We start from the raw sequence: 143838 nt of genomic DNA, 5'->3' as shown, positions 1-143838 counted from the left end.
ATCAAGATCCACATTTCAATTTTTTCAAACTCATTGAAAGCTTTTAGACAAATGCATCCTGCTCCATCTAGCATTATGGGCTGGCCCTCACTTAACTACTTTGGAGAAAACATAGCACAAATCATAAAAACCCAGTGCTTAGTTACGGTAAGTCCTATAAAAACCTTCCTCTACTAGTTCTGAACTAAATCAATTTAGGATTGAGGGGGCTGAGGTCCATAGTAGTGGTAGACATTATGTGACGTTTGTCCATTCCAGGCTGATTGCTACCAAAAATATGAGAGACTCTGCCCACTATTCTGGGCTTCTCAATTAAACAGCCTCCTCATATGTTTCTGAAGTGCCACCTTTTTTTGGCAGAAAAAGCTGGAGGGTAGTCAGGTGGGTTATTCTGCACTGTGGTCTTAAGTCACTATAGCACACACCAGTGTGAATACTCAAGATGGAAGCTAGTTCTAGACCACATGCAAATTACAAATGTCACACAGAGGTCACGGTGCACTTTTTTAAGGTCAGCAATAGTTAACGAGCTGTACATACATTGGCAATTTTCAGAAAGTGTCGTCTTTGAGACTATGCAATGTAAAAATTGAGGCTGAGTTTCTTTTAAAATTCAGTTTCATGAACTACAAGCTTGTAGCTGTCATGAATTGAATTGATTTTCTCAGCAGAGGCAGGTATCATTCATTAGACCCTTAAATTATTTGATTCAACAGCAAATAATCTTTTTCTTCATTGCAAGTTATAGCCATGAGTGGAAATAAATCCAGGACACTTAAACAAAAATTAAGAACAGATATGCTTGCATCAATTCTTTCGAATCTACTTAAGCAACATGATGTATTTTTAATTCAGTTGAAATATTAGTATGTTCAAGGGCTATTATTATTAATATTAAATTTATTTATCCCTTACCTATTCCTCGACAGGAACTCAATGCAGCTTACAGATAAAATAAGAACAGCTGTCGGGAACCATGATTTCAGATGTGTTAGTGTTGCAGATTTAACTGCTTTAAATAAAGTTCTCTCACTGAAGTGATCTATTGCTTTTTCCCTTCCCCAACAAAATGGATTAATATTTTCTGCCATTTTTTCCTATTCATTTCTGAGGAGCTGTATAGGCACATTCCAAAAATAAAACTATTTTTTTATGAAGGACATTTGTCATATAGATCTTCAGATGTGCCCACTTATTTAAGTCATTTTCTTTTGCTTTCCACATGAATTTATTAGGATTGTATTCCAAGATCTCTTTCCATTTTTGTGTGATCCTAGATATTTAACCGGCTGTCTCTCCAAGCAGTATGTACTGTCTTCTTTGGTAGGTTTGTCTTTATCAGGGGTTGTCAACCTGGTCTCTACCACCCACTAGTGAGTGGGTGGTTGAGGGTTCTACAGTTGAATCCTCCTTCCATCGAACACTGGTGGGTGGTACGGAAATTTTACCATCAATAAAGATTCATTTGTGGGTGATAGGTATAAAAAGGTTGACTATATTATAGCCAATTCATTTGGGTTTTGTATCCAGAAAATATGTATCTATTAAACTTATACCCAGAGCCAACCAAAAGGTTAAGAGTTTTCCCAAAAAAAAATTCAGGATTGGGTATACATAATGTAACATCACCAGTGCAAAAACAATTTTTAATATTTCCCTGCATGTTTTGACCTCATTAATTTGCAGCTTCCCAGCCACAACAGCCTCCTGCCTACCCTACTCCCCTTAAAAATAATAATGACCAGTTTTTTAAGAGTTCGCTGCTCTTTCAGGGCCCCAAAAAACCCAAACACATACACTGAAATAAAGTGTGAGAGGTGTGTTTCTTTAGGTCTGCCTGCACATTCCTGTTGCAGAAGGGACTCTGCAACATAGAGGGGCAGAGCCTTGGAACACACCTTAGCCCAGCCAGCCTTTACCGGTTTATTTTATTGATCTTGTAACTGTCACTATAACACTTTTCCAGATGTAATTAAAGAGTATCACAGTGTTTTAAGACCATAATACTAGTCGTTAGGAAGATGATTCACAAACATAGTAGCGATCAGATTTCTTTTTAAGGAAATTCTTCTTAAGAAGAAGAATTCTAAGAGACAGCGCAATGGAGTGCTAGGTAGGGGGAGGAAGAACAGAAGCACTTTTCCAGGTGAGCAGCAGAGGATCATTGCTGGGAAGACAGGGAATTTGTCGCATCAGATCAATGGTCCACCCAAGCATACTTGAGTAGCAGCAGCTGCCTAGGCTTCCCAGGCCCTTCTCAAAGGCTGTACCAGAGCGTGGTCGAGGGTGGATCCCCAGCCCTTCTCCATGCAAAGCAGTGCTGCATTTACGTATGAGCTAAACAAGCTATAGCTTAGGGCCCCACTCTCTTTGGGGCCCCCAAAAAAATTAAAGAGGAAAAAACGATGTACATTCCCAAAATATAAGATAAAAACCAAATAAAATAAAACCTACATGCAGCAAGTGTTTTGTGTTGCGCAGGCTCCTATTTGATATGTGCAAATGGCTTTAGATACCTATTAGGTCCATATAGCATATATTCAACAGAAAAAACAGCGACAATTTGTTGTTGGCAAAGGACAGCTGGACATATAAAGGGCCCCATCACCTTCAGTAGCTTAGGGCCTCATCAAGCCTAAATCCGGCCCTGATGCAAAGCACCTGCTTGTGTCACCGATAGCTAAACCCCGCCCCAGCTATTTCTACGGGCGCAGAGCTTGGACCGCAACCTGAATTACTAGAAGCGTGGCAACTTCAGTGGCAAATACTAGGCTTCTAATTCCAACGCCACCGCCTCCCAACCCAGAGCCTCCCCCCCCCCCTTTGATTTTTCACCACCATTGAGCCTCGCCCACTTCCCTTCCCTCCCCTCCTTCGTGCGCGCCGCTGCCGCCCCGGCCTTCCATTCTTATTTGGAGAAGCTCCCCCTGATTGGCCGAACATACGGCTCTCTCCAAATTTGCATTCCACGTCGGTGGAAATTTCCGTCTCCCGATTTATATATTTATTTATTCATTCCGCGCCCGGAGCCAATGGGAGCCCCTCCGCTCGCTCCGACGCTTTTTGCGACCAATGAAAAGCGAGAATTCTCGCTGTTGTTGCACGTGAGGGCCGCGCACGTGGACTCGTTATGTAAAAGGCGGGGCGAAGAACTCGCGAGGGCCCCCCCCACGGCGCGTGCGGGGCGGCGCGCACGCGCCTTGCGGGGGGAGGAGCGGGCAGGCAGGAGGAGGAGCGGCGGCGGCGACGACGGTATTAGCATCGGTAGCGAAGGACAACGGCGGCACCGACGGCCGAGACTGCCTCAGGCGCACTTCAGCGGGCGAAGATGAAGCAGCAGCAGCCGGTAACGTCGGCGGCGAACGCGGGCGCCGCCACCGCAGTCCCGGCCTTCCTCAGCAAGCTCTGGGCGCTGGTGGGCGACGCGCCGAGCAACCAGCTCATCACCTGGAGCCAGGTAGGAGTAAGAGGATGGGGGTGAGGGGAGCGGGGTGAGGCGAGGCCTCCTCGCTCGGTAGGCGACGCGGCGCGGGAATGAGGGGGGGGATCGGCCTCCCCGCCATCTCCCGTCGCCGTTTCATGGGTCGCGCGCTCCTTCCTTCCTTCCCACCCTTTTCCTCTCCGTCTCCCCTCAGCCGCCCATCTTCGCGTCTGTGTTGCGTCTTGGGCCTTCGATCGGACAAAAGGTCGGGGGGGGGGGGAGAGAGAGAAGGGAAGGGAAGGGGGCGTGGTCAGGCGTTGGTCACGCTTTCTGTTTCCCTGACGGGCGTGGGGGCTTCACGCGGCCTACCCGCGAAGGGCCCCGTGAGGCCCGAGGCGCGCTCGGGTTCGCTATGAGGGCGCTTTCGTCCGAGGGAGCGGGGGGGGGGGGCGTCTATACACACCACTCGGTAATCTGAAGGCCGCGCTTCGGTTCCCGCAACATGGAACCTCCCCCCCCCCCCCAGTCTAGCTAATAGCTGCGAAACAAGTTCCAGGGGAAGGGAGGCGACAGGCAGCCAAATATAAAGGGGAGGAGGATGTGCCGCGCGACCCTTCCCAAACGTGCCTTTGACGTAGGCACGTGTGGATCAGTACATATCTACCCGCTTCCTTAACACGGAGGTGGTTCGCATGTAGGAGAAACGCCTTGTATGGAAACAGTCCGCAACCAGAGGGTGAGGGGTGTTCCTGCGTGTGGCGTACACACAAACAAAGGCACAAGTTAAGAGGACATACTTAGGTCGTGAGCATCTTACTGACTGTGTTAAGATCTGGTTTGGGGGAGTCCCTGGTTCATGCATTATTATTATTTTCTCCTTAGGCATGAACTTGGTCAGTAGTTCTAGGTGAAGCATTGCAGTATTATCTTGCCTATTACCTCCACAACATGGGGCTTTACAAAACTGTTAAGCAGGAGTGGCAGAACTGCCTTTACAGGTACTGGCTCAGCCTCTTCTCATGCACTAACACACATACCTGCCATTTTATTGACTTCCAAGAGTCCACTAATTTTGGGAAGGAAACATAAATACACACAAAGTGTTGGAGTCAGTAGAGAGGTTTAGACCTCTGTAGCTCCAGGAGATCAGCAAGGGCTGAAGGTGGTTCTCAAGTCAAAAAAGGTTACTCTTGTAAACAGAAGTAGCCATGTTGGTCTGTTTTAGTCAAAACAGATGTCTTGTGTATTGAGATGTGGATCATTTTGAATGCACTAAAGTGCTAAATAATCACTATAGTTTCTTGTCCTAGGTTTGATTCTAGTAGTGCTCCCCTGTAGATAGGCTTACATGGAGAAGAGGAGGTGGCAGCTCAGTAGCTCCGTAGACCATATGTGGTCCAAAAAAGGGGCTGCAGGTCATTAGATTACTGCTTCTCTGTTTTGCCCAGAATAGACAAATTCCAAGAATTATGGAAGGAGTTACACCTGTATGAATAAAACCTTATGGTGAGAAGCAAAGAACTGAGATTGTTGTGAACAAATTGATGAATGTTGAGTACACTCTTTCTGTAACAATGTAGAAGAGGTCCTCTTTCATTAGCATCACAGTTGTCTGGGAACTTGTACAAATTGGAACAGCAGGGTAGGAAAGCTTTGGTGATCAATTTTCAAACAGTCTTTGTATGCCTAAGACAAACAATGTCCAGATCTCAGGAGGCATTCATCTTTTGCATAGTTTTTGTGTCACATTCCCTATCCTGCTAACAGTGACACTTTATTTTTAGCATATGAAGTTTTAGGTACGTAATTCTTTTGTTTGATTCCAAGCTTAGGAACTATTTGGTAGGTAAAAATAGGCTATTTAATCATCTTAATATAAGCAGTAAGATTTACACTGCATTCCTATTGCTCATTTGCAGTCCATTTTGTATGTCCATGCATCCATTTTAGGTCTCTTTAAGAGGAAGGACACTTTCTATTGATAAAGTTGCAGGAATTTGTGCAGTCATGTACACCAATTTGGCAAAGAAACAAAAGCCATGGTGTTATGGGTAGATGAAGGGGCAAACAATATAGAAAGGGCATTGGTGGCAGCAAAGGTTAAAAGCTCTGCCTGAGTGCTTGTCCAGGAAATCTCTCTTCATCTTCCCTTGCAGCATTTCTGTGGAAAGCTGCAGATGTGGTGACTTAGTCAAGTCTTCATCTAGGTAATGGGAACAATTGAAAACATCCAATCTCTCCTAAAGACCTTTCAGGAAGTAGTACAATAAAGAATGCTGCCGAAGCGCTTGACAACAGGGAAGCAGTAGGTAACAGACCAAGGACAGTGGTGTAGTCACTGGTGCCACCAGTTGGAAACCCAAAATTTGCAGGGGACAAGCAGAACATGCCAAATCTTGCAGTTAATTTTGTAAACAATATTTTTTTTAAAAACACCAACACCACCAATAATGTACACACTGCACATGTGCTCTGATGTGCACATGAAACTTTTGTTCAAGTAGACTTTTTCATGGAGAGACAAGTCTTTTGGGCTGCTCTCTTTCATGACCAGAGCATTTGAATATTTTCTCAACCAAGAATTCTCGTCTTTGTAATTTTCCAATTACTGAGCAACATGCATACCATACTAATAGGGAATATGGTCTGCCTCCTTCATGTTTTATCTGAGTAACCTTGAGTTGTGGAAATATGCTTGTGTTTTGTCTCCGTTTTTATGTAAGTATAAATAACAATTCTGAAATATTCTAAGCTCAGCCATGATAAGAATGAATATTACTCAGTTATGTATGCAGCAGAATCATTCTGCAGTTGATTCTCATTTATCTGTTTCATTTTTAATTAGCCCCTTCTTCCTGATTTACCTGATCTTGCTGCACTCTGCACATTGTTTCAGTATGCACAAAGATTAGCATAAAAATAGTGAGGAGCAAGATGCAATAGATGATTCCTAAATTGTATCAATGGAGTTGCATTATAAATGGTCCATGTTTCACAAGCATACAGTAAGGTTGGTAGTACAATAGCTTTGTAAACAAGCATTTTGGTTTCCCTGTGAATGTACCAGTCCACAAACACACTGCACTTCAATCGGGAGAAAGCTGCACTCGCAGAGCTCAAAGGTTGTTGGATTTTGGCGTCAGTGTTAGCCCTTGTGGAAAGATAACTGCCCAGGTGGGGGACGTGATTGACGCTTTCCAACATTACACCACTGAGTTGGATTTGTAGCTATGCAGAGGCGTTGTTTTGTGCTTGTTGGTACAGTGCTTTGGTTTTTTGGATGTTGAGCGATAGGCCAAGCTTTTTATAAGCTTATGTGAAGATATTTAGGATGGTTTGGAGGTCATCCTCTTGAGTGCGCACACACTATGTTGTCATCAGTATGCTGAAGCTTTATGGCAGAAGTTAAGGTAACCTTACTCTTTGTTTTCAGCCTACTCAAATTAAAGAGCTTTCTATCTGTTTGATATGATTTCTATTCTGGTGGGGAGTTTCCCTTCGACAAAGTGTAGGGTCATGGCAATGAAAATAATAAATAAAGAGTTGGGGTGATAACACAACCCTGTTTAACACCTGATCCCACTGTGAACGGTTCACTTTGAGAGTAATTATCTGCAATTGTTGCTGTCATATTATAATGGATGAGCCAAAAGATGCTCACAAATTCATCTAGGCAGCTGATTTTAAGGAGGACAGTCCACAGGACATTATGATTTACAGTGTCAAAGGCCTTAGTCAGGTCAGTAAATGCCATGTACAGGGGTTAGTTTTGATCTTAGCATTTTTCTGGAAGCTGTTGAGTGCTGAAAATCATGTACACTGTCCCCCTAGAAGGTTGAAAACCATTTTGGGATTCAGGAGGGGTAGCCTCGGATATTGTTTGGAGACAGTTTGCTAAGATCCTTGCAAGAATTTTGCAGGCTGCAGCTAATAAAGAGATGCTTTGATAGTTTCCGTAATTCGTTCTATCACCTTTTTTAAAGAGATTGATAATTTTGGCATCCCTAAAGTCTGCTGGGATCTCCCAAATTTTTTCGATGAGCTAGTGAAGTTGTTGTGTAAGTTTAGCTCCACCCACTTTGAAGACTTCAGCAGGTATCCCATCACATCCGCTGGCTTTGTTGTTTTTTCATTTGGTTAATGATAGTCTATGCTTAAGAAACTGTTTTACATTTCTAACCACATTATTTAGGCATTGAATGTGATTGTGATCTTCATTGCAGAATGGACAGAGTTTCCTTGTGTTGGATGAACAAAGATTTGCCAAAGAGATTCTTCCAAAGTACTTCAAGCACAACAACATGGCAAGCTTTGTGAGACAGCTGAATATGTGTGAGTTTTATAACGATATGTAGTATTAACCTTTAGCTATACTGGTCTACATTTAAAACATTGAACTCCATGGAATTCAGTTCTGAGATGGATTCTATCTTTTATTGTAATAACAGATTCTAACTATTCCTCAGTTTTAATCATTTATTGTACAAAACAGTATCGTAAGGCATTCAGCTGCAGTCACTGACTGGAATGCAAAGGGAAACAAGCAGAATGCATACTGCATATTGAGTGAATCAAAGAAATGTAGACTTGGAAGGGACCCAGAGGGTCATCTATGCAGGAATCTCAACTAGGAGGACAGCTGACGCTGAGAGAATTGATTCAAAGCAACGAGCCTTCCTCATAGCTGCAGCCTTCAGCTTGGTTTTTGTGTGAACTTCAGTCATGTTTGACAACCAGTAATAATGGTTTTTATAAGTGTTTTGAGAGCATGTGTGGCAGCTTTATAAAAAAGAAATCCCATGATATTGACAGTATCTTCTTCCAGAAGGGACAGGTTTTGACATGACACGTAGCAGTATAAGTTCATCTCCTTATTTTAGGAAGGACACCCATCTTGTAACACAGCATTGCGTTGTGATGATTGAAGGTGTATGTCATATTTTAAGTGGCACTTTAAAGCTAGAACTCTTAGGTATAGCCTTTATAGTACTAATATATGAAGGCTGTGGTTGGCTTTATTGTTCTGCCTTCCGCTGCTCTTATGAGAACGGCCTTGTTATCCCAAGATAAAACCCCGGGACTAATAAGGCTGGAAGGGAAACAAAGTGGGACCCTGCATAGGTTGATAATGCACCTAGGGTTAGTCACACAGAAACCTGTACAAATGAAGGGCAGCTTGTAGCAGAATAGCTTTCACTAAAGGCAAAAGAAATGTGAATAGGCAGTGCTGCTACCTGCACAAAGACAGCAACATTTTTCACTCAACTGAATGAGGATTGTAGCCTTGATTATTCTAGTAGGCTTTTCCATAGTTGATTTATTCTTTTCAGATGGTTTTCGTAAGGTAGTCCATGTTGACTCTGGCATTGTCAAATTGGAAAGAGATGGCCCTGTTGAATTCCAACACCCCTACTTCAAGCAAGGACGGGAAGACTTACTGGAGCACATTAAAAGAAAGGTTAGTGAAAGGGAGTCTGGAAGCTTTGAACCTTCTGTAAGCACTGACGTAGATCCATGTGAGGGTTTGCTAGGATCTTACAGATAGTGGAAGTGGGAACAGAAATCTAGATTGCAAAAAAGGAACAGTACAATTCAGTTTTACTGAGTACAAAGCAATGCACATGCTAACAAGACTGCCATGCAACAGTTCAAAACAACTGCATGCAAGCCTTCAGTCACGTCAAGATCTAGAACTACAGATCAAGGATGGCTTACTGTAACCTAAAATATGCCTTCAACAAAGGGGGATGGCCAGTTCTCTGATCTAAAGGCAGAAGCAAGTCTTGGACCTATTTTGATCAGTCTAAGGAAGCGCTTCACCAATGAAACAGAAATCCAGGGAGATGTTCAGAGTCTTATCTTCATTTGGCACAACTTGAACTATGTCAGATTTCACTTGCTTACCTTCCACACTTCATCCCCTACGCTTGCAAAAATTGTCATCTGACCTCATGGAATGTTTGCACTATTTATTTCTTCAGTTGCTACTTATTTGCTACGATACCTGCATAAAGTAGCTTTGGTAAGCATCTGGGTGAAAAGGGAATTCTCTGTAAGAGATGGAACAAGGCCCTGACCATCCAGCTTGAATATCCCTCCATTATTCTCTTGACCTTTCTGCCCTATAATAATCATACATACGTACATAGCACTCCCCTTTTTATTCTTTTTGAGTTATTTGAATTCAGCATAGCCTTTGTTTATTTAGTTCATTTTCAGATGGCATATGATCCCTACATGATCTTGCAGGTTCCATCCATGTGTACATTTTTGTTAATTGAAAGCAGAAGTACAAAACTCTGCATGGATTCAGAGCAAAACCTTATTTATCAGATAATAGTCACTGTAATCCATATTTTTAAAAGTAACATGTTAACTTAAATTTGTGGTGATAATTCTTACAGGTTTCTTCTTCAAGGCCTGAAGAAAATAAAATTCGTCAGGAAGATCTGTCTAAAATCATAAGCAGTGCTCAGAAGGTTCAAAGTAAACAAGAGACTATTGAATCCAGGCTATCTGCTCTGAAGAGGTAAATAATATTTCTAGCTTGATTTTTCAGGAGGATGAGTATGAAAGACTACTAGTTCATCTAAAACTGTTTTTAGATATGCTGTAAGCTGCCCAGAGTTGCTGGGAAAACCCAGCCAGATGGGCAGGGTATTTACTACTACTACAATTATTATCATCATTATTTATATCATTATTGGTGGGTTTATGGCACTTTTAAGGAAACAGTTGTTTATTAAGGCTGGTGTTCACCTAAGTGTAACTCTGAGTAGACGCATTGAAATTAATGGCCATGACTATGGGTCTTCCATTTCAATGGGTCTGTTCTGAGTAAGGCAACTGAGTACAGTGGTATCTTGGGTTACAGACGCTTCAGGTTACAGACTCCACTAACCCAGAAATAGTATACCTCAGGTTAAGAACTTTGCTTCAGGATGAGAACAGAAATCGCATGGCGGCAGCAGCGGGAGGCCCATTAACTAAAGAGGTACCTCAGGTTAAGAACAGTTTCAGGTTAAGTACGGACCTCCAGAACCAATTAAGTTCTTATCCTGAGGTACCACTGTAATGCTGTCTTTGTGTATTTTGTATTACAAAGAAGAGGTGTGACAGGTCCCTGTTTCAAGGAATTCACAATCTAAAATAGGAAAGGGGGGGATAAGCATGAATATGTGATTATTTTAATTATATATGTTTGGGCTTAGTTAACAATAAGGTATAATTACAGTTCCAAGTTTCACTAGGTCAGTTATTGGGATGCGGGTGGCACTGTGGTTGAAACCACTGAGCTTGCTGATTGGAAGGTTGGCAGTTCAAAAATGTTTGATGGGGTGAGCTCCCATTGCTCTGTCCTATCGTATGCCAACCTAACAGTTGGAAAGCACACCAGTGCAAGCAGATAAATAAGTACCGCTGCGGCGGGAAAGTAAACTGTATTTCTGTGCACTCTGGCTTCTGTCACGGTGTCCTGTTGCACAATAAGTGGTTTAGTCATGGTGGCCACATGACCCGGAAAGCTTTCTGTGGACAAACGCTGCCTCCTCAGCCTGAAGTGAGATAAGCGCCCCATAGTCACCTTTGACTGGACTTAACCGTCCAGGGGTCCTTTAACTTTTTACCTTTATCTAGGTCAGTTAGTAATCCTTATATTGACTGTAAACATTTTGAAACAGAGAAAATGAATCTCTTTGGCGGGAAGTAGCAGAACTGAGAGCAAAACATCTGCAGCAACAGCAAGTTATTCGAAAGGTAATTATGTAACTTTTCTTCAGAAGAATAATTTAAAGTCATCTATAAATGCAGTGCAAAATTGGAAGGGAAGCAGTAATTTGTGTGTTGTAAAGGGGCAAGGGTTTTAGTGGAAATTGGTAGCTTGAATGGTAGGTGACTTGCAATAATTCAATAAAACTTGAAATTATCTTCTCGGAGATAAATTGGATAGTGGGTGGTAAAAAGCTCAGATGATCTGTTTAGGATATGGTAGCATGAAATGTCAAGGGCATTAATAATCTAATTTTGTTAAAATTGTATAACAAATGGTTAAGAGATTAAACACAGGGATATACACAAAATATAAAACTTGCAGAACTCCATGTTTTATATTTTGAATGCCTTTAAGTTTCATCGCATAATTTTTAAATTGTTTTTAGACAAATCTGATATCTACAACATACAAAAATTAGGCTGTTTAGGGATTTGCACTATTATCTCTGCATTAGAATGACACCCAGACCTCTAAATCCTCTTGTTCTTAACTTTCCTATTAGGAAGGTGACTCTAAGCCTTTGATATTTCAGGCTTTAATTCTAGCCTACTTGACTCTGTATAGTACCATAAAAAATAAAATTGAACTATTGAGTTCAGTTGAACTTGCTCTTAATTGTGTGTAGGCTTTTTCTAAAGGCAACATTCTGTCTTTCTCTGCAGATTGTACAGTTCATTGTCACCCTTGTTCAGAATAACCAACTTGTGAGTTTGAAACGAAAACGGTAAGCATCGGGTTGACGATACTGGAATTGTAACACAGGTTTATTTTGTGACTATATAGTGTTTATAGAAGCATAAGTTTAAATCCTTGTATTTTTTAGAAACATTTTTTTTCTTTTATGATTTAGCCCATTGCTTCTGAATACTAATGGGACACCGAAGTCCAACATATTCCAGCAGATAGTCAAAGAACCAGCAGAAAACAAACATGTGAGTTAATTCTGAAATATACTTAAGGAAAGTATTAAAAAATGGGCAGAATCGCTGCTTGGTTGGCCAGAGAAAATACAATATTCCCCACGAAAAAGAGTACAGTAATCATTATTCACATAGTCCTTGCATTGGCTGTTCTCCTTTATATGGAGTGAAAATAGATCAGGCATATAGCAGTAAGGTACCAAGAATGCTGTTGATAGAAAGTGAGGGGGCACCAAGTGATGCTTTTCCATAGCATTTACACCCAATACTGCACTGTCAGATTATTGTTTAGTTTTGATAAGCTAAATGAGGAGGAAAGAGGGCAAAATATTCAGCTAAAAAAGCAGGTGTCATTGATGTAGGAGCTATTTTTTCCCTTAAACACAATCTGAAGAAGTCTTGTCTGTACACATTGTACAGATTTTGCATTCTTTCTGCATCTTCTCCCACAAATTATTTCACTATGTTGTAACTTTCTTCCATTCATCTTGAACCCTCTAAGGTCTACATTGGTTGTGAAGGTGAAAATGTACCCCCCCCTTTATTGTGTACACACAAACTTCCTAATTAGGATGGCAACTTTTGTTCAGAACTGTACTTACTGTCTCACCCTTACTTTACAAAGTTAAGGGGAGGGTGGTTTCTCCAGATTCTCGTTTTAAGCTGCTTTTTACATTTGTCAAGACAGCTTATTTGGAAATTGTATCATTTTCCTCCTAAATGTTTGTTTAGTATGATGTCTGAATTCCTAATGATTTGTAAATCTATTTTGGTTCTTGTAAATGGGCAGGTACCACACAGCAGGACTGATGGCTTAAAGCAGAGAGAACAGCTGTCAGACGATATTATTATTTATGATATAACTGATGATATTGGTGATGAAGAAAAGCCTCCGGTTACTCCAGAAAGCAGTGAAGATGCTGCTTCAGACTCAAAGTAAGAAAAAAATATTTGTACATATTTGGAATTAAATATCCTCAGGCACACTGACCTACAGAAATTATGTCCCTATTTTACTTGATAGTTTAACCCTCTAGGTCTTGTGTAGATCCCAAGATAACTGTTTAATCAAGAGATAAGATCCAATATATCCAATAGGTTAGTCTATAAATTTTAACATTAAATCAAAATTGTTCTGAAAGGTAACTGGTGAAAGGTGTAAGCTTAAGGGAGCCATCCTAAAGCCTATGGACCGCCTCTCCTGGTATGCCCCGCAGAGGACCTTACGGTCCACAAACAATAACACTTTGGAGGTCCTGGGCCTCAAGGAGGTTAGGCTGGCCTTGACCAGGGTCTTTTCGGCTCTGGCCCTGGCCTGGTGGAATGCTCTGTCGCAAGAGACCTGCGGGATTTGACATCTTTCCGCAGGGCGTCCAAGACGGAGCTGTTCCAACAGGCCTATGGTCAGGGCCCATTCTGGACACACCCACCCACTTTTTTTTGTTATAAGACCCAGTATACAAGTGGCTGCCCTAAGCCTTTCCACCGGCTCATATAAGACCAGCACAAACAGTTGCACCTGGTGAGCACTCAGTGTTCCCATCCCCTATAGATATAATCCGTGAAATCAGAATAATCTGATTTTATTCTACTCCAAATTTGATTTTAAGCTGTTTTTTAATCGTTTGTTTGATTTATGTTTTTAATGTATTATACTTTGATGTTAGCTGCCCTGGGCCCGGTCCTAGCCGGGGAGGGCAAGGGTATAAATTATTATTATTATTATTATTATTATTATTATTATTATTATTATTATTAGAAGTGGAGCGAGTGGAGCTTTGCAGTGGGATGTCATATAACACCTGCTAGAGTCTCCCTGATGTACACTCACAAAAAGCTCCACAGGCATATACTCCCAGCCAGTATAGGATGAAATGGGGTATGTTGGAGCAGATTCCTGGGGGCAGGATAAAAAAAAAGAAAATTAAAATATGCTACCACCTGCCATCCTAGCCACATTTGAGTTGGAAGAGCTTACCTCTCTTCTCTTTCCCTGGACCCCAACAAACAGGTACTTCCCTCTTCTACCCTTCCTCAAAAAAGAAAAAAGAAAAATAGAAACGTACTGGTATTCTCAGTATTTGAGCATTTAAGGAAGAGCAGAACAATAGCATTATGTAGCTCATAACAAGGGCAGCAGTTTAATAGCTGTTCTCTACATTAATATGAGCTGCAAAGGAAATGTGGGTGTTGCTTCTCTTGAATCACATTTTATCTATGTATTGTATTGAATAGAATAGAATAGAATAGAATAGAATAGAATAGAATAGAATAGAATAGAATAGAATAATAGAGTTGGAATAGACCACAAGGGCCATCGAGTCCAACCCCCTGCCAAGCAGGAAACACCATCAGAGCACTCCTGACATATGGTTGTCAAGCCTCTGCTTAAAGACCTCCAAAGTAGGAGACTCCACCACACTCCTTGGCAGCAAATTCCACTGTTGAACAGCTCTTACTGTCAGGAAGTTCTTCCTAATGTTTAGGTGGAATCTTCTTTCTTGTAGTTTGGATCCATTGCTCCGTGTCCGCTTCTCTGGAGCAGCAGGAAACAACCTTTCTCCCTCCTCTATATGACATCCTTTTATATCCTTTTATTGCAGTTATAGTCCTGACATTGTAATAGTCGAAGATGACAATGAGGATGACTATGCTCCTATAATCCATGAAAATACAACTGCTGAACCAGCCACAGTTCCATCCAGTGATTCTGTCAGTCCTTCCCCATATGGTGCAAGCCCATTAATGTCTGGTGCTGTTCAGTTAAACAGCCAGTCAACCTTAACAGCAGAAGACCCAGTCTCAATGATGGATTCAATACTCAGTGAGAATGGAGTGATTTCACAAAATATCAATCTTCTTGGAAAGTGAGTCACATTCTTCAAATCATCTTTAAAGTTCATACTTGTTCTCTCTCTTTTTAAGAGCTTCAAGAAGAGCTACATGAATATATAAATTTGCACTAGTTCTCTGATTTGTTGCTTTCTGAACATGGCATAGTGGGTGAGATTCAAATGTTTCCCAATTCTAAGTGCTGGTGCTGACCCATTTACACAGTTCAGGACCTCAATACCTTAAGGACCGCCTCTCCCCATACAAACTAACACAGACCCTGCACTTGTCATCCAAGGCCCTTCTCTATGTCTCCCTTCCCCAAGATGTTCAGAGAGTAGCAACACAAGAATAGGCCTTTTCAGTGGTGGCTCCCCGTCTGTGGAATGCCGCCCCCAGAAATGCTAGCCTGGTGCCATCATTACATGTCTTTAGGCACCAAGCAAAAACATACCTCTTTACCTTTGGGTATTAAATAATCTGTGGCCTGTTAAGGAGAGGGAGACTGTTACTATTATATATTTTTTATATGCTCGGCCAGTAAAGCGAGATGAGCGCCACAACCCCTGAGTCGTTCGTGACTGGACTTAACTGTCAGGGGTTCCTTTACCTTTAACTAAAATATGTTTTTAATGTTGTACACTGCCCTGGGATCTTTTGAATAAAGGGTGGTATATAAATCAAATTAATAGTATTTCTTCAGTATTCCTCAGTTTTGGATTCTGTAGTCAAGGTACAGATAGCTTTTAGAGTAGGTGCTTGTTTCCATTTTTAATACTGAATAATCTCATGCTTAGTGTTTACTGAAAGACTAGTGGTCTTCTGTAGAATCAGTGCATGCTTGATCCACTATATACCCCCACTCAACATCATGGATCATTTGCAGATACCTAGAATTATACTCTTACCTGTTTAATTCCAAATAATCTTAGCGGTTGTCCTCTTGACCTTCATTTTTCTTCCGCACTTTGATTCATTTGTACAATATATTTCTCAGAAAAGCTAGAATTTCATGGGGTTTTCTTGCACTCCTGTAGGGTGGAACTTCTGGATTATCTTGAGAGCATTGATTGCAGTTTAGAGGATTTCCAGGCCATGTTGTCAGGACGACAGTTCAGCATAGATCCAGATCTCCTGGTTGATGTAAATATTTACACTATATATTTTTTTTACTTCTATTTTCCTCACAAATTTGGTTTTACAAAGATTTTGTGTAAGAAAAAAATATTTGCATTTTTTAAATGTTATACCTTAAAAGGTCTATATTAACAACAGCTTGAGACTGCAGTTTCAGAGAGCAGCAGAATAGTAGTTTGTGTTTGAGGATTTGTGCAGAACATTTCTATTTGTGGCTATTTCAGGCACAAAAGATTAGTTTGGTTTATAAGTCACCCAATTTATATCTAGAATATAGAATTTTAAAACTTGGTGTACATTTTGTCTTGTCCAGCTTTTTTCAAGTTCCGTGCAGATGAATCCTACAGGTCATATCAATAGTACAAAAGTAAGTTTTAAAGTAGCACAGCAGTGGGAAATACGGTGTAATGTCAATGGCCAGTTGTCTAATTAATCCAGTTGCATATAGCATGTTAATATTTGTTTTAACATTTTGTGTGCCTTAACAAGGCTGATACTGACACATTATTTAAAGATGCAGCTGTTTTCCTTTTTGTGCTTTCCAGATTTTTTTCTGCATTTTTGAAAAATTACACATGTGCATCTTAAGTTTTCAAGTTCTATATTGGGGGGCAGCACATGCTGCCCGGAACATCAGTTTAACACATCATTATTTTAAAAAGTTATTATCAAAGTACATGTAGCATTCAAAAGAGGGCGAAAAACACAGGCTAAGAACTGCTTTTGAAACGGGAGATTTGCATCATTTTGAAATGTATTCTCCTTATTTTAGACATGCTTTCTAGAGTAAAATTTGAATGTGATTGGGTGGATATACCCATGGTGACGGGACGCGGGTGGCGCTGTGGGTAAAACCTCAGCGCCTAGGACTTGCCGATCGTCAGGTCGGCGGTTCGAATTCCCGCGGCGGGGTGCACTCCCGTTGCTCGGTCCCAGCGCCTGCCAACCTAGCAGTTCGAAAGCACCCCTGGGTGCAAGTAGATAAATAGGGACCGCTTACTAGCGGGAAGGTAAACGTCGTTTCCGTGTGCTGCGCTGGCTCGCCAGATGCAGCTTGTCACGCTGGCCATGTGACCCAGAAGTGTCTGCGGACAGCGCTGGCCCCCGGCCTCTTAAGTGAGATGGGCGCGCAACCCCAGAGTCGGACACGACTGGCCTGTACGGGCAGGGGTACCTTTACTTTACCTTTTTACCCATGGTGACAGTCTAGATTTCTAACACTCCTGTGTCCCAGCTGCTAGATAAGTTCTTGAACATTTGCTTGTAATATTATCTTCTAGACAAATGTTTTCTCTGTTCCTAAAAAAAAATAGTACGAAGTCATCTGATTTTTGTAACCATGCTTGCTTTTAAGGTGGAGACAAAGGGAATTGAAACTATGAAGACTAATAGTGCTCAACCATCTACACAAGATGTGCCTAATTCTGACCCCAAATCAGGTTGGTATGCAAGTTCTCTTAGTTTCAGAAATGTAGATTGGGTAAAATTTGACCCGCATTCATAAATACCCTTATTTTAGACACGAAATGAATAAAATAGTTAACATATACCGTATTTTTCGCCCTATAGGACACACTTTTCCCCCTCCAAAAATGGAGAAATCTGGGTGCGTCCTATGGGGCGAATGCAGGCTTTCGCTGAAGCTTGGAGAGCGAGAGGGGTCGGTGCGTACCGACCCCTCTCGCTCTCCAGGCTTCAGGAAGACATCCGCAGCTTGCTTCCCGGAGCGCCGGGCGCGCTGAAAGCAGAGCGCCCGGCGCTTTGGGAACACATCCGCAGCCTAGGCAGCCCTGCGGGAGTTCCCCGCAGGGCTCCCCAGCCCCACAAGCTCGGGGGACAGCAAGGAGGCGCAGCGCCGCCATCCCGCTGTTCCTCGACCTGGTTTTGGGGGGGTAAATAAAGGGAAAAAATAGTTCCTTTATTTCCCCCCAAAAAAACTAGGTGCGTCCTATGGGACGAAAAATACGGTACCCAGTATGTTTGGAAAGTGAGTTGTAGTTGTGCTGTACATTGCACAAGTTTCTTTTCATTTTTTAGCCTTTTCTATAGGAACATAGAGCAGTTGAGTAATTATTTTGGTTTGGTTTGTTTCTTGCCCTGCAGATAAACAGCTCATTCAATATACTGCCTTTCCCCTACTTGCATTCCTTGATGGAAATTCAGGCTCAGTGGAGAATGCAAATATGACACCTGAATCAGTATCTTCTGTGGATAAACAAATAGAAGTGGATGAACTCCTGGAAAGTGGTCTGGATCCTCAACCAACCCAAAGCAAACTGGTTCGTCTGGAGCCACTGACAGAAGCAGAAGCTAGTGAAGCTACACTATTTTATTTGTGTGAACTTGCTCCTGTGCCAATGGACACTGATATGCCACTGCTGAACAACTAAAATGAGAGAGTTAAAGCAAACTATTTATTGAGGCTATTGTTTGGGATCTATCTTTTGTAAATGGCATTTTGTGAGCAGCTACTGTGGAACCTTAAACAGTTTGTTCTATCACTTTCCCCAAAACTCGGTTCTCAAAAAAGCAGTTTAAGCATTTATACAAACCATCAACAGTTCACAATGAGTTCATTCTAGTGCTGTCATATTTGGAATTATGTATTCAGAATATGCCAGGTAATTGGATGCTCTGTATTAGCCACTCGCAGTTTTTCTTGTTCACTTTTAGTCCTAATGTATGACATACACAAGTAAATAACTCTGGATGGAGGTCGTAGCACTCAAGAGTTTAATTCTTCTGTACTTTGTTTTCTATTTTTACAACTTTGTTTAAATAAAACTGTGTTAGGGGACCAGAACTGAATATAGTGCTTCATTGAATTGACAAGTGTCCCTCTTAATTTCATAGTCGTAAGAGTATCCACTACTTGCTTCACCCCATAGGCACAAATGCTGTTGAATGGGTTGGGGGTTTTCTGTGAATGTGTTCTTTGTTAAAGGGGATTTTCAGTAGCAGGCTAGAGGAAGTATATTCAGTACTATGAAAATGTATGGCCTATAGCCACATTGGATAAAAAATCAAAACAAGACTAGGAAGACGTAAACAGCCATCTTTTCTGAATGTTTACTAAGTTATAGCATACACACAAAATGACTTTAATATTAAAGCTACCTTGAAATTGCATTCATGTTGAGCCTAAGTCAGCCATTAAATATATATAAGTATTTTTTTATAGAAATTCACCACTGATACTCAGTAATGCACAACAGTGCTGCTACAGCTGAAACTGTTCTGTCAGCTGTGCAATCCTTAAGGAAAAGCAAACCAGAACTGTACCTTCCCATTCAATCAGCAAAGCACAGTATTTGAAGATTTCCAACAAACTATGCAAAACACCTAATAGTTTCTGTGTGATGTAGACTTAGGATTTTCCAGGTACAAATCCACTGCCGGCAATGGACACACAAAAGATAATACCTTTGACACAAGAATCAATGACATCTGTGAAGAGATCAGCTATTAAAATGCAAGTGTGCTTTAACTAAAAATGAGTATTGGTATACATCAATTTATCCAGGAAAGTATTTTTAGAAAGATACAGAACAACTTGATTTACAACCTAAGCTCAATTATACCCACTCAAGGAACAGATGGAGCCAGGATTTTTTTTTTAAAGTAACTTTTTAAAAAGCTATAAAAATAACAGCAGTACCTGAAGTCTACCTCATCAGCATGAAATATACTATACTACAGCTACCAGCAGTGGGGGACAGCAATCCATTTCACTCCTTAATTTCAATTTAATGAGTGCTAGTCCTAAATACCTTCCAAGTATTGATTAGTTTTTTTAAAAAAAGACTTATCTTGGTATCAAATGGTTACAAAAATGAAAAGCCTAGAGCATGCATTAATACTTCACTGCACTTCACTTTTAAAAACAAATCTGGTCAAAATGGCAACTATTTTTGATACCCCATGCACATTTTGAATAATTTCAAGTACAACCTTAAAAATTTACTCCTGTTCTTTCTTTAAAAGAGGCCTTGTACTTACTCAAACCTGCAAGTACAAAAACCAGTCCTACAGAATTGTAACTGCTGTTTTCTTAAATGCTCACACCAGCCCTAATGACAGCTGGGGCTATTTGTCGTTTAAAGTGTGGAAGGGGGGGAACCCTCCACAAATTGATTAAAATGGCAAATGAATCACAGGTACATTCTTTCCCTTCCTACTAACCCCACTCCTTGCTCTGCTCTCTCATCAGCTAAGGCTCATTAGAGTTGACATTCCTGTGCTCCTGCTCATCTGATGTTTGTTCAACAAACAAAAGATCATACCTCCTACAGATCAGCTATGATCTAAAGGTAACCTAGACTTAACACACACCTGATATGTGATTCTCATTCAGCATCAGACTCTCCTAGACAACCATCCACCCATGCTTCAGCTGAGGTAATACAGTATCCTCCAAAGGCTTACAACCATTACTGTCTCTCCTATCTGTCATAGCCATATTTTTCTCATCTTTTCTGGGCAAATCTCACAGTTGTGAAAGATTATACTTCCTTGCTAGACCAAAGTTGATATTTTACTAACTAGAAAACTGCTGTGTAACAATTATTAAACTGCAATAAAGGCCAGTAAGATTGTCATAGATAGCCCTAGCTTCTAACACTCTTCATGGTTCCCCATCTGATTAGAACTTCAAATATCTGACTTTCAACCTCGGCCTATCTACACGCACTGAAAAATACTGTTTTAATGCACCTTTGACTGTACATGATCTAGGAATTCTTCAGTAAGCAGTAGGGCTGAGCCAAATATTTGTGGGGTTTGAAACACATGGAACTCTTGTTCTCACATCAAGTTTGACCCTAAATCCCTCTCCAGATACTAGTTAGGGGAAAGAAAATATACAGAAGGGAGCAGTGGGAAAGATCACACTAGCTCTGCCCAACATTGCCTTTTTCATCACTTTCCAACCGGTGATATTGTGAAGCAGAGAGATGTTTGTATCTGTGGAGGCTCCCAAATGGAAAACCAAGGTTCTCACCCACAGAAGCAGGGAGTCTCCATGGATGCAAAAGTCTCTCTGCTTCACACGGTCACCATTTACAAACTGTAAAAGTGATGAAAATAGCAGGGTGGTGGTGGTAGAATCTTCATCCCTACTCTACCCACCATATGTGTTTACTTTCCCCCAACATTGGAAGAGGGCTCAGTATTAATCATTAATATGTACTATTATCATCATCAAGCTCAACTAGAAAACAGTCACTGAAATAGCAAGTGAACATGATTTAAAAGTATAACCATGCAGAAGACATGATAAACTATTCAGACGATACATACACATATTATTTACAAATTGCATCTCAATGTTGAATACTGTTAGCTTCAAATTAGCAACAAAATAAAGCAAGAGCTTTCAGATGAGACACTTGGCTTAGTCAAATTCACGGTTTGTTAGAACAAGTGGAGCCACCAGAGTCCACACGTAGAGGACTATGCCAATCCAGCTGGAAGAGATCTTCACCCAGACAGATGGCCACTTACTGGTCATTGATGCAGAGGCAGGGTCAGGGCTGAGAAAGAGGAGAGATAAAGTGTTAGCCGACTCATTTGTGGAAGAGAATAACTACTTTTCTCTTGATCATCACTTATGTTCTTAAAATTGAAAAAATTATGTAAGAATAAAATTCACTGCCACCGATATGATAAGTGGGAGAGGAGATTATGAATCCAACATTTGCCTCTCTGCCCACTTCCACCCCTACAGGTGATCAGCACTGATAATGTCAATGAAATGTAGTCCTGCAAGATCCACATACCTGTACCAGTTGGTTAGGGTCATCATGATGTAAAGCGAAGCAAGAAAAAGCATGAAGTGAAAGAATGAATAACTGTAAGTAACTCCATCTCTCTCATTATCAACAGCACGGTGCAAATCATCTCCTTCATCAAGAGAGCCTTCACTCCTGGGAAGTCCATCTTCTATCAGTGTTGACTCATCACTGGTTAATGTCAGTTTATTTACCTGACTATTATTGGATGTCCGAATGCTGCAGTTAAAAAGTAGTTAGTGTCACTAGATGTCCTTTTTTTTAAAAAAAACTGAAAATTGGAAAAGGTTTTCCAAAAGTTCTGCTCACCTTGAGTACAGAACACACATTAAGAACAGGATGAGGCCTACAATTCCTTGGGCATCCCACCAATGGACAAACTGACCCTTACTTGGAGTGCTTGTGGAATTATAGCCAATTATGTTCAGCAAGCTTGGATTGCATTGTCTGTCTAGATCAGTAAAGACACAAAAAACTGAAAGTCGGATTATTCTACACAAAACAATTATTTCTCACAGAAGCAATGTCCAACATAATAATATACACTAGGTGCTAGCCTTTTACACTGCTCGAAACTGTTTTTGAGCTGTTTGTTGTGTAGCTTTCCAACTGCAATGAAATACAGCTATGGCCTTTCCATACAAAGGATATGGGATTAACAGTGCTTTCTTTGAGCACTGTACTAGCAACATCCCCATGCAATAGAAGGACACTGGCTAGTCTTGCTACTGTGTGGTGAGAGAGCAAGTGTTCAGAACAGTGTTAGAAACTGATATATGAAAGCTAGGAGATAAATGGCACCTTAAACCTAGGTCATGGGCACTGCAACGGAGTGTCTAGGTGCACTTTTTTTAATAACAAGAATACAAAGCTGAAAATGAATGAACCGCCCACCCTACAAGAAGTCTTTTGTATACCAAAACTGCAATCCTAATCATGCTGACTTGGGAGTAAGCTTCACTCACTCTAAGAATCATTTAGATAACCACAGATTCTCTAAGAATCAATTTATAGCATTCTTCCTTGCACTCTGAAATACTTTTTGTTTAACAGTTTTTTGACCCTTCAAAGCTTCAAAACATTCAAAAGTTTTAAATCATCCAAAGTAGGTGTGACAGCAATAAACAACGGAGTTCTGCCAGAGTCACTTCTGGATCATAACAATAACAACAACAACATGAAATCTCCTTACCTGGCTCATTGGTCATTGCAGCCCAGGTTAGATACATTGTATAAACGGTGATCACAGATGATTGTAACAACCCAGATCTTGGTTGTGATTCCTATATGCAGACAGAAAGCAAAACAATACAGATAACTGCATATTGTGCTGATTTTTCTTATGTGATCACAACTCAGCACAGGGAGGGGGAGTAGGAAATGAATGAATGGAGAGCAGAGGAAACCAACTCTCCATTTACTTATCCCCCCCACTCCCCTGCGCAAAGCTGTAATTACAGGCCCACCAGACTTCAGGAAGGTGGTGTGACGGCTCTGGCAATGTCCCAGAGCCCTTGTGCCTCCTTCCCAAAGCTGGGTAAGCAGTCCTTCACCTTGTGAGGTGCTGGGAGCAGTTCCAGGGTTTCCTGGATTTATATGCTTTTGCATGTATGCAGAGACTACCACACCCCCCCCCCCCAGAACCAAATGCTTGCATAAGATGTGAATTAACTATATGTAGAAATTTGACAAACGGCTGATGTGTTAGCCAGATTCTTATGAAAACAAATATCCGCTTAATGTAACCTCATACCTGGATTTTAGGCAGAATTGACATTACAGATGCTCCAATGCACAGCAGCATATTGACACTGATAAATGCCTTATTTTCAGAACAGCCATCGGGCAGAGTATAATAGACATAAAATAGGACAATTGCCACCAGAGACAGAAGATAGTTTAATGCTGTGGCAGACAGCAAAGCTGTGAAGAAGCAAACAAAACTGGATTCAGGTTTTATTAGTACTTTTGAAGGAGGCTCACTAGAGCAGTGATGAAAAATAAATCCTATGGTACACTGTTGGATAAGAAAAGTGATCTGCTGGATTAACTTCAGTAGGCAGACTAAACTACTATTGCCTCTAGAAGATCTGGAAAAACTGAATCAATCCTCAGTAATTATAGTTGTTACTACAGCTGCATCAAGTCAGGCACAACTTTCTCCTCTTCTGACCCCATGTAATCAATATCATTATTATGCTTCTGGAAACACCAATTCCCTCTTAACCATGGTATGTTGGGGATGGGAGGGATTCAGACTCTCAGTTCCGCACATGCACAAAAACACACCCTTCCTTGGTCAGCAACTAGCGAATGAAGAGCAACATCAAAGAGTTCTCAGGTCATGACTCCTATAACTGAAATTTGAGCACAGCATGTCCCAATTTTAATAAACAAACCCTGTGATGCTGACCAACAAACCACTACATACCTGCATACCAGCATCTTGAGTTTCCTTCTTCCATCTTTTCGACCCAAGATTCATTCCAAGAGTGGGCAAAATCAATAAGTAAAACCAGCTGGATAAGAATGAAGCAGAAAGCACCAGCCATGCCTACATAAAACCACACTAGGAAGAAAAATAATTAATATATTAATTTTCATAAATAATTTTTCTGTTTGAATTGTTAGCATGTATTGAGTGATTCAGAGTCATCAGGGTAAAATTTACTCGTAAAATAAACTCTTAAAGAGTTTGACAATTAAAAAATAAACAAGGCTATGTCCCCAGGTAGCTTATAATCTAAAATTATAAGCTACCGGGGGACATAGGAAAGCACAAGGATTTAAGAGATAAATATGAGTCTGTGACTACACACACATAAAACTAGATTCTTTGGGAATGAGAATTAAGGGATTATGCTGAAGTAAGGAACCTCCAGCCTGCAGGAGGCCAGATTTAGCTCAATTTGGCCCACAAAACTGTTTTCCCTAAACCATGGCCACCTGACATCATATAGGATATCAGGTATGAGGCAGGTACAGACAGCATTGGATTAGCTGTGTAACTGAGCTCAGCATGGGGAACTCAATTGGACAGCTGATTGCTGAGGAATGCATATTTGCCAGTCCTAAACTGGCAATACCCCTTGTGCTATGGTTTCCAAATGCCCAACAATCAGCTGGCTGTTGGGCACTTGAGAATCGCTGCTCAAGGGACACTGACAGGTAGTTGGGACCACCCATCTGTCAAAAGTTGGCAAACTAAGGTAGGGACTGATCTGACCTGTCAGGCCAGAAAGGTCATGCCAAAGTCCTACGCATCTTCTCCAGTGTGACAAATCAGAACATTAAGATCTGTTAAATAAGAACTCAGTATCACATTGAAAGCTATTGGAAACAGTTTCTGTGCAAAATATACATGACTTTCAACGCAATCATACCTGTTGTAAAGGGTCCTTCTGGAATAAAAAATGCTCCAACTGTAATTGCAACAGCTGTGATGAATTTAAAGAACCAGAATCTGAAATATCACCAAAGAACCATCAAAGTTAGGGTATCAGCAGTATTTTTAAAATTTGTACTTTACATAATATACTGTATGCAATATTACATATGATCTCTTCACTGACCTGAAGCAACAGCCTTCAGGTTTTGTTATTTATATACCTTGTGCAGGAAACACAAGACTACAATTTATCTCTCTTTCTATCTATATCTATATCTATATCTATATCTATATCTATATGAATGAATTTATGTACCACCCTATACCCAGAGGTCTCAGGGCGGTTCACAGAATAAAACCAAAATATAAAACCAAAATACATAATCAAAATAAAAACAACAATCTAATAACCACCACCCCAAAAAAAACCCCACATTTCAAAAGGACATAGGATGTCAATCAAAGCAACCAAAGGCCTGGTTAAAAAGGAACATTTTTGCCTGGAGCCTAAAGGTGTATAATGAAGGCACCAGGTGAACTTCCCTGGGAAGAGCATTCCATAGATGGGGAGCCGCTGCAGAGAAGGCCCTTTCTCGTGTTGCCATCCTCCAGACTTCTCAAGGACGCACACGGAGGGCCTCAGAAGATGATAGGTTCATATGAAAAGAGACAGTCCTTGAGGTATTGCGGTCCTGAGCTGGTTAAGGCATTATAGGTCAAAACTCAGAAACTACCGTATTTTTCCGTGTATAACACGCCACCATGTATAAGATGACCCATTTTGGGACCGCAACAAAAGGGGGGGTTGACCAAAGTTGTGCTTGGGGGGAGGGAGATTGCCCACAGTTGCTGAGCTTTTTGGGGGGGGGGTCAGCACTGCCAATCGCTCTACAGCCTGTGCGCCAATCAAAATTGTACACATTGCTGCAGCAAACAATCGTCTGCACACACACCGCCAAAAGCCCACCTGCACACTCAGCACAACAACAGAAGATTGCACACACACCTCGATGATGCCGAAAATAGCACGCACCATTGCCAAAGCTGCAAACAATCATCAGCAGGCCTTGCCACAGCAACCTATCACATGCCCAATCGCCGCTGCAAATTTCATGCTGTCTGATGACAACAAACGCCCATCCCCCCTCTGCTATCCGTGTATAAGACGACCTGCTATTTTTGCATATTATTTCATAGGAAAAAATATTGTCTTAAACACAGAAAAATATGGTAATCAGTAGCCAGGGCAGTTGGACCAGGATCATCATAATATTCTCAAACCATCTTGCATGAGCAACCTGGCCAATGAATTCTGCACCAGCTGAAGCTTCCAAACCGTCTTCAGAGGCAGTCCTATGTATAATGCATTGCAGTAATCTAACCTTGAGGTTACAAGAGCATAGACAACAATATTCAGGCTATCCCTGTCCTGATAGAGGCATAGCTGGGCCATCATTTATTCTTACCCATTGTGTATTGCTGCCCTTGGATCACTGCTGCTCTTCACTTTGATCATCATTAAGGAGAACAGGAGAAAGAACATGGCCATACCAAAGCACACCCGATATACTGCTTTATAGCCTACTAGAACATCACAATTCACTTGGCCATCACAAAATCCAGGAATCTGTAATGAACAACATAAAATATATTAACATATGTCAATGAAGCACCCAAACTCTTTGTTTTGTTAGGAGCCGACTATGACAGGATTAATTTAACATCTCTTCATTACTTGAAATTTGTACAGGTCTAAGGTTCTCACAAGCCAATGTTAAACTGAAGATTTAAATACATAATATATATTTAAATACATAAAATATACATAAAATATAGTCCCCTGCTTTCAAAAGCCACATACATACATACATGTATGTATACTCCTGGTCTGAAATAATAGCTAACTAATACAGGAAGAAGGCAAGGTTTTACAGACAACCATTATGCTAAATGTTAAAATACTTCAATGAAAGGCAGTCATAATGAGAGAACTGCTCCATAGTTAGGCCTTAGCCTATGTAAACAAAACACTAAATAACATTCTAGAATAATAGGAGGTGCGGATACAAAGATGCTCTCTAGAACAAGCAATGCTTCTGAAACGTAAGAAAATGCAGGTCAATCCCAAACTACCGTAGCAGTGCCACAATAATTCTACCATAGTTGTCTCAAGAGTAAACTGACCTTCTTCAGCTGTTCTTCCATTCCTGGAATTAACATCACACATGCAACACCCACTCCAAGGAGCAAGAACAGAGCATATATCACCCTTGTTATAGTGGAATTATTTCCACTGGGGCAGCACCGGCACAGCAGACATGGGGCACTGCCACACAAACATGGTATCTGATGAAAGAAAGGGAGGAGTATGAGGACAAAATAAAAAGTTATGCTCCGTTAATTACGCGGTTAAAATGTTTAACTACTGGTTCTGATGTCACAATATTTAAGGATCACACTCCTACTAATGTAATAGTTGTAATCTCATATTCTGTATTACGTTTTCCGGTATACCCATTACTGCAAAGGCCATGGCTTTGATAGTAAAATGTGTGCAGATATGAGCAGTAGGTCCTTGGGCTCTTGATTCAGTGCTATAACACTAATAGAAGCATGAACAAGTCCTGCAAAAAAGCAAAGGTGATGTTGCAATGCTGCTTCTCAGATGGCTCTGTGATTGCCCCATGTACAGCCAAGACAGTCAACAGACTGTTTACAAAAGTTATTAGTTATGCTTACCAGGGCATATAGTGATGTATACCATAGCCAAGAAAAAGTATATGACTTACAGGTTAGTGGAGATTTGTTTTTACTTTATGCCTGAATCAAAGATATATACTGAATTACACACTCTACTTCAATATCCTCAGAGGTGTAGGGAAAAATATACGACAAGCTCTTACTCTAACTTCCAGCACATTAGGAGGAATGCACAACAGTTAAATCAGCAAAAGTTACGCAACATTCTATCAAGTTGCCCAGTCTGACCATTGTAACTTTCCACTCTGCCTTTATTATTCCATAGCAGGAATTTATCCCAGGGAACAGGAAAAAAATCCACAAATTTCAGTCTAACAAAACAATATTATGAATTTCTACTAGACTGATTTGATTCTCTCTTACACGCCTACAGATGATCCTACTTTAATGCAGGGTTTGTCAAAAGGAGGTAGAAGCCACACTTTCACTCATAATTTTCAGTTCGGTAATCCCACATATACTCCTAGCATGGTGACTTAGCATACACTGCGGTATAAGATGGTACAAACATTTGCCAGATGCCTTGGAACAATAAACGACCCTGTAAAATTAGAGATGACGAAACCCCACCACACACAAACACCTTTCACATTGCAACTTCAGAACCCCTTTATAGAGACATTCCTAAAAATGGCCTTAGGAAGCTATCCACAGAGGAGGAAAGCATGAGGACTGGATAGAAGATGATGCTGGGGGGTGGGGGAGCAACTACCTAGATAGCAAACTGCCCTCCAGGAAACAAGCGAGGAACTGTCAAATTTCAAAGGGCCAGTGTTTAAAGAGGCAACATCACCAACCCAGTGCCGGATTTACGGATAAACAATCCATAGCTTAGGGCCCCACTCTCTTGGGGGGCCCCAAAAAATTAAAGGAAAAAACACACCAGATGTAGATTTCCAAAATATAAGATAAAAAAACAAAAATAAAATAAAACCTACATACAGCAACAGTGTTTTGTGTTGCGCAGGCTCCTATGATGTAAGTAATGGGTCCCGCCTGCTAGCCTGCTCCCTAAAATATCACATATAAAGGGCCCCATAACCTTCAGTAGCTTGGGGCCTCCTCAAACCTAAATCCGGCCCTGCACCAACCCATTGCTTTCCATTACTAAGGGTTTTTAATTTGGGGTGCATTGCCATTTTGCCATAGCACCTGCAAGGCGCAGACAACAGGGTCGAGACGTTAACGCGCCTCCTCCATCAGTTCTAGGGCGTTGGCAAACGAAATCATATTATATATGATTTAAACAAAGGGGGCGCATCACGGCCAGGGAGGGGCCGCCTCGCCGCAGAGAAAGGACAGCGCGCGGAGATGCATGGGGGGGGGCGCAGTCAGAGAGCCCCCTCACTGCGCCTGCGCCTCTGGAACTGCTGCTGCTGCTGCTGCTGAATAGCCGCCCCCGCCCCCGTGACTCCCTAACCCAGCGAAGTGGGGCCCCGAAGGAGGAGGCCGCGGTTCCGGCCACATTACCCAGCTCGCCATGGAGCAGAGGCCCAAGACAGCCCCCATCTTCTTCTTCTTCCTCTTCTTCTTCTTCTCCTCGCGGCGGTTGAGTTGCGCGGCAGCCCTTTAAAAATGGAGCCAGCGGCAGCACCGAGCGGCGAGGGCTTGTTTACTCTCCAGTCTGCTTCGCTCACTAACCACGAGCTTTGACAGGCAGCGGCGCGTCACTTCCGGGCTGGAGGAGGAAGAGCCGCCACTGGCCACCTCCCCCCTCAGTGCGCAAGATTTAGTAGGGTAGACTCGCACAGGCTTCTGACTTCTGGGTTACCTTAAAAGTATTTTATGTTATGCTGTTTGGTTTGGTTTGGTTTGGTTTTTGCGGCAAAACAGTACGGGGAAAATCCAGGGTTTAAACGTAGGTGTGACTGGGCAGCAATGTTTCCTGTCCCCATTCGCTAATTGTAGCTTTAATGTATTGTTAATCTTTTGTTAGAAGCCGCCCAGAGTGGCTGGGGAGACCCAGCCAGATGGGCGGGGTATAAATAATAAATTGTTATTTTTATTTTATTTTAAAACCTAACCTCAACAGAGGGACGTGGGTGGCGCTGTGGGTTAAACCACAGAGCCTAGGACTTGCCGATCAGAAGGTTGGTGGTTCGAATTCCCACGACGGGGCAGTGGCGTAGCGTGGGTTGTCAGCACCCGGGGCAAGGCAAGTAATTTGCGCCTCCTAACCAGTGGATTTGCGCCTCCTAACCAGTGGATTTGCGCCCCCTAACCCGTGGATTTGCGCCCCCTACCCCTAACCCCCAGATGTTGCGCCCGGTGTGGCCGGCCCCCCCTGCACCCCCCACGCTATGCCACTGCGACGGGGTGAGCTCCCGCTGCTCTGTCCCAGCTCCTGCCAACCTAGCAGTTCGAAAGCACGTCACAGTGCAAGTAGATAAATAGGTACCGCTCCGGTGGGAAGGTAAACGGCATTTCTGCGCTGCTCTGGTTCACCAGAAGCAGCTTAGTCATGCTGGCCACATGACCCGGAAGCTGTACACCGGCTCCCTCGGCCAATAAAGTGAGATGAGCGCCGCAACCTCAGAGTCGGCCACGAGTGGACCTAATGGTCAGGGGTCCCTTTACCTTTTAACCTCAATAGACAGAATCCAGCTCCTCCATCTCAGAAACAATCATGCAGCATGTGGTTATGATAGCTGGAGGGCTGTCCAAATTATTGCAGTTTTGAAAGTTTGAGTCCACTATTTTGGTGGTATCTAAAGATAAACCAGAATCTGCTCCTTGACCTTAGGAACCATCATGCCAGTTTTGGCTACTATATCTTAAGCAGTGTCCAGTTCAATGCAGTTTTCTAAAGGTTCAGTTCATCATTTTGCTTCAACATTGAAACCAGGAATATACAAACATAGACAAAAACCTGCCCCATTACCTCAGGAATGACAAAATTGGTTAAGATCTCTCAGGAGGTGTCCCAATGTGTATGAACAAATAATCAAAATATATGATGGAGAACCTGTGCTGTATTTATGGTGTTCTGTTATTTTCCCGCTATTGTTTATTGTTTGCAGGCCACTAGTGGCATTTATCTAAAAACTCTTGCATGTGTAGTACATGATAATAATAATTTATTTATACCCCACCCATCTGGCTGAGTTTCCCCAGCCACTCTGGGCGGCTCCCATTCGAGTGTTAAAAACAATACAGCATTAAATATTTAAAACTTCCCTAAACAGGGTTGCCTTCAGGTGTCTTTTAAAAATAGGCTAGCTGCTTATTTCCTTGACACCTGATGGGAGGGTGTTCCACAGGGCGGGCGCCACTACCGAGAAGGCCCTCTGTCTGATTCTCTGTAATCTCACTTCTCGCAATGAGGGAACCGCCAGAAATCCCTCCTTCAGGTATACAAATGCATTCTAGTAGCATTAAGCAAAACATTTGTAAGTCCATGTCACCTGACATGAATACAGGAGCGGGGAACACATTTCTTGGAGAAAATTGTAATGTTTTTCATGCCTCTCAGTTTTCCCTGAAAATGTTTCCCACCTTCCCTGCTACTTCCTCCGCTGAATTTATTTCTAGAGGCCAACTGAGAAAGATGACACCCTAGCTGTGGATGGGGAGGGGGGGATCAATAGCTATGGAAATGATAACCCCCGATTCTTCATCTCCCTTCATGAGGCAACTGCAGGGCTGAAAACCATTGTCCCCTCAAAACGTGTATTTCTGCCCTTACTCCTAGAGGTCAGTCTAAGCCAAGAAATGGATGAGCCCTTTAATGATGACCAGCTCCTAAAATGTACACCCTCCCTAGGCTAAAGCAGATTGTGTTTTTCCCACTCAGGGATGTCAATTTGAAAAGTGTCATCTAACTAGCATTACCACCATTACCCAGAATGTATTTGTGTACTGAATATCTCCCTAGATGGCATTTATTTATATATAAGCTGCACGTACAGCAGCATCAGTACAGATGACGGCCGTTATTTTCAGCAGGGCAATCATTTCCATGACAACAACTGTCTGTGGCTTTCCAAAGGAAGAAATGGATTCTTAGGCTACAATCCACTACTCTTTCCTATTGAAGTCAATTAGACTTACTTGTGATGAGTCATGCAAAGGATTGTGCTGTCAGTAAACAAATGTTCCTTTTAAAATGCAAGTGAAGCCAGAAGTTCTTAGTTTAAACAAGATCAAACACTGTACGTTTAATTCTGACCTTGAAATACATACAATATACAGGGAGCAGCCTGTTTAAAGAAATAGGCTTGAGATGGGGTAAGAGCTTTCGGATTACTGTGCTAGAAAGTACATTCCATTGTTCTCTGAGTGCTGAACTGCTTGGAAAAACACACAGTTGTACAAAATGTAAAAGACTCAAATAAAACAGTGTGTCAAGTGTTCCTTTAGTAGCTGTGTCAGAGACTCCCAGCAATGTGTCACAAAAGAGCCCAGCATCCTACTGTGAAGTTATTGCAAGACTTAAAGCACCATCCTAATTTTGATTATCATTCCTAAAATAAAGACCCTTGTGTGATGTGTCTTGGGTTCCTTGACACTGTCTTTTCTCCTATTCCTTACTTGCCCTATGTGGGGAACGCTAATGTAAATGAGTTTCGCTGCTTACTATAACAAGGCCTGGACAAGGTCAGGGGAGGCCTGGGTTGTTGCTGGTGGTACTGCCACTACTAACAACTAGGGAACCATACTCCATCCTAGTGGTGGTGCTGCTGCTCCAGCCTCTCTCACACACCACCACTACATGTTTGCGAAATGTGCACAGTGGCAAGCCTTTCTTAACTATATTGGGCAGGGTTCAATCCTGATTGAAACCCGTTACCATACAGGAAGGAAGGAACACTGAGATTTGGATGTAGCAAAAAGTCAAGCCTGCTTATTTTCTACAAACGAGTATGTTTCACCTCCCTAATCTTTTGCGACAATTCGTTCACCTGGAATTTTACCAATGGCAAATCAGGTGTGGTTGAGAAAATTTGAGCTATAACGTAACACCTTAGACCGTTATATGGTTTGCTTTTACCCAAATGTATTATTCAAAATGCTTCTCGGGGAACATTAATTCATTTTGATAAGGGGCTGGACTGCTACTGAATGCTATCTTGGGAAATATATTTAAAAACCCAACATTGTCAATTGGGTGAAACAGTCTATAAGAATTTGCTACATTTGCACTCTACCCAAATGTGTTGTGCCTTAAAGTGTGGGTGTACTTCTTTTGATGCTCAATATTTGTCAGTGGCTTAGTAGCCATTGTGCTAGTTGGATACTTCTACTACTCATTTACCCCCAAGAAAGAATCCAGCAACTTTCCTGTGATTACACATCCCAAGCGATACATTGTATCTTCTATACAAACAAAATCTTTATTTGACAAAGGCATGTAACCTAAAAATAGTCTGAGGAATCTGGGTATTTTTGGCCGTGGCTTAATAGGTCAAAGTGAAACCAAGACAGTTTAATTCTAAATGGCCTTGAAGCTTTGCTCCTGATATCAAAGCTGAGCTTATACACAGATATCAAGTCCAGATGGTACTTAAATTAATCTGGCTTCTGGATACTTTCCCTGCCTTACCATCTTAAAGTAAAAGTGTTTCCAAATTCTGTGCATGCCAGTTACTGACAACATGAGCAGCATTTGCACATTTCAAATTAAGCCAATAGGCAGGTCTTTTGGCTTCTGTAAACTTTTCCTGGCTCCAAAAGCTGTTTGCCATGATATATATATGCAGAGTAGAAGATAAAGGCCATTAGCTGATCAGATCTTTGCACTGTGACCATTATATTTTTTCTGTTTTTTTAAGGAAGCATGTTTATCTGATCTGTAGAAAATGCAACTTGAAAAAAGAGACAATGCATGTATTTTTGTAAACTAAGAAAAGAATTATATATATATATTTATATATATATAATGCATGTTTATTTAAATGCTGAAAACTGATTGTGGCGATCACACAGGGTCCCCGGACGTTTGACAGTCTATTGATCCCTGTGCCACCACTGTGATTGCTTCCCCGCTGCCACCAACCCGTTTCTCTCGGATACACACGGAGTCCAGACAGTTGTTAACATTAAACCCAATAAACAAGTTTATTTTATAAGCGTTAACAAGTTTATGGTTTCAGATAATTTTTCTTGTCAGTTTCTTAATCTTAGTTTCTTTACCGGCCTATACCATCCTAATAACTTCTAACTGATTATTCCAACTATCTGACTCCTCTAAACAGATTCTCTCACTCTCTCACGTAAAACTATCCCAACCCACAGACTTATCCTCCCTTTCTCTTCTCTAACACAAGACTGACTCCTTAACAACACAAACTCTAACTTTAACTCCTCCCCTTGGATTCCCACTTGCCAATCACTTCACACTCGTTTAACCCTTTCCTTATGACCCTGCATAATGTCACCTAGGAGGGCAAACGCCACACTGATCAATTCCAGATTTCTCCTTAGAATATGAGAGTTTATTTATATAGAAAATTTACCTCCTACTTTTCCATTGCGTGATAACCTTTGAGATCTTTTCCAGTTCTATGATCCCAAAGAAGGTTTACGATAGATTGAAATAACACACACAAACACATGTTCACTGAAACCTACACAGCCTGGCCGTCCTTATGCTCCTGACATGATGGATGTGCCACAGAGTGCTTCCTTTCAACTCCACTGTCTCAGGAAAACTGGCAGCTGGAGCTGGGTGCTCTTTCTGACAGGGTGGGGCAAGCAAACTCCCTGCAGCTCCTCCTCCTTTCTGGCTGATGGATGGGGCCAGGCTGGTCCTGCATTCACTGTGTTCTTCTTCCTGCAACCTCTCAGTGACACTTTGGCTCCAGGGTTTATTCTAATGTGCAGTTAGACACATTTTGTGCAGCATCCAAAAAAAGAAAAAATAGTTTGTGGTGTGAAATGTGCACTTGGACATATGGGGTTTAACAAGAAGCTAAGTAATTTATTGAAAAAAGAAAAGAAAAGATGAACAAAGATAAAAAGAAATGGAAAACGAAGATGAATCCTGGCTCCTTTCAAATCTGCACGACCTTAATAGTACATGATGGGGCTAATTACTTGACTAGTCAAAGGCATTTATTACCTCACATTGAACTCTACTTACACAGTATATGTAGGTTTTTAATCACTACACACCAGCACAAAAGAAACAGATTACACAATTGTGCCATGGTGCTTCATCTCACATTATGCTGAGCATATTAAGATTTCTTTTGTTTTGAGAAGGCGTGGGAGCTCAGCTTCATAGTTATGCTCTGTAGGTTAAGGAATTTAGATAATTTATTCCCCCAAATAATTGGGGGATCCCTTTACTTCCCCCATTCTTTTCAAGGCACATCTCTCTTTCTTGCTCCCTCACTGCCTTTTTTATTATTTTCCCAAACTTTCTTTTTCTGTTACGCTTCTTTTGTTACCCTTCCTATCTATTTCTCTATTAATTCTTATGATGGCTATGTGTGCGCAGCAGGGAGGAAAGTGTATAAATAAACCCTGCTTGGCTCTTTGGCCAATGGCAGGGACCAGAATGAGTTTCCCTTCAGCTCACATCTGACTCACAGATCAGAGATCTGAGACTGGACTTCCACAGCTCCAGGCTTTCATGATCTAACCACCCCAGCCCACGGTTTCTCAGCACACCTCCACGCTCCTAGCATGGTTCGTGAGCGCCTCAGTGTGCAACACAATAGCTGGTTCATAAAAGTGCATGTGTTCTTCCTTCTCCTCAGAGACGTACCTGGCTGTGAGGTGTTTTGGTAGCACTGTGCAAAGCACTTTGCAAGCCCTGGACTCAGCACTTCCTGAACTGGTCAAGAGAGGACAGCTCCATGAAAGGAAAACCCCAGATTTTCAAAAGCAAGTAGGCAAACCTCCACCGATAATCATCTTCTGCTGGAGGATTGGCTTGGAACCCACAAGGGGAAGTCAGAAATGTGCTGTCTCAGCAAGAAGGTGGTGCCATTTGAGGCCCTGTGGAGGCAACATCAATACTGCACTTGACCACACCTCCTGGTGAAGCTGTGCTTCCTCAAAGGGCCCTTTGCCCAGTTCTGCCAGGGCTGACATCTGTTACTGGGGACTTGTCCTTATAGTCTGAGGAAAGTGGGAGAGCTATGTCCTCAGGTCAGGAGGTGTTAGGGACTGGCTGGATGCAGAGAAGTGGGAGGTAGCAGCTGGGGAGCGCCCAAGAGAAGAAGGTTCAGAGACAGGGGGTTGGTGGTGGAACAATGAGTGGTCAGAGAAAGAAGAGGGAGCAGACCATAGCTGTCAAGTGTCCCTTATTTGAAGGGACAGTCCCTTATTCCAGCGCCATGTCCCGCTGCTGTCCCGTATTGATGGATGTCCCTTAAATGTCCCTTAAATGACGTCCCTTAAATTTCAAAGGAAGCAGCTCCTCTCCCTCCCTCCCTGCCAGCCAGGGAGGAGGGAGGCTCCAACTGTGTTGCTTGGCTGTGTTGCTCACCCAATAAGAAGTCTAAGAACGACTGGGGGGTGGAGCCTGCATGCCTTGTGTGTGGCTAGTTAATGCAAGCTGAGGGGGGTTTTGAATGCTGGACGCCATTTTGTTGCATGTGCTGCTGCAAATTTTGCAGTGCAAAGCCAGGCCGGGGAGCCATCTTAAGTTGAGGCTGCATAGGCCTTGTGGTGCATGTGATTCAGATTCTATTCAGTTGAACCTCTTGTTACAAAGTTGGTTGGACAGTGTTCTTGAAGCTACCAGCATGAGTTTGACCAGACTGCAGGAGAACAGGAAGACTGGAGTGCCTGGAACAGGTGAGGCTGCAGGTCCCTTATTTTGGCTGCTGGTCCCTTATTTTCAAAGCTGCTTGCCCCTTATTTTCAAATCTGTAAGTTGACAGCTATGGAGCAGACTGGGGTGGGGGGGAGGTGTCAGAAGCTGGAGAGGTAACAGGGCTTAGTGAGCAGGGAGAGGTTGTGGAAGAGAGCAGTCCAGAATCAGTGGCAGAAGCATAGGCTGGAGAGGAGGTGGGCCAAAGGGCAAGAGATCAGGCAGACTGCTGAAGAAGCCTAGAGGTTCTCTCCCTTCCTGCTGTGGCCTGGGGGAGAGATGCCTGGAAGGCCTCATTTGGCTCCAGGCCTGAGGTTCCCAGCTTCTGCTGTAAGAGGTGGGAGATGCACTCTCACTCGGACCACCTTGAATGTTCAGTGCAAAGTGAGAACGATAGCATTGCTGGGATGGTGGGCCTGTTGCAAACTCTTGGACCCTGAAGAAGGAAAAATGACATGCTGCAAAGTCACATCCAAAATATACCAACCACAATGGGGAGGGGGGGAAGGAAAGTACTATGCAAAATTAACTGATGATCACATATTTCTTCAAATTCTAATGTGAAAATACTATTAATTTCAAGAAAATGCCATTAAAACTACCCTGGCACTTCCCTTTTTTTGACTTCCCTTTTTTGACTTGTCTCAGATCTTTATGATTCTAGACGTACAGCACAACCTAATGCCTGCTTACCCCTAAATTCTGTTATGTCTAATGGGGCTTTCTCCCTAGTGTATGCATGCTTTGGATTCTGCTCTGATTAAGGCCTATCACCAGCCTTTTAGAAAGCAAATCTTTGTTTGCAGCTAGCACCATTGAGAATTCTTGAATATAGTCTCCAACCATTAGTTATCAAGAGTCACATCACCACCACTTAGATTCTCTGCTTTCCAGTTGCAGTCTGCACAGTTATTTCATTAACCTTGGACCATTATATTTATACCTGCAAGGCACAGAGCAGATTATGCACTTCATTTCCTAAGAGCATCTTGCCAGTATTAGTGAGGAATCTGTTAAATCAATGCAGAGATAGCAAATCATGATAAATGACCTGAAATAGAAACTGTGATCATTTATTCATTTGACACAAGTCTGTAGGAAAGAGTTGGCTGTAGCTATTTGTAAAGCATGCATTCTTGAGGAAAAATTGAACTTCTCACCCCTGTTACACACTGAGTTTGGGAGTGGCAAGGAACACAGTAGTGAACTTTTAAAAAAACAACCTTGCTGTGTATGCCACATCGGTCAAGTTAGAAACACACAACTAAGGAATATTTTCTTTGCAAAAGGGAGGTGCTAAGGCCTGGGAGCCAGATCTGGCCCAATCACCTTCTAAATCTGCCCACAGATGGTCTGGGAATCAGCATGTTAGGACATTTCCGTTCCACCTTAAAAGGGAGCAGGCTGTGAGTCACAGAGTCTGAGTATTTCCTGTTCACAGGATGTTTATGTTTTCCATTGCTTTCGTTTTTCTCTGTGCTGGAGACACTGACGCAGGCAGTCATGTCTTTCTTTGTTCTGATCAACGCTTATTAAAACTTGTAAATAATGCTCTCCTGAGTGCGACTTTTGCTGTGCATTATCTGCTGATAGAGTGTGCATGAGCTCTGGAATGTGGCAAGATATTTTCTAGAAACTCATGTCACTAATTGCTGATACTGCGTGCCTACGGGAGATCGGTGGATCGTCCGGCAGACAGCTTGGGGCCATGATGGACTTTATCTCCCTGGCAGTATCCCAAGAGTTTTTACATGAGTAAAATGTTTCCTTTTATTTAAAATGCATCTCTGGGTTATTTGTGGGGCCTGCCTGGTGTTTTTACATGAGCAAAATGTGTGCTTTTATTTAAGATGCATCTCTGGGTTATTTGTGGGGCATAGGAATTCGTTCTTTTTCTCTCTTTCTTCAAAATATAGTCCGGCCCCCCACAAAGTCTGAGGGACAGTGGACCGGCCCCCTGCTGAAAAAGTTTGCTGACCCCTGTGCAAGAGTATTGGGATATCAGGATAACAATCAGATCAAAGTGACCTCCATGGGGCACAAAGCTGGGCAGTGTGAACAGAGGTCCTGGGCTGCCCAGATGCCAGGACTCCCCTCTCAGTATCAATGATGTGGTCCAAAGGAAAGCAGAGCAATACATTTGGCACTAGCTTGGCTGCAGGAGTTGCTGGAAGGCCCCATTTTACGGACTCCACTCTGGATTTGTGTAGGGTTTACTCCCTAGCCTTTCCTTCTCCCAAAGATCTCCTGCATGGCAGTGAGTACAGATTACTCACAAAGCCTTTCTCACAAATGAGTATAGCCACAAGGCAATGGAAGTTTAGAATCAGAGTTTTCCTTCTCTTAGATGGGCTACCTTCCCAGGTTGATGAACCCCATCTGCCCCCACTTCCCTTATTGACTGTTGGACCCACTATTGGTCTCATCCACTCAATCTGCCAGAGCCTGTCTTCACATGGAGGGGAAGTCCCTAACTCACCTTGGGCTTGAGACCCAATGGCTATCCTCCTTTCTCCTTATTAAATAAAGAACAAAAATATCTACAGTTAATATTTCCATTGCATTTTTTAGGTGGACCACTTAAAGCCAGTGCTGAAATCGAAGGTCACTCAGATTTCATATTGTCACAACTTTGAGAAAATCAACATGGAACATGTGAACATTTCACAGTAAAATCCACATTTTGAGGTGATGCATTCAAACCATGGTCCCATTCTATAGTAACTTGTATCATTCATATGTACAATTTCTAAATTGTTGCCTTCTATCTGTTTCAGCTTGTTGTATATTTACTGTTTTTGACACCACACTTAAATTTGCATTTGAAAAAGAGTGAAGGCCCTACAGTTTTGCTTTTCAATCTTTAAAAATGCCTTTTATAATGCTGAAGAGTTTCGGCCATGTAACAGCTGAGCAATGATAACAGCTTATAGTATCATATTGTCTTATGTCTCACACATATTACCAAATACCCCAGGAGATGCATAGCTGGCAATCATACACATTTATTTAATTGACTCTGACTTTTAATGAACTTTTACTCAACAGATTTGATAAGAGGTTCATGAATATATTTAAAATTATAATTCAAATTATATGGTACTTTTCTTATTCGCAAGAAGAATCAAGCAATATGCAGCCATTTTTAATAGTATACTCAACTTGCAGAACTGCACTTTTAGCTAATTAATCCCAGTTGGTTTTACATTCATCAGAATTCAATAGGATAGAAATAATAAGGGCAAAAAACCCCACCCACCTTATGATATCTTTACTTTGTCGGTATGATTGAGCTGAGCTGATGATTATATTAATTATCAAAGGATCTGTTTAGCTCTTCATCACAGGCATCATTTAAAATGCATGTCTTTATCTCTAATTGTGCTTCCAAATGGCTCTGTAATTGCTTGTTCACTGTTGGGAGCATGTTTGCATGTGGATGGGGGCACACTGGGGAAAAGACTCCTACCTCCTGGCCCCTGGTCATCCAACTCAAGCCTTGCATATTCACTAACACCCAGGCTCTGATCTAGCACATGGAGTAATCTTGTGCATGTTTATTCAGATAGAAACCTCATTGGGTTCAGTGTAGTTTACTCCCAGGGGGTGTGCATAGGACTGTAGCCAAACTGTAGGTGAATTAGGGTCTAAGATGTTTGAGGTGGTACGTAGACGGCATCAATTTTCATAGACTTAACTGCATTCACCTTGCAAACTATAGTTGTCTCCCTTTTCCTACAATACTGTACTTTAGACCACTGAGCTCTGGTCCCTGCTTTTAGCTGAACGGCTCCTTTTCCCTTTTCAACCTGTGTTTAACGTGCTGATCTGATCACTTATTTGTTCTGCCCTTCTTTTAAAAAGGGCAACACTTTTCATATTAAAAATGCTCCTAAAAGAAGAGTGGCGGCTTTGTGACTGATACAATGGACAGCACTATGCTGTCTGTTGCAAAAAAGAGGGAGAAACAGGTTCTTCTGAGCTCTCACTAGGGGAAGAGATTGCATGTGTGCAGGCCCAGGCAGGCAGGCAGGGGTGAGCAGCCAGGTACACTTGTCTCAGGCCCCGGATGCTAGGGAGCTGCTGGACATATGCTGCCATGCCAAGAATGCCCTGTGCCTCCCTATCACTAATGCCTGATGGCAGTGCTTCTCCCTTTAACAAGAATTCTTATCAGGGCTGGTCAGCTGGATCAGGGAGCCGCTATTTTAAGTTTCCCCAATGCCTCTTAGTGCAGCTCCAGGCCATTAGTGGAAATTCTAATGGCTGCTTTAAGAACACTGCTGCTACCCACCAGAGTGGTAAGCAGCAATGTTAGAAAAGACACATCAGAGGGCACCTTGCCAGCACCCCTCCCAAATCTTGAACCAGACTTATTACTGTGATGCAAATAAAATGCACTGAACAAAGACGAGATGGAAAAAAGAACAAAAAAGGGCAGACACACTTTGAATGGAGAGCCAGCTGTAGGATGACAAGAACATTATGATAACTAGTTATTTGCAGCCTCTCATAACTTCTGTAAGCTTTCCTTCCTACCCTGTCACTGTTAATATATATATATACATATTCCGTTTCTCTCTCTGTCTCTCTAAGCAGCTTCTGATAATGCTGCTTCTTTCTGGAAATGCTTCTTGTAATCCTGGTTTCTGGCTGCTCATATATTTCTTTGCAAAAACTGCAGATCAGACACAAGCTGGGATGAATGTATGGAAATTAGCTAGTCAAGGAGAATCTTGGCAAGGACATTAACAAATCTGAAGTGGGGGCAAAACATCAAGGAGGCTGAAAGCTTGTCTCCAGGAGTTTGCTGTGTGTGTGTGTGTGTGTGTGTGTGTGTGTGTGTGTTCATCATTGTGCAAATGAATCATTAATTAGAATGAGGTAAACCAGGCAAAAGAGGGGGTGATTCAGTTTGTTAAATGTGGTGATGTAATTTTTTGTGATACTGACAACATTCAGAATTACCTGTTTCAGAATACCGGTGCATCCACCTTGCAGTGCTTAGCTGTATGATGAACCAAGCTCTCCTTCCCCAAAAGTTGCTATCTAGCTCAAAATGGAAGATAGGTTTCAGTGCATGCTTGATCAGTATTCACAAGGACATGTGCAAAAGTGTTTCTTGACATTAAAGCCCATACTGCTGCTGAAATGTAGTTCAAGGTAATCAATTAGCACTGACCAGGTTGCTCAGCCAAGCAACTTTTCTCTGTTCTGGTTGATGTCCTTGGTTGTTTATTGCAAATATAGTATTTGAGTGTTGTCCCACCCTGACTCATCCAGGTCTAAAAACCTGTCATTCCCAGGTGTGCTTGGTTTAATTTCTCTAGGTGGGCTGATGTTGGGAACAGCCATTCCCAACAGAATAAGGTGCATGCCCATGACACCATTAATATGCATGTGTCAATCTTATGAAGAAGTAAAATACTCTTGGAGAACAGCCAGGTTTCCCCAAACACTTACCAAGAAAGCTTGTAATTCCTAAACAGATTCAGAAATGCGATGAGGGCAACTCACCATTTCTTTTTATTTTAAAGTGCCCTTGTTTATTTACTGCTTCATAATGCTGATCCTTTTTGTGCTCCGAACCTTCCATTAATACAGTGGTTTTCCGTGGCACCCTAGGGCAGTGTTTCCCAACCGGTGTTCCGCGGCACACTAGTGTGCCGTGAGACACCGGCTGGTGTGCCGTGGGAGGGAGGCGGGCGAGTCGGGCGGCGAGAGGCGGCGGCGGCGAGGATCCGCGTCGAGCCGGGGGCGGCTCCGCGGTGGTGGTGCCGAGCGGCGGGGCAGCGCGCGCAAAAGGGAGGAGCGCGAGACAGCGGAGGAGGAGGAGGCCGGCATGTCCGGGCAGCAGCAGCAACAGCAGCAGCAGCAACTCCCGGCGACGGCTCCTCCTCCGCCCGCTATCGCCGCCACCACCACAACAGCCGCCGCCGCCTCAGCTGCCGCCGTCCCTCAGTCCCTCGCTCTGCTGCCTCCTCCCACCCCGGCAAGGGGAAGGGAAAAAACGTTCACTTTTGTGCGTCCCTCCCGGCGTGACGCTGCGCGCTGACGTCACGGGGCGGGGCTTTAATGGTGGTGTGCCGCGAGATTTTTTTCCGGTAAACAGGTGTGCCGTTGCCCAAAAACGTTTGGGAAACACTGCCCTAGGGTACCTTGAATGGTGGTCAGGGGTGCAGCGAGCAACACTGATCTTAACACTGTCCTTCTTTCCTTCCCTTCCTCCTCTGATGCCTTCTCACATCTCCCAAAGGCTTGTACACCTGTTAGTTGCAGCATCCCTGGCTACAAGCTCAGCAGGTGAATGGTGCCTCTGGGGATGGTATGGGGCTGCTGGTTGCCATGAGCTGAGGAGTAAGCAAGCAATCGGGTGATGGAACCTAGCCAGCCAATCCACCAACCCTTGCTGTTTGGAATGGACAGACAAGTCCCAGGCTCCTGTGGGGCAGTTTGAGGAGGCACCTCTCTTGGGGGGAGGGGGGAGGTCGGAGACTAGGGGTGGCAGCAGCAACTGCCTGGAGGAATCCCAAGGAGAGGGGAGAGGAGAGGAGGCTGAAGGAACACTCCACAAGGGAGGGCGTTTGAAAAAGGATGAGAAGCTGCCAGCTCTGCAAGCAAGGGATCCTGAGCCCCACAAGAGTGCCACAGAAAGAATGTAGTTGGTCAAGGGAGCCTTGGACTCTGCATTAATATGTAGAGACAAAAGTGTGGAAGGAGGAAGAAGCTAATTTGGGGAGTGTGTATTTGAACAGATGCTTGAATAAAGGAAATGTAATCTCTTCCTCTTAGAGCTGTCAACTTTGTTTAGCTGGCTCTGCTCTTCTCCCCGCTGCTGTTAGCCTAACACTCAGAGCTGCTAGATCAAAGCAGAAATCCTTCCAGGATCCTTGGCTTCTTTACAAATTAAGGCTGTGATGATCCTATGCATCCAATGAGATTTTCTTTTCAGAGAGAAGTGGAACAAACTACAGCTTTGCTGCAGGTAAAGTACTTTAGAATGCATGGACTCTGCCTGGGTAGCTGACACCCAGCGGCATTTATTCTGCCTCCTAGGAGTGTTTGCTCTTTGCCTTCGCTTATGCTCTGCTTGTGCATTTGATAATAAAGCAAATATTACAAGTCTCCAGTACTCTCTACTCCAAATGATATTAAGGCTGCAATCTCACACCCACTTAGGGGGGAGGAATCCCATTGAACTCAGTGTTGCTTACTTCTAGGTAGATATAGAATTGCAGAATCATAGCATTGCAGAGTTGGAAGGGACCCCTGTTTATATTAAACTCACATGGTTTAAATAAAAACCAACATAGTATTTTATTTTACGGTATAGCATTTTAATCCAACTGCTTATAAAAATTGGAAGTGGCAAGACCTATCTTTAAACAACTGCTCTTCATTCCCACTCATGCAAAAGCAAATGCCTCTTTATCTAAGATGAAGATTTGCATCATCTAAATATGCGTACAAACTTACAAAATCTAAAAAGCTTCAGAGAAAAAGGTGGGATATATATAAATATAGCAACAAAGTTTTAAACTTTTTGACTTTCCCCCTTCATTTCTTTTGTTCTACTCATATGAAAATCTAATTAAGGGGAATACATCCAACCCTACTGCTCTGGTATGCATGCCTACTCGAGTCCTATTGGTTCATTGGGACTTACTCTCAGATAACTGCGTCTATGATTGCAGCCTAACTGGGGACGGAGTGAAAGTCCTCCTCGGGACTTGACCTTGGGAAGAAATCCTGCGGGCTGGCTCAAATTATGCCCTGATCTTTGAATCATTAATTGCACGCGTGCATTCAAGTACATGCACTTCCACGAACACTGACGGAGCCTCCCACTGATCCAACCCCTCTCATTGGACATCAGCAGCTCCTCTCCTATCACAGCGCCAAGGATTTAACACGATCGAGCAGCGCGCTGTAAAACTCCTTCGATCCCTTGCTCGATCCCGCCTACAAACCAACCGGGATTTATTAATCTTCTCGACAGCTTGCGCGGTGGGGGGAGAGAGGGGGTGGGAAGAAGTGGGGGAAAGGAGAAAACCGGGATCCAAACAAAACGCAAGAGGGCAAGAAACCTGGATCGCTTTGCCCCTTGCGTCAGGAGAGCCGGATCCTTGGGGTTTTACGGCGGCCGAGCTGGGAGCCGGGAGCGGAAGGCAGGGCTGCCGTCCCTTCCCTTCTGGGGACCGGGAGGAAGGATTTCATAGGATCTTCCCCTGCCGAAGCCGCAGCGAGCGCCGCGCGAGTTCCCGCCTCCTGCCTTCGCTCATTCATTCCCGCCGCCGCCGCCAGCAGCTGCTGCTCCATTATGAGCGGCTCCTTCCTGGTTCCTCGTTGCCAGACGCGCGACTTGGACGGCGAGCCTGAGGCGGCGGGAGCCGGGAAGAGGAGGCGGCAGCAGCAGCAGCAGCAGGAGGAGAAGCCCGGCGAGAAGCCCTCCTTCCCCGCGCCCGGCGCCTCTCGGGGCTCCTGCGCCGCGTAAAGAAGGAAACCCAAACAACCCGCGACGGGTAAGGACTGGTCGCCGCGAGGGGCTGCTGGGCTCAAAGTTTCCGCCGCGGTCCGGGAGCTTTGGGTCTGTTTCTCCCCCCCCCCCAACACCTCCGTCCCCTCACGATCAGCAGTCGAGCTTATGCAATAGAGCCAGTCTTGTCCCAGGAGAAAATGCAAGCGCCCTCGGGATTTCTCGCGCTTTTGGCTCCCTAAAGCGCGCCAGCCAAAGGGTCGGCGCGTCTGGTTCGAGCCCGCCCGGGGATGGTTTGTGGGCAGGATTTATGCATGGCAGGGGGTCGGACTAGATGATCCTCGGGGGGCGCCGTCCAACTCTACGATGCTTTGATTCTAAGCCCCGGACAGGAAAGGCTGCCTTGTTTTGCTCGTTTCCAGGGGGAACTCTCCGAAATAATGGTTTGTGGGGAGGGGGGTTCTGTCCGTCGGGATGGGGGTGAAAGTGGGAAGGTATGGAACTTGCTTTTCCTTCTCAAAAGCGTGGGAGTTTGGTACAGGAGCAAATTGGGTGAGGGGCTGTCCCCACTTTTGCTTCAAGCACGTCCTGGTGCTGTTTGATACCTGCTCTTGAAAGTCTCCTTTGCCCAAGTTGTGCGCATGTGTGAATGTTGGTGATTCGTGATAGGAAGCGGACAAGAATCTGGTGTATATGTATATGTACGTGTGTGTGTGTGTGTGTGTGTGTGTGTGTGTTCTAGCTAGTGGAGGGATTATATCTGCAGGTGTAAATATCAACAAGTGCCCTCACTCCCCAGCCATCAGGTGGGCAATTCAGGACTGCATTCTTGTACACACTTACTGCTTAGGGAGTCCCGTTGAACTTGGAAGAGCCACAGAATCTGCCTTATATGAAGAATGCCTCAGGTTGAGTCTGACATCGCCAGGTAGGGGCTGGGAGAGAACCTTGCTTGAAACGCTGGGAAGCTGCTGCCGGTCAGTGTAAACAATCCTGAACTAGATGGACCAGTGCTCTGGGTCAGTATAAGGCAGCTTCCCATGTTCCTTCTGAGATATGCATCGGATTGTGCCATCAGTAGCCCTCTTCCAATCCACTGCCCCAAGAGAATTGTCTGTTCCTGTGACCGCTTCTGGAGTAAAAAATAATAATAATGCTCCTGTGATAATTTGGCCTGTTTCTGTGAGCCTTGTAGCTCTATTTCTGTAATAGGCATTTTCCTATTTATTTGCATAAGAGGAGTGTTACTCCAGAAGCAATCAGTGTGATTAGGTAGTCATAAAACACAGGTTCCCAAACTGTTGGCCACCCAAACTTCTTCAAGGTGGTTACAGTGCCTGCATTAAATATCCAGTATAGAGGTGATGATAGCTTTTTGCCTTCCAAGATCATAAACAAGGATTACCGAACTGGGGCTCTGAGGCTCTAAGGCAGGATGCTCTGGTGCTGCCTTTCCCATCTTCTGTATTCCGTCAACCCTATCCCAAGCCCTGCTGGGATAGGCTGCTGGTTGTGTGGCAATGCTGCAGCCAAGGGTAAGGGTCAAAACATTGGCCGTTTCCCAGCCCTCCATGTTTCATGCTTTTAAGAAACTGCACCCAGTTTCTGCCATCTCAGTCTTCTATATTTCACACTTGGTTGCACTGATGAGGTGCTCTTCCAGGTGACTTTCATGTGTGCCAGACAAAATGATGTATTTTCAAAGGATAGTGTTAATAGCACTTTAGTGGAGGTGTTCTTGGAGGTGGGGCAGAGCTGTTGCAACAAGCACTGATAAACCTGCTACTGGCACAGCCTCCCTTAGCCTTGAAGGCAAGTAGGTAGCTGATATGAAGACGTGCCGAGTTGCCAGCTGAACAGTGTGCATCTGGAGAGAAGAAGAGTTATTGCCATAAATACTAACAGGATGAGCTAAGCTGGTCCCCCAGTAGCTTAGGAACGAAAGCTTTGGTTTGTTCACAATATTTTCTAAATCTGGTCAAATACTGTAATTAGGAGAGATGCTGGTTGTGCATCACCTTCTGCCCTGGAAACTCTTAACCCTTATCCCAGACTGGAAGCTAGTTCTATTAATGAGTTGCAAAAAAAAAAAAAAAAAAAGAGGCAGTTCATGATTGCTTACAGTAAGTGTTCCACTTCCTCCTTACTATACCGTATTTCTCCTGTTCTGTTCCAAGATCTGGTGCCAAAATGGCCTCAGCTAATCACTGTATGAACTACAGTGGTACCTCGGGTTACATACACTTCAGGTTACAGACAGTGCAAACCCAGAAATAGTGCTTCAGGTTAAGAACTTTGCTTCAGGATAAGAACAGAAATTGGGCTCCGGCGGCAGCAGCAGCAGGAGGCCCCATTAGCTAAAGTGGTGCTTCAGATTAAGAACAGTTTCAGGTTAAGAACGAACGAATTAAGTACTTAACCCGAGGTACCACAGTAATAGTGAACCCCAAAAGAAACACAGTGAGAACTGAGTGTGCTTGGTGGCCATGACTTTTTTTTTGGGGGGGGGGTGTTTGGAAACATGGGGGGAGGGCAGAATGGAATATCTTTTGGGAGGGCGTTGTTGGAACCCTGAACATTCCATATGGCTACATTTTGTCGCAGGCCCCTTGTATGTGTGGATTATTTCTGCAGCCAATCAGAACGCGTTCTTCTTCATGGATTGCAAAAAATATGAAATGGCAAGTTGAAACACAAATCCACCCTGATGGGTGCACACACAGAGAGATTAGTCTGCTTCTGCACACAGGCCTTCCTTGCTGTGTCTGGCAAATACATGCTCAGAAACTCCTTTTGAAAACAGCTCGGGAAGGAAATAATTGTTTGCTCAGCAACGTATTGATCATAATTAGTGTTTTCCCCCCATGAAAGTTGCAGTGATATCATAATTAACTACTAGATGTTTTATCAGTTGCAAGTCACATAGGTCTTCAGTTCTATGCACAGCAAAGGCAGCAAAAGTACATAAAGTACTGTACTGTAATCTCCAGTGGTTTGTTGAATTACAGCAATAAAACAGCACAGTGGATTTGCTCCAGCTCACTGTGGGTGCAACGTCCTTGGGCGGATCCCCATAGGGCATAATGTTTCCCCTTCCCCCTTTCCCCTCACTTATGGGCACTCAGTGCACCAGACCATTACAGGAAAGGAGACTTCTAGCTCAAGTTCCATGACTGAGTGGGAGGAGGAAGAGGAAGAGGAAGAGGAAGAGGAGGGCTGGATGGGGATCTGGAAAGTGTACAACACTTTTCCTCCATAAAACACAAGTCTAGAGTGAGAGTCTAGGGTGATGTCTGCTGTTTCCAAGATCTCTTTCCATTGTGAGACTTTTGTGGGTGAGCTGAGTTTGTTTGAATGCTGAGTGAGAACCCGAGACTGAGAGGAAGGGTTTGTTAGAAGGAAAATGAATTTGTATACAGTATATTAGTAACTTTGTATAAATGTACCATTTTTATATGTAACTGTGTATTTTCATACTGTTCTGTTTAAGTTTTCTGTTGTTGCTTCAGTTTTTTTGTACCCCGCTTAGAGATATTTTTATTAGGTTAAGCGGTATGGAAATTCAATAATCACTACTCAAAGTGTGCACACTGAAAAGGGTAGTGGGGAGGATGTAGGGCTGTTAATCCCTGTCAGGAGCCTTTGCACCCGCAGCATGTAATCTTTAAAAACTGGATCCTGGTCATTGACAGTAATAAAGTGAGTGATTCATACTCTTCAAAAATAGATTTTATTGCAGCAATTCAAAACAGTGGGATTATTGAGTTGTAATCTCCAAACTACAACAAGCTTATCTTTCTCTTCTGGTTTAATAAATATCTCCACGTGGTGACTATGTTTGGCATTATTTTTTTACTGCCATGTGCCCAGGCACCAATTCAGGGGGTGCAGCTTCTCTTGCATTGAGTTACAGCAATGGGGAAATGTTTCTTTTGAATTTTCACTTGAAGTACAGACATGTGCACTTTTAAAAGGAGCTCCTGATACATCACAGTCACAGAGTTTTGTCCTGACTTATTTAGAACTTGCTCATTTAACCCTGTAAAAGGTTAAAGCATTTATTAATTTGCCTATCTTTGGGCACTAAGTGAAAACTTTTCTCTATAACCAAGCTTTTGGCTGATTAAACAATATATGGCCTTTTAAGTGTGTTTGTCGGGCAACTGGTTTGTTTGGTTTTTTTGTTACGTACTTTGTGTTCTCCTTTTGTTTTTTTATGTTGTAAACCACCCTGATATCTTCAGATGAAGGGCAGTATACAAATTAAAAAACTAAACCTGGGTTGTGTTTGATACTTACTTACTTACTTACTTTTACTAATCTGTTGCTGTTGTTGTAATATTGTGTTTTTATGTGGTACACAGTCTTGTTATTTTTTATGTAAGTGTGGTTTATAAATATGTCAATTAAAATGTATAATGTTTTGAGGGGAGGGTAATTATTGCCTACCAAAAAGTGCAGAGGTTACATAGTCTCCATGAAACCCAATTTTCTATGCACTTTCTTCCTGTTTGCCTTGCAAACAAGACTGAAAAGCACAGGAACCTTTCAAGTTCTTTTTCAGGCATTAGCTTCAGGATACTTGGTTGGTCCCTGCTCCTGCCAACCTAGCAGTTCGAAAGAAAGCACGTCAAAGTGCAAGTAGATAAATAGGTACCGCTCCGGCAGGAAGGTAAACGGTGTTTCTGTGCGCTGCTCTGGTTTGCCAGAAGCGGCTTAGTCCTGCTGGCCACATGACCCAGAAGCTGTACGCCGGCTCCCTTGGCCAATAAAGCGAGATGAGCGCCGCAACCCCAGAGTCAGCCACGACTGGACCTAATGGACAGGGATCCCTTTACCTTTTACTAATAAGACTGAATATTTTCCTACCTGGCTGTGCTAGGTTGCTGATCACTAGGGGTGCTTGGAGATCAAAGAGTGGTCTGGATTACCAATGAAGTGTAGACCCGAAGAGTTCTGCCACTACTATTATGGTGTCAAGACTTTTAGTGGCAGTTCTGTTGTCTCATATTAAAATCGCAACCCCTGCTTTCACAAAATGGATTATTGCAATAACGTTTGCATTTGAAAAAAGCAATGATAGTCTTCCAATATTCACCTGCAGTGAATCTCTTAAAAGCATAATCTCTTTTGTTCTCTAGAATCCTTCCAGTGAGGTGTGTTTGAAATATCAAAAGCATTTACCTGCTAGACATTCCATGTATCTGCTGTCTCATTTAACTGGGCCATTCTCATGTAGCTGCTGATTTGCCTTGGAGCTTGCAGATCACTGGTCTGCTCACATGGCATGCAAATGTCCCAGTGTATTGCGAGGAGCATCTGTTGAATGAAATGACTGTGATATGAAACACCTTAATGTGCAAATGCTTTCTGCGGGGGGGGGGGGGGCTTGTCACATCTATGTCTATCCATAGCTTTCTGTTGTTGTGCTATAGTTAAATGCAAGGCTGCTTTTGCCCCCTTTTGTGATGTGGATTAATAATTTGCCATACATTTGCACTTTGGTTTTCCTTTACTGGTTGGTTATCAGGTACAGCATTTTTGCCTAAGAGCAGGTGCATATGGTATTAGAAATAATACCTAGCTTGTAAATAGTATGATGTTTATAAAACTCTTCATATATGTGGAACACAAAACAGTGGTTTAAAGAAAGGAACTTGCAAAGATACAGTTACTGGTATTCAACTAAGTTCATTGTGTTCATAAATTTCAGTGGGTCTACTTTGAGTCAAACTTTGTTGAATATCACCCAATATCTTTTCAGGGGTTTGATTGATAATCCTGAATGTGGCAGGATGCATCCATGTCTGGTTATGTAATGGCATTCTCCTAAATGATTAGCTGTCATCTTAGAAACCTAACAAAGTAATTTAAACCTATGTCAGGCAGCTTGCATACTTGGCAGCTTGTGGTTTGGAGGATTTTTCAATTCTATGTTGAACGTAACCTCCTTGCAATTTAAACCAATTACAGAAGGATTGAATTACCACCACGCGGGTTATAAACACATGGGCTATGTTTAGCTTGACCTGAAATGGCAAGGGAATACTGTGATGGTGTCCTCCCTGCACCCTCATGGTCCATTTGCATTCCTGAAACTATCATAAAGAAGTTCACCTTCTTCTTTTCCTGGACATCAGAAACATTGGTCTTTTACCCTCCATAAGATGATCTGCTTAGCCTACCACTATCCATTCCCTAAGTTTTCCCTACAGCAGAGTGTGTACAGTACTTGGAAACCACAAATCCTAAACCTAGGATATCAGCCAATTGTTCTAGGGACTTACTGACCCCCAAAGAGCCAGGCCACTAAGAAAGAGAAGTCTCTGCTTGATGCCTCACCAAAGACAACCTGCTAACCTGCTTGACTGTCATGCCTCTCAAACAAGAAGTGTTGAGACTTTTAGGACCATGAGGGAACTCAAACAAAATTTCTTCAGATCTTTCTAAGCAGCCTCAGAATCCCCAGAGTTCTTTCCGTAACATCCATCACTCTCCAGAATGACTCAGTTTTTCTTTTTATGTAGAAGTAACTTACAGAAACTCAAGAATTCCCACTTTACTTTTTCACTACAGTGGTACCTCGGGTTAAGTACTTAATCCGTTCCGGAGGTCCGTTCTTAACCTGAAACTGTTCTTAACTGAAGCACCACTTTAGCTAATGGGGCCTTCTGCTGCCGCCGTGCCGCCGGAGCACGATTTCTGTTCTCCTCCTGAAGCAAAGTTCTTAACCCGAGGTACTATTTCTGGGTTAGCGGAGTCTGTAATCTGAAGCGTATGTAACCTGAAGCGTATGTAACCTGAGGTACCACTGTATCGCGGTGCATCCCCTTGTTCTTGTTCTCACCAGAACTGGCTTTTTATTGTATACCTCTGAATACTAGGAAAATTCCTAACAGGAAAACCTTATTAAAGCTACAGATAGAGAAATGTAAAAACATTCCTAGCGCCTTCTCTTGGAGTTCCAATTACAGTGATTGCTGAGCATTTCTAGGCACAAATTTGGGATTTCCAGGTCCAAGTGTTTTTTATTTTTATCTTTTTGCCCCACCATTTTCCCCACGAAAACCCACTCTTTACTGCTGAATCAGTGCAAAGAGCAATCCATGGAAAACCTGAATTGCCGTTTGCTCTGATTCAGCAGTAAAGATTGGACTTTCCTGTGGAAAATGTCAGGGCAAAAAAGAAGTGCTCAGATGCAGACTTGGAAAGTGTGGACGTATGCCTAAAAAGCATGGCACAAAAAGATAAACGTGGATGGTGCAGGATTGTTTTTCATGCTTTATTAAACGCCTAAAGCCACTGCACTCAGGTAGTTCACTTCCATGTGATAATCTCATAAAATAATGCTTTTACATGTAGTGTACTTTAGACTCATTAGCCATTACCTTTTGAACTTCCACTTTTCTAATTTCCCTATTTACCTCATGGTATCTATTTACCTCATGGTAATTCTCCAGAGCTTTCAATTCTGAAATCTGTTACCTCTTATGACAGCGCTCGGCCTCCTCTCACTTCTCACTTTTGCGCCATTTGTTAAATTTCCTCTTTTTGTCCTACCTGGGGAATGGAAAGAGAGAAGCATTTATTCAACCTTAAGAGAGATTCCTGCATCCTATGACTCTGAAACTTTGCTTTGTGATCGCAGCCCATCAGCCAGGTTACAGCCCATGTGACTGCAGTTTGTAGCCAAGCGGATTAGAATTAGCTTTAGAGAGTGGGTTTTATAAGGCACTGAATCAAAAGCTTAACTGAAAATACAACACAGCAACCACTTCCTCAGTTCCTACTAATTTGATTGTCTCGGGGAAATGTGTCAGTTTTGTCTGGGTGGATTTGTCATGCAAAAATCCATTTTGCTTATCTTGGATGGTTTTGAAACTTCCTAGATATTCTGTGATTTTTCTTCCCCTGTGTTAAAGGCAAAGAGTTGGCATATCAAGATTGCCTAGGATGCTTTTGTGCCTTTTCCTTTTTCAAAAAAAAAATCCTAAATATGTGTTCTTTTTTCATTTTGTCATAATTCACTGACATCTCACCCACAGTCTCTCTCCCAGTTCTTCTCTAGACAAACCAGACATGCTGGTGGTGACTGTCTTCTTCCCAAGAGGAAGCAGAAGTTGAACTTGTGGGCTGCTGATTTGTGCAAATGAAATATGCTGAATTGTGCAGACATTTGGTCCCAAATGTATTTTTGATACATCCATTAGGAATGGCTCTCTGATACTATTTATTGGCTGCCCCACCTCACCTGCCAAAGGAGAGCCTTACAAATATCAGTAATAAGACCACTCTTGCCCTCACGCCCATACATACAATCTAGAAGACAATACAGTGGTACCTCGGGTTACATACACTTCAAGTTACAGGCTCTGCTAACCCAGAGATAGTGCTTCAGGTTAAGAACTTTGCTTCAGGATAAGAACAGAAATCATCTCCAGCGGCAGCAGTGGGAGGCCCCATTAGCTAAAGTGGAGCTTCAGGTTAAGAACAGTTTCAGGTTAAGAACAGACCTCCGGAACGAATTAGGTACTTAACCCAAGGTACCACTGTATATGAATGGAAAAGGAATTGGTAGGGAGGAAGAAAAGCAAATGGGCTTGGACACTCAAACACTTTGTCATGTCCACTGGCTTCCAGTCAGTTTCTGGGTCCAACTCAAGGTACTTGTTTTAACCTTTAAAAACCCTAAGAGACTTAGGGCTATTTTAGTTGAGGATAATTTCCTTCCACATAGTCCTGCCTGTGAGCCTCCTGAATGCCTGACCTGGATGACAGTAGAACTGGTGTTAACCAATTTGGCCAGAGGAGCAAAAGTCATGAAGCTAGCCCAAGTTTTCCAATCTTTCACATGGATTAACCTGGACAAGAAACAATAATATCCTTAAGTGGCTAGTTAGCAAATGGCTGAGAGATGAGAGCCTACCAAGTACCAGTCGTGGTTCATTTGTTCATCGTTGCTATCTCCACTAAAGTGCTTTCCAGTGTTCAAGCCTATAAAACTAAAGCTTTGCACTCTTGAATTTTGTAAGCATAAGTGTTGAGGATTTCAAATCATGTTATAAGCTCTTGAGCTGTTAACAGTGTTCACTACTTGGCTCCAGTTTGCAAACTTTTCTTTATGCTTCGTGGGACTGGAAACTTTGAGGAAAACTTAGAGTTTCAGTGTCCCAATGAGTGAATGTTTCTTTTTCTTCTTGAAATAGTTTGGATTCAACCTATTTTCTTTTAAATTAGAAAATGGGCGAGGGCAGGAATTTTTAATAATTGGGTTGTATCCACTCAGAATAGACCTACTGAAACTAAGACTTTCTCACTTGGGTCCATTAATTTTAATGGGTTTACTTTGAGTAGGATAAAACCCATTGTCCTTTCTCACTTGCTGCTTCTTACCCTGTGTCCTTGAAAATAAGAACTGCAAGTAGAGTCTGTAATCTATACAGTTCTTTAATGTACACCTAGAGACTTGGGCAGAACTTCGGTTATTTTATTCAACCACATTTCAGGCTACATCATGGACTCTGAAATTCTGCCGTCTGCTATATGGGTTGACTGGTGGCAGTGACCACTGCTGTTAAAAAAAGAAGGTCAGAATAACTTGCTGAGCATGTGGAATTGACAAAACAATACTATTATTGTTTACGTCGGAGTTCCACTGTGCTCAGTGCTTTAGAATTGGAGCTTCAGAGAACAAAACTTCTGAATAAACGTCAAGTGTCTTTCTGTGTTCAATGCATTGACACACTTTCCAGGAGTAAGCCCCATTGAACAAGTTTGTATACATAAAATTATCTAGAATAACACCATTAAACACAACTTTACTGTTGAGTAAACAGTCAGTCTTGCAGTTGTCTGGATTGGAGCCTTAATTCAGATTTGGAGTTTAGTTCATATAGATGGAAGATTTATAGGCAACTTTACCAGATTAGGGGCGCTGTGGTAGATTGTACAAAATATGAAACTGGCTTCCCAAATCTTTTCTGATACCATCTGTCCCTTTTGCATATTATTATCAATTATTCTGGTATTTGAAACTCATGTGTTGAAACCTTAGTTAATGAAAACATGTTGACTTTTCTTTGCTTTATGTTTGTCTCTCTTACCCGACCCCCCTTGTGTGAAAAATGCAGAAATTACTTGAGACTCATGAGCTGAACAATCTAATTTAGCACAGTGGGCTATCATGAGTCATAATTAGGAAGATCACAGCCAATTTCAACGCATGTTAGGCACACTTTATTGCCACCAGCTGAAACTTTTCCCATTAAAATGTACATGACTACCTAAAAGAGAGGTTTGTTCTCTGTGTGCTTCATACTGGGTTTTCCTTTTATATTTGTACAGCAGTGCTTGCCTTAAGTGGTATTTCTTCATAGTCAAGAATCAATTACTTCCGTGTAATTACTTCCATGTTTCAAAGTACACTCCCACCAGTTGTGTCCCCTCCAAGATGGAAGAACAGAGAGTTCCAGCTTTACTATCAATGTTCAAAACTAATGAATCAGCCTCTTAAGCCATGAGCTGGCTTAGAAATAATTAGTTTTAAAATAATAAGTTTGGGCTTATCTGCCTTTTGGTTCCTGAGCGGAAATTATATTCTCGTCTTTATAATAATCAGGGTTGTGTTGTTGTTTTTAACTAACTTAATCACATCTTTTCTGTTATTTTTTATCAAGGTTCTAGCCTAACTTGTCACACCCAGTTCAGCAATAAAGCAAACTAGCACTGTTTGTATTTGTTGTAACCAGTGTGTGGCGGCTTTTGCAATCAATTTGTCAAAAGTCCGTTCCTCAGATTTGTCAGGTTGTCAGAGAAAATTCCTCAAAAATACGTAGGATTTCCGCCCTGTCTTCGCTTGCTTCTGTGCAGGCACAGTCAGAAATTTGCCCTTTGATTCAGAGATACTCAGGACAAGCCCGATTGGCTCTGAGTAATATAATACATAAAGCTTAATGGCATTTTATCTGTACATACTAAAGAGACCTTTCTTTTCTGAGATAAGTGTTTCTTTAAAATATCAGCCAGCTGTTTTTGTGCCCTGTGAAGAGCAAATATAAAAAATTCAGCAGCAGCGTTCTTGTTCTTTTTTACTCTTAACACACAGTCTTTTAAATAGCTTCTCTGGAGTGGGAGAGTTCAGTAAAAGCTCATGCTAATGAAGTCTCCAGAGGAAATGGGAGTTCTTTGCTAATCTGCTATTAGGATTTATTTAAGGCTGCCTGAAAGATGGATTGTGTCTCTTGCTGATCTGGCCACACTTATGTAAACCGGTGGAATCTTGTTCCCTAAAATTACAGAAGCAGCCTGGCACTTTTGTGTGTTTGAATGAACATGTGTATGTTATGTATTCAATGGTCTGTGTTTGCCTGAGCTTGAGTCTGGAGTCTGGATTCTGAGTCCCTGTGTTCTGATTCAATACATGATATCCAATCACAGAACAATTCAGGATTTGGACCTCTACCATTGGCCCTTAAACTCTGAGTTATGATTCGCAGCTTGGAAGTCTAGACAGCCAATCACGTTGGGAGTGGGAGTGGCTCAGACCTTCAGAAATGTATAAGCAGTTGCTTTGCTCCTGTTGTCTAGTTCTGTCAGTTCAATAAAGGTTCTTGCTGCTACCACTGTATCTTGCCTCGTGGGAACCCACCTACACTTCAGTGTACTCTGGGAAAGGTACAAAAACCCACATCTTAGAACACATGTTATATTTATATTTCTGCCTGATTAGTTAAGAAACGTTCCACCCTTAACCTTGCAGTATGAAAGCTCAAAAAGATTTGGAGGCAGAAGTGGGTGGGTATGGGTATGGGCATACATAACTTGAACAAACAGTGATTTCTTTCTGCCTTGTCTTGGCAAAATGTTGTAAATGATTATAATTCTCCCTAAGAAACCTAGAGCATTTCTGATCTACTCATTTCATTCTTTGTGATCCTGCTATCATAGGTTTATTAATCCAAACAAGGTATCAGGACAGGACACTAAGGAATATTTGTGACAGGTTGTGTTTTGACTGTGAACAGATGACCTCTTTTATTCTCTCTCTCTCTTTAAAAAAAGCTACATTCACATCTAATCCGGAAATAATGACTCATCCAATTTTTATTTTCACTATAAATTAATGGCTTTCTGGATCCTAGCTATAAAAGGTATGAGAAATCACTCTGCATATGAAACATTTAGAGACTGTGCCATGTTAGGGTCACCAGAAGAGCACTGGGCTGTGGTGCCAAGAATCATGACATAGATGCCCTTTTTATGTCTTAATAGTGGTATTATGTTTTCTGCATTAAGTAGCCATTTGAACTTACGTACATAGTAAAAGAGAGAGTTCTGAAAAGTAGTGGGGTGGGTGGGGGTGAAGTGCAACTGATTCATACTTCCTGTACCCCCTTTTTCCATATCCAAAGTAGCTATGAAACTTCCTGGCCAGAATAGAAGATGTGGGGTGTGGGGTATACTCCATAAATAGTTGAAATGGAGAAATGTTTTGCTCCTACCACATCATCATCTGTATTAGTAAAATGAGGTGCCCATATGCAGGTACTTCAGGATCTTAAATAAGATACAGTATAGGAGAATGGAGAGCTTTCGGTGGAAGGTGTCCTACATCCCCGCAAACTCCAAAAACCAACGACACACTTGTAGAAAAATCTTATGCACAATAACTTTCTTTGAATGTTGGGTGATTCCTGCTGGCTGAGGAACAGGGATACCCAAAGGGAGGGAGCAGCCTCAAGGTCAATACAATGCAATATAAAGTTCAGTGCTGTGGCCTGAGAGGTTTTCTTTATAACTGATTTGTGATCTTCCTCTTTGCTTGAAGATACTTGGGAAAATGCTGTGAAAATGCTTTAAGAAAACATTTTGAAAAATGCATTGAATTTTGCATAACTCACTTTCGCCATCTAGTGTCTCATTCATATATTGCACTTTGCAACACATTTAAAACGTTTTATTTGCAGCTTTGTAGATGAGTCCACAGGCTTAGCTTAGTTGCTCTTGGGTCAGACCCAATAAAAAGAGGCAAAAATAATAGCCAAGAAATCTTTAGCTCCATAACTTCCTTTAGTTTTGGACACTGGGCATGATCCACCCAAAGTGAAGCATACTTAAAACCAATTCATTTTAATGAGAGAGATAAATTAAACTCTTTCTGTTGAATTGGGTGGGACATAGATGGGTTGAATAGATTGCACTACATTTCTCCCCACACCATTTCCATATCTTACCATTTTCCTTCCTCCTTTGTGCTACCATCTAAAACTACAAGTCATTGTTCTCTTTGAAACTCATCCTGTGCTGCTTTTCCTCTCATTTTCTTCATCCTTTTTTCATCATAGTTGTCTTTAGCAGAAGGGCTTATGTAGGCTGATAGATTTAGGATTCTAGCGAGAGCATCCATCTTCCTTAAAACACAGTAGGTATGGCAAGACAGCTGTGAGGTGGATGATAAATCTGTCCATTATGTATCTAGAGGGCGATTGATGGATGGTTGTTTGTGAAGCCTTTACTATTAAGTCCTTTAATGAGGAGTTTTATGTAGCAAGCAGGTAGGAGAATCACCTTTAGCCATATACTTGAGTGACTGACTCTTCATGTATAAGTCATTTTTCTTTACCATTGTGTTTAAAAGTCAAGAATCCTTACATATTAGGCTACAGCATCATGGAGCCCACTTCAGGTCAGATATAATAAGCACTTGAACAAAAACATTTCCCATGGAGAGGAGGCTGGATGTCAGTTTTCAAAAGCTATTGTAGTAAGCAGGGAGCCTGTTGACAGGCAACAACAATAAGGAGGGCAATAACTTTTTTATGGGGCTCTAATAAATAAACCCCTTTTCCCCCTCTTTCTGCCCCACAGCCTGTGCCATCACACCCCCCATTTATTTTGCCTCTTGTTGGCTAGATTGCAAATAGTTTTATATTTTTTTAAAAATTACTACACAACATTAGGTGCTTATAAATAATGTAAAACATTTTTTTTTGTCAAAGTGAAGACATTAACTGGGTCAACCCTTGTATTTCTTAAGCTTGATTCACTAAAATAACAGCAAGAGAGGATATCTGACACCTATCTTAGCCAAGCACTGCTCCCTTGGGAAAGACATGGTCTGATGACTTCTGCTTCTGAAATGGAAATTGCTGGATTCAGCGCATTTATAAAGATTTGGCCCTACATCAGGGATTTGAGCCCACCCAGGAGAATCCAGACCAGTTTTGTGTTTGTTTTTTGTGGGTATATTCTGGAACATGTCAGTGATGCAGTAATACAGTTGGGTTACAGACGCTTCAGATTACAGACTCTACCTAACCCAGAAGTAGTACCTCGGGTTAAGAACTTTGCTTCAGGATGAGAACAGAAATCGTGCTCCGGTGGCGCAGCAGCAGCGGGAGGCCCCATTAGCTAAAGTGGTACCTCAGGTTAAGAACAGTTTCAGGTTAAGAACGGACCTCCGGAACGAATTAAGTTCTTTACCCGAGGTACCACTGTAGTGCATTTGTGGTGGATGTATACTGGACCATCCAGACATAATTTTTCAATTTTCAATTGGATTTTATATGCAATTTGATTGTAGCAAGACCTCTCTGTGGTTTACAAGATATATTAAAAGTGTCAATGAAAACAGTTTAAAACATCTGAAAATAATTAAAGTGAAGGAGATAAAACACGTCAACAGCTATTTGTCTTTGTTCAGGCTTGCCTAAACAAAAATGGTTTAAACAGGCACTGGAAAGAGTACTGATGTTGATCGGCAAAGTACTGTATCTTAAAGATGGATTTCTTGCAACTTCATTAGTTCTGTGATGCTTCCCAAAAGTTTTTGCGTTATTGCTGTCTGGTGGAGGGGCACTCTTGCGCTACAGTGAAATAAAAGGGATGTATGAAGGGCTCTTCAGTTTGCAGTGGGGGGGGCAACATTGGAGAAGCCTGAATGAACCAGGTGAGTCTTATTAATTTCTGTTAGTTTTAACCTTTGATCTTCAGTGGCAAGAGCTTGGGAAACAATAATGCTTGCAGATACAGAGGATTGCCCCACTCTGGCAGTCTGCAGAAAGTATGAGTATATATGCTGTTCCATATTGCATATATTTGGGGGCGGGGAGGAGGTCTCATTTCCTGGCCTAACCCGGGCACAAATGGGAACTCTGAGTTAGCAGGTCCTCTGCTTGTAGCAGACTAAGGTAGTCTTTGGAGTCTGTCTTGGCCTTAGAGAATCTTTCAGCAGAATGGTGTGCTTGGGAAACTGACTGGGACTCAGATCAAGATGGTTTTATTGTAGTTCCACTTTAGGTTAACCTTGCCACACCAAACCTTATGGATAGTATTGAAGATTGGAGAGTGGGAAGAAGGATACAGGTATGTACGGTGAGAAAACTGCAGAACAGGTTTAGGGTGTGTGTGTGTGTGTTTGAAAATGGTTGTGTATCTGTGGTAACCAACATGGTTGCTTCTGGATGTGGTGGAGTTGAACTCCCATCAGCCTTATCCAACATGGCCAGTGGCTGGGATAAGAGTTGTAATCCAGCGACATCGAGAGTGTGCCATATTTGCTACCCCTGCTACTTGAAGGATGTTGTTATAGCCCTCAAATCTACCAATTGTCCTTTTATTCTACCCACTGAATCTGCACAATGAGATTATTTGGGGACCTAGTCCAGTGTGAAAGCACGTCAAAGTGCAAGTAGATAAATAGGGACTGAATGGCGGGAAGGTAAACGGCGTTTCCGTGTGCTGCTCTGGTTTGCCAGAAGCGGCTTAGTCATGCTGGCCACATGACCCGGAAGCTGTCTGCGGACAAACGCCAGCTCCCTCAGCCTATAGAGCCAGATGAGCGCGCAACCCCAGAGTCGGTCACGACTGGACCTAATGGCCAGGGGTCCCTTTACCTTTACCTTAGTCCAGTGTTAACTGCCGTTTGACAGGCCCTCTGCTTATTTACAGTGGCTCTTGTGTCCTGGGAAGGGCAAGGTCGGCTGCCATCTTTAAGAGGAGTGCTTGTGTTAGAGGTGGTGATACACCACAACGTCTTGTTGCCAGTCCCAGTTGTACCACATTATTGCTGAACAGTGACAAACCAAAGGTGATGTGAAACACAATTTGGGAAACGCTGAAGGCAATAATTAAACAGAGAGCCAGTAAGGCATGATTTTAAAAATCAAAGATATTAATGAGTTGATGTGTGTGGATGGATTTACTGTGGATGAGCAGCATCCCTCCCACTCAACAATTTTCTAGATGAAAGACTTGTGATTCAGATGAATTAGGCACTCTCGCTACTAACTGTTTGCAGGTTGAAGCTGTAGAGGCAAGGCTACAAGAAAAAAGGTGTTTTTATCATAGCGAGCAAAGCCATTCATTGAACGGTAACTAAGGTAATCACTTATGGATCTGATCTGCAAGCAGAACAATGAAACAAGCAAATAAAATATGTTACCACTACCTGCCCCCCCCCAATTGACTTAACAAAGTCAGGGATATTCCAATTAAGTGCCATATTTATAATTACATACCAGGTAATTAACCTTTTAATTGACATTCTTGAATCTACCTTGATGTGACTTTTTGAATTCCCTCTTGGTTTTTTGATAGTATTTTAAACAAAAATGCATGTTAAGTAATTGCTACTTTTAACCTTTTCAGGAGGAAAACAGGGAAGGAAGCTCAGCGAATGCTTCATTTTGTGATTAAGCGTCAGTTTTGTGGAAAATAATGCAGATGAACTGTGTTTAAATATCCATATGAAGGAAAAAAAACCTCATTCTGTTGTCGTATGTTACTTTTCTGTAGGCTAGGTCTCCTTCACTTCTTTTGCAGTGCAGAGACTTTTTAATAAAGTTGTATTCAGGAAGGTTTTCTGAAGATAACTTTGCTTTGTGCTCTGACATCTTTGGGTAAGGAAAAGGGTTTGACAACAGGCTGCTTATATAATAGAAAAGACGTAAAGCAAAAGGTCATGCTTGATGGGGGCTCCGGAAGCATCCTGTGATGGACATCTTGTAGACTTGATTTGTCAGGACCTCGCTACAATTGCTGCTGTGCTCAAATCCTACAAATACAGCTTGTAAGCTAGGGGCTAGTATGACAGCTTGTCGGGGTAGGAATGATAAACTTTTGTTCTCTCATGGAAATTATTGGAAGTATGCTGCCTATGCAGTTAAAGGTTGGGGTTATTATGCAGATTGAAATGTCTGGGTACTCTGGGGAAGAACCAGTGTCTTACCATCTGAATACAGTGATACCTCTGGTTAAGTACTTAATTTGTTCCGGAGGTCCGTTCTTAACCTGAAACTGTTCTTAACCTGAAGCACCACTTTAGCTAATGGGGCCTCCTGCTGCTGCTGCGCAATTTCTGTTCTCATCCTGAAGCAAAGTTCTTAATCCGAGGTACTATTTCTGGGTTAGCAGAGTATGTAACCTGAAGCGTATGTAACCCGAGGTACTACTGTATCCATATAGGTTTATGCAATAATGGGTTGGGACCCTTCAGATGTTACTGAACTGCAACCCCCATCAGCCCCAGCCAACTTGTCCAATGATCAGGGATGATGGGAGTTGTAGTCCATCAGCATCTGGAAGGCCACAGGTTCCCCACTCCTGCAGTAAGCAATAAATCATGGCTTAGCATTGGCAGCATGTACTAGTGGTCTGAAGCACTGATCTTGCCAATCAGAAGGTCGGTGGTTTGAATCCCCACGACGGGGTGAGCGCCTGTTGCTCGGTCCCTGCTCCTGCCAACCTAGCAGTTCAAAAGCACGCCCAAAAGTGCAAGTAAACAAATAGGTACCGCGTTTCCACGCGGTGCTCTGGTTTTGCTGTTCTGTTGCGCCAGAAGCGGCTTAGTCATGCTGGTCACATGATCCGGAAAAACTGTCTGCGGACAAACACCGGCTCCCTTGGCGTGTAAAGCGAGATGAGCGCCGCAACCCCAGAGTTGTCTGCGACTGGACTTAACTGTCAGGGGTCCTTTACCTTTTACCTTTTTTTTTTTACTAGTGTACTGCTTATTTGATCACTCCCACTTCGTTCCACTCTGCCTGGAGCCAAGAATAAACCATGGTTTCCTCATAACTTGAGAGAAACAAAGAAACCAGGCAGGGAGACAAACAAACCAGTTCTAGGCAGTGTTCAAAATTACTCAGGCACATTTTGCTACTGTCGTGTGTCCAGTTGCAACTACATGGAGATTTCTGGGCACTGGGTTGGTGGCCACAGTTTAAAAACCTCTGCCATAGTCCATAATTAATCCAGTCTCAATTTCCACTGTGTGTGTTTCTCTTTCTTGCACACTGGGACAAGTGAATTGTTGTAAGAGCAAGCTACAGTCAAGCAATGTAGTTGAGATCATAGAATTGTAGATTGCAGCACTGGAAGGGATTCCGAGGCTCATCTAGTCCACCTGCCAAATAGGTGTTCTGTTGCGTGTGGACCTGCACATGGTGTTAACAATTGTGTGGGTTGTTTCCATCTTCTATTTTACTTGCTAATCTTCTAACATACTAATATACTTGTTGATCTCCATGAGCCTGGAAGGAGGGGTACCGCCAACACAAAATGTGTGTGTGTGTGTGTGTGTGTACATACACACACACACGTACATATTTGAGTATACTGTGACCCCCCATACAGACTATTCCACGTGCCTTTCAAATGGTAGTGTGACTCCAGTGCACATGCACTTCCTCTTCCACACTTCATTCCATGTTTTTGTGTAATATGGATAAATGTATGCAAACACATGAGTAGCTCGCAGGAGCTATTTGATATCTGACAGAACGTGGCGTATTGAATAAGCAGCCTTCTGTGTTGCATTTGTTAGCAGCACAATGTATTCATAGTGACAACCTTCTGAAATTCTTTCCAAGCCTTGCTATTGAGTCATTTGCCTCTGTCTCACATTTCTCTATCAAGACTGATTCTTTGTGTGATTCTTCAGCACCCCCCAAAAAAAATCTATTCACGTTTAATTTCCCTATTGAGTGAGATCATGTTCTTAAGTAACAATGGAATGACTATGCCTGTTTGTGGGCTTTTTTAGAGATTATGTAGATTCATGCTGAATAATGCCATAAACTGGATGTTTTTACTATCACTATCTGTTAGCCCATTCAAGTGCTGACGTGGATGATTTGTACTAATGTTTGCACAGTTGATCTGAAATGGTGGGAGAGCCATTCCACGCCTTATTTGCTGTGAGTAAACAGCAATCCAAGCTCAATACAGTGGCAGCAATGTTCTTGTCACCCGTTTGTCTAATGTAGGTGTTACTTGAACTTGCTTGTTCTTGGGAATTCATGTGATTCTCTACCCACATTCTGAAATGACACCATTCCAAAAAGGATTGTTATCATGTGCCTTTTTGTCTTAATGAGATGGGGAGGGGGGTGATCTAGCAGGTCTCTGTGCAGAGCTCAGTTTACTGAATTATTCCCAAAGAGGTATTATGCTGCTGACAGAAGCGTATTCTTCAAAGAAATGCCAAATGTATAAACAAGCCTGTTTTTTTGGGTATAGGTGTGTGTCCCATTGCAGCAGAAAGAACTGGGAAATTCAGCAAAATGATACCTTGCAGGGGGTACCACCACCAGTAGCAGCAGCCTGGAAATAGCTTTGAAATGTTATTGAGACATCAAGGAGGATGTTTCAGAAGGGAGAAGGCGGGGAATGACATATATATATTTATTCTGTCCTACAAGGGCTGTGCTGTGTTTTCTGGATGATTCAGAAACTTCAACTGGTCCAAAATCCAGTAGCCAGATTACTGGCTGGGATTCCATTTAGATCTCACATAGCCCCCATTTTAAAACAGCAGCCCTGGTCCCAAGTTTGGTTCCAGACCCAATTCAAGGTGGTCACATTAGGGTTTAAAGACCTAAATGACTAAGGCCCCAAATACCTGAAAGACTACTTGCTTCCCTGCAGACCTCTTTGGATGTTAGGGTCAGTGGAGATCTCTTGGTTTCACCATCCTCAGAAGCTCCTGGAACAGCAACTTGAGAGAGGGCATTCTCTGTGGCAACCCCTAAGTTGTAGAACTCCCTCCCCACAGAGGTGCATCTTGCACCTCTTTACCTTGGCTGTTGATAGCTGTAATGTATCTTTTCAGGACCTCCCCCCACCCTGCTTATTTCTGTGATCATAAGTTGTTTTAAACTGATTTTCACATTGTGTTTTAATAGTCATAAGCCACCTTACAGTGGATAGTAATAGTAATAATAATAATTAATGGTAACAATGATGGGAGATGTGTCCAGAACATGAGGGCAGCCATTGTTTTCCCCTCCCCTGCTTTGGGATGCAAGCATGCCTGAAGGAGCGAAGTGCCCTAAATTCAACTGCCCCAGATTGGTGTTACTAAACATATCACACTTTAGTTTTTGGAGTGCATCAATAATACATTATACAGAAAGTAAACACACTGCTAGGCAGGGCCCCTCTCGCCTTATTTGATGTAGAGCCAAGTATTGTCATCTCTCTTGATCTATTTCTTACCCTTCCTAATGAGCTGACATTACAAGCTCATAAATATCTCTCTCCCAGAGCACACATTTCTTTTTGTTGCCTGAATCTCTGAGAAAGCAGTACCTTCTTCCTTGCCACCTAGTCACACTTTTTTCTTTGCTTTCTTTCTTGGGTATTACATGTATATAATTCCAAGTAGTATTATAGTTCACACTCACTAGTTAAAGCGATGTGGGTATATTTCTATTGTTCCTTGCAATCTCTAACTTGATAGACGGGGCAAGCACTATATTGCCAGATTTCAATTTTAATCTCTACACCCTGGATGCCAGGCATTCTGTCTCTTACTAAATTTGCATAGGGCCTGGCAAAGATTATTGCTTGATAGGCTTTCTCCTGTTGGCAGGTAGCATGTTTCTAGGCAGTGCTTTTTTCTGGGGGGGGGGGGGCAGATGCAGAGGTAAGTATACCCCTGAACACTTTGTGAATCTTTGTACTTTTGTCCATTTATGGTGATTTTCTTGAGTCAAAATGAAAGCACCCCTAAACATTTTTTTTTAGAAAAAAGCACTGTTTCTAGGTAATAAGAAAGTTATTTCACCAGGGCAGCTGTTTCTAAAAAGAAGCTCTCAAAGGATAGCATATTTCTCACCCATAATTCGATTTATAATTTTAATATCCATTTCAGTAGAAATGCACTTCGAAAAAAGACCTACACATAAATGTAAATTATTCCATCACATGTGTTAAATAATGTGACCTGCAGAACTGATTCTTACCATAATAAATGTCACAATTTGTACATTTTAAAATGCAACACACATTAGTTGATTCAAATTCATCCCCTCTACTTAATACAGTAACAGCACAATCCTACATAGGTCTTCTCAGAAATAAGTCTCATTGAACTCAATGGAACTTTTCCCCCAGGCAGGATTCCAGTCAAAGTTAATTTCAGTGAACCATTTATTGGCTAGGACTTGTTTAACAACTGCAGGGCAATAAATCTTCCAACATTTATTATTTTTTTGTGCTGTCAGTAGATGAAACAAGCTCAACTTTGTCCTTTGATTTCTTGCAAATGACTCCATATTACAATTACTTTATTGTTCTCCTTTGGAATCTTGTTAATGTTCTCTTTTGGCTGACATGTTTTTAAATTGTATTACAGGCAACAACCGATTTATGCATGCTCAACTGTTGTGCAACCACACACATGTGCATCACAGTGACCCAGAAGTGGCTGGAAAAGGGGGGTGGGGTGGAGCAGGCTTATACATGCTTCATCACTGTGTGCAGTGACCCAAAATACAGCCCCATCACCAGTCAGGGGATTGCCTGTATTATGTTGTCTTATTTTTGTTAGCCATCTGAGAGGTCTTTTCCAATGGAATGGGTTAATCTCTCAGTGAAAAAGAACAATACTGTGTGTGGAATATAGTTTTCCACCACCACAAATAAATGGTGAAGAAGAAGAAGAAGAAGAAGAAGAAGAAGAAGAAGAAGAGGAGGAGGAGGAGGAGGAGGAGGAGGAGGAGTTTGGATTTGATATCCCGCCTTTCACTCCCTTTAAGGAGTCTCAAAGCGGCTAACATTCTCCTTTCCCTTCCTCCCCCACAACAAACACTCTGTGAGGTGAGTGGGGCTGAGAGACTTCAAAGAAGTGTGACTGGCCCAAGGTCACCCAGCAGCTGCATGTGGAGGAGCGGAGACGCAAACCCGGTTCCCCAGATTACGAGACTACCGCTCTTAACCACTACACCACACTGGCTCACCTTAATTGGGAAGAGCCTTAATTGGGTTTCCTGAGATTAAAGGAGGTATTCACTTGTTAGTTTTGACAAATTTTTCTTCTCTTTGATCCAAGAAATTGTGAGGTGCTCTTTTTCCCCATTCATCTCAAAGTTATTTCTTCAGCAGATAATACAGATGACATAAGCTGCCAATTATATTCAGTAGAATGGGAAAATATACTAACCCTACGCAAGCAAAACCACTTACATGGTTGGTTGGTTGGTTGGTTGGTTGGTTGGTTGGTTGTCTGTGTGTAGTGTGAACATTGGGAAGATTCCTCCATAAATACCAGTGGATGGGGCTAGTTTGCGTAGCCCCACTCAAGTGTTGTGGTTTCATCTGTGTAGATCTTGTCTTGATTGGCTGGTGAACAAATGTTGGCAGTAATCAAGGTTTTGTTCAATTTGACTGTGCCAGAATCACCTGCAGCCTGTCTCATTCAGCCCATACTAATTTTGACACCGGAGCCATTGTTTCGGGAATATAGTAAGTGGCAGGCTTTAACAAATGTTGGTGGTTTGTTAGGAGAATTGTTGGGCCAGTCACCAGCCCTCAGACCAAGCTACCCCACATGGATGCTGTGACGAAAAAGAAAAGCCCATGTATGGGACTCTGAGCTTCTTGGAGAAGAGTAAGCTACATCTACCGTCATTTGACTGAGCTTTCAGTATCAGCAAGCATGGCTACAAGTTGATGGAAGTTCTCTTCTCATGATGTTGAATGAGAGGGCAAACAACCCAAATGCCATGTTCACTTTTGTAGGCAGTCCTGAACTGTGATGGATACAGAAGATAGGTTGCCTGGCTGGGTAGCGTCTATAGAGTTGACCTTGTAGATTTCTATAGCGTATATACTGATGTGAAGCAGGTGGTGTTTGTTTATATTCAAGATGGGCTTGATAAAGGGATTTTTTAAGTTTAATTGCGCCAGCATTGGAACAGCACATCAGCGCTTGGCATTGGGATTGGAAATGATTTATTACCTTTTGATTCACAGGGGACTAGAGATGCTAAATGTGGTAGTTCACAAATGCAATGGAATGCTGAGCAAGTAACAGTGCAGGTGTGGTTATTTGCAAAGGTCTTCCATTTTTGAGACAGAGGCACTCGGGGAAAGTATATTTATGAGGTTTGAGCTTCTAAAGGAGACAGAGCCCCACAACTGTGACCTAATTTGCTGACGTATTACTCGGTTGTGTCAGAATGTGCTGAGCGATAAGTATCCTGAAGTCATGGTCCTGAGCGATAAGTATCCTGAAATTGGCACTAAAGGAGAACAAGGAAAACATGAACTGATGATTTAATGTTCCCTCAAGTCAACAAAGAGGCTTGAAGGAGGAGACCTTGGATTTATATCCCCAAAATGAGGGCATTGGCAGTCCAACAGAAACTTTGATGTTTTTACCAATGGAGACTACAGGCCGAAACATGATGGGTATTTCATTTGCCACTGGGAAATATTATGTTGAAAAAATATTGTCAATTTTCAGACGCAATTTTATCAGCACCAAATCAGAGATTTATCAGAAGGAAATCTCTTCTTTTCACCTCTCCTGCTTTTCCCCTTCCTTTCTTCTTTGCACCCATTCCCATGCCTCATCTTCTCTCCTGTTCTGCAGTCCCCTTTGCACACAAGCCCCCCAGGATAACCCATTACTCTATAAGGTAAACAGAATCTGAAGAGTAAGCTTGTTCAGTTAGAGACTATTAAATTTAGTTGGCGGATGCTATACACATATGTTTGCTTGTTAATGAATTATCTATTCTACACTGCTGCATGGAATCCGGAACTTCTTATAGAAGATAGCCCATGCTACCAGGAGTGAAATACACTGTGTGAAGTTACTATGAAATGTATGAGGGCTCTGCATCCTTTATCTCTGATGAGGCAGCTGAAGAATGGGAGACATTTGAGTACAGCGAGAAGGGAGTAACACTGACATATTCCCCTGCATTTCTCCCATTGCCTCTTCTTACTCCACCGCACTGCAAATGCTCCTTTTATCCACTTCCACCTGCCTGCTCCCCAATTCTTCCTCCTCTCCAGCTTTCTTCCCTTCTGTCATCAGAGCCCTGAAACTGTCACACATTCGCATCTACCTTCCTACCTCTATCTTTTCTCTCCAAATGCCACATTTATTCCTCCCCCCATTTCCACCTACGGTACCCCTTCCCCACTTCCTCCTTCCTCTCTCCTCCCTGCATCACAAGAGGACTAAAACTGTTGCACACAGAGATGCCCTCCCCCTTAACCCCCCTAAATAATTTACTACAGACATGAGTCCCTATTTTTTCTTTCTGCCCCCTCCTTCCCCCGCCCCTGCCTCTAGAACCTGGGGAAGCAGCCAATGGGAACAGCACAATGATGGACTAGTGCAAATATTATATATCCAACTAGTTCGGAGCCATTGCATTTTACAGAAGACCCCTGTTTGTTGCAAGTGTATGCATGCACACTTCTTCACTCCCTCTCCCTCCTCTTAAGATGTTAAGTCTGATTGGTATCGAGTGTAGAATACAAGGTGATTTAAGAAGTTGCTATGGTAACTTCTCTTTTAAATGGGATGATGAAGTATGTTTGTGCTAGAAAAGCATCAAAACCAGTTTAGGGAATAATAACCAGCAAGCAAACAAGTCCTCCATTTCCCTTCCTGCCACTTTTAAGAAATTGCACTGTCTTTATTTAAAAGCCTTATGATACATTTGCGACTCCGGTCTCTGAAGCAGATTGAAAGAGAAGTCTGTCCTCCTTGGCTCTTTCTCCCCCCCCCCCCCAAATAATCTGTACAGTGGTACCTTGGGTTACAGATGCTTCAAGTTACAGATGCTTCAGGTTACAGACTCCGCTAACCCAGAAATAGTACCTCAGGTTAAGAACTTTGCTTCAGGATGAGAACAGAAATCATGCTCCGGCGGCGTGGCAGCAGCAGGAGTGGTACCATTAGCTAAAGTGGTACCTCAGGTTAAGAACGGACCTCCAGAACAAATTAAGTTCTTAACCCGAGGTACCACAGTATTGTATTGACACTTGATAGCCTTAACACTCATGCCCTAACTTCAGGATTAGTGGAAGGAGATGCCTTATAAAATGGTAGCAAACGTTTGACACTGTGTGAGATTGTTGCCTTCTTTTTATGAGTAAAGCCAAGGCTGTGGCTAACTGTAGTAAAGGAAGATGTTTTATCCCAAGTCAGACCATGGCCCATTAGCCAGCTCTTGTACTGCTCTGTTCCACTCTGGTCAGACCTCACCTGTTCTGGGCGTTGCTTACAATGTACGTTCCCAGCTAGCTGCCCCTTGAGGATAAAATATTTTTTAAAGTAAGAAAGAACAGAAAGGTAAGGTGGACCTGAGAATATGCTCACTAAATGTAAGAACTGAGGGTGCTGTTTTTAAGGGGAAGAGAGAAACTATTTTGACAGTGAGGGTAACACCAGCAAAGAGAATGGCCAAAGTCAGGATTATATCTTGGAATTGATTTTCGCCTTTAAATCGCTGCACTGTGATAAAACTGACTCCTAAACTGGCGTCTCTGTCTATGGTGAAGACAGGGACTCAGGATAAATTATTAAAAAGTGAAGATGTAGTTGTTAGAAGCTGCAGTGACAGGTGAAGAAATCTTTCCTTTGGCTGAATGTTAATGGAAACCATATGCGTGCAAGGATTTTGCATAATGTATTTTTGAGAGCAAGCAGATTCCATGTGTGACGTAAAGCCTCAGAGTAGAGGGCAATAATCCAGCTTTTGATAATGCATCCCTGTCTAATTTTGGTTTTCAGCTTTTTTCTTTTTGCCCCAAAACAGGTATAGAAGTTCTTCTGTTGTGCTTATAGCACTGAAAGCTTCCACACTGGCTGAGCTGATGGAAAGAGTCCAATAGCACAGGCGTCCCACCCACCACACAGGAAAACAATGCTACTACCAGCGTTTTCAGAGGAGACATGGAACTGAGGGAGGAACAGATTGTGAAAAATCTCCTTGACCCTTTGGTTAGAAAACTAATGTTATGAGAGTGGGGAAAAGCAGGAGTTCAAGCAAGTCTGGCTTAGTGAGAGGCTAGGGGCCCATGTGGCAGTCCAGTTCTGGTGAATGCAGATCAGTGTTCAAAGAACCAGAGGCAGGTGATTAAGGCAAAGATGGACCTGTGCTTGGGATCCAGGGCGAGGTGAGAGAAGTCTGTTCTGCAACTTCTTCCAAGAGTTATTTCCTTAGACTGGAGATATGGGGAGGGGAGAATGTAGAGAGCAGAATCTATCAGTAGATCTCTGGGTGGTTTGCAGCAGGTGACTAAGGGTTTGACTTCCAGTTGCTTTAACAGTAGAAACCACCTCCACCTTCCCTTCAAGTTAGGCTGCAGAAACGAAGAAAGCTTGGAGAGGAAACCAAGAATGTATGTTTGCGTGGTAGAATAGAGTGCCCAGTTATGGTGCTGGAAGCATATTCATGGGCTATGATGCCTGGTAGCACATGGGCAGGTTGTGCAAGCTTTTGAGCGCCAGAACAGAGAGCTGCACTGAGGAAGACTTTTTGTGAATATAAGGCTAATATTATCTGGGCCAAGAACCAAGCAGGGGTCTTAGAGTTAAATTCCACATACTAATTGAACAAATCAGTTCCTTGTCTGCTGGGCTTCTGAATTTCCCACTATGCAATAGAACGGTAAAGATGGCATAGACACGAACTGTCTCCTCTGTTTCCATTTTTTCCGCCGAGCTTTGGTTTTCCTGGTTCTTTCTGCATTTTGTATTTTAACTATACATGAAAAATAAATGAGGACTGTCTCCCAAACGGATCCAAGGATAGCTACTGGTGCAACGAAAGCCGCTCAAGAATATGCTAATTTATGAAAATAAATGAGGTTGCTTTGCTGACAGGCTGTGAGGCAATACTTGATTTAAGGAAGTTATAGAAGTTGAGTTTTAGAAGCAGATAATTTGACAGCCTTAGCAATTAGTATATTTTATTCATAATAATAATAAAAATAAATTTTATTTATATCCCGCCCTCCCCAGCCGAAGCCGGGCTCAGGGCGGCTAACAACAATAAAATAGTGCAACATTCTAAAAACATTTCATTATAAAAATTAATTAAAATCAAATTGATGGCAACCATAAGCTTACGTTCTGTAAAGATTGCCAAAGGAGGGAGTCAGGCTGCGCCCTGACCAAAGGCCTGGTGGAACAGCTCTGTCTTGCAGGCCCTGCGGAAAGATGTCAAATCCCGCAGGGCCCTAGTCTCTTGTGACAGAGCGTTCCACCAGATTGGATCCGCAGCTGGAAAAGCCCTGGCTCTAGTTGAGGCCAGCCTAACCTCTCTGTGGCCTGGGACCCATTCATTCATTCTCCACTTTCAGAAGAGAAGCAAAACCTGTTCTTTGCCAGAATGCTAAGGTTGCCACTACGTCTTTGGCTGTTTTCATACTGCTGTTTGCTGTAGACCCAGTGCCTTTCCGCCCCCCCCCTTTTTTAGGTGGGGCAAATGGTCCAAAAAGGGGACACATTCTTATGTTCTTGGCAAAAAGGGTGTAGATTTGCCTGTAACATATTTTTCTCAGCAGATGTCCTTCAAGATGCATGCTGCACAACTCCAATCTGTATATCAAAGCAGCAGTGTTTTATTACTGAAGGATTTACTGATTATGCAGATCTCGCTTCCAACTTTTCCTTCCTGCCGTTATTAAAGGAAATAAAACGCCATGTAATGAAAACCAACCCATCTAAGCGCAGCTGCATATTAGTAATATGAGAAATCAGTTTGGAGCACTATGCAATGGACCTGACAGAAAAGGCGTTCAAAGGTCACAGGTATCTAGGTGGAAAAAGCAACAGCTTAATATCCAGACACTAAACAGTTATTGTACCATTTGTTACCACAGATAGTACCATTTGGGTCGGTTATGCTTCATACTAGCAAGCCACGGTTTAGCTAGTCATGAAATGGCATCGTGGTTTGTTTCTTCCCAAGAAGCCTTCGTCTTCTGTTTGTGGTTTGTTTCGAAGAAATGAACTTTGAGCCTAGGCTGTGTGCCAAACTTTTGCTTGTTTCCTTCCCTGTGTGGCCCAGTCAGGAACAGGTGCAAGCCACGCACTCGTGCACATCAAGCTGTTGTTGAAAAGAAAGTATAATGTTGTGTGCAAATTGGGTCATTTTTGTTTTATCAGTAAGCCTTGGAGCCAGCATTTTCTGGAAAGGAACGTACAAATAGGCTGGCAGGAAACCTGTACGCATAATTAAGAGGGCTCTTATCTGCATTGTAGAAAGTGAAGTTATAGGGAAGGAAAACAACACTGACAAGTTAATTTGAAAGAAATATAGGGACAATGCATGTGTAGTGATAGAGGTGCAATTCACTGCAAGTGCTAGGATATGATCTGAAGAGATAGCCAAGGATGAAATAAAGGTTGAGAATGGAGGTGAAAAGCAACACTATCAATTTAGCAGGAAGTAGGCAGGACTGCACTGGCCCTTTGCATCCAATCATACGGCCCTGCTAAATGCCTAACACAAACCTTGCACCAGCTGTAAACCCCTTTTAGAGGTAAGCAGCTGCCTGGGTCTGCCTTGTCTCTTGTGCACTGCACAGCTATAGTTTTCACTGGCTTCCCAAAATTATCCAGATGCCAGTATATGTGTGTGCGTGTGTTCTAGCTATCTGGAGATTTTTAAACTTCAATTACCAGGTTCTGGATAGACAACAGAGTCAGAATGAGCTTACTTTGAGGATGAGTTGCATTTCAAATCCAATTTTATGCTGAGTCACCCTTGTGCTAGTCAGATTTCTATTCGCAATGCCATTTAATTTATTAAAGCAGGGAAACATTATGGAGATGATGCTTGGAGATTTATATTAGAAGAGTACATAAAGTGTTAACATTATAGCTACCGTGCATTAAAAAAAGAAAAAAGATGACATTTAGTAGAGAGCTACGGACAGTGGCATCAGAAGCCAATAAGAGAGTGAGGTCCGCTCAGGGAAGGTCCCCATGAAGGCATCTCGCCCAAAGACCCTCCAGAGCTTAGAGGTCACACTGACTTCAACCAGCCTGTTATAAGATTTTTATTCCAGAGCCTGTGTGTGTGCTGCAGTGCCGATTAGTGAAATGGCTGCCTTGAAGCACTTCTCTGTTTCTTTTTCCACTAAGTAGAGAGAATTCTGCTAGCATCTTAGGACAGAGCTGAGGAGCCTCAGACCAGGGCCCAAATGTGTGTGCCCCAGGAAAAGACCTTTTTAATGTTACACCAGCTAACTAGAGTGCACAGCTCTTTTCTTAGAAACCACTAGGGAAGGTAAGTGGGCCTATTTGTGTTTTAGTTATGTATTTTGTGATTACAGTTATATCTCACCTTTGCTCTAAGGAGCAGAAGGCGATGGATGTGGTTTTCCTTCTCCCCATTATATCCTGGCAACAACCCTGTGAAGGAAGGTGAGGTTAGGAGACAGTGGCTAGCCCAGTGTTTCTCAGACTTGTAGTCCAACAACAGCTGGAGATCCAATTCCCAACATCTCTGGCCACTGGTCCCGCTAGCTAGGGAAGATGGGAGTTGTAATCCAACAACAGCTGGAGATCCGAGTCTGAAAAACACTGGCCCAGCCTAAGGTGATCCAGTGAGCTTCATGACTGCGTGGGAACTAGAACCCCGGTCTCCCAGGTCTCATGGAATCATGGAAATGTAGAGTTAGAAGAGTCTTGGCTAAATGCAGGAATCCCAACTAAAGAATCACTGGCAGATGGCCATTCAGCAAAGATGGGGCACTGTGTGAGTGTTCAAATACACTGTGTGTGTTCAAATACTTCCAATGAAGGATGGTCCATCACCTTCTGAGGTAGCCTGTTCCAAACAGCTCTTGCCATCGAAAAATTCTTCCTAACATTTAGTCTGAATCTCTTTTCTTGCAATTAGAATCAATTGGTCCAGGTCCTACCTGCCACAGCAGCAGGAAACAAGCTTGTTCCATCTTCCTCGTGACAGCTCTACATATCTTTGAAGGGGTTTCCTTTGTCAATCAGCCTTCCCCAACTTGAAGCCCCCCAGGCTAGCGACACTTGGCAGTTCAATACTAGCCACTATACCAGGCTGTCTCTTCTGTTTATAAATAGGAGTAGATAACCTGCAGGTGCCAGTTATTTTTCTATATTTATTATGATCTATGGGATTTTAAATATATTACATTTATAAAACACTCATATACTGTGGTACCTCGGGTTCCATATGCTTCAGGTTACAGACTCCGCTAACCCAGAAATATTACCTTGGGTTAAGAACTTTGCTTCAAGATGAGAACAGAAATCGTGCTCTAGCGGCGCGGCAGCAACGGGAGACCCCCATTAGCTAAAGTGGTGCTTCAGGTTAAGAACAGACCTCCGGAACGAATTAAGTACTTAACCCGAGGTACCACTGTAAATTGTTCTTCTGCGATTTGATTTTGAATATATGCAAGAATGACCCTTTAAGCTATGCTGAGAACCCACCCCCCAAACAAGAAATCTGAACCGTTGCCTCAATCCAGACCTTAGCACATGTCAGCATTGTCTTATCTTTTAAGAGGACAGAATTTACGTCATCCTTGCAGCTGACTGAGAGTGTTTTAAAAGGGAGAATCTAAAAACAGCAAGTAGCAATGTGTTTTTTCTTCTCCTTTCAGCACCCTGTGTGGAGTGGAGGCAATTGAGCTTTATAACAATTCCCAAGGAACTGTTTCCTTTCCTGGGTGAGCTATTAAGTGTGCGTTTGTATCCATCTCTCCCAGCAGCACTCTGCACTTGCATGTATGAGCCTTGCATTCAGAGGGGAGTAATAGGAGAGGGAAACAATGGACCACGTATGTCAGAACTTCCTCGTAACAGAGGGGATGAGATGGGCACATACATTAAAATATTCCATGGACAAACTCTTCACTCCCATCCACTATGAAGCATGTTTGAACCTGAGATAAACTACTGTGATGGTGCTTTGAGAGATCTGTGTTCTTTTTGTTACTTGCTTTAAGTGAATTCTGTGACTCATTTCCCACAATTAAGCTGGCAGTGAGGATAAGCTGCTGACATAGTCCAAATAAAGAATAAGCAATCTCACTCCCTTTCTTGTATCCCTGCTGGAAATTTTGTGCCACATCTGGGCGAACTGTGCTTGCATTTTTTTAATGCTTTAGTTAATAACCATCTTGGAATGAATCATTAGTGACAGTTGGAGCAAATACGGCAATATTGACATGTTTATCTTGATCAGGTTTCAGAAGTTTTATTTTACATATTCCCTTGAGGGATAAACACCCGACAGGCAAGACCTGCTCATTTTTAAGCTCACACTGGGTCTGATACTTGGCAAAAGAGAAATGTCTTTCTGATGACTGGAAGCTTCCGGAAAGATGGATAACTTTTTCAGCTGGAAGTGAATTATTGAGTCATATTTTTATGGTTCAGAATATGGCAGTGAAAATCTTAGTTTTTGTTTTTTACTTGAAGGCTTGCTCTGATGTGTACCAAAGGTTTACAGTGCCAAAGACAATTAGAAAGCACTTATTTATACAGTGGTACCTTTGGTTAAGAATTTAATTTGTTCCGGAGGTCTGTTCTTAACCTGAAACTGTTCTTAACCTGAGACACCACTTTAGCTAATGGGGCCTCCCACTGCCACCGCGCCACCGGAGCACGTTTTCTGTTCTCATCCTGAAGCAAAGTTGTTAATCCGAGGTACTATTTCTGGGTTAGCGGAGTCTGTAAACTGAAGCGTATGTAACCCGAGGTACCACTGTATGTGAATTAATTGGTTGATGGCTTTAAAGCACAATCCTATCTACTCAGAACTCAGTAGGACTTACTCCTAGGTTAAGTGAGTACAAGGTCAGTAACTCAACTGACATGATTTTATAGACCAATTATGCTCAACATAACCCCGCCCCCCATAATAGTATGCAACAAAAACCACTGAATACCTATAGGTCTCATACATTTATCTGAACCAAATAAGATAATAGTAAGAGCCCTGTAGCTGCCTACAGGATTGCAGCCAAAGTCTGTAGTATTTTGTACAAAAACCTGGGAGTAATCCTTGTTGAACACCATGGGACTTGCACCTGAGTCAACAAGCATAGGGTTGCTCCAGAAGTGTGTGAACTAACCAGAGCTTGAATCAAGTTGCTTTTATGACTGGTGGCTTGTTTTCAGCTAGATGGAGTATTTTGTTGACATAGTTTTGAGTGCATGACCTCCACTGCCCTTATGAAGGCCAGATGACAAAAAATATCTTTTTATAGCTGTGGAGTTCTTGTTGTGACTAGAGCCTGTGAAGTAATAGCCATGTGTCTGAAGGAATTCATACAGCACCACCTACTGCTCCATCTTCAAATCTAGGCAATTCCATATGCAGCTGAGCCCTGTCTTATGTCCTGGTGTGGTCCATGTATCCATGTATTTCTCATTTTAAATGAGCTTGAAGCCCAGCTTTTCGACTCGATGCTTCCCCCCCCCCAATACAATATTATTTCATATCAGGGAATCGATCTTAAAGGGTGGCACTTTTTGTGGACTGGGGTGGTGCAAGGAGTCCCATCAATGGTAACTCGGGGGGGGGGGGGGAAAGCGCACTAATCTGAATTTATCACCTTATCTTTCCTGGTCCTAACTCCTCTTATTATGGGTCTTCACATCCAATGTCCCTTTAAAGGTAAAGGTAAAGGGACCCCTGACCATTAGGTCCAGTCGTGGCCGACTCTGGGGTTGCGGTGTTCATCTCGCTTTATTGGCCGAGGGACCAACGCCGTTTACCTTCCTGCTGGAGTGGTACCTATTTATCTACTTTCATTTTGATGTGCTTTCGAACTGCTAGGTTGGCAGGAGCAGGGACCGAGCAACGGGAGCTCACCCCATCGCGGGGATTCGAACCGCCGACCTTCTGATCGGCAAGTCCTAGGCTCTGTGGTTTAACCCACAGCGCCAACCACGTCCCTTTACGGCTGCATTATTCCTGCTTCATGGGGTCAGATCTTCACAACTGCACTTCTGCGCCTGAGCAACCACATAACTGTTATGGGGAAGAGCACTTTGCAAGTTCCCAGCAGCCCCAGGAAAGGCTCTAGAAATAATTGGGGGTGTTCTCCCTTGTAGTTCAGGGGTGTTGAACATCTGTGGCCCATCACCGAACCACTGCCCATACAGGATAGCAGAGCAGTACTTCTTTCTAACTTCACAAATGTGCTTCCTGGATTGTAGAAAAAATACATTTTTTTAATGCTAATATTTAAAAAGCTTTTCATATGGTTGTGCAACCAGATCACATTACCATAAAGCCATACTATGAATCCTATTTGTGTCTATTTTCTTCAGTCGAAAGCCTGCAGCTCGCTCCCAGCCTGTGCCGTACATTTGAAACAAAAAATTCCATTCGTTCTTTCTTTTTCTATATCTTTCAGAATTGTTGGGAAGTTTTCTCTCTAACTTGCACAAAATCCTCCTCTGAGATAGGACAGTAACACAGAAAGCTGGTCACCTTCTATTTGGCTGATCAAACTATCCGCAAAATACACAAAACAAAATTGCCTATTCAAAGTTGTGAAAGTCCACGGATGCTTTTCTTTGTACTAGTCATGAATGTGGAGAGTTTTCTATTATGCCTGCTCAGTACTGGTGGTTGAAGAACAAATGGGAAATGGAGAGAAAGGAAAAAGTGGATTCTGAGGATAGAATTTCAGCATCGGTGTGCTGAACCCCTGACATTTACTAAGGAACAACTGGTTCTGTGCTCCCTTCAGCCAGCTGACATTTGGGTTTTCAAAAGGCGAGCTACCTTCCTCTGTCAACTAGCTGGATTACTTTGTTCTCTGACACTAGACTCTTGAAGCTGACAATCTTCTTTTTACTCTGTGTTTTTCAGTCAATGTTGCTATGAAGAAAGAAGTCAGAGATGACTGATGTGGAGCCTGTGGTCACAGATTTTGCAGCCTCTGGACGGGCCGGTCGCCGAAATGCCTTACCAGACATTCTGGGTTCTTCCGCTGGTGCTGGAACATCGGACCTACCACACAAATTAGCTGAGCTCTCAATGTCTGAAGGTAATGCAGACAAAACGATTGAGAACAAGATGTTACCCCTCATTGATGGCCAAGGGTTGTACTATTTCCTAGCTAGTGACTGCCTATTGTACGGGCCAACTGGTACATGCTTGGACTACTGCACTGTGCTCTACGTGGGGCCATCCTTGAAGGTGACTCAGAAACTACAACTAATCTAGAATGTAGCAGCTAGACGGGTGACTGGGAGTGGCCACCGGAACCATATAACACCAGTCCGAAAGGAGCTACACTGGTTCCCAGTACATTCCCAAGCACAATTCAAAGTGTTGGTGCTGACCTTTAAAGCCCTAAATGGCCTCAGCCCTGTCTACGGGAAGGAGCATCTCTACCACTGTCATTCAGCCCAGACACTGAGTTCCAGCTCCGAGGGCCTTCTGGCAGTTTCCTCGCTGCAAAAACCAAAGTTACAGGGAACCAGGCAGAGGGCCTCCCATCAGATGTCAAGGAGATAAAGAACTACGCAACTTTTAGAAGACGTCTGAAGGTGGTCCTGCATTGGGAAGGTTTTAATGTTTGATATTTTATTATGCTTTTATATTTGTTGGAAGCTGCCCAGAGTGGCTGGGACAACCCAGCCAGATGGGCAGGGTATAAATAAGAATAAATTTATTTATTTATTTATTTTGGGTGCCAGAGGAACTCAAGAACTTCTGAAATGTATATCTTCACAACAACAAAAACAGCAACAGGCTACCTTCCATGTAGTATGTAATATATTCATGCTTTTTTCCTGCACCATGAAATTAGCATATCATCTCCATTATCCAAAGCTTTATTGTAGAACCTCCCAGATTCTCTGAATTCCGTATGGTCCAATATTAACATAATCCATTTTTAACTCGGAATTCTCTTCACCAAACCTCCTAACGATCAGAATGTTCAGGGTACATCTAACATGTTGTTTCTCTTTAGATGAAGGAGCTGCTGGCGGGGAAACGTCCTCTTCCAACACCACAACGGAAAATCAAGAAACGGAAGTGAAGAGCATGGATTCCTAATATTTGTGAAATGCTTGGTTTGTGGAGATCACCAACAGATTCCACTCCCAGCATATGCAAGACTCTGAAATACACAATACTTCAAACAGCTGGCAGACATGAATAAGGAGCTGTTGAAGGTTTTCAGTGGTGTTACTTAATCCATGAAATAACAAGTGATTTGTGTGCTATAGTCCACAGCCAATATCTGCAGAATGCATGTCAAGGTTTTAGATTTGTTTTCAGTCCTGTAACAAAATCAGCGCCAGCATATCCTCTCGGACACTGTGTAAATAATCAAATGCAACAACCACCCAAATACTTGATGCTGTTAAGTTGATCTCTTGGGGGCTTTTCAGAGGATAAATCCAAAACATTTCTATTTGTGTTTAACGTGAAACATTCCTAACCCTGATTGAGAGCCAGAGGCGCACTGTAAAAGATGTAGGGTTCACTGTGCTGCAGCAACGGAGCTTGACCAAGGCTTTAAAAAAGAAAGTAGAAAATGAATCCTGGGAGATGGGAGCTTCAGAGTGGAGCAGGAGAGCTCAAACTCCAGAAATAACAAAACATTTCTAAAAGCTGTAAAATGGTAGGGCACTGATGCAGGAAAGGCAGCCTTGCCAGTGTGCTTTTTGTTTTAAGAGGTCCCTAAGAACTCTCCTTGCAGCACTTCTGTAGTCCTGACAAAAGGAGCACTATCTAAAAACGTAAACAAATGAATAACATGGGAGCGGCCTTATACCAGACCAGATTATTTACCCATCTAACTCAGTTATTGTCTACATAGACTGGTAGCAGTGTTTATCAGTGTCTGGGGCAGAGATAGGGAGACAATAAATTGTACAACCCCACATTCACACAATGTTTCAGGAATGGGGAATGTTGGGCAGGCACCATTGTAGGAATGAAAAATCACGGGAGACGAGAGAGGCAGGTGTAACATGAGGCGTCTGTCTGGGCGGACCCTGAAAAGCCTCTTTTATTGAATATTACAAGCATTGCCACAGGTGTGCTTGTCGCTGATTGGTTGATACATAAGCATAAGGTGGGAATTACATGTGAGAGGTGTGGATTACATGTGATCATTTATCATTGATGGAGTAAAGGCTGGGAATCAGAGCTGGAATTAGACAGGCATGAAGCCTCCTAATTAAATTGTAACTAGAGATTAATATGGCACGAAACAATATAACAATCAAGTTCTGTAGAGGTGGTCAGCTAGGCATGGAGAGCAGGTACAGTTTGTTTTCCATGAGCTTAGGATGTCTGTTACTAATGATTGATCATAGCATGAAACAATGTAACAATCAAGTTCTGTAGATGTGGTCAGCTAGGCATGAAGAGCAGGTTCGTACAGTGTGTGCAAAAGCAGGGGAAAGCTTATAAGCAAGACTTTCTAGAATGCAAGAGAAAAGGTGCAAGGCTTCCCCAAAATGCAGCAAGTATGGGCAGAAGGAAAACTTCCCTTTACACCATGGGGACAATCTAGTAGGTGCCCATGGCTCTCATGCAAGCACAATTCACACAACAACAGCCATTGGCTGATGGGAGCTGTGTTCCACACAGCCGTCACCATGGCAATGGGCTGCTCTGAGTACCACATTTTCCTGGCCAGAGAATACAGAGTGTTCAGAACATGGAAGTATCTCTGAATCGTACGAAAGGTCTCTGGATCCCTTGTAACAATGGCACAAGTGTTGTGCTACTATCTGGAAAGGCCCTCCTTTCTTCATATCTAAAGTAACCTTTTCTCTCTTCCCCCAGCCCTATCCTTTTTTAATTTCTCCAGAATCCGAGGCTATATTAAGCCGTTTATTTTTGACATAGTAGGCTGTCTAATCTTTGGAGGAAATGGAATGCCACCTGTCTATAACCCCAGGATACCCTTTTGAAGTTTGGACTCTAGAGACGTCCTGGTATACAGAGGAAAATGAAAAACACCCTTTCCTCACTCCTTCAAAATGTCACAAGGCACTGAGATCACTTAGGATTTTAAAATCCTTTTGAGAGCATTCTGTGCTGCCCTTTCTCAAATCTGACTTATCCAGTGATCTCAACCTTCTGTGTATCCATAAGTTTCTAAAGTGAACTAGTGGCATTTGTAATTGATTTAAACTTTTATTTCATTTCAGCATGAAAAATGAAATTGGTTATCTCTTCTTTTGGTCTTTGTTTGTCTTTTGTCACTCGTGTCTTCACAAGACCAAGGGACGCAAACTTTTCACTTGAGTTAGGATGTGGGTTTATTAGCTCATAACTGATCCTGTTAAAATCAACATTCAAAGCATTTTCTTTCAATATATATTTTGCCTGTACCAAAGGATTGATTCACGTTTTATAATAAAGGTTGTATTTAAAATAAACTGCATATGTTATTTGTACAGCAATTCAAGAGCACACTTGTATGAATTCTTGCACCCATAGCAGTATATTTTTGGATGGGGTACCATCCAACTTTGTTATTTGCTCTAGCATCAGAAGTTGTTGTTGCTGGCATCCATCTGTCTTGGGAGACAATGGAAGAGTGTACCTTTGGGGTAAAGTCAAACCATTGGAGAGTTACAGCACCTGCTGTGGCTGTAGAGACCAATACGGGAGAGACATGTTTTATTGCAGGTGGGGCAGATGAAGGCATCCAGTTCCGCTGTTACAGATGTTTCTTCTCTCTGTATTCCTTCCAGCAGTGATTCCTCCTCTGGTCACTGCTGTGGATACACAGCCTGACTATCTGTCTCCAGGCACTGCCAAAGATGCCTTGGGTAATGAGTTGCAAAATGTAGGGGGTTGTACAGTTGTGCCAATAATTGCCATCATTACCACATGCCATGCATCAGCATCAGACAGAACTATCATGTAATACAGAAATTAGAAACAGGCAAGATGATCACGATCCTTCCTTGCCAAGAATTGACCTGAGTGGAAGTTTGGCTATCAGCTAGAAAAAATAATGTATACATCAGATACCTAGCAATTGCTTGTTGCTATAGGCCTTTCAAGTGACAAGTCAGCAAAGCAGAATTTTCTCACTTGTTAGGAACACAGGGAATGGCCTGAGGATCAGTCAGATCATTGGTTCATCTACTGTAGCTCAGTATTGTTCAGGGAGGCCTGTGGCATCATTTGACTGCACCCAGTCTCTTGATAAGAAGATTGCGTGCAGCTCCAGCATACCTTGGTCTCTGCTGCAAAAAACATTATGTGATAGGGAAATGGGTTTCTCCTCCCCTCTATTTCACACCACAGATGCTGCATTCATCCTTCTATGCTCCACGACAAGTCTGTAGCAATTTGCACCAAATGTTGTGGCCTGCCTCTGGGCAGGATTCAGCTGAGTTGTGTGCATGGAAAAAGGCCTGCTTGCACAATGAGACTTTCTCCCCCTCTTCCCCCCTGTGTGCCCCCCAAGTCTATTCTGGAGGGTTGAGGGGTAAACCAGAACAAGTTTAGGAGAAACTCAGGGAATAGAGGAGGGGAAAGTCTCATTGTGCAAGCGAACCTCATTCCATGTGCACATACCCCACTTGGTACTACACTGTGTTCCACCCAGTGCTGGATTGATGTATAAGCTAAACAAGCTATAGCTTAGGGCCCCACTCTCTTGGGGGCCCCCAAAAAAATTAAAGAAAAAAACTGGATGTACATTTCCAAAACATAAGATAAAAATAAAACAAAACATACAGCAACAGTGTTTTGTGTTGGGTAGGCTCCTATTTGTTATGTACCTATTAGGTTCATAAATTACCATATATCATATATTCAACACAAACAACAGTGACAATTTGTTGTTGACAAAGGACAGCTGGACGTATAAAGGGCCCCATTACCTTCAGTAGCTTAGGGCCTCAGCAAACCTAAACCCAGCCCTGGTTCCACCCCACTGAGTCCCACATTTGGCGGAGGGGGGGGGGTAATTGAAATGTTTGATAGTGGTAGATACTACAGTATTCTGATAATGCTTTCCTACAGGTAAAGGTAAATGCTTTTCTGCAATTCACTCAGAAAGGTCACATTTCCTCATCACATGCAAGTCAATCATGTCCTGGATGTCAGTGATTCTGCAACTATTTTCCAAAGCTAAATGTGATGAACTGGAGTGTACGTATATGTTACCTTAATGTTGCAAAATATGAAAACCATTCTGCAAAGTCTTTTACACTTTTACTTGTTTCCAAAGTTCTTTACAAGCTGTAAAGTTCCAAGATAAGGTGAAGGGGCCGCAAAGAACAGACAAAGTTGTTATTGCTTGCTGCAAGCAGTAGATGGCACTCTGCACCCATTTGAAGTGAAACATGCTACCATTTAATGTCCTGCAGCCTAAGCTGTTCCAGGCCTTCAGCTCAATAAGGCTTGTGTTAGCTGAACTTTTGAGGAACAGAACCTGTCTTGGACATGGATTTTCCTCTCTGCACAGTACTTCCGAACACACAGAAACTCCTATGCAAACTGCATTATGGTTTGATGATAAAGTCGTAGACTAGCAATGCACTTCACACTATTGAGCTGTGGGGAACACATGCTACACAGCTAGAATATATTATTTATTAATACATTTTTATGACACCTCCCACACTGGTCTCAAGGGAGTGTACAAAAGTTTTAAAATAACATAACATTACAACTGCAATGCAGTTTAAAACACAGCTCATAACAGCAAGAGTAAAGGAAAAGCAATTATAACAATGTAACAGCAAAGGCTGGGGGTAGGGAATACAAGTAATGTTTTTAGAAGACACTTAAACATCAAGGGTTGTCTGAGCTGGGAGAGAAGATGATCTCAAGAGAAAGGGAGTCACCACATACCATCTCATGCCAGGACACTCTGGGAAGAAGAGGGTATGAGAAAAACTGGATTGAGGGAGCAAAAAGTGTGGGAAGGCAGTGATTTGGAGGAAAACGTCATAATGGCAGTAGAAAATTGCTGGCGGTACAAGAAGCTTACTATCCACATTAAATGGCAGTATGGATAAGCCAAATAGTAATCTAGCCTTCTGAGTCCTTGGAATTTCACCGGGTCCATGGAATTTCACCGTCAGATAGCTGTGTACACAGGATTTGATCATTTCTAAAGAGTTTAGGAGACCTTATCACAGCGGAAAGATTAAGGCAGATTCCTGCAACTATTTGTCTCTTGAGAAATTTCCATTATGGCCCTAGTTCTATCAAAAAGGATGCTTTCAAATGGTGGACGTGCTTAGATAGTAAAGAGATACAGAGCCATGCCTCTTTTTGACCATTCAATGGGTGGGGGAGAAATGAAACCAGCCCCAAAGTTGGCCACCTAACAGTAAGGTCAGAGGAGTGCTGTGAGCTCCTCCTGGGATTGCGTGCTTGCCCCCCAACATTTCTCCGATGAAAATAGAGACGTCCTAAGGAAAAGTGGGACATTCCTGGATCAGATCAGAAACTGTGACAGCTTCTGTAAATCTGAGACTGTCCTTGGAAAATAGGGACACTTGGAGGGTCTGTTGCATGTCTGTGCGGGAGGAGGGGCTTAGTTATTTATTTTTAAATACTTTTACATTGCCTTCCATTAAAAATAAATCTCAAGGCAATTCACAATAAAACAGTAAAAATATAGTAAAAGCAACAGAATCCCAGTAAATTCAGCACCCTACACCACAGCATCAACTAGCTTAAAATGGATAAAGTACGGTAACTCTGGGGCAGCTGTTCCTGCATAGCAAAAGTGTCGCTCCAGTTCTCTTGATTTCCTTTGGTGATTGGAAGAAGAAGCCATTGGATTTGTTATCCCTGAATGCCATGTTCGTATGTGCAAGGTATGACAATGGTGGGAAGCATATACCCAATACTGCCACAGTGGCTATCTACCTAGCAATTTAGGAAGCTGCTTCATCCTGAGTCAGGCCATTAATCCATCCAGCTCAGTATAGTGACTTGCAGTGGCTTTCTAGGATTGCAGACGAGAGACTGTTCTACTGGGAGATGCCGGGGATAAAATCTGGGAACTTCTGCATGCAAAGGAGATGCTCTGCCACTGAGCTAGGACCTTCCCCAAAATTATTGCTACAAACATAGGAAACTGCCTTATGGTCCATCTAACTCAGTATTGTCAGCGCTGACTTGCAGCAGTCTTCCAGGGTTTCAGGTGAGGTTCTCACCTAACCCTTGCTTGGAGATACTTAAAGCTGACACCTTTCGAATGCATGTGCTTTGTCAATGAAGTACAGAGTTATTGCATGTTTACTTGGTGACCCATACTTCTGCAGGTAAGGGCGGGGGAAGCATTCAGTGTTAAGTCACAGATCTTTGGGCCTGTCTCTAATTCAGAGTCAGAAAAAAATATTTTGTGTGCACTGTGTTAAGTGACATTGTTGTAACAATATTTTATACTATATCTCACTTCTTAAATACCCTCCATTTTCCTTCGGGAAACAATGTCGCCTTAGTCAGTGTATATTACCCCACCTATTGATATATTTAATTCCTTTTTAGCATGGGTTGGGGGAGAGGATGGGTGGGCAGATATGCTAATTCTACCTTTCATACTTTCCCCTTTTTAGGGAACAAGGGGTTAATCCCTGGTTTTCTTTGCAAGACAAATAACAGCCCAGTGTCTTTTTAAAATCTTCACCAGCATATAGAGTTTCAGTGGAAACTAATCTGAATGTCTTATTGTGTGGCTCTCCCTTTTGAGGCCGCCACCTCCCTGTGCCAAGTTTTCAAACACAACTTAAAAGACCCTCATACATTTTTACATTCCCCTCACTCACAGAAGAGCCTCTTCTGCTCACTCCCCTGATTTCCAATCTGAATAGGATGTCTAGTCCAACCAGCTCTGTTGACCCAGTGGCCTGATCCAATCATCTAACAGACTGGAAACCTTCCTCCCCCCCCCCCTTTACTCTGCCTCAAAGGAGCAATGAGGAGGCCTGGGTGGAGCCTCCAATTTAAGTTATTTTCGAGTTTGCATGCCTCTTCTCTCAGTAAAGAAGGGGCTGAGCTGGAGTGAAGGTGCAAGATTCTAACACAGGAATAGTAACACCTGCTCTCGCACCAGCAGTTGTCTATCCCTCTCATTCAACAGCTAAAATGGTCGAGGCATTCTGTGCTACCTGGAAGCTGATTGACAGCCAGAACTTTGATGAGTACATGAAGGCGCTGGGTATGTAGAAGTAACTGCTTAAGCCAGGTCATCCTAGGTAATCTACTCATGCGGTTTGTGACTGTTTCTTCTTTAGCACAGTTATAGAGTTTGGGATTTTGCAGCGTGCTAACCCATTACAGCGATGTAAGTCTTGTGATACTGACCGAAAAATGATTTTAATATTTTAAATAAGCATGCATTGCCACAGGGAAGATGAACTAATTTAGACCGGTATGAACTAATCCACAAATGCTTGAATTTAAGTACCGGTAAATGCTGTTTGCAAGTCTAAATATGCTTGTGAAGAAGTAAGTCTGAATGAACTAAGGCTGAGATTCTAAGCATGTATGGTTGGAAGTGCACTTATATTTATTAAATCAAGTGGATTTGCTTCAAAGAAAATATAGTTAGGATTGGGGGGGGGTAAATGTACATAGATATCATTTGAAGGCATGTTACTCCCAAGTAAATATTTTCAGGAATCTTAGCCTAACAATATGATACCCAAGCACACTTATTAAAAAGTTCCATTGGAAATTAATGGACTAAAATGCTCATCACAGTAAATATTTGAGCATAATAGAATTGGAAACAAAATTCTCTTTCAGTATAGCTGTTGTGGGAACTGTTTTGTGTGTGAATTAAAAAGCAGCTGAGGAACAATGAGGGTGCACTGGCTCAACTCTGTAATGGACGGCCCATGCTTTGTCTCGCTTTATTTTTTGTGGAAAATAAATGATATCTGTTGCAGTAGGAAAGGCAAAAATAAACCTGGTGCTGATTAGAGCAAAAATGTCATCTGTGTGAGCAAAATGCAGCAGTCAGTAGACAAGGTAATGAATTGCATCACTGATGCTTCTATATCCTCATCATTGCTTTTCAGTGAGCTAGCTCAAGCGAGTATTGGAAGAGGGGGAAATCTCCATGTGCATAGACAACTATGCAATGAGTTGCAAAGTAGATGACTGAACAGACAAATAAAATTCATGAGATCTTCTCCTTTGCAGGTTGACTCTCATGTACGTCCCACGTAACTGCACCTAGGATTGCAGACTTAACATTCACATCTTTATTACAATCACTTTATCTTGATTCGGTGTAATCTCTTGCACAATTCTGATTTTGTGAGCAGTCTTGAACAGACCAATGGAATGGTGAGATGTAAATACAATAAATACGTAAGCAGAAGGAGATCTAAGTACTTCACTGGGATGGATCTAAGCCAAGGCTGGATGGCTGGATGCCATGAGTGCTGTAGTTGCATTCTGCACTGATTCTACACTGAGCAGGGAACCGGACTAGATGATTGTAAAATTCCTTTGCTTCTAGGGGAAACATGATTTTTTGAATGGGGCGGCAAGACCTCCTCCCCTTCAGAATCCAATATATAAAATAACCCAGTTTCATTATTTTCATTTTAAATTCTTTTCAAAATCTTAGGAGTTGGCTTTGCTACTCGCCAAGTTGGGAATGTGACCAAACCAACTGTGATCATCTGCCAGGAAGGAGGCAAGGTGGTGATCAGAACCCAGAGTACCTTCAAGAACACAGAAATCAGCTTCAACCTGGGAGAAGAATTTGATGAAACTACTGCTGATGACAGGAACTGCAAAGTAAGTAAGAAACAGCTTGAGCTGCCGCAGAGACTTTTTTTTTTAAAAAAGCTAATCTTTCAGAATTGACAGGAAGTAAAAGAATACATATATTTTTTGTCTGTTACTGATGGGAGCACTAAGTAAATTTTAAGCAGGGCTGTTTTTAGCCAGAACTCACCAGAACTCAGTTCCAGCACTTCTCAGGTAGGCCCCATTGCTATTATAAGAGAACAAGGGAGGTGTTCTTGGCGAGTTCTGACAACCTTCTTTTAAAGAAAAATAGCACTGGTTTTAAGGAAGGCATGAAATAAAGAATGATTGATTTGAACTTATTCAGCACACTGAAACAATGAGGTTATAGGGTTTTATTAAATTTTTGGGCCATCTAAGTTATGACACAAAGCACACCTACTTGGAAGATCTTTTCAAACCAATGAGATCTGGTTCTAAATAAATGCATTCAGTATAGGGATGTGATCATATACTTGCCTTTCATCTTTTCCAATGCCTCTGGGAGTGGCATCACCCCCTTAGCAGAGATCTCTGGGCATGGAAGGTAGGCATAATGTATCTGAAGAACATTCATGACTCCATTATGCATCACCCCATGACTATGTCTCAAATGGCCCAGAATCTGCTGGATAATAATGGGTCCTTGTTCTGTTCCAGAAATGCTTCTGTTCTGATCAGAACCTGTGTTCTTGACTTGAGATCAAACTCCACGTTAGTATTTAGCAATCTGACTTTTAGAGTGAAGGATTTCAACTAAACATTGAATCCATTTACTGAATGATGTTAATCACACCCAGAGAAGACCCACTGAAATCAAGAAACTGAAATGTAAGTCCACTGATTTCAGTGAGCCTACACTGAGTATGACTTGGTTGGATTACATCTATTACAATTCACTGAAATGTGTGAATGGTCCCTACACCTGGTCAAATATGAATTCTGGTACAGCTTTATTTGAACCAACTACGCATATAAGAATCAAATTATTTTTTATATACAGTATGCATTTTATTACTGAGCTGTTTTTAACTGTATTGTTACCAAGTTCATTGATTTGAAATAAATTCTTCAGACTAATAATTCAGAGATTTACACATGTGATTAATTTTTCCATTGATAATAAAGAGATTTTGAAAGTCCTTAACTGTGACTAGATGGGCTCAGAATTATTTGGATAAACTTAATGTGTGTTCTTTATACCCACAGTCAGTGGTGACCATGGATGGTGATAAGTTAGTTCATGTACAGAAATGGGATGGCAAAGAGACAAACTTCGTTAGAGAAATCAAAGATGGTAAAATGGTCATGGTAAGTAAATAAAGGTTTATTGAGGCTATATATGCTCATGTTGATAACACTATGAGGTCTTATGTCTCAAACTTTCTGATAATTCTGCCCCCCCCTCTTCTGACCACTTATAAAGAACATGTTTAGCAGAAGTAACACCTGCAGTTCCAATGTTAATAATAAACTAAGCTGATAATAAACATTTTAAAAAACAGTCAAGGTCTAGCCATCTTACTTCTGAGTAGACATGGTTAGGATTGTGCAGTAAGTCCTACTTAATGCACTGGGGTTTACTCCCAGCTGACTAAGATTAGGATTGCAACCTCAGCTGGAAGTTAGTTGGGAATGTTCTAACAATTCCTCTTCCTGCCGTCACATATTGGCAGAAAATCCATGACTTTCTTCTTCGGACATCTAATGAGAATTCTCAACATATCATTGAAAGGTCTGTAAAGAGGCTTTCTCTTCTATTATTCTTCATTCCTTGGTTTCCCTTGAATTTGCATTTTGTTCCATATCTTCTTTCAAACCTTAATGGTTTTCAAAACCTGCAGTAGTACATTCTAATGTGAACATCTTTGCCCTTGGTAAAATGGTTATTGGCTCGAACCACATTGTGCAATATACTGATGAAATAAATCATAATGCAGTATATTGATAAGGTAATATACTACGCAGGAGGTCCCTCCTCCTTCCCTGTTTGCACAATTTTTGAACATAAGAGCTGGCTGGATCAGGCTGGCCCATCTAGTGCACTATCCTGCTCTCACAGTGGCCAACCAGTTGCCTGTGGGAAGCCTGCAAGCAGGCTAATTTTTGCAACAATGGCTTCTTGAAGAATCACAGGATCCACATGGCGCTTTGTGTTATGTCCAAATGGCACATACCAGTCCTAATCACCCCATCTCTCCTTGAATTTGCAGACTCTTACCTTTGGTGATATTGTTGCTGTTCGTCAGTATGAAAAAGCATAGAAATGTCCATCTCTTGTTGGAGTTTGTATGAAGAACTGTCTTCAGACTATCATCTCTGAAATGAGCAATGCTGACATGGAAGGAAAACCAAGTGCTAGTTTGTTTTTTACCTGTATATCATCAAATTGGCAAACTCTTGCTCTGTAAAATGGCAGCAGTAAAACTTTGCAATAAATTTCTGAAATTCTTGCTTGTCTACTTAAGGATTCCAATAATATTTAACACTTCAAACGAAACTGAGACCAAGAGAATCTTCGGGCTTCATACTAATGGCACAGTTCAGTGGAAATAATTTTGGTGGGATAGCCCTTTTACTCAATAGTTGATCACAGGGAGGGACAAACTACATGTTACTCACCCCACTCCATCTGTCTTTAAAACATATACATATTCTCTTACATGAACATCTATATATTTTCTGTTACTCATACACATGCCAAGTGTGGGATACCTTTGGCCCTCCAGATGTTGCAGGATTACATCTCCCATTATCCCTGGCCTTTGGCCATACCTGATGGGAACTGTAGTTCAGCAACATCTGGAGGATCAAAGGCTCTCAATCCCTGTGGCATATGCTTAAATCTCACCTGCAAAATACTGGGGACACACAATCCATATTATAAAAGAAAAGAGATTAAATTCCAGTTTCTATTACCAATATCCCATCTTATCAAACTTCCCTATGGGATTTTATATGTAGTTATACATCCATATACACAGAGGCTACTGTGTTCTGGCCGATGCACATGGGGAACTTGCAGTCCTCTCCATGATCATGGCTATTTCTAAAATGCTGCTGTGGTTTTGAAAGGTGAGGTCATCATGCACCACTGCAAGAAGTAATTTGATGGTGTATGAATTTATTGTTCACAACTTCATAAGCTGCAACGATTCTGGACGTTTATAGAATCCCAAAGCTTGTAGCACACATCCTAAGTGGCAGAATTGTAAAAGCCAAAGTGTACTCAAGATTGGGTAAATGCTTTATCATGGTTGTGTATATTTAGAGGTCCTTGTCTCTAAAGATCTAACAAGAATAAAAATGGTCCTCTCCAGCAATCTTGACAGGCGCCCAAGAGCTGTAGTTATTTCTGCTTAACTAAGGGAAGATGAAATAGAGAATCCACGAAACATACAAGAAAGGCACCATATCGATCAATTCATAGTTGTAAGGCATGAGAAAAAGCTAAGTTAGGTAGTGCAGCATTTACATGTGTGGTGCGTGGGGAACACAGTTGAATACCCTTTGAGAAGGTAAGTTTAGTTCAGGGGAGTGCCTATGCTCTTCAGATGTTGCAGGACTACAGCTCCCATCATTCCTCCCCATTGGCCATGCTGCTGGGGTTGATGGGAGTCAGAGTCCAACAACATCTGCAAGTCCACAGGCTCCGCACGTTGGTTTAATTGATGGTTCCCTCTGCACATTATTAAAAGGTTGGTGTCTGGAGAACACACATTACTTCTGTCATCCCCCAAGGATGCTTTGGGGGAACATTTTTGATTGGATGGGAAGTTATATTCATAAAGCCAATGCTGAGAAGAAATGACCACCCAGTCTAAACAACTCTCTTTGGTATTGGTTCCATCCAGACAGAATCATAAACAGCTTTGGAGACAACTGGACTGAATCTGCCGTGGTGGGGAGTGATGAAAGTGTTGAAGTCAAACCTTTTCTTTGTCTTAGGGTTTTAAAATACTCCAGCATTCATCCAACAATCTTCTGTGCATGGGTGCTGAGCTTGCACTTGAACTGGTTTGGCTCCTTATTCATTAACACATGAATTTAAATGTATTTATTTATCCAATTTAACAAGCCAAAGATACTACACTGAGTGTAGTGCCCATTTTATATTTTCTTTGCCACCAATTTGAAATATGTGCAGACTATTACTTATTACAGCAGCACATGAGAACCAAAGCAGCTTACACTGCTGACAACTCATTCCATCCTTTTATTTCATCGTATACTTGAACTCAGAGCCATCCTATAAAGCGAAAGCTGTTGTGCCGGTAATGAGGCATGCATACTTAACCAGTTGAAATAACAATTGCATGGTTTTTCACATTTTAAAAACTTGTTACAGGCCATTAGTTCTATAGCTGGATTACAGCGTTCCCTTATCATCAGTGAGGAAGGAAAAGGTCCTTTATTATTTTACTTAACACAAGAAACGTTAGCACCCCATGGGATGCAACAGGAAGTAAAAAGCTCACATTTAAATCAGATAAGTGGTAGCATTGCTTTCAGTTACAGTGGTGAACATAATCATCTTTCACAAAGCTGACCAGAGATATAGCAACATTTGACACTATTTCTCCCAGAGAACGCTGTAAGTGTTGAACGCATTTCATTGTTGCCTACAGCTGCCTTTACAAACACTAGTTTTTCCTCACTGCTGTCATCAGCATCGCTGGAACCACTTTCCTCACTATTTTGTTATAGCAGTGGCTTTCTTACATGTGCACAGTATGAGCGTATGAATGAGAGGCTACCTTACATTACTTGCTACAAGCTTTGTCCTCAGTTCTGTAACAAAGTTCCCGGTGGTGAAGAACATGAATTTGGCAGGCAGCCCCACCTATGAGACAAGCTGAGGCAACTGCCTCAGACAGCAGGATCCACAGGGACCACAGATCTCGATGTAAAACTTTATTCCCCCTCCTTCACCCTTCTTCCCTGGTGGGGAGGGAGGAGCCATTTGGTGGTTCGCCTCAGGTGCCAAAATGTCTTGGGCCAACCTTAACATTTGGACAAAAGTCTTGCAGGTGGACAGGTGGGAGAGACCTTTTTAGCCAAAGGACTGCATTCCCTCATGGGTAACCTTCCAGGAGCTGCATGCCAGAGGCGGACAGGGCCAGAGGCAAAAGTTAGTGGGTTAACAGATATGACTCTTAATTGTGTACAGTAGGAGTCGGAGGTTTCTACACACCGAGACACACACACGCACACCACATCCTCCATCTAGGCAAACAAGGGGGGTTATCACAGTTCCAGGCCACATTCCATTCATGCAAAAGCACTCAATGTGATTCAGAGCAGGGCTATTGGAGACCATTGCCATGGGATGTGTGGCTGGGGAGGAGTCCTAAGGGCCATGTAGAGAGGCCTGGAGGGCCAAATCCGGATCTCAGGTCTGAGGTTCCCCACATCTGCCACAATGGAACATAAGGGGCAGTGTCAGATTTATATATGGATATTATTATTAAGCGGTGATGCAGGGGGTGTGATAGGACAAGGGTCTGGTGAGCATTGTGATCAGCACAGTGCAATGGGTAAGCTTTGGAGATGCATCTGGGGACACTTGAGAGTGTGTCTGCTTTTTTTAATATACTTTTTAAAATTTTATTTTGGGGTTGTGTATTTTCACCTCCCCTGCAGGGCTGAGCAGCTCTAGGATATAGCAGCTGTCCACTTGCATAGCTACAGTGTACTTCTACAATCCAGTAAAATTTGTGCACACTAAGGTTGCTCTTAATTATAAGTAGAAATCATTCAATCCTACTGGCATACAACATGTCTTTCTTCATGTACTTAGTAATTAAAACTGAGTTATGACCCAGATGCTCAAGACCACACTTTTATTATACACTCTTTGAGTAATATAGGGATAATAGTGAGCTACCTTTCAGGGTTGTTGTAAGGATTACTGAGATAATGTGAACTGCTGTCAAAATTCTATAGAGCTACATAGAATACTAGGTAAAAAGGTAAGTTAAAGGACCTGTGGACAGTTAAATCCAGTCAAAGGTGACTATGGGGTTGCAGTGCTCATCTCGCTTCAGGCCAAGGGAGCTAGTGTTTGTCCACAGACAGCTTCTGGGGTCATGTGGCCAGCATGACTGAACCGCTTCTGGCGCAATGGAACACCGTGACAGAAACCAGAGTGCATGGAAATGCTGTTTACCATTCTGCGGCAGCGGTACCCATTTATCTACTTGCACTAGTGTGCTTTCAAACTGCTAGGTTGCATGGATCCAAACTGCCAAGCTTTTGATCAGCAAGCCCAAGAGGCTCAGTGGTTTAGACCACAGTGCCACCCGCTCCACTAAGCACCCAGGCACTGCAGTAAATAATGAGGAAGTGTTCATGCCTGCAGAAAGACCTGTAGATAGAATTAAAAATATTTCCAGGCTGCTCTCCTATCCAGCACTATATTTGGTAGTGGGTCCTACACAGGGAGCTGCCGCTGCTAGTGTACTGGGAATGTCCAATGTATGGATGGAGTCAATGCTGGAGTGTCCATGACAATAGCATTTAACAATAGCATTAAGCAGGAAGTTCTGTCAGCACTAGTTTTCAGAAACTGCAGCCCCAGTACAGATGTAGAATCATGATGTATGTGTGTGAATCTATGCAAGACTGTAACTTATTTGTGTAACCTCATAATACTCTTCTTCAGAGCTTGCAATGTTTTGTGACTGCAGTATGGTAATACACATTGTGTTTGTAATCCATTAATACAGCTCACATCACTGCTGTCTGGCTTGTGAGTTCAAAACAGATGACTGCCTTTCCCAGACCTCCCATTCCCAGGGATGTGAGAACAAGGTTGTTGACTTCATCTCCATGGAAAAAGCCATCATTCGAGTGGCGTTAATTTCCATGGCAACTGATTTATGGTGGTACCAAGCAAAAGAAAAAAGATGGATTAGGTTAAAAGTGGGGAGGAAAGAAAAAAATGGTTGGAAAGGATTCTGGCATATATACTATGTTTAAATGATAAATAAATATTTGACAACGCTGTCTCTTCTGTTGTGTGATATTCTTCACACACATTACAAACATACTGTACTTCAATTCTCCCTTCCCTTCTTTTAACTACACACTTCATGTTATGCATCACAATTTTACTGACTTGCAACTTCATACGTAATCGATAACTGTGAATATCGAAGGACAAGAACATGTTGCTACTTGCCACATCTTTTGGGATGCAGAGAACTTAGGCTGGCTAGCTGCTTGAAGATGCAAAACTCATGTAAAACACAAACAAGGGAAACTATGTATTTCGCGTGGAAAGTTTACGCAACATGTGAGCCCCTGGAGAGCAATTAATCAGCAGGCAAAACGAAAGGAGAAGTGTTCCTCCCAAGTTAGCACGAAGGTTATGCTTCCTCAATCGAGGCAGGCAAAAAGGGAAGAAGTGGATCATTGCCTTCCATGGAAATACGGGCAAGAGACGGGGGTCGGGCAGCTACACCTGCTGGGCACCTGCCGCCGGTGGAGCCCTTCTAGGAGCGGGGAAAGAGAGTGGTGGCTTTTGCCGACGCTTTGCATTTCCGCGACGCCGCTTCAGGATGCCTTTCCCCGCTTCCTGATTTACGAGGCGTCGGCTGGCTCCCTTCCAAGCTCCTCTGAGCAGGCCGCGCCGTCTCGAGAAGCAACCGCCTTTCCTGGAAAGGGCTAGAGAAAAAGAAACCAGAAAAAGAGCCAGGCTTCGGCTTCTCCGCGCGCCTCGCCAAAAGGGAAAAGCCAGCTTGGGAAGGGGAGTCGAGTGTTGCGCTGCCGCAAAGCCCTCGCCTTCCTCCTCCCGCGGGGTTGCAGGAGAGGCCCAGCCGAGCATGGGTGGGCGGCGCGGCTTTCGCGGCCTGGCCCTCTGGGGACTTCTGCTGTGCGGCTTGCTGCGGGACCCGGCCAGTGCCGCCCCGGCCTGCGCAGCGCCCTCGGACGCGGGTGAGTCGGGCTGAAGCCGAGCGCGGCCTTGAGTCAAGCTGGGAGCTGCCAGCCGTGTCGTAGGAGCGGCGACCAAACAAGGCGCCTCCCTCCTTCCCGCCATAACAGAAAAGTAGGTCGAGGGGCCGCTCCAGTTGGAGGCGAGACAGGGCTGGCCGGCTGGCGCTGGGAAGGCTGGCACGAAAGCGCCGAGGGAGGAGCGCCTTCTTCCCCTGGGCTCAGCGGCAACTCAGCGCCGCAAGGCTTCGCCCTCGCCATTTGCACCCACCTCGGCCAAAGGGTGCACGCTTGCATCGAGGACTCCTCGTAGCAGCGCGTTTTATTGTGCCTCGAGACAGCATTGCGCAGAAGGCGTTAGCTGATGGTTGTGGTTATGGTTTATTGCAATAATAATAATAATAATGAAGGCAGGTGGTGATAACAGTGGGCGTTGCTGACAGGTGAGTAGGCAGAGGATTTCAGCCATCCATCCAGTGCTGCAGGAGCCTGCTGCAAGTTGCTGCCATATGGAAACTGGCAACAGCAAGGAAGTACTGTCAGACAACCCGGATGGAGCTGGTAGAGAAAATATTCCTGTAACTTAGGGTGAAAGAGTGTCAGTTAAAGCGTTGGCTGCATGAGGGAGATCCCATTGCTGATTTCATTATTGCACAGGTATTGCATACGGAACTATGTACATAACCAAGGGGCTGGGTCACATCAAAAGTCTTGCCTAGTTCAGCATTGTGGCTCTTAAAAGTGGCCAGTCAGATGCCCTTGTGGCATTCATAAGCGAGGGCACCCAAGAAGAGCCCAGTCGCCCACCTAGTCCAGCATCCTGTTCTTACATGCACCTTAAGTGGTGCTGAATCCAAAGTGGACACAATCTTGCCCAAAATTGGTGCTGATGATGGATGTGCATCTGTACGAATAGCAAAGATGGCGGGACAGACTCACAGGGGTGCTGCCTCTGGGGCTTCTGCTGTCTGGGGCAATAGCTGCTCCCTGTCCCATGGCCTGGCTCTGTGTGTTGCCATAGGGACAAATGAGTGGGCATTCCTCCCTCACTTGGCTGGATGTCATGTTGTCCTATGGGTGAGAAAATAACAGGCCAGGGGAGCTGCTCTGGATTCAGTGACTGAAGTTGTGATAGGAGCGACAGAGTGGCTTGGCTTGCTCTGTATACTGAATCCAAAGCTATGGCTTTGAGGGACCCACTAGAAAACTAAGATCTTCTGGAATATCAATGTTGCAAGCCCTTCCACCCTGTGCTCAGGTTGTATATACTTGTAAATAAAACCATATATCCTAAAGACACTACAGTCTCCACTTTTGTTCCAAGGAAACTGAACCTTCAGTAAGCAATGGAACCCTGGAGTCTCCGTTTCTCGGAGATTGGGGTGCACACAACAATACTTTGCAGTGAGTTTGGGAGCAGAGCTTGAATTTGGGAAAATGGGAAAGAGGAAGAGAGGTAATTGATATGCTCAAGCCACTGCCCTGGCAGCTTAAGGGAAGTATCACGAAGGAGGGATTAGAGTCGGGAGAATGCTTTCTCGTCTCTAGAACTTCATACCCCACAATATTTTTTCTCAGTACAGGGACTTAGACTCAATGACCTTTATGTCCCTTGCATCCCAATAATTTGATGGTTCTATTATTCCTTGTCCTCAAGTAGCTTTTACCATCTGGGACTGTTGTTACAAATAGAACATAACACATGCCAAGCAAATAACTACCTGAAGTACAAAGTAAGTAAATGGATATCTTTTAATTAAATCAGTCTCCATTGTTGAAAGTATGCAAGCTTTTGAGTCTATTGAACTAATCAAGAATTCTGAACTTTTCTCATTATTACATTTCCTTTTGTGATGTCATTCCCAAAGAGCTGAGCAGTGTGCAACTGTTTCCTCTTTTTCCAACAGGTTGCATAATTTCTTATCCTTCTCTATTCTGAAAACAAATAAATCCCAATGTGTAGCAATAAGAGAGCTGGTTGTGTTCTATGCTGTATTGACGTCACCTTGGCTTGGATCCAAATCTGCAATAGCAAAACTCTGCTTGTAATGAGACTTTCCCAACGTTCGTCCTCCTAAAATGTTTCCCCTGATGATTGGCAAAGTCTCAATAAAATGGTGTTTGACGTGGTGCATAGGAGAGAGTAATTGGTTGAAATTGGAAAGCCCTTTCCAAGTAGAAGTGCCTTCTGCTAACAAGCACCATTGGATCCTTTTCTTTTTCTTTTTGTCTCAAAGCACAGTCTAATTCTTAAACTGTGAGCAAAGGCAGTCCCTCATTTTCTGTGTGATTTACTTTCCCCATTATTTCTAGAAGTGGCATGTTTGCGTGTTCTTCTGACTCATGTTCTCAGATCCATACCACTGAGACAGTGTTGATAAAATTTCTTAAGATTGGCCTGAAAAACCCAATTGCCCTGAAAAAAGAGTGATAACACTCAAAATGTATTGGACATCAATCTGGTTTGATTAACTGTTCCATTGCTCCTTTTGATATTTGTCTCTTCAGCTTTTTGTGATTACGCAATGACTTCTGAGGAAGAAATTTAGTTCTCAGAGATTTGCTGCTGTTGCTTCTTCTTCTTCGTCTTCTTCTTTTTAAAAAAGCTCATAAATTTAGGACTCTAATCCAGTGTTGTTGTCAGTTTTGTCCCAGACAGTGTTTAACTCCATGTAAATCACTTCACCATCTGTATGCCATTTTCAGAACTAAAATTTGTTTTGTTACATTTAAGAGACTTGCCTATTTAAAAAGTGGGTACCAACCGAAAGTATTGCTTAGTGTTAGAATAAACATTTATTAAATTCCATATTTTTTCAGATCTATGTTTTGGTTAGTCCACTACCTATGCACAAGTGTTTGTGGTATGTTTCAATTTGTCTACTGTCTTGACCTTTGCCTGATCAGAGTGGCTTTCTGGGCAGGAAATTGTTGTCAACAATTGGCATTCCTGGTCAGTTATTTCATAGCCATTGATGGAGAAAATAAACCTTAGTTGCTGTCACCTTTTAAATCTTCTTTTTAAAAAACACAGTTGTGTAGCTGCACAGCTGTGCTTCCTGAAGTGTCACAGATTACTTTCCATTTTATATCTCCCCCTGCCCTGGAATTATGGGATGCAAAAAAGCCCCCAAAACACTGCCAACTATGAAGTAGCCTTCCATTGTAATCACTGCCATGTGGCAAGGAGTTCCTTGATTAATTTAAGAGGAAGAAAACACTATAGTACAGTGTGTAAAAGCACCAAGAGCACATCCACTTATAAAAACAAAGCAGCAAAACAATGCCTCAGCAGTGTAAAGCTGACTGGTGGAGATTTGCCCCAAGTCTGGAGAAACAACATAAGTAAACCTAGGATTGCTTTCAGAATTGTTGTGATACAATAGTTCATATCTTTCATTCAGAAAGTTCTGTAAATCCAGACAAGAGTTAAAAGAAAAAAGCCTAAAGTTTATAGTGAAAGCTTAAAATTCTGCAGGAGTTGATGATTCAGACCTTGTCCTCACCAGGGAAAAACTTTCTGGTCAAATGAATAAATAATTTCTAGGTACTGACCAAGGTGATGAACCCTTAATGGGAACATGGAGTCTTAATGGGAGTTGCAGGATTTTTCAGTAGCAGTATTTTTTTACATTTTGCTAAGAAAATGTACATCTAATTCTCAGTTTTTTCTTCTCTTTTGCCTGGAAACAGGCCAGTTCTGGCACATCTCCGATTTACACTTGGACCCCACCTACCACATTACAAGTAATCGCACTCAGGTTTGTGCCTCTTCCAAAGGAGTGAATGCCTCAAACCCTGGCCCATTTGGAGATTTCATGTGTGATTCACCATATCGGCTTATTTTATCAGCTTTTCAGCACATGAAGGATTCTGGTCAACAGGCATCCTTCATGATATGGACAGGGTAAGTAAGAAAGACACTAGTATTTCTGATGTAAAGCTACTGAAATGTATTTGGTCATTTCATAGCCTTATTTTAACTTATGGGATTAACTTTAAGGGCCAAGTTACACATTTTATTTGACTTCTGAAGCCTTGATTGACTTGTCCCTGGGCTCAGCATGCAGGCAAGTGGAATGGAGGGGGGGGGGAAAGCCCAGATAGATCCTGTTTTTTGGGACCCGGGATTACAGTCTGGCTGACAGGAAATGTTGTATGCTACATCCTGGGGTTTTTTCCTCTTCATATTGGCAGATTCTCCAGTACGCGCAAATGGGAGGGATAGTAATATTGCTTCCCGTAGGTTAGACAGATTGCAGGTTACAAGGACTGAAGATTGCGTGCATTGAAGCCCAAAATGTCCTTTGAAGGGCCTGCAGTTTCTTTTAACTCTGGTTAGTCATAAAGCAATTTATGTAACACATGAAAACATTTCATGCTTAATTAATTTCTTTGAAACTGTTAGAGTATGTTAATTATAACTTTAATCACTCTCAATATGCAGTACTGAAGTACTTTTAGAGTACTACAGAGAAACTAATGTTTGATTTCAAAAATAATTACACAACTACCAAGTTGAGTTTTTTTCTTTTTCTTTGCTTTTCTTAAAGAGACAGCCCTCCACATGTTCCTGTAAAAGAACTCTCTACAAAAATTGTCATTGACATTATTGGCAACATGACTTCTACCATAAGAAGTTTCTTTCCAGATCTCCAAGTTTTCCCTGCGTTGGGAAATCACGACTATTGGCCACAGGTAAGACAAATTCTTCAAGAGAGTGAATAATTTGGCAACCTGATCCTATGTTTCTATACTCCTTGGAGGTTGTGGGTGCAAGTATAATTTAACTGGGCACTATCTGCCTTTGATTAGTAGTCAGCATTATAAAAGATGGCTTAACAATACAACAGTGCACATTTGCTTTGAAGAAAGTGCTGCTGAGTTCAGTGAGACATACTCTCAAGTAAGTGTAAGTAGGATTGCAGCCTAATGTTTGTACATTTCTTAGGTTAGGAAAATCCTGTTGCCCCAGAATGAACTGCCCATAGAAACACAGTGTGTTTCAGTGCTAAAGTACAGAGGAGCAAGCAGTTGGATAAAGTGTGTTGTAACGATATGGAGTTAACTGCTTATGGTTGAATTCTTACCTGTTTCAAATACATTTGTCACTTTGAGGATTCAGATGTTTAGGGGTTTTGTTCTTAAAAGCATCTCATGCACCTATATGAGAATGTGACCTGATCTACCTGTAGTGCAAAATGAGGTGGGGTAACTCTGAGACAATAAAATCAACAATGCTATTTCAGAATGTAGGTGGGGGTATAGAATGATACTCTCCTTTCATCCAATGTAGAGTTTGGGGTACATTCTTGGTACATATCCAAACTGAAAAGCTAAGATTTGGACAAATAATGATTAGTAAAGCATATTCTTAAGGGGTTGTCTGTATTTTAAAGGATCAGTTGCCTGCATCTGTCAGTGAAGTTTACAATGCTGTAGCGGATTTCTGGAAACCTTGGCTTACGGATGAAGCAGTCAGCACCTTGAGAACAGGTAGGATGGATAATAAAACAGCACACATTTGCTAGGTCCGCTGTCTTTATTTGGCCGTGCTGGATATGGGTGAAATTGACATGGTAAAATTTCTAATATTGGCTTCTTATTGCAAGTGAAAATGTTTCATATTTCAGGGCACTTTCTGTCCCTGAATCGCCAAGGCCTAATCATTCTACTGATTTACTAAACATTAAAGTTATATGTGACAACACCCATGATGTTGTATATTTTGTACTGTATATCCTTGATAGTTTGCATAGGTGTTTCTCAGAGTTTAAAGTGTTTCTAAGTGTTTAAAGTCAATGTTAAGGATGTTGTTTACAGGAACAGAATGGTGTGATACAAGATATAACCCTCCTCTTTGTTGTTGTTGTTGTTTAGTCATTTAGTCGTGTCCGACTCTTCGTGACCCCGTGGACCAGAGCACGCCAGGCACTCCTGTCTTCCACTGCCTCCCGCAGTTTGGTCAGGCTCATGTTTATAGCTTCAAGAACACTGTCCAACTATCTTGTCCTCTGTCGTCCCCCTCTCCTTGTGCCCTCCATCTTTCCCAACATCAGGGTCTTTTCCAGGGAGTCTTCTCTTCTCATGAGGTGGCCAAAGTACTGGGGCCTCAACTTCACGATCTGTCCTTCCAGTGAGCACTCAGGGCTGATTTCCTTAAGAATGGATAGGTTTGATCTTCTTGCAGTCCATGGGACTCTCAAGAGTCTCCTCCAGCATCATAATTCAAAAGCATCAATTCTTCATCGATCAGCCTTCTTGATGGTCCAGCTCTCACTTCCATACATCACTACTGGGAAAACCATGGCTTTAACTATACGGACCTTTGTTGGCAAGGTGATGTCTCTGCTTTTTAAGATGCTGTCTAGGTTTGCCATCGCCTTTCTCCCAAGGAGCAGGCGTCGTTTAATTTTGTGACTGCTGTCACCGTCTGCAGTGATCATGGAGCCCAGAAAAGTAAAATCTCTCACTGCCTCCATTTCTTTCCCTTCTATTTGCCAGGAGGTGATGGGACCAGTGGCCATGATCTTAGTTTTTTTGATGTTGAGCTTCAGACCATATTTTGCGCTCTCCTCTTTTACCCTCATTAAAAGGTTCTTTAATTCCTCCTCACTTTCTGCCATCAAGGTTGTGTCATCTGCATATCTGAGGTTGTTGATATTTCTTCCGGCGATCTTAATTCTGGCTTGGGATTCATCCAGCCCAGCCTTTCGCATGATCTTTAGACCCGGCCAGTATGGCCAACTATCGCCCAGTCTCAAATCTTCCATTCTTGGGCAAGGTGATTGAGCGTGTGGTTGCTGAACAACTCCAGGCACGCCTGGAGGATGCGGACCATTTGGATCCCTTCCAATCAGGGTTCAGGCCTCATCATGGGACTGAAACTGCCTTGGTCGCACTGGTTGATGATCTCCGGCGAGCTAGGGACAAAGGTGAGAGTTGTTTCCTAGTTCTGCTGGATCTCTCAGCGGCCTTTGATACAATCGACCATAACATCCTTCTGGACCGTCTAGAGGGGTTGGGAGCTGGGGGCACTGTTATACAGTGGTTTCGCTCCTTCCTCCTGGGCCGTGTTCAGAAAGTGGTGGGGGGGGATGAGTGTTCAGACCCTTGGGCCCTCACTTGTGGGGTGCCTCAGGGTTCCGTCCTCTCCCCCATGCTTTTTAACATCTATATGAAGCCGCTGGGAGAGATCATCAGGGGGTTTGGACTGGGTGTCCATCAATATGCAGATGATACCCAGCTCTACCTTTCTTTCAAATCAGAACCAGTGAAGGCGGTGAAGGTCCTGTGTGAGTGCCTGGAGGCGGTTGGAGGATGGATGGCGGCTAATGGATTGAAGTTGAATCCTGACAAGACAGAAGTACTGTTTTTGGGGGACAGGAGGCGGGCTGGTGTGGAGGACTCCCTGGTCCTGAATAGGGTAACTGTGCCCCTGAAGGACCAGGTGCGTAGCCTGGGAGTCATTTTGGACTCACAGCTGTCCATGGAGGCGCAGGTCAATTCTGTATCCAGGGCAGCTGTCTACCAACTCCACCTGGTACGCAGGCTGAGACCCTACCTGCCCGCGGACTGTCTGGCCAGAGTGGTTCATGCTCTAGTTATCTCCCGCTTGGACTACTGCAATGCGCTCTACGTGGGGCTACCTTTGAAGGTGACTCGGAAACTACAGCTAATCCAGAATGCGGCAGCTAGACTGGTGACTGGGGGCGGCCGCCGAGACCACATAACACCGGTCTTGAAAGACCTACATTGGCTCCCAGTACGTTTCCGAGCACAATTCAAAGTGCTGGTGTTGACCTTTAAAGCCCTAAACGGCTTCGGCCCAGTATACCTGAAGGAGCGTCTCCACCCCCATCGTTCTGCCCGGACACTGAGGTCCAGCGCCGAGGGCCTTCTGGCGGTTCCCTCATTACGAGAAGCGAAGCTACAGGGAACCAGGCAGAGGGCCTTTTCGGTGGTGGCGCCCGCCCTGTGGAATGCCCTCCCATTGGATGTCAAGGTGATGGACAACTACCTGACATTCAGAAGACATCTTAAGGCGGCCCTATTCAGGGAAGCTTTTAATGTATGATATTTTAGTGTTTTTTGGTTTCTGTGGAAGCCGCCCAGAGTGGCTGGGGAAACCCAGCCAGATGGGCGGGGTACAAATAATAAATTATTATTATTATTATTATTATGAATTCTGCACATAAGTTAAATAACCAGGGAGACAATATACAGCCTTGCTGTACTCCTTTCCCAATTTTGAACCAATCAGTTGTTCCATATCCAGTTCTAACTGTAGCTTCTTGTCCCACATAGAGATTTCTCAGGAGACAGATGAGGTGATCAGGTACTCCCATTTCTTTAAGAACTTGCCATAGTTTGCTGTGGTTGACACAGTCAAAGGCTTTTGCATAGTCAATGAAGCAGAAGTAGATGTCTTTCTGGAACTCTCTAGCTTTCTCCATAATCCAGCGCATGTTTGCAATTTGGTCTCTGGTTCCTCTGCCCCTTCGAAATCCAGCTTGCACTTCTGGGAGTTCTCGATCCACATACTGCTTAAGCCTGCCTTGTAGAATTTTAAGCATAACCTTGCTAGCGTGTGAAATGAGTGCAATTGTTCAGTAGTTGGAGCATTCTTTGGCACTGCCCTTCTTTGGGATTGGGATGTGGACTGATCTTCTCCAATCCTCTGGCCACTGCTGAGTTTTCCAAATTTGCTGGCATATTGAGTGTAGCACCTTAACAGCATCATCTTTTAAAATTTTAAATAGTTCAGCTGGAATATCATCACTTCCACTGGCCTTGTTATTAGCAGTGCTTTCTAAGGCCCATTTGACTTCACTTTCCAGGATGTCTGGCTCAAGGTCAGCAACCACACTACCTGGGGTATACGAGACATCCATATCTTTCTGGTATAATTCCTCTGTGTATTCTTGCCACCTCTTCTTGATAGATCTCTGGTTTTTCCCATTCTATTGTTTTCCTCTATACAAATGATCAAACAATAGTTTATTACATAAATATTCAAGCAGTGATCATAGAATTGTAGAGCTGAAATGGACCACAAGGCTCATCTAGTCCAGTGCCTTGCAATTCATTGTAACGAAGCCAAATAATTGAGGTCATCATTTATTTTTCCCTTGGTTAACAGTTTGCAAATAGTTAGCATGATATCTATAGTTAAACTGTTCTATTTTTGCTCTGAAATTAGCAGGAGCTACAACCTGCTTATATAATCGGCAAGCAAATAAATTTCCAAATCTATTGTAGCCTCTTAAGCATTTGAAAATGGAAAAAGGGTTTCCCCCTTTAATTTGATCCTTATTTTGCACATTAAAATTCAGGAAGTAAAATGGAGACCTGTAAATCAAATTTTAGGTTACATATTTTTTTCCAGCAAATGTACAGAATATTAGAAATATGCAGAATTCTTAAATGTTAAAGATGTTAGAATTCCTGCTCCATGATTGCAGTCGTAGGATTTTAATCTATCACATGATGGTGTATGTTTTGACTCCACAAAGTGGGAAGTGACGGAGACAGGATGTTTGTGTTACTGTGTTCTGTGAAGTGGGACTATGGTCCTTTGTTCTTTTTCTCTTTGCTGTCTGATGCTAGAGAGAGAGGGAGCCATGTTGCAGTGTTCTGTGTGTGCTTATATGTAAATAAATTAGATTAGCCAAAATGCTGAGTTGCTGAGGTCTGTTATGCAAGCTGCGAAGACTGCGGATCCCTAAGTGTGCCAATGTCTGTTGGCATTGGTCGCTGTGATGTCCGGGCTGAAGAAAGCTTTTGAAGCTCCCAAACGATCGGCCAGGAGGGAGAGAACATGCCAGTCAGGCATGTGTCTCTGCCAGAGCCCTACTCGAGTGTAGAATGAGCTCATGACAAAAGATGCAGAAGTTATATTCCATTACTCCTGTTTACCCTTTATTAATTATCCCATTGGAATTATATCCACGGAACATCTTGAAGAATGGTATTACCCAGCAGGAATATGTATGTTAGATTTAGGCCCATAGAAAGGATATTGCATTTAATTTGCAAGCCAGTTCTTAGATAATTCTGTCCTATTCTATTCTACCTTACTGGAGAAGACAACCAAAAATCGGTGGAACTTATCCATAGTAAATTAAAGACATACATCTTCTCTCCACCCTCCCCTAGGTGGTTTTTATACACAAACAATTCAGTCCAACATGACTGCACAACCTCTTAGGATAATTAGTTTAAATACCATCTTATACTACCCTCCCAACACTATGACTCTGAATATGACTGATCCAGCAAACCAGTTTGCATGGCTGGAACGTGTATTAGAGACGGCACATCAAAACAAGGAAAAGGTAAGGATTTTTTAATAAAAAAAGTAATATGAATGAGAAAAGGGTAACTATTTGTTTCAAGAAAGTTTGCAGTTGGTGTGACATTTGAACAAGGTAGGTATGTCCCCTGAACTTCCACTGCTCTGAGTAGAAAGCATATTAAACTTCTATCAGTTAATCCAGGGGAACTCCTAACTTTGGTAATAAGGGAGCACCCCAAAGGCCACCCATACACAATGCTAAAGTATGGGGACACACTTACTCAGTCTGGTATGCTGCCAAAAGTATTCAGAGTGCCAAATACCAGGTCCCACCAAATAGTTTGGTGCTGCCAAATGCCAAGAGTTGGAGTTGCTTTAATCAGTAAATGTGAATGGGTTGAAAGCATGTGAGCTTTTCTGTGTGTGTGCTTGAGCCTGGAGCAGGTATAGTCCTGAAGTTTGGAGTGTCATCTAATTCTTCATGGTGCTTATGTCTATATTGGGATCATTAGTTCAAGGCTTCTAACTCTTAAATACATCAGTTGTTGTGGCCAAAAAACGAAGTGACTAATTAAGATAAGTCCTACCTGAAATACTACAAATGCTGTTTGAATGCAAGACTTCTTGTAACAAAGGTTTGTGCAGTTAATAGGAAATAAGTTGTAACTCGTGCCTCTAGTCAGTGGCATTGTAGAACTTTGGTTTATTCTACCTGTAATCTATATCCTCCAAGCTTGTAAGCCTTTATGCCTGTTTCAAACACTCTGTGACTTCATTCTTAGTAGGGGGGAAAGTGTTTACCTTTCAGAAAGCAACGAATGGAAAAGTGAGATTATAAGCAATTTCTTTCACGTCAACATTATAGTATACACCTAACGTATTTGATGTAATATTAAAGTGCCTTTTCTGATATTTATATTCTTATCTCCTAGGTTTATGTAATAGGACATGTGCCAGTAGGTTATCTGCCTTACTCTCGAAATACCACTGCCATAAGAGAACACTACAATGAGAGGTTGATAGAAATATTTCGCCGGTATAGCAGCGTGATTGCTGGGCAGTTTTTTGGACACACTCACCGAGACAGCATCATGGTTCTTCTAGATGAAAAGGGTAATGATGTTTGCAGATGACAGCTTTCTTGGCTGGTGACACAGATTACACAGTAATGGGAGATCTTTTTTATGGTGCTTTGGGGATAGGCAAAGGCCATATTCTCTAATGGGATAAATCAGAGTTAACCCATATGATGCCATTCATATGTTGTCAGGTTGCAACTCCCATCAGCCCCAGCTAGTGTGGTCAGGGAGGATGGGCGCTGCAGTTCAGTAACATGGAAGGCATCACAAAACCTGGCCCTGCAGTTGCCAGCTTGAATCCTCCTCCTCCTTCATACCCTTGCTTCATGATTTTGGTACATTCTTACCCTTCCTAAATCTATCGGTTCTATTTAAAACTATCACAAATAATCAACGTCGCAGAAACTAATTCCACTTTGAAGAAATAGATGGTTAAAAACAAAGGGGCAAAACCAACCACATTGAGTAAATGCATCCCAACAACTTTAAAATTCACACTGGTATTATTACAATCAGTACTTTTCTAAGTACCGAATTGTGTTTTGCAAATGGTTTGGCTTGTGCTTTATTTTCAAATAGGAGCCATAACAGCTCTTTTGTTAGGTTCGCACTTCATCATAAGACAATAGCAGATCCTATACAAAAATCTTTCCTTCCTGTTTCTTCAGAGACAGTCGCAAATTACACTGGCCAGTTCCTACCCATTGTAGAATGTGTCAAAAGGAAATGTTCTCAAGCTTGTTAGATACACTCAGTTTTTCTGTGTGTTTCCTGCCTCTTTACCAGGTCTCTGTCTGTACTGGGCTCCCTGCTGCTTCAGAGTTAATTAAGACAGGAACAGAGAGTGAAGATAGGAGGAGAGAGGAGTCTTCTAACCCATAATAATCTGTAAAATGTAGCCAACATCCAACTTTCAAGATTATATGCAGTATTATATATTCTTCTCTAAAGTTGTTTCAGATTGAACAAAGAAACTTGCAGCAGCAGGAAGCATTAAAATCTAAGAAACACCACCTAAATATTGTATCCCTTTAAACATCATGGCCTAAACAAACTATAAGCATATTGGCTTAGTGTTGCATTTGCTGGTTCGGACATCATGCTAAACCAAGGCACGTTGTGGTTTAAATAACAGAAGTGTTATTTGCAAAGGCTGTTGTTATCTCAGTAAGGCACTATATTGAGTTTCCAATAGTGATATAATCATTTGGTCAATTGATTAAAAAGCAGGTGCTTAACCAACTGGATGTTCTTTAATTTGATGTCAGTCCCAATACAGTGGTACCTCAGGTTACATACGCTTCAGGTTACAGACTCCACTAACCCAGAAATAGTACCCCGGATTAAGAACTTTGCTTCAGGATGAGAACAGAAATTGCACAGCAGCTGCGGCGGCGCAGCGGCAGCAGGAGGCCCCATTAGCTAAAGTGGTGCTTCAGGTTAAGAACAGTTTCAGGTTAAGAACAGACCTCTGGAACAAATTAAGTACTTAACCCGAGGTACCACTGTAGTAGCATCCCAAAATGACATAAAAAATAAGCAAGTTCAGTGTCTGTATTGTAGAAGATCCACATTTGAGACATGCTGGCATTCATTCCAATTGATGACAGTCTGCTTCAGTTGTCTATGACTTAGAAGGGAAAGCAAAATCGTTTCACCCAGAAAAGCAGAGCATGTACTGATTTTTTATATACATAGTGATAACCTATCCTCTTCATTTAATCTGGTATCTGTAGATGTAAACCAGTATGCTTGTGTAACCTGAACAACAGCAGGTTTTTGAAGCATCCAAAATCCTTTTGCTTGTTGATAATTGGTGAGCAATTAAATCTTTAGTCCTGGAATCTGGAACTGGAGAGCCTCTGGTTGTTCAACTACAAATCCCATTATCCCTGGGCACAAACCGTGCTGGTTGGGACTGATACAAGTTGGACTCCAACAGCTTCCCTTCTTTAGCTGATTAATTCAGTTAATTGATATGCAGCCAAATCCTACCCATGTTTACTTGGAAGTAAGCCTGACTAGTTCCCATGGAACATACTGCCAAGTAAGTATGTGACAGGTTCCAAAAGCTTTGAACTAGTCTAGTTAATAATGTCTGGAAATTTCCACATGTTAAGTAGAAATACAAGTAATTTAATGATGTGAATGCTTATGCAATTTGACAAAGCGGTCCGTGTATTCTTTATGGACAAACTCAGTGTAAATAATTTTTTAAAACCCTAAGTAGTCAAATTGAATTGTGTTTTTCTTTTTGGACAACTGTGCAGTACAAATTTGTGTATGTTTACTTAGAAGTAAGTCCCACATGTGACTGACTCTCTAGTAAATGTGTTTAGGTTTTCAGCCTAAATTCATCTGAAGAAGTCTTGCTTTTACAAAGCTTTCTTAAGCGTGGCTTTTGTAGAGATACCTTGACTGCCTTTCAGAGGATTACCCAGAATCAGATCAAGACAAGGGTCATAAAAGTTGCTTAGGTGCACACAAGGGGCTTTCAGTGGCTTTTAAAGTCTTTTTTACTCTGAACAGTAGACACCCCTCCCAATTTCAAAACTGTGTTCATTGTTATTTAAATCTATCCATTGCCCCAAAATGTGAAATCTCCAAAATAAGTTTTACTTCAGGGAGTTGGCATAACTTTAATGATTGGCAAGCATTGATGGCTGCATCAGAAATTGTGGCGAGGGGTTCCCATGTGTGGTTATTGCATAAAGATGTTTAATAATGTGCCAGTGGAAGAGCAGGACACAAAGTACATGTCCTAATGTAGTGAACATATGTGTAAGTTTAAACATTGCCACTTATTAAAACCTTTCTCCATTTCCCCAAACCTTTTGTTTTGTGATCGTTCAGAAAAGCCAGTAAACTCCTTGTTTGTGGCACCTGCTGTGACGCCAGTGATGGACGTATTTGACGTAGACTCAAACAATCCTGGAGTGAGATTATATCAGTATGACCCTCTTTCTTATAATCTACTGGTAAGTAAAGAAACAAAAATAAATCAGGTCTCCTGGAAAGTAAAAATTTAATGTGATGGGTTTTGTGATTAGTTTTTCAGCTAACACTAACTTCTGTGGTTAGTGGTAAAGCCATTTGTGCTTCCTAAATAGTCATTTTCCATGTTTCCATAATTGTGTATCAATGTTTAACGTATATGAACGGAATTGAAACCAGTAGCTAGAAATGTATGAAGAAGTATGGGGAAACGTCTGTACATTTTGTATCCTTACCTGTCTCCCAAGTTTCACATGCTTTAGAATTCCCTTGTTCCTCCCTTCTTCCCCAGTGATTGCAGAGTTATTTATTTATTACACTTTTTTCTCCAAAGAGCTCAGTTGCTCCTCTCCCCACTCTCCATTGTTAACTTCACAACAACTTCGTTGAGGCAGGCTGAGGGATTGTGGTTGCTTAAAGGTCACTCAATGAGCTTTTTTGCCAAGTAGGGATATAAACCCGTATCTCTCTAGCCCTAGTCTGGCACCCTAACCTCTACACCACACTTGTTAGAAATAAGCTACTGTTCTCTTTGCTAATCCTACAAATGGTCTTCTCTTTCATTCAGTGGTGCAGTTTAGACTCTGGACTTAATGGTCTTATGCCCCCTGCATCCCTCTTTAGATGGCAGTGCAAATTACTCCACTTACATTAAAACTTGGTAATCCATCTCTGCTGTATTTGTGGGTCCTCCTGCTCATTCTGCTGCGTGTGGCCCTGGACTCCTGCTCTGAAGGCTCCACTGCTTTTTTTCTTCATTCTGCCTTGGTTTCTCAAACTGTTTTCATTTGCAGGAAAGGAAGAGCAGCAATCAATATGAGGCAGCTCTGCAAAGAGGAGGAGGAGGGGTTGGGGTTGGGGAGAACATGCCTTGTTCAAATGTTATTTGTAGTAATTCATTGAGGGAGGTGTAAATCACAGTTCTGCCGGAAGCATTATCCAAAGCGGTGTACATTAATGAACCCTATTATCGCTAAAAACAATGGGATAAAACAAGCCACAGACCAGGATGGGGAGGCAAGCTGTAATTAAAGCAGCCAATAAATCTGCAGGGCTTGCTTGTTAGCAGGCATTTACCAGTTGCTGAAAGACCCATAATGCAAGGACCACCAGACAAGCATTTCCATAGTTTGGAATGTGTCGCCAGAGAGACCGGGAGAATTTGGTTCCACACCTTCACTTTTAAAAAGGAGGACACAGAGCAGGCCTGCCCCATTGGATCTGAGAACATGGGAATAGATGTATGGGAGGAAGAGACCCTCCCTAAGGTGTGCAGACCTAGAGCATTTGGAGCTTTAAAGGTCAGCAACTAGGCCTGGAAACAAAACATGCCATTGAGCTAGAACTAGAACAGTAAATGACATATTCCCATCTGGTGTCACACATTTTTCACTGGCTGTTGCTGCAGAATCCTCTTGAAAGGCAGGCCCATGTCGACCACATTGCAGTAACCCAAACAGATGATTGCTGAAGCATAGATAACTGGGGCCCACTTTCTGTTTGAGAGAAGGGCTTGGAGTCAGCTCCTCAGCCTAAGCTGGAGAAAGTAAAGCGAGATCCATGGGCATACCAGACTCTCAGCCAGCCTCTGCCAACCTAGTGCCCTCCCATCAGTATCAGCCAGAATGTGCTGGCTGGGGCTGATGGAAATAGTACCCCAGACCAAGAAGGTGCCAGTTTGACAAAGACTGCTCTAAGCATTGTCCTTCATGGGGTGTCTTAACTTCATATGGGAATGCCACATTCCCTTCCTGTTTCGGGCTGTCGCAAGGTCATGATGCTTGTTCTGTCTGGATTCAGTTTCAGTTTGTTAGCCATCTTCCAGCACATAAATACAGCAGGGCAATTGTTCAGGAAATCCATTGTTGTTCCTGGATTTGCTGGGAAAGGAAAGCTCATGCTGGATGCTTAGGGACGCAGCACTCCATGCTGTCAAAGAGCTCTCTCAGCAGTTGCCTGTAGATGTTAAAAGTATTGGGGCCAAGATACAACCCTTTGGTATCTCTGGTTCTGTTGGGTTTATCAGCTGCCTGTCAGGTGGGAGTGAAGCCTCCTGCAGAGCAGTGTCCTTAACTCCCAGCAGTCTCAAGTAGCACAGAGATATCTGATTATATAGTATCAAATGCCACTGAAAGGTTTAGGAGACTGAACAAAGGTATATCTCTTTCTATTCCAGACACAGGTAATAGACTGGAGCAGCTAAGGTGCTTTCAGTCACAAACCCTTTTCTGAACTTCTATAATATGGGTCTAGAAAATATTTATCATTCAAGAGGTTTTGTTGGTCTGGTACTTTCTGGTCGAGGAAGGCAAATTTATACTGTACTATATATGTTCAGATCAACTATCTCAAATGAATATATATATTTCTAATCACGAGAAGGTGGATTGCAGCATCTCTTAAGCTTATTGGCACCATCCTCATTTCTACTAGTATGTGAGAAGCCAGCACCATGAACTATTGGGTTCTGAGACCTTTATCAATCATGCACATTTGCATAGTTTCACTTCTTTTGCCCAGATTATTCTACCATAATGGAGAGAGAAAAAGAGTCCTGAAATCCTACTACACCTTCTAAAAATCTACTTGGCCAACAGGCATTGGCCTTGCACACATTCAAATATAAATTTGCACTAATGTGGTGCAAAAAGTTTGAAGGTTTTGTTCGCAAGAAGCTATTTTGTGCTCAATTCCACACTCATGGGACACAGAGAGTAATGGGTTATGTTGGTGTGAATTTTCCTTGAGCTGGATATATTGTTTGTCTTATCTGCAGGCCATGCCCAAGAGTGTTGTTTTTGTCTCTTTTCTTCCCATCCGTTCCCTTCCCCCAGTATTAGCATATGTCAGAAACTGAGCTATATATGAGTCCACGTCTTGTGGTGGGACATGACCTTTCTCTTCAGTTGTGAATAATAGGCAGTGACGGCTTCTTAATCAATACATCACTCTAGAAGTTTAATGAAGCAGTGGATACAATTGTGCACTTTTTGTTTCCGTTTAATTCCAGGATCTTTGGCAGTTCTACTTGAACCTCACAGAAGCCAATGTGAAAAATGAATCAGTCTGGAAACTTGAGTATGTTATGACCAAAGCTTATGGAATCAAGGACTTAACGCCAGAAAGCTTGTATGAAATGGCAAATCAACTTAGTGTACCTCACAGCAAATTGTTCCAAAAATATTACAGCCACTACTTTGTGAGTTACGATGATCCAAGCTTGTTCTGTGGCGAGCACTGTAAGATCAGCCAACTCTGTGCAATTCAATATTTAGACCTCACCTCTTACACTGATTGTATCGAACATAAAGGCAAATTACATGGGTAAAAAGTAGCGCTCACGCTAAAGAATTGTGTCCTCTAGGGCCTGGTTCTGATGTAGCAACTTTAACCGTTGTTTCTTCAGCTGAGAACTAGTGTGGTGTCTACCCACTCCAACCCACTTCTCTCTTCCTTAGTTTTCCATTACAAATGAACTGCTCTTGGTTTTATATCCTGTTACCAAGCCATGATTAAACCACAGTTTCTCAGTTGAAATGTAGCAGGAAATGGTGGTTTCAACTAAACAGAATGGAAACACTGCAGCTAACATGCATTGGGGGGAAACACACAGGCACAACACTAGTTTTTGGTGCAAAAAACCATGGTTTATATAAGCAGAGGTCATTACTGCTGTATTGAGCCTAAATAAAGTCCAAATAATATTTTGCCAAATTAATTTTGCCTGCAAATTACCGTATTTTTCGCCCTATAGGACACACTTTCCCCCCTCCAAAAATGAAGGGGAAATCTGGGTGCGTCCTATGGGGCGAATGCAGGCTTTGGCTGAAGCTTAGAGAGCGAGAGGGGTAGGTGCACACCGACCCCTCTCGCTCTCCAGGCTTCAGGAAGACATCCGCAGCCTAGGCAGCCCTGCGGGAGTTCCCGCAGGGCTGTCTAGGCTGCAGATAGCAGTTTGCTTCCCGGAGCGCCGGGCGTGCTGAAAGCAGAGTGCCCGGTGCTTTGGGAACACATCTGCAGGCTGATTCCCGGAGCGCCGGGCGCGCTGAAAGCAGAGCGCCCGGCGCTTTGGGAACACATCCGCAGCCTGCTTGCCAGAGCGCAGGGCGCGCTGAAAACAGAGTGCCCGGCGCTTCGGGAACACATCCGCAGCCTAGGCAGCCCTGCGGGACTTCCCACAGGGCTGTCTAGGCTGCGGATAGCAGCCTGCTTCCCGGAGCGCCGGGTGCGCTGAAAGCAGAGCACCTGGTGCTTCAGGAACACATCCGCAGCCTAGGCAGCCCTGTGGGAGTTCCCCGCAGGGCTCCCCACGCTGCGGATAGGCTGCCGCCCGGCGTGAGGGGCGCCCTGAAGCAGAGATCGCCGGGTAGACGATCGGCCAGCCCCACAAGCTCGGGGGACAGCAGAGAGGCGCAGTGCCGCCATCCCACTGTTCCTCGACCTGGTTCGGTTTCCCCAACCTGGTTTTGGGGGGGAAATAAAGGAAATTTTTTATTTCCCCCCAAAAAACTAGGTGCGTCCTATGGGACGGAAAATACGGTAATCAAATGGAATGTTGTAGAACAAAACCAGGTATTTCATCAACTGGAAGGGCTGGGGTGGGGTGCTTCCCTGTACTTTTAAAGCTTAGCTGTTTCTTCAATCAATTCCTGCAGTGTATGCAAACACACAAAATATCTCATTCAAGTGACTGTAAGCGTATATAGCTGCATCTTGCAAGCCTTTTAGAGAATTTTTCTTGAATGTATGATTCATTTTAATTGGAAATTGTACAATTTGTATGGTAAAATTGTCATACATTGAATCATGGACAGTATCTGTATATATACAAAGTTATGGCTTTGTTTCTTTGTAAGTTTTAAGAACTTGTGATTTTGCTCAAGGGCAGGCAAGAATTCATATGGCCATAAAATAATTATTTTTCTGACACAACTGTGTCTATCATCCGTATCCATGGGGAATGGTGTTGAAAGTAAAACAATGAAAGGAGGGAGCAGTCTAGTTTCTTACCACAAATAAAAGATGAAAAGAAGAAGAACACAGGCTGCACAATTTGCTTCATATCTCAGGTTCAACAAATGCTAGAGTTGAACTTATTTTCATACATGTGATTTTTCACATTTTCTTTCAAATGAAGATTTTGGGTTATATATTTGCTTTTCTTGCTGATTTATATGAATGGCTTTGTCTAGCTGTTTGTATAGGCTTGGATCCTAAGTTGCTTCTCAGTTCATGTAATAGGCTTGGATCCTAAGTTGCTCCTCAGTTCATGTAAAGGGCAGATTTTTGACCATTTCCTCTGTCTGTAGCCCTTCACTCATGCCATATCCAAGAATCCCACAACCCCCAGGAGCAAAAGTTCAGGGGCTGCAGTTGGATGGGGTGAGGCCTGAAATCCCTGTTTTGTGAATGTGAACTCTGTTCCACTTATGGAAAGAAAGTTAGGATCCAAGTCATGGTGTTTAAGAAAGATTTGGTTTTATGAATCTTTTAGGTGTGGGTTCTCCTTCACCCTGGAATAAATAATATGGCTTGATCCTAAGCATAATTTACTTCTATTGCACACAGGCTTGCAGAAATTAATTGGTGGTGTACTAGCTCAGGGACTTTCACAATCTTATTTTTCATTGTGTTAAAATAAAACTTGCTCATTCCAAGTAGATCTGCTAAAAATGTGTATGTGTAAATGTTTGGGTGTTTATAAAAGAAGATCTATAAGAGAAGCTCCAGTGGAGAAGATGGGGACAAGTTACATATTTTTGTTAGCAGATCAGTAATTTCACTTTTGAGTTATTTGGGAACTTTCTGGTGGATGCCATCTGTCAGTTTTTGTTTTGTCAATAAAGTCTAGTACTTATCACCACTATTTGTCTCAGTTCCTCAGGCTCCCTGTGAAAAGTTGGTTAAAGCACATGGTCTACCTTATATCTTCCCCTGTGAAGGCAGGTGGAAAACATTTATTCAGTTTCTTTGCAATCTCTGTTAGCACATCTTTGACTCCCTTGTCATCCAAAAGCCCAACTGCCTCTCTAGTCCTGTTCCTGCTACTAATGTATTTAAATATTTTTTGGATCTTGGCCTTCATGTTTTTAGCAATGTGTTCCTCAAATTCTTTTGTTTAGCATCCCTTTTTGCCTGCTTGCATTTCACTGGAAATTACTGAACTATATAGATCAGTGATGACAACTCAGGATAAAGCAGCAGTTCCCTTTGGGCCTATTTGTACTATGGAGAAATCAGCTTCCTACATCCCTGGGAACACATGCCTGAGTGTCATTTCTGTACTGCAAGGCACATTAGAAATGAGTAACTAGTGCTGGATGTCCCAGCATTAGTGAAACGGCAACAGAATAGGAATCTGTTCCATTTATTTTTATTCAAAAGTAAAATTACAAACCACTTAAAAAACAACAACTTAACACTGAGAAGGAGTGGATGCTGTAATGCCTGAGTAGTTACATCACTAACATAGTTGTAGCATGGGCACAGATTTAATTTGCCACCAGGGCTTCTTAGGAACTCTGCGCTAATCCTTCAAATGGCCATGCAAGAATGCAGTGAATTAGAAGAATCTTTAAGCAGGCTGTTGTATTCACTCTATGCTCTTAAGATTCAAATCACTTCCACAGCAGAATGCTCTCATTCATTGGAAACTGATGCAGATTTCCTATGTGGAAAGATATCTGCATTTTTCATCAAACATAAATACAGCCTAAACAGTTCCTGGAGAATAGCCTAGAAAGCAGAGAGAATCGAAAGATGCCCTTTAGCTACCTATACTATTGCTGCAATCAAGAAAATGAAACTTCTAAAGATCATAAATGTGTATATATGAGTGAACAGCTTAAAATAGGCTAAATTTACTCATTCCTGTGCTTGATTTGTACCTGCTCAAGATTATGTTTCTCATCTAGGCACTGAACAGACCCATGCACGTGTAACTTCAGCAAAGCGATGGCTTCATGTGCCTTTAAATTATTCTGTGATCCAAGCTATATTTATTTTAAGGCATTATATATAGTTTTTCAGACATAACAATCTCCCAGAATGGGTTGAAAAATGCAACAGAATCAGTAAAGATTCCTAAGACAGAAGAAGATCATGGCAGATGAGGGGGAAAAAACCCCATCACTCAAAAACCAGAGATTCTGAAAAGGGTGTGTGAATAATAATAATTTTGGATGGAATTCAAGATCATGAGAATGTTAGTAGTCCACCAGCTCAAGCATTTCTGCTTGCCAGATGGAACAATATCTTCCCTCTTTCTCCTGCTCACTGTTCTGGGTATTCTCCCAGCCCTTGGGGAATTTATGTTACACTTGCAAGAGTCGCTGCATTCTAGAGCAATGGATTAGTTGAATCTGGCCCAAAATGTTTTTACTTAATGTGGAAAGCTCCAGGGATGTAGCACCACAACAGAAAGTGAAACTGAAACTCCACCTTCATGCTCATGCAATGGATTATTGCACATTAAACAATATTCTCTAGTGCAAAAGTAGGACATGTTGTTGGGCTACAACTGCCATCAGCCCCAACCATTGACCCTGCTGTCTGGGCCGGTTGGGAACTGAAATTCAACAACATCAAGAGGACCATATGTTCCCCATCTCTGTCCTCGTGATACTTGAAACACCAGCATCCCAATCCCATGATTACCAGACAAAGGAGATCTGTCATGTACATATATACCTTTTCCATTTAAAAAGACCTCCAGTTCCTTCAGTGGAAGAAAAATGCTCCTCATATAAGCAAAGACACATGTGCCCCTCCCACCCCCTCCAGTCCAATGAGGTATGACTGTTCTGGGCTGGACTGGTGCAAATAGGGCCAGGGTGGCAGATAGCAAATCTATATATACCATATCGGCCTGAATATAAGTCTCACTTTTTTTCCAAATTCCGACCAAGAAAAGTTAAAGTGTGGCTTAAATTCGCAACCTTACAAAAATTGACTTTTACAATATTGCTGCTGAAACAGACATACAGTAAAATGGAACAGGTGTTGGTGCCTGCGGAATTTTAAGGGAGTGGCTTATATTCAGGTATTGTCTTTTCTTCTTTCCCCCCTTAGAATTTTAAAGGTGTGGCTTATATTCAGGTGCAACTTATATTCAGGCCAATACGGTACATAGTACAAAAATGAATTAACTAAAATTTGTAAGTGAATGGCTGACTTTAAAATATGCATAACGGTGATCTGCTCTTAAGTACCGGTAATATCTGTGCTCAGGTATTCCAAAGGCCACAATAAATGTGGCACTGTTGTCTTCCGTGCACAACTTCATCTTTGAATATGAGAAAATACCAAAGCTGTATAAAAAGCCACAACATTTCCTTAGAACTTTAAGATGATGATGATGATGATGATTATGCAGAGAAGCTACTTCACCACATACAGATGTGGTACAATTTTTAGCTAAGAGCTTTAAAAGTATCTAAAATCACACTGGCAGAAATCAATGTGATTAATGGATCCTTCTACTGTGGAACAAAAACTACACAGGGTTGTCACTAGATAGTTGCTATGGTTTCCTGAGGCCTCCTGGCAGCAATTTGCTAGCTTAGCAGGGAGGAAAAGTGACACAATAGAAGAGAAAAGTGTTCCATCGACTGTTCACAGTCATTGCAAACATGTCCCTCTGCATACATCCTTGAAGGTACGGTTTCAGTTTTTAAAAGCAGAAGAAAACATTAATGACAAATATATTTTGAAGTAGGTCACACAAGCAAAATGTTTTTGTTGAAAAGCAATGCCAAAGATTCCATCTGGTAAATAATGGACTAACCATAAGGCCTGGCTGCTCTGGCTAGTGCTGTCCACGACTTTATGATGTAATAAACAAAGATTTAAGTGATTGCTAGATGCCTCAACTTTAATGATGCTTAACAACGATTAACATTTAAATTTGGTTTAGAATTATTTGCAAAGGCTTTTAAATAAACAGCTTTCATTATAACACATAATAGATTATTTAATTGATACATAGGGCAGCACTTCCAATCCTTAATCAGTCCAAGCCTGTCCAGAAAGTTCCATGGTCGATGGTTTTCGAAGCTGCTGAACAATCCAGAGGAATCAGCAAGACAGAAAATTTGACTATAAGAGAAGTTTGAACCAAATACCAATAAAGGCTGTGGGAAGTTCCTCTCTGGTGGTATCGAGCAAACACTTGATGAGTCATTTCCTGGGGATGACTTGGTGCTGGCTTGTTTGCATCAAGGTCAGGATAGCCTACAAGAGTCCTTCAACTCTATGATTCCCCCTGTCTCTCTTCCAGCATAGGCCATCTGTCAGAGTGACCAAAGCAGTTTTAAAGCCAAGCCCAGGCATGAAATCTAACTGAAATGGAACTAGGAACTCCACTTCATCCAAATAATGGAAGCTCTGTGGTAGGCATGAAGCCAGAGTTAGTTAGGTGTGTCATTTTTCATTATTCCTATTAAGAAATAATTACTGTTGCTAACGATCAATTTTGGCTTGGCTTCACTGGTGAGAGAAAGGGAAGAAGCCACACCAAACACAGCACGTTTGCAAGTTTCAAAACATAAGCACAGAAAAGAATTCAAGTTACTGCTACATTCACAACCCAGTGATTTGAAGACTGATGTGGATTATTAGGAGAATTAGTTGTCATTTTATGCCATTAGCTATTTACTTATAGCTTCATAAGCTTCCGCTGTGATGTTTGTGTACATGGAGGAAAACTGTAACAAAATCGGTACCTTCACAAATACTCCTCCACCCACCATAAAGACCAAAACAACTTGGTCCCACAGAACTATGAGCCATGTGACAAGAACACAAGGAAATGTTTATTGTACTTAAAGGTTTGTAGTGATGTACATTGGTCTCCAATTCAAGCACTGACCAAATTTGACAGTGTTGAACAGAAGGTTGGTCAGGACCTCCCAGTAGATATCTAAGATACTATTGCACTAGATTAGCCAGAGATTTTACAGTAACAACACACTCTCTTGTGCCTCTTAGCATTAAGAGATGTGCTTGTCTCTAACAGGGGAGGCATAACGTAGCCATTTTGGCTAGTAGCCATTGATAACTTACCTTCCACGAATTTGTCTAATCCTCTTTTAAAGCCATTCAAGTTGGTGCCTCCTATGAGAACAAAAATCATAATTTAACTAAGCACTGTGTGAAGAAGCCCTTTTGTCTGTATATTTATCTACTGCCATTAATATGCAAAATGAGCCGTGCGTTTCAAAGCTATTTGGGATTTGTGGGTCACACTTCAGAAATTATAGAGAAGGAAGAAATGTGAATCATAGTGTTCTGCTCTTTTTCCTGAAACAGAAAATTGGGAGGGTTGGAGGTGGGTGAGACTAGAGCTAGTTCAAAGGTTAGAAAGAAGAATCTCTCTTTCTCTGAAACATTCATGTTTTATTATCCAATGTGTCTATATGAGAAAGAGAGAGCCATAGTTCATTGGGTCATATACTGTACAATATTCCCTTTTAAAATATATTTGGCACTACATTTCAAGGCTTTTTCCCACCCTGGCAGAAATCACTCCTCAAACAATACAACCCTTTGTTAGGTAGGAGCTTAGTAACAATTGGATTGTGTAGAATAGGCTTTCAGGCTCCTTTTCATTGAATCCTCGTCCATCCATTCTCAACACGTTTGGCACTGCCTTTAATGAGCCTGCCTGAACTGTAGTAACCCCTCTGGCAATTTGTAAGGAAGAGAAATTAGATGGATCGCTCTCCTCTGTGTGTTGGGGATGAAACACTCAGCTTTCATTACAGGATTTTCATTTATAGGTAGCAAATCTCACCCAGAAGTTCCAGCACTCTCTATGGGCGTATGGAGTATTTTACCATTCCAAAGGGTCAAACAAATGATCTTGTGTGACTACAGCTGGCCTCCCACTCCACACTCTGCACGGCCAAATTCAACCTTGGCCATTTTCACTATCTTGCAAGTAATTTGGTAACCTTCGAATTTCTAGCATTTAATGATAATTGTTTCATGTCAATGAAGTTAATTTACCCAGCATGGTGAAACCGTATGTTAGGGATATATTGATAGCTGCTAAAACAGTATGGAACAAGCACTAGGGAAAAACCTCTTAACCAGGACCAGTCTATGCATGAGGAAAGGTGAGGCAACAACTTTAGCTGGCAGGATCCACAGGGGCCGCAGATCCTGATTCCCCCACCTTGTTCCTGATTTAGTTCTTCACTCACTCCGTCCTCATCAGTGGGGAGGCAGGTGCCATTTTGTGGTTTGCCTCAGGTGCCATAATGTATTGGGCCAGCCCTACCCTTAATCTAGCTGCCACCGTTTCAAAATGGATAATTTAGCAGACAGAATTGATGAGAAAGGACTACTCTTCCAACCCATTCATGTTGCAGATAAATGAATGGATTTTATAGCTTATCAGAATGTGCCCTGACATCAGAAAGAGTTAGTGTTTTGCTTCTGAAACCTTTCTTATATTTGATTTGCTTCATTTTGTTTTCCAAGGATATTTGCATTTTTTTTAAACGGAGATATCTATTTATTTGTTGCATTGATATCCCACCCTATTCTCCAAGGGACTCAAGGTGGCAAGCATGGCACACCGCTCTTCATTTGATCCCCACAACAGCCCTGTGAGGTAGCTTAGGCTGAGAGGCAGTGAGTGACTAGCCTAAGGTCATCCAGTGAGCTGCATGGCCAAGTGGGGATTTGAACCCTGGTCTCCCAGGTCCTAGTCCAACACTCAAACCACTACGTCACACTGATGTGCATGTTTCTTCACATGACCTTATTCTCCTTCTTCCGAAAGGGGCCATGCCTTTCTTAAAATAAAACCCAAACTTAGATTGAAAGCACATGGCCAACTGGGCCAAAGCAAGTGCGAACAAGGGAGCAAATTGTGCAGATTAGACCTTGTGAATTTAGTAATGCTCTCAGTTGTCACTTGCAGGCACAAAACCTTTGGCTATGTATACATTAGTGGTTTAAAATACAGCTGATGATGTTCCTCCATATCCCCATCCCCCATGTTTCAAATACTTACTTATATTGCTGTACGCAATGAGGATGGTGGTGATGAGGATGCCTTTGCTTAATGCGCAATTCAATGAAGCCACCTTCTGTGCATGTGCAACAGCTGTCTCCGCCTTAACTGCAGCTTCCATTTCCTAATGATGGAAGCTGGTTTGAGGCAAACAGCACCAAACAGGAATATTTCTCAAAAAGTGACAGGATACCAATGGGTCGTCTACACCCCTTCAAACACTAGTGGCGGGTGTACACCAGACTTGGGGTAAATGGCAATGTGTACACATCCTTTGCTTTCTCTGATTGGAATCGGCTTTTTTTCAGCCGGAACTCAGCCGAACTCAGTACTGGCCCCTCTCAGGTGGGCACCATTGCCATTCTAAGAGAACAAGGGGGGCATTAATGGCGAGTTCTGGCACCTTTTCCCCCCTGAAAAAATAGCACTGACAGGAGTATATGGTTTGTGCAAATGTTTCCATGATCCAAAGACATGCTAAAACAGGCTTTGGAAACATTTGAGATATTCATTTCTGCCATTGCTTTCTGCTTTCCGCTCCTATTCAGTAACTGGCAGAGTGGGGCAGCTGCTTCAATCAGCAAATTCTGAGGGGCAAAAAGTGGATGTATGTTATTCTGAGCTCTTTGAAGAAAGACTGGAATAAGTAAAGCAAGTGAGTAGAACTGGCTATGATAGCTATGTTCTTAAAGCCAATGGCCAATGCTGTTGCCAGTTCTTGTGCAAGCAATTTGTGGAATGGCACTACCAGCTAAATTCCTTCTGCGCTTGTTCTTTGGATCCAACCCACAGTGCTCTGCTTTTTGAAAAAGCAGTATTTTCTGAGGGCTGAGCAGCCAAGTCCCTAAAAACGACATATCATGGAAGTGTTTCCCTCAGCTATCTTCGTCTGTCTTCCACCTGAAGATCCAGCTTCACAAGCAGGAGGAAAAAATTGTCGCCTCCTGTTACCACATGGCATAGTCGCCAGCCTTTAACTGAAAGAGCTGGCAACTGTCTCTCTACTGAATGCAAGATTTCCTTTGCTTTCATGCTCGGCTGGTGCTTTGTTAGGCTGTGAATGCTTTTTCTTTAGCCGTCTTTTGTAAGGACAGATTTAGCTTCAGTGTGAGTGTTGTACACCGACTGCTTTGCCATGTGTGGACAAAACATGACCAGTTTGGCTGCAGCCAGTCATCGTGGATCTTCTCCATTACATCACCATCAGACGATGGCTTGGCCTAACAACGCAAAACAGACTTCAGCTTGTGGGAGGTGGGCTTTTCTTTTTTAAGTTAAGAAGAAAGCCGGGGGGGGGGAACACTGGTTCCCCAGACTTCTTTTTTGGTGAGGGGAAGAATAGTTGAATATCGTCTGCATGGTAATAAAGAAAACCAAGTTGGAAACATCATATTCTAAATTTACACAAAGTGGCTTCAGAGTGGGGAACGGGACAGAGAAATGTTGGGAAGCAATGTCTTCACAATTCCACAATATAATTTATTGGAAGAGAATCCAAGGGATAAATAAGGGATATTGGTTTCATTACTCTCTTAATAAACTTTTCTGTAGGAATACCATGAGCAAGCAACAGAAAATAAAAAGTGATCAAAGGGATCATTTGTAAACTAGTACATTGGTGTTAACCAAATATAAAGGTAACACTCGTTTCTAGTCCTGCTATAGCTCAAAATCAAATAAGGCCTCCCCCTGAAAACATTTTGATGCCATATCTTCACATAAATATGACACATTTTTTTCTCCACATTTCCTGAGCAATGGTAGGTTCTGCGTTCTTTGAAAGAGAGATCATGAGACTCTTACAGATTTTTGTTGTTTTGGTTTTTAATTTTTTACAATTTGTGTATTTAGGAATGATTAGGTTGAGAGGAGTGAGGGGAAGGAAACAGCCAATACACACAAACCTTTCTTAAGCCGGGGTGGACAACACATTGCCATCTAGACATTGTGGACTACAAGTCCCATCATCCCTTACTATTGGCCATGCTCACTGGACCTGATACGAGTTATCTGAATAATAATAATTCCCTGTTCGTCCTCCCAAAGGAGCCCAGTGGAATCAGTAGAATCACTAGAATCCAACAAGTCAATCCAAGCACAATCCAAGAAGTCATGCACTATTATTGCGACATACCTTCGGTTTTTTCTTTAAATCTGATTCAATTCTTCAATTTAACCATAGCAGTGTTTTCCCATAGTTTTTTCTATCCTTTCTTTAATAGGCAGAGTACAAGCTGATTTCCACATTTTTGCAAAAAGAATTCTGACTGCAGGCAGATTGCAGGGAGACCATTTCCTGGTGTTCTATTAGGTCACTAACACAGGTTTGTGCTAAGTCAGTCTGCTGTCACTGGGGGTCAGTGATGGATCTTGGGGTCTCAAATTTCAGCAGTGACCTGTTTGGCACAAAAATTCAGCGACCCTCTGCCTCTCGTCTTCCATTGTAAATAATAGTTTATATATATATAACCACATACCCATATTTAAGATATCTACTTTGGCACTGGGAGACCACTATTATATACTCTCTGAGTATATAATATTGGCAAGGCAAGCAACCTGGTGCAGGATCAGCTGAAGCTTCTGGACAGTGTTCAAGGGGCGTCTCACATACTGCACATTACAGTAGTCAACTCAAGCGAGGACTGTGACAAACACAAGCTCTGAGGGAGTGTGGCTTTCCCTCATCCCAGTCTATAACAGCCAATCCCATCTTCCATACATCAAACAGCCCACCCATCACCACCACCCATTCATTATAGTGTAGAGATGCAAGTTCACAGCCAATACCATTGCCCTTAGATAAACAGATGATGAAAAAAGCACTATCATCAGCAGACAGATGACAACAGTCCCTGTGCCCCCAATTTCACTCAAGAGATTTCATATAGATTCTTGAAATTGCTGGGGAAGTTCTTGAAGAGCTGAGATGCCTGCACATTTCACCTCTTGTAACTTTATTTCAGGTCAAATCTGATGTAATGACAGTTGATAGCAGGAACCATTTAAAAGCAGAAATGAGCAAGTGACCTCTAAAAGTACTCTGTGACACAAACAGAATATCCTCTCTCTCTGCCTCTAATAGGTTATTGGAGGTCTAGTAACTGTTAACTGGCCTTTAATGACAGACAGACAGACAGACTCCCTCTATATGCAGGGGAAGGCTATAGTAGCTGATAGAGAACAATGGATCCAGCATTTACAGCAGATAGGGCATCATCTGAGCAGTTAAATGAGCACCATCTGGTGGAAAGGCAAGATACAAATTTAACAAATATACAAGAGACTTCCCATTGATTCCATCAGATAATAGTCAAACATTTGCTTAACTCTTCAATTAGGATCAATGGGATTTTCAAATTTACCTTGATTGGACTGGGCCCATAAGGATACTTTATAGTAGTACTTCCTCCCCCCAAAAAAAATGTTTAGGGGTACTCTCATTTTCCTACTCATATTGAAATACTGCCCCTCAATGAGGCCAAACTTAGATTCACAAAATGTTTAGGGGTATGGTATGCGTACCCGTGCATCCCCCCAGAAAAAAGCACTGCTTTAGAGTATGCCCCATTAAATGAGTTGGGACTTGCTTCTGAATGAGAGGTTTGCACTTGTCATGTATACATGATAAGGCCAATAAAATGATTTCAGCTCCAAAATCTATTTTAACAGCTCTTTCCAGATAAGAAATCATTGTGCAACTCTTTAGTGCCCTCCTCTGGTCCATTTTAGAAGTCCTACATTCTGGTGAGGAATCCTAATTTTCTGGAAAGAAGCATCTACTCCCCTCAAAAGAAATACAGTATTGTAAAAAACTAAGTGATAACCAGATTACGTTTGTAAGTTTTAAGGAAGCTCTGTGATGTGAAAATCTAATAATAAGTATAAACAATGAAATTGAAGCTACCAGAATAAATAACAATAAGTAGGATTGTGTTAAAAGTTATAAAATGAAGGAAGTTCAGACAAATTGAGGGAAGTCAAAAAATGGAATTAAGAGGTAATTAAGAAGTTTGAATGTACAACTTTGTTTTCTTTTTTTGTATTTGTAAACCAATAAAAATATAATTCAAAAAAAGAAGAAGAAATATTGTGAGCTATGTGTTATGCAAAAAGTAGTCTTTCCTATATCCAAATATAAGCATAGCAACTTTTCTAAGATTAAAATGTGGTGGCAGTAAGATTGCAGCACCCAAGTGGAGAACATTTATTTCAGTGATACACCAGTTCTTATACTTTCCAGAGTGTCTTAGGTATATACTGTGAAATCCAAACTTTGGTCAGCTCCTGGCAGGGCCAGGGTCATATCCACAGTCCTGCCATTCACGTCAGCCAGGGTGGAGGAGACAAAAGTGATTGGGCCAAGATTGGGTCTGATTGTGTCATGTGATGGAAGTGGGGTTCACTTGGTCTGCATCTAAGCCAGTTTTAGAACTTATATGGAGGAGGAAAGGAAGCCATGTGGTCCTGTTTGTTGTACCGTCTGGTTACAAGTCCAAACCTTGGGCTCCAAGTGCTCTGACCCCGTTTCAGTCAAGTATCAGATGTGTGAATCTTGAATGTTTTGGGCACTTGTGGCAATAGAAGTGAAGTTATTGTTCCTCAAGTTCTGTCATTTTATTCTCTCCAACCAACCTATTAAATAACACACATGCTTATTAAATTTTGAATTACATTAAGATGGGTAATTAATTCACCATACTTATAATTGTTTATTATCTGTTTCAGATCACAGATAAACCCAGAATATGAATGATGTAATGAGAGTTTCCTGGAAGGTAATCCTAGAGGACACAGGATAGGTCACATATATAACTCTGATGTTAAGACAAAGAAATCTGGTATCAGAACCTCCCTCCTCCGCAATCCTGCCCCAACCAACATCAGAGCTCCACGTTGGAGGAGATCAAAGGGGAATGATTTGGGAAGCAGGTTGGTCCAAGTTTCCAAATCCTCCTGGTTTCCAGGTAGCTATTTAGTTATACTCTTGTGCATGACTAAAACCCCCCCTCCCCACTGCTTTCAATGGGAGAGAGGAGGGTTTTTTTAAAGCAGAAAAATGTATATAGAAATGTAGGGTATTCCCCACGCTCTCACTTCTGCCTTGCAAATTCAAGCCCAGAGTTGGATATGACTCCACATTCCCAACTTAGTCACTGTTATTGATCATAAAGTAATACAATTCCTACTTTTCAAAATATGGAAATATACTGATCAAACTTTATTTTAAGAATACTTTATAAATTATACATGGTTTGTTCCTGCAGTTTCCTTCATAAAAAAGTTTCTAATTCACTACATTACAAACCTGACAGAGCCATCATAGCCATATGCTAAAACAATATATTCATTATGTTTGCCAAACTACGGTGATTGTGCGTGCACAGTGATAAGGACATGTCCTCAGCCGAAATAAATTGGACTAGTGTAAATGTTGACTATGCAGATTGCAGGCAACTGCTTAGGTTATTTAGCTATAAAAATAGTATTTCTTTAGATAATAAATTATTGGAATATCTTTAAATATGATTCTATTCTTGATGTATGATGAACTGCTGCATACTTTGAAATGAATTATGTGTCATGAACCATTCACAAACTGTGTAAACTCCATAATTTGTGAACACTTCAGATATTCATTGTAAAATAGAATTATACAAAATCATAATTTGTTACAAGAATACTCAGTTTAAAGTGCCTAGCATTAAGCCAAGGCCACATCCCATAAAGAGTAGCACAGGGCCAAAGTTCAATTCTTTCTCTTCACGATCAAATCACAAATGCAAGTGATAGATTTTTAGTATAAACAGTAAATGTTTGTAAACCAAACACTTATGAGTCAAACAGTAATTAAGGCTCAATTCGCTTTAGTGTACAGCAATGCAGAGTGAACACATTACAACCATCTTTTTTTGACACAACACAGTCTGGAATGTTTCCTTAAACTTCATTACAGGCCTCTAAGGAGGCTTGCATTACGTTGCGCATCTAAAGCCATCTGGTCGAATGAATTGCGATTTATCAGGTCTCTCACTTTTTCTCTAAGGTCATAAGATGCTTTGGCTATTCTCCTAGACTCGTCGATAGCTGCGTCCTTGTGCCTTAGAATCTGATTGCTTTTCTGAGCTTTCCTTCTTAAAGCTTCTTGCATTTCCTGTAGGTGACATTTTTCGTCATAATCAAGCTTCTGTTTGCGAAAATGGTGGTTCCGTTCTTTCATACAGTTCAGCTCTCTCACGCGCTGCGATCTGTCTCGGATATTTTTGGACATGATTTCTCTGGCCTGCTGGATCTTCATCTCAGCTATCTGCAGCAACATCTCCTTGCGCCTCCTCTTCTCTTCCTCCGTCTCTTTGGCTCTTGCCTTGGCTATCAAGCCCTGCTCTTCTTCCTTTAAAGTCTTCTCCTTCAGTTCCCTGTTCCTTTCTTCAAGCAGCTGCTCCAGGATTTCCTGGGACCTCTGAAGCTTTTGTTCGATACACAGCCTCTTGTACAGCTCGTCGGCTTTGACCCGATCTTCCACCTGGTCCTTAGCGCTCATGTGCTTGGTCTGCTTGTAGTCATTCGTATCTATTTTCCTCCTCTTCCTTTCCATATCCTTTATCAGCCTCTTCTCCAGGGCCTGCAGCATCCTTTCCTTGTACAAAGCGGAGTTCTGCTCTTTGGTACGCCTGTCGCTTAACCTTTTGTCCCAGAGCTGCTTTTCCTGGCATCGTTTCCGATACTCGGCCTGAAGCCGAGCATTCTCCAGCTTCTCCCTCCGCCTGCAATCCTGCTCTTTGGCCAGCTTCTTCCACTTCTTGTCGCGAAGCATCACATCCCTCTCCCGGGCTGCCAACAGCTGCTGCTCCTCTAGCCTGAGCTTGGCTTTCCGTTGATCGCGGTCCCTCTGCCACTGGTCCAGGCTGTCGACCAACTGGTACTGCCTCTCCTTCTCCGCCCTGGCTTTGTGCTGCTTCTCCTTCCTCCTCATCTTATCCCAGGCGTCGGAAACCTGCAGCTGGCGGTCCTTCATCTCTTCCTCCTCCTGGTGCCTGGCGAGCATGAGGGCCGCGATCTTCTTGTCCCTTTCGGGGATCAGGTCCTCGTACCTTTTGTCCGTCAGGTCCTGCAGGCTGACCTGCGGGTCTCCCTTGCGGGGCTTGCGGCGGGGCTTGCGGCCCAGGAGACGCTGGTGCAGGTGGGCGCTGGGGTCGCGGGGCAGGTAGGCCTGAGGCTCCTCGTCCTCATAGGGCCTCGCCAAACTGTGCATGAGGTCTGCCAGGCTGTGGCTGCTGTCGCAGGGCTCCTGCCAGTCTCTCCGGGGGAGCTCCTTCTTCTCCAGGCGAGGGGAGGCCTTGCTGTCGAACTGGGCGAAGGAGAAGGAAGAGGGGCAGATGGAGGGAGGCTTGCTGGCGTCGGTGGGGAGATCCGTGCCGTACTCCAAGGGTCGAGGCACCGGGCTGGCCCACTGGTCGTCGCGGAGCAGCTCCTCCACGCGGGTGCACCTGCCCACCGGGGAGCGCGCGGGGAGATCGGGGTGCCCCGGGAAGTCCCCGCCGTAGAGCGTGGTGCACGAGGTGGTGCACGGCGTGGCGCAGCCTTCGCCCGCCGGCGCCAGGTGTTGCTGCTGCCAAGCGGACAGGCGCAGAGGGGACGCGCAAGAGGCAGACGCGGCGGGCCGCTTGCCGCGCGGCGCCGTCGAGCAGCCCTTGCCCTTGCGCGGCGGGGGCAGCAGCAGGCCTCCCTCGTCGCGGTACGCTTGCGCCAGGAGGTGTCGCCGCAGGCCGCCCTCGCCGCCCGCCACCTCGGGCTCCGAGCTGTAGGCGTCCGGGAAGGGCCGCGGCGGGGAGAAGCGGCCAGGGCTGCTGCGTCGCCGCGCCATCCTGCGCGGGGTCTCGGCGCCCGACAAGCTGCAGCACGACGTGGCGGGCGCCTTCTTGCGGCCCTTGCTGGCGCTGGGCGCGCCTCGGTCGCTCGGGGAGACGCGCCACCCGGGCTCCGCCCCGAGGTACTGGCCCGACCCGCGCCGCGGCCGACGCCGCTGCTGGTGCCGCCTCATGGCCGATGTGGCCTCGGGCCCTGGCGCACGCCGCCCCCGGCTGCGCAGCAGCACAGTCGGAGCCCGCGCGCGTCACAATGCCCGGCCAGGGAGGGCCTGGGCCGCAGCTGCCTCGGCCCGCCGGCGCCCGCCGCGCAACCCCGCCCGCCCGCGCGGGGACCCTGACGCTGGCTTGTTCCGCACCCGGCCTCGCGGTCGCCCCCATCGCCATCTCCTCCCTCTCTTCCTTGGCGCTATCTTCAGACGCGCGCTTGTTCTCGCTGAAACCAATGGGGTGAATGAAGTCATTCCACCCCAAGTTTGCATTCAACCCACTGTTTCTTTGGCGGCCTTCAGTTCGGTCCCGGGGGGCACCAAACACGTGAAGGGCACCTTTGCTAGCCCTGCTGCCCTAGGTACCCATGGACGTGTAGATTACCAGCTACACTTCCCAGGATTTTCCAGGGAAGCCCTCTGCCTTCAGGCACATGTGGTCTGACACGTTATCATATAGCTTTTTAACATGAGCTTTTGTAGGCAAGAGTGAGAAAACCCATCACACAGTAAAGCAGTTTGGATAATCTGGGATGCTTTCCTGAGTAAACCCAAGAGGTATTAGAGGGAGACTTAAATTTTGTACAGCGACTTAATGGGATACATAATGCTATGCTAAATATAGCTATAATGCTAAATATATGAATTTTTCAGTGACCTACATCTCTGTTAACACCATATTCCTATGCAAGCCCCATTAAGTTCAAGGTACCTTCTAAGTAAGTGTGCATTGGATTGCAGCCAGGATTATTGAAGTCACAGGATTACAGTGTTTTAGGCTGCAATCCTCATGAAAGTAAGCCTTATTGAATGCAGTGGGTTTTAACTCTCAGACATAGCAAATGTGCATTTTTAAATACTGTTGGCAGCCTTTTGCAGACAAAAGATCAAGTGTGGTATAGTAACGGATAAAGTGTTGGACTTGGATCAGGAAAGAAAATCTGGGTGTATGGCAACCCAAAAACAACTTTGGGCAAATCTGAACAACTTTGAGCTGAACAACTTTGGGCAAATCTTTAAAATGTCACAATTTAGTAGCTGAACAGTCATCTCAGTTTATCTGGAAGGGTTGGTGAAGTTTCCAAAGATAAGGCTATGTCTGGAAGAGCTTGTGCAACCAGCCCCTGCAGTTCACATTACATTGCAGCTTACTTGTATGCAAGGTGCTTTCACCCTGACATACGCAGTGTTCTGTGCTGTTATAAGCCACACTGAATTTTGAGATATGTGTCACTGCATCACCAGTCCATTTGCACCTGCTCTGGAGTAGCAGCACCAAACGGCACTGATTCAGCCTCACCATACTCTGAAGGAGGCTTCTAAGCACTTTCAGATGAAGGTATCTGTGGGAGAAGGATGTTGGAGGCCAGGCTTGCATGCGTGACCCTGCTGCCCTCTTCACTGACTGTGAATGCTTGAAGAGGACTTTATTTACAACTGAATTACAGCACCTGCTTTTTATTCAGTAAGTTAAAATATGCAAACTACTGCTTTTTAATTTTTAATGTATTGCTGGGTCTCATTTTGACCTTTAATTAAAAATGATAAGTGCTGACAAGCTATTTTGAGAAGATATAATTCCTCGTACAGTGATACCTCGGGTTACAGACGCTTCAGGTTACAGATGCTTCAGGTTACAGGCTCCACTAACCCAGAAATAGTACCTCGGGTTAAGAACTTTGCTTCAGGATGAGAACAGAAATCGTGCTCCGGCAGTGCGGTGGCAGCGGGAGGCCCCATTAGCTAAAGTACCTCAGGTTAAGAACAGTTCCAGGTTAAGAACCATAGCTGTCAACTTACAGATTTGAAAATAAGGGACCAGCAGCCTCAAAAACAAGGGATCAGCAGCCAAAATAAGGGATTTTAGTTAACCAGCAGCAAAACAAAGCCTCAAGCAGTGGTTCCCACAGCGTAGCAAACTGGCAAAGAGGATGCAGCAAGGAAAACCACTGCTACCTCTCCGCTGGGAAGTGCTGAGCAAAGGCGAATCCCCAGGCAACGCGGCTGATTTGATCGGCACAAGGCATGCAAGCTCCACCCCCCAGTCGTTCTTAGACTCCTGATTGGGTGAGCAACGCAGCCAAGCAACACAATTGGAGCCTCCCTCCTCCTTGGACGGCAGGGAGGGAGGGAGAGGAGCTGCTTCCTTTGAAACCCGGGAAATTTACAGGATATCAATCCGGGACAGCAGCGGGAAACAGCGCTGGGATAAGGGAGCTTCCCGTCAAATAAGGGACGGTTGACAGCTATGTTAAGAATGGACCTCCAGAACGAATTAAGTTCTTAACCTGAGGTACCACTGTACCATCAAATCTAGTTAACTGGACTAGGGTGTAAACTCATTAAGATCGCTTGAAAGGGCTTTCTGTCGTCTTGAGAAGATGACGGATATACCAAGTATAAATATACCAAGGAGGAATCAGGCTGTTTCAAAAACAAATAAACATCCTATAGGAGGTTGATTTGGATTTAAGGGGTTAATTTGTTTCCTGTTATCAAGCCTTGCCTCTCAAGTAATCAAATTAGAAGGTATTATAATTTAATTAGCAAAGTTTGGTGCAGATCCTATGGCAGAGCTTTCCCAACTTTTCCTGTTGGTGACTCACTTTTTAGACATGCATCATTTTGCAACACAGTAATTCAGTTTTACAGTGGTACCTCTGGTTACGTGCTTTATTCATTCCGGAGGTCCGTTCTTAACCTGAAACTGTTCTTAACCTGAAGCACCACTTTAGCTAATGGGGCCTCCTGCTGCCACCGCGCCGCTGGACCCCGATTTCTGTTCTTATCCTGAAGCAAAGTTCTTAAACCGAGGTACTGTTTCTGGGTTAGTGGAGTCTGTAACCTGAAGTGTATGTAACCTGAAGCATATGTAACCCGAGGTACCACTGTACTAGCAAACTGGAGGTTAAACTAGCCCCTTTCCAGCCCCGGGAGGAGTGCGGGAAGCATTTCTGTGACACACCTACACAATGCAGCTGATACACTAATGTGTCGTGACATACAGTTTGGAAAGCTCTGTCCTATGGTTTGGTGCCATAGGATCGATACAACTGTATTTTCTTCCATGTTTCGAAATATTTGTGGATTTAAATGTAAATCACAGCTTACTCCAGGCTATAACTAGCTGGTTTATTGCACTGGCATTTAGATCAGGAAGGATCTCACAGAGGGCTTGAAAAAGTTGACCTAACAAGATTCTGCCAATTATGGGCTAACCAGATGTGTTTATTCCTACGCTGATTTCTGTATTTCTGCTCCTTTTGGGAATTGCTTTGTATGCACATAACCACTCATCTGCTTAAGCCTTCCCCCCTTCTAAGAACAACTTACTGTTTTAGTAAACATTTAACCATGATTCATAAAACCTTGTGGTCTCCATTATTTTAAGCCACCCTGCATTTATGAGCCAACAAACACCATTCTAGCTAAAGAGAAGGAAGGTTAAGGTAACCAGGGAAAAGCAGACTTTCCCCCCCATTACCCCCGAGGATGTGGACAGGCTGCTTGGACGTGTGAAACCAACCACCTGTCTCCTTGATCCTTGCCCATCCTGGCTAATAAAAGCAAGCCGGGAAGGGCTGGGCAATGGGCTCTGCGCAGTGGTGAATGCTTCCCTCTGTGAGGGAACATTCCCAGATCCGCTGAAAGAGGCGGTCATTAAACCGCTTCTTAAAAAAACATCTTTAGACCCGGCCAATTTGGCCAACTATTGCCCAGTCTCAAATCTTCCATTCTTGGGCAAGGTGATTGAGCGTGTGGTTGCTGAACAACTCCAGGCACGCCTGGAGGATGCGGACCATTTGGATCCCTTCCAATCGGGATTCAGGCCTCATCATGGGACTGAAACTGCCTTGGTCGCGCTGGTTGATGATCTCCGGCGAGCTAGGGACAAAGGTGAGAGTTGTTTCCTAGTTCAGCTGGATCTCTCAGCGGCCTTTGATACAATTGACCATAACATCCTTCTGGACCGTCTAGAGGGGCTGGGAGCTGGGGGCACTGTTATACCATGGTTTCGCTCCTTCCTCCTGGGCCGTGTTCAGAAAGTGGTGGTGGGGGGTGAGTGTTCAGACCCTTGGGCCCTCACTTGTGGGGTGCCTCAGGGTTCCGTCCTCTCCCCCATGCTTTTTAACATCTATATGAAGCCGCTGGGAGAGATCATCAGGGGGTTTAGACTGGGTGTCCATCAATATGCAAATGATACCCAGCTCTACCTCTCTTTCAAATCAGAACCAGTGAAGGCAGTGAAGGTCATGTGTGAGTGCCTGGAGGCGGTTGGAGGATGGATGGCGGCAAATGGATTGAAGTTGAATCCTGACAAGGCAGAAGTACTGTTTTTGGGGGACAGGGGGCGGGCTGGTGTGGAGGACTCCCTGGTCCTGAATAGGGTAACTGTGCCCCTGAAGGACCAGGTGCGCAGCCTGGGAGTCATTTTGGACTCACAGCTGTCCATGGAGGCGCAGGTCAATTCTGTATCCAGGGCAGCTGTCTACCAACTCCACCTGGTACGCAGGCTGAGACCCTACCTGCCCACGGACTGTCTCGCCAGAGTGGTGCATGCTCTAGTTATCTCCCGCTTGGACTACTGCAATACGCTCTACGTGGGGCTACCTTTGAAGGTGACTCGGAAACTACAACTAATCCAGAATGTGGCAGCTAGACTGGTGACTGGGGGCGGCTGCCGAGACCATATAACACCAGTCTTGAAAGACCTACATTGGCTCCCAGTACGTTTCCGAGCACAATTCAAAGTGCTGGTGTTGACCTTTAAAGCCCTAAACGGCCTCGGCCCAGTATACCTGAAGGAGCGTCTCCACCCCCATCGTTCTGCCCGGACGCTGAGGTCCAGCGCCGAGGGCCTTCTGGCGGTTCCCTCACTGTGAGAAGCAAAGTTACAGGGAACCAAGCAGAGGGCCTTCTCGGTAGTGGCGCCCGCCCTGTGGAACGCCCTCCCATCAGATGTCAAAGCAATAAACAACTAGCTGACATTCAGAAGACATCTTAAGGCAGCCCTGTTCAGGGAAGTTTTTAATGTGTGATATTTTAGTGTATTTTTGGTTTCTATGGAAGCCGCCCAGAGTGGCTGGGGAAACCCAGCCAGATGGGCGGGGTACAAATAATAAATAATAATAATAATAATAATAATAATTATTATTATTATTATTATTATTATTATTATTATTATTATTATTATTATTATTTTGACCTGGTGGCTGTGGACAGCTCATTGTAAGGGAAGGCAAAGTAGAGAAGAACACATTATTTTGGCCAGATCTCCCTTCCCTTCATGGTCCTGGGTGCAGCTGGGGTGCCATGACACCACAGTATGTGAGAAAGTTTAAACAATGGATCTTTATGCCTCTGAAGAAGTGGGGGTTAGGTTAGATACATAATCTCATTCCAAATGATTACAAGAGCAATAGAAGAAAATGAATGAAAGACCTAAGAGCGAGAAAGTCCAGAGACTTCAGATTGTTGCATAATTTTTTGTGTGCAGCTATGGGTGGATAAGATAGTAAATTGCCATGGTGTATGTGCAATTGTTTGGTAAGCCACTGGGTGGATACTGATAAACCTTTCTCTCACACATTCTACCATGTTTTGTGCGCCTTCATACTGCTGTGTGGCAGCCATTTTTCTATGGGACTATCTCATGTTGCAGTGGGTAGGCTGATCAATTGAATGGGCTATTTTCATATAACCCATACTGCTGTGTGTGGGTGTGGGTGTCCGAATTTCAACTTTCCATTTGGTAGGGTAATACATTTGATGGGCACATTTGTTAGGACAAACTGAAATTCTTCCCCTTACTAAAAAAAAGACAGAAAAGAAAATGTGTCTACATGGTGCCAGTACGTTATCCTGGCTGCTTCAAATATTTGTTTCAGTAACAACTGGAAATTCAGCAAGCTGCAGAAAGAGCCATATGCCGGAGGAAGACATTTACCAGGAACATAATTGTAACTGAATTTAAAGTTTAATTTTCTGCCTTAGTAACATATCATAGGATTAGCTGTTTTGACCAGACATTTCCTAGCAAAATTTCTCTGCGATACCTGAGGACCCATCTAACTGTGTGACTGCTATAAAGACTCCACTATTGCATTCAGATCTCTGTGTCTTTTTTGCTCACTGCATTTCAGGTAAAGTGACAGTGAATCAATGTGCTACGGATTTGCTAATAGAAAATAAATGATAGGCAAAAATTTGGCTCCTATTTTATAAGGGGAAAGATTAGGAGAACTGCAAAATGTATCGGTTGGTTGCCTTTGGGCACTTCCAGACTCTCACTATTCTCATGTGGGCTTCAGTCGCATCCCAACAAGTTCAGGCTGGGCAATTAAAGCTGTCCTGGAGCCCTTACGAAACAAACCTCCCCCCAAAAAATAATTATTTTTGGATAAGGAAAGTGATGAACAAATGCACTGGAAAGTGGGGGATAAAACGTGCTTGGTGTAACATCGTTTAATATCCCCCAAACAAATCGGGATGAATTTGTTTTAAGTAGCCAGTGTTGCCTAAACTCTATGAACCAATAAATTTGAATGATCATTATAACAGGTTGCCTGGAAACAACCTTTGTTACTTCTGTGAATAGGGTGCCTGCATTCCTAAATACAGTTTCATAAAGGCATGGATGGAGAAACTGTGGCCTTCCAGATATTGCTGGATTAAAGTACTTATCACCCCTGAGCATGGGCCATGGTGACTGGGGATGATGGGGGTTGCAATCTGACAATGCCTGGAGGACCACATGTTCCCTGTCCCTGTCCCTTCCACGTGTCAGTGACTCCATTGCCAGGTTATGCTTCATGCTGTATTGGGAACCATGGTTTGATTTAAGTCCCCCTTCTCCCTCCACCCCTTTTCTTATTTTTCTCTAATGTCCTTTACCTATTTATTCATTTTGCCCCTGAAGTCTAGTTTTCATGCAGTTATAACCACTCCCTCTTTTCTGTTTTGCTTGTACGATTCTGTAATGAATATTCAAATAAAAAATGGAGGGGGGGAAGGAATTTGTGTGTAAGAAATATTCCACAGAGAGTCCAGTAGAGAGCACTAAGGGGCCATTGGAAGTGCACCAATCTGGGAATTACACTGAGGGAAATAACTTAATTCTCCTAATTTCTCTGGAAACCTAAATCTAAATATGGAAGTATTTTTAATGGTATAATATGTTTTGTAATAACCTTTATCACATCTATGCTGCTACTTACAACTGCCAATTTTTTTACTGTTCCTCTTCCGGAGGAATTTCATTCTGACACAAATTCTTCCCACATGTTACATCATTAGGCATGTCTTAATGGACACAGTTTAGGAGAAGACACTTCTTTTGAGGCACTCCAGTGACAGCAATAGGGCACTAGCTATGCAGGCTTCACAAAGCATGTTTTCCTCATCAACCATTTGACTTCACGGCATCATCACTGCAAAGACAGATAATGGTTTTCAAGGTGAAGAATCCTGAAGGGAACTGGCGCTAAAACTTCACTGATGGTTCCCATTTCCCCCCCAAAAGTACTGACTTTTCTGCCTGAGGACTAAAGCAACTTGGAAGGAAGGAAGGAAGGAAGGAAGGAAGGAAGGAAGGAAGGAAGGAAGAAGTCAAAAAGAGAATCAGCAATATACAGCTCCTGCTATCTAAATGTCACCTTGCTAAGTTACATAATAATCAGAATTTGTTGGTGTTTTGTGATTTTCTGGCCACAACTTACATGCTTTTTCTGTTGAGATAAAAATCAGAAGTCTTTTAAAAATAATAATAAAAACATAGATTCAGGTAGGTAGCCGTGTTGGTCTGACACAGTTGAAATATATATAAAAAACAGTCAAAATATATAAAAAAACAAAAAAAGTCCAGTTGTACCTTAGAGACCAACTAAGTTTGTTCTTGGTATAAGCTTTAGTGTGCATGCCAAGAACAAACTTAGTTGGTCTCTAAGGTGCTACTGGACAATTTTTTAAAATTTTTTTAATAATAAAAACACATTAAAGCAGTCCACAAAAGAGTATGCCACAATAAATCTATTAGTCTTTAAGGAACCACAAGACACTTGTTTTTGCTGCAAGCGTTTAACATGCCTACCCCTGTGGAAATGGTTACATTTTGATAATGAAAGATCAGTGCTAGCCTATATAACTGTAGACTGTTAGAACTGTATGTACTACATGTGGCTTCCCCCAAAGAATCCTGGGAGCTATAGTTTTCCCCTAATGGAGACCCTTTCTCAGCATACTTAAAACTACAGTTCTTAGAATTCCAAAGTCACATGCTTCAAATGTGTGTTGCATGAGCTTTAAATGTATGGTGTTGATACATGCAACCCCCCCCCCCAAACACAATCAGATTTGCCCATAGAAACACAGAAATATAAAAGCAGTATGTTACTGCCAGATTTGTTTTCAATCGCTTTGCAAGTGATCCCCAATACATAATTTGCCTTTTTCACAGTAGCTACACACCGGGTCAAAATTTTCATTGAGCTATCCTCCACAACTTTAAGATTCCTTCCCTGGTCATTCATTGTCAGCTCAGACGTCAGCAGTGTATATGTGAAGTTGATATTCTTTTGCTCCGATGTGCATAAGTTTACACTTGCTTCCACTGAACTGCATTACAATTTACTGTTCATTTGGAGATAATCCTTTTTGAGCTCTTTGCTATCCCTTCTTTTTATAACCACCCTAAACAATTGTGTTCCATCAGCAAACTTGGACACCTCACTGCTTACCCCAACTCTAGATCATTTATGAACAAGTTACAAAGCACCACTCCCAATGCAGATCCGTAGGGTACACTACTATTTACATTCCTCCATAGCAAGAGCTGTCCATTTATTGGTACTCTCTGATTCTGAAGAACATAAGAAGAGCCCTGATGGATCGGACCAAAGGCTTATCTAGTCCAGAATCCTGTTCTCTTGGTAGCCAACCAGATGCCTATGGAAGTCCAGAAGTAGGGCATGAGCACAATAGATCTGCTTCATTATTTAGTTTTGTTATTGTTAAGATGTCCTCTCTCTATGAAATGATGGCCAAGTTCAGGAGTTCAGGAGTCCTTAGCAAGTGACTTTGCCAAATGTCTTCTGAAAAGTCAGGTAAACAATGTCTCCTGTATCACTCCCTATCCATAAGGTTGTTGACTCTGAAAGGAAAGGAGACAGGACTTACTTTTGCAGAAGCCACATTGATTCTTCTTCAGCAATATTTGTACTTCCATATACAGTGGTACCTCGGGTTAAGTACTTAATTCGTTCCGGAGGTCCGTACTTAACCTGAAACTGTTCTTAACCTGAAGCACCACTTTAGCTAATGGGGCCTCCTGCTGCCGCCGTGCCGCCGGAGCCCGATTTCTGTTCTTATCCTGAAGCAAAGTTCTTAACCTGAAGCACTATTTCTGGCTTAGTGGAGTGTGTAACCTGAAGCGTATGTAACCTGAGGTACCACTGTACTTGATAGTTATATCTTTAATAGTACTTTACACCAATTTACCCAGAGCAGACATTAAGCTAACTGGTCTTTAATTTCCTGGATCTTCACCCCCACCCCCCTTAAAACAAACTTGGACGCTCAAGTAAGTCCAACTGGACCATCAGTGAAGGCAGAAAAAGATCTAATTATGTTACTGCACTGAGGATGATTGGACAAGACACAAATACTCAAGCCACCCCCTTCAGTACAGTATAGCAGTTCTTCTAAATCCAGCTTGGCAGACAGTATGTTTAATGATTGGTACATGATTGACAAGGCGGCATGTTAACACGGGCTAGGACTAATTCTCTGGTCTGATGCCTCCTTCTCTGAATGCTAATGATGTCTGTCCCAGTGAAACGAATGAAAAGTACATCAATCCCTCGTGGCTTTGTGCAGATGCTCAGTTGTGACAGCTGAATTTGCCCAGGAGAAAACTCACAGCTATAGGGCCATCTGGTTATATAGCATAAACTTTAATCTGTCCAGCCAAATGTTTGGCAAATCAGCGGCTGATAGAAAAGGATTTATTGTTTTCATGCTAGATAGCGCCAAAACCTCACAGGGAAGAAACAGCTATAGTTATGTTATGGGAAATGTGTAGGCTAGGTATAATGAAATTAAGAATCATTTCTGGACTTGGTCAATAGACATGATTATACCTAGCAAGAAAAGCTGAGAAGTAGTCACCATATAATGAGAATACAAAATAACTGTTTGTTTCTAGTTATTCTGGATAAACTAAGCATTTGCTCTGTTGCAGGCTCCTTAATCATCCTATTATATCCAGCTCCTGTTATAAAACCCATGACATCCCATATTGTATCAATAAATCATAACCTTTTTCCATTTTTTTAGGTAGCATTCTCACAGAATATTATTTCTGAGCTGCATAGTCTATCTTTGAGTATGACTTTTAATATTGATGATGGATTCACACTCCTCAGTGCTTATGAAAGGTAGCTGTTACATCTACTGAGGCAAGGAGACACAACACGCCATCAAGGACTGAGGCATCTGGGTGGCTAGGAACATTCAGGAAGGACCAGAACATGGATGACATCCATACCATACATCTAAAGACCTTTTGGTGCCACTTTTGCAGTCATGGCTGGCCCAAAGAATCCGGGGAACTGTAGCTTGAACCAGGCACAGTTAGCTATGGAAAGCTCCTGTCTGTGTGTTTCCCACAGATCTCAAGTTGGCCCCTGTGGGAAGCAGGATAGTGGTGGTCCTTTGATTGACCTGACTCATCTGAGCTCCTCTTATGTCCCTGTGACATATTTTGTTTAGCGTAATGTAAACTCGTAATTTAACAAAGTTGCTCTTCCAGCAACAGGCGATTCCGTTTCCAGAACCAGGCAGCCAGCTAGGTAATTGCTGTAATTATCCCTCAATCTAGGCAATAAAGTTATCGTTCTATTCAGTATCCATTTTGGCCTGGTTTCTGCCAAGGCATGATTTCACACAAGCTGTAGCAAAAGGGGTTGATGGGTTTTTCAAGGGGTTTAAAGTAGGAGGTATATCTTGCCTTGCAAGTCTGTCATCTTAGTGCCTTTTTAGGGGTGTTTCCAAAGAGGCATGAAATTGTGCTTAGAAAGGTGGGATCCTTTCATATCTCTCTCTCTCTCTCTCTCTCTCTATATATATATATATATATACTGACTGTGCTATGCTACTCAGTTTCAGTTTTCCTTCCAATATTTCTTTCATGCCCACATTTTATTTCCTTTTGTTTGATAAATGTAAGCACAGTTTTATTGATCTCCTTTTATCATTCTTGCTTTATGGTGCAAGAACTAGAGTGTCGTCTAAATCAGTTTGATATTGCAACTGTCATCAAACATGTAATGATTTCCCCTCCAACCCTCCCATCTTGAAGTAATATCAAGGGAAGATTTATACATCCATCAGTGCAATATTATTTGCCCAGTGGCAAAGGCAAATTTTACATAACGGAGAGAGCAGCAAAACCAAAGTATTCAGTAGCTTCATATGCTGACTTACAAGGCTATTTAATTTTTATAGAGTCCTGTTTATTCTTCTTCCTTTTCTTATTTGATCCTGATGACCTTTTTTCATTTCACTCCTCCAGCACCAAACACATGCATGCAAGACAGAGAGATTTCCTTCTTACTGCAGTTTGCAATCATTACCGAAGGATGAAATTTCAGTTTATGTTCAGTGTGGGAGCATTTCAGTCTTATGTTTCTAATGCTCCTTAATATTTTCTGAAAAAAGTCTTAACGGCAATAACAAAGCAGGAGGATCTTCCTGTTGTAGAGCAGTTTATGTTACATAAAGCTGATAGTAAATACAAAGCATGAGTGTAACTTTATAGTATCCCAGTTCGCAATATACTTGCTATCTCCAGCTGATCATTTATCATTCCATTTCCAGTAGCCAGGCTGTGAGTGCTGTTGGTTATACATACACACCATACATCTAAAAGTGCAGGAATTCCCCCAAAGAATCCTGGGACCTGTCGTTTGTTAAAGGTGCTGGGAATCGAAGTTCGGTGAGATAAATTACTGCTCCCAGGATTCTTTGGAGGAAGCCACATGCTTTAAACAAACTATAAGTGTAGGGTGTTGGCAGAGGGTGCTGCTGCTGCTGTTGCTTGCTCACTCACAGAGGAAGCTGAAGAGCTGTGCTTTTGAGAAGACTAGCTCTGCTCCTCCAATGCT

The 143838-nt window shown here is 42.7% G+C and overlaps 6 protein-coding genes across 6 annotated transcripts; 4 read left to right on the top strand and 2 right to left on the bottom strand.

The window, feature by feature from the left end:
* Positions 1–3148: 3148 nt before the first annotated feature.
* Positions 3149–18906, top strand: HSF2 (heat shock transcription factor 2). The gene is made up of 13 exons (XM_082216128.1): positions 3149–3457; positions 7645–7753; positions 8752–8879; positions 9826–9950; positions 11101–11176; positions 11855–11916; positions 12043–12124; positions 12903–13048; positions 14716–14979; positions 15982–16087; positions 16395–16448; positions 17436–17520; positions 18185–18906. Exons 1-13 carry the CDS (start codon positions 3329–3331, stop codon positions 18469–18471), a joined length of 1653 nt encoding a protein of 550 aa, XP_082072254.1. The 5' UTR covers positions 3149–3328; the 3' UTR covers positions 18472–18906.
* Positions 18907–19136: 230 nt separating this feature from the next.
* SERINC1 (serine incorporator 1) lies at positions 19137–29688 on the bottom strand. Its single transcript, XM_082216141.1, has 10 exons — positions 29489–29688; positions 27443–27604; positions 26725–26885; positions 25254–25333; positions 24302–24439; positions 23624–23793; positions 23063–23153; positions 22180–22321; positions 21859–22089; positions 19137–21612 (listed from the first exon to the last, which is right to left on the bottom strand). Exons 1-10 carry the CDS (start codon positions 29525–29527, stop codon positions 21474–21476), a joined length of 1353 nt encoding a protein of 450 aa, XP_082072267.1. The 5' UTR covers positions 29528–29688; the 3' UTR covers positions 19137–21473.
* Positions 29689–44824: 15136 nt separating this feature from the next.
* PKIB (cAMP-dependent protein kinase inhibitor beta) lies at positions 44825–81467 on the top strand. Its single transcript, XM_082216200.1, has 3 exons — positions 44825–45304; positions 79389–79566; positions 80500–81467. The coding sequence occupies exons 2-3, from the start codon at positions 79419–79421 to the stop codon at positions 80583–80585; spliced, it is 234 nt and encodes a 77-aa protein (XP_082072326.1). The 5' UTR covers positions 44825–45304; positions 79389–79418; the 3' UTR covers positions 80586–81467.
* Positions 81468–87483: 6016 nt separating this feature from the next.
* On the top strand, positions 87484–91729 carry FABP7 (fatty acid binding protein 7). Its single transcript, XM_082218466.1, has 4 exons — positions 87484–87690; positions 89113–89285; positions 90486–90587; positions 91490–91729. The coding sequence occupies exons 1-4, from the start codon at positions 87618–87620 to the stop codon at positions 91538–91540; spliced, it is 399 nt and encodes a 132-aa protein (XP_082074592.1). The 5' UTR covers positions 87484–87617; the 3' UTR covers positions 91541–91729.
* A 5192-nt stretch (positions 91730–96921) lies between these two features.
* SMPDL3A (sphingomyelin phosphodiesterase acid like 3A) lies at positions 96922–115354 on the top strand. The gene is made up of 8 exons (XM_082216140.1): positions 96922–97214; positions 100905–101118; positions 101765–101909; positions 102611–102707; positions 107370–107548; positions 108441–108621; positions 111441–111565; positions 114592–115354. Exons 1-8 carry the CDS (start codon positions 97103–97105, stop codon positions 114907–114909), a joined length of 1371 nt encoding a protein of 456 aa, XP_082072266.1. The 5' UTR covers positions 96922–97102; the 3' UTR covers positions 114910–115354.
* Positions 115355–129453: 14099 nt separating this feature from the next.
* Positions 129454–131661, bottom strand: CCDC185 (coiled-coil domain containing 185). The gene has a single exon (XM_082216867.1). It carries the CDS (start codon positions 131642–131644, stop codon positions 129554–129556), a length of 2091 nt encoding a protein of 696 aa, XP_082072993.1. The 5' UTR covers positions 131645–131661; the 3' UTR covers positions 129454–129553.
* Between the last annotated feature and the right edge of the window lie 12177 nt (positions 131662–143838).

The sequence above is a fragment of the Podarcis vaucheri genome (assembly GCF_965113315.1).
Source record: "Podarcis vaucheri genome assembly, chromosome: 3".
In the NCBI taxonomy this organism is placed as follows: Eukaryota; Metazoa; Chordata; class Lepidosauria; order Squamata; family Lacertidae; genus Podarcis; species Podarcis vaucheri.
This window is presented reverse-complemented; position numbering and strand designations above follow the sequence as displayed.

Coding starts and splice junctions, on each gene's coding strand:
- HSF2 (XM_082216128.1), top strand. CDS start 3,329: ATGAAGCAGCAGCAGCCGGTAACGTCGGCGGCGAACGCGGGCGCCGCC. Junction 16,088..16,394: donor ATCCAGATCTCCTGGTTGAT/GTAAATATTTAC, acceptor TGTCTTGTCCAG/CTTTTTTCAAGTTCCGTGCA. Junction 17,521..18,184: donor TAATTCTGACCCCAAATCAG/GTTGGTATGCAA, acceptor CTTGCCCTGCAG/ATAAACAGCTCATTCAATAT.
- SERINC1 (XM_082216141.1), bottom strand. CDS start 29,527: ATGGGGGCTGTCTTGGGCCTCTGCTCCATGGCGAGCTGG. Junction 25,334..26,724: donor AGGGCAGCAATACACAATGG/GTAAGAATAAAT, acceptor GTGATATTTCAG/ATTCTGGTTCTTTAAATTCA. Junction 23,794..24,301: donor CTCAAGATGCTGGTATGCAG/GTATGTAGTGGT, acceptor GCTTCTTCACAG/CTTTGCTGTCTGCCACAGCA.
- PKIB (XM_082216200.1), top strand. CDS start 79,419: ATGACTGATGTGGAGCCTGTGGTCACAGATTTTGCAGCCTCTGGACGG. Junction 79,567..80,499: donor TGAGCTCTCAATGTCTGAAG/GTAATGCAGACA, acceptor GTTTCTCTTTAG/ATGAAGGAGCTGCTGGCGGG.
- FABP7 (XM_082218466.1), top strand. CDS start 87,618: ATGGTCGAGGCATTCTGTGCTACCTGGAAGCTGATTGACAGCCAGAAC. Junction 87,691..89,112: donor TGAGTACATGAAGGCGCTGG/GTATGTAGAAGT, acceptor TCAAAATCTTAG/GAGTTGGCTTTGCTACTCGC. Junction 90,588..91,489: donor AAGATGGTAAAATGGTCATG/GTAAGTAAATAA, acceptor TTGAATTTGCAG/ACTCTTACCTTTGGTGATAT.
- SMPDL3A (XM_082216140.1), top strand. CDS start 97,103: ATGGGTGGGCGGCGCGGCTTTCGCGGCCTGGCCCTCTGGGGACTTCTG. Junction 97,215..100,904: donor CGCAGCGCCCTCGGACGCGG/GTGAGTCGGGCT, acceptor GCCTGGAAACAG/GCCAGTTCTGGCACATCTCC. Junction 108,622..111,440: donor GGTTCTTCTAGATGAAAAGG/GTAATGATGTTT, acceptor GTGATCGTTCAG/AAAAGCCAGTAAACTCCTTG.
- CCDC185 (XM_082216867.1), bottom strand. CDS start 131,644: ATGAGGCGGCACCAGCAGCGGCGTCGGCCGCGGCGCGGGTCGGGCCAG.